Raw genomic sequence first — 138993 nt, forward strand, 5'->3', positions numbered from 1 at the left:
CATCATCATCATCATCATGGCTGATTTCCCAGGACAATTAAGGGCTGCAAGTCAGAATTTTTAGAAGGGCTTTCAGGCTCACTTAGTTGGTCAGGTTTTTTTGGTGTGGCATAAAGGTCTTTTAAATAAGTTTAGCTTAAGTTTGCTGGCTGGCTTTAAATTGCTTGGTGTTTTTATATTGTCTTATTTTTAAATTGTTTTATTTCTGTTATCTGACCTTGGGTCTCATTTGTTTTGAAGAAAGGTGGGCCTATCCTTATTTTAAATACAACAAAACCTGAATCATCTTGCCTTTCTGGGATTGTGTGTGTGTACAGAGGGGCTGCTTTGGAATCCCTGAATATTTGTTCTAAGCAGAAGTGCCAGAAATCACCAGTGTGTTGTTTCTTTTTCTCTGAAGCAGGACTTTCTGTTCCCAAACCTGACCCCTCCTGGCTAGAAGAAGGGGAAGATCAATTGGTTGCACACTCTGAGGACGGAGTGAAGCCAGCAGGTAGTTGCACTAGTGTGTGGTGGGTTCTTTGTTCAGTGTAAGGAGCCAGGAGTTCCCCTGGCAGGCATTTCTTCTGGCTATGTATCAACCCCATGATTATTGAGAGAGTGGTGGAAGTAAATATGCATTTTTGGTGGTGGGGGAACTCTGCTATCTCTGAAAGAGAAGATATACCATCTTTGTTTGGGGATGTGAGAGCCACCCCTCTTGTCCATGGGTATTTGTTGAGGACTGTGGAGCAATGTCCTCTCTAGAAATCACATTGACATTTAATTCATTGGGACTGAACTCTTTCTATGAACTGAAGCCCAGCTGCACATTTATAGCTGGCAGAGAGGGAAAAGATGTAGGGGGTGGGGAGACCCATCACTTCCCAACCACCACCTACTCCAGTGCTTAGACATGCAAATGGCTCTGGCCTGAGTAAGATAAAATATTTATGAACTCACACCTCAACTAGGTTGTCACATGTAAGGGACTGAGACTGGGGAAGCTAAAAGGCCAGATTGTATTATTTCCTTGTGTGACAGGCCATGTGTATGCTTTTTATTAATTTATTAAACTTTCTTATAAGGTGAATGTGCCCAAAGCCTGATCTCTGTACCTGTTCTGTTTACAACAGCATAAGGTTTGCTCCTTGATGGAAGTGCCATTGCTCCTTTGTCAGGTTTCTTTCTTTATTCCTGCAGGTAACAATCAGGACAGGAAGGAAGACTTTGAACAGCAGGGAAGGAAAACAGAAGCAAAAAAGAGGAAATCCACTCCTTTTGAAATGGCCAGCCCTCCCAAAATTCCAGTCCCAGAAGGTCAAGAAAGAAACAAAATGAACAATTTCCCTCTAAATGCCAACAGCTTATCTGTTGGCTCAAGCCTCAACACCCACCAGAGAATCCACAATATGGAGACAGTCCCAGAGTGTAGAAAGACCTTCAGTCAGAACATAAACCTTACTTCTCATCCAAGGGCTGATACTGAGGAGAAGCCATATAAATGCTCAGAGTGTGGAAAGGGTTTCAGCCGGAGGTATAACCTTGTTGCTCATCAGAAAAGCCACACAGGGGAGAAACCCTACAAATGCTTAGAGTGTGGCACAAGTTTCAGTCGGAGTAATAACCTTACTTCACATCAGAAAATTCACACAGTGGGCAAGTCATATAAGTGCTCAGAGTGCGGCAAGTGCTTCAGTCAGAAGATAAACCTTACTAGACATCAGAGAATCCACACGGGGGAGAAACCATTTCAGTGTTCAGAGTGTGGAAAGACCTTTGGTGAGCAGCACCACCTTACCACACATCAAAAAAGTCACACAGGTGAGAAACCGTATAAATGCTCAGAGTGTGGAAAGAGCTTTATTCAGAAGATAAACCTTATAACGCATCAAAATACTCACACAGGAGAGAAACCATATAAATGCTTGGAGTGTGGGAAGAGCTTCACTCAGAGCACAAGTCTTAGGTCACACCAGAAGATCCACACGGGGGAGAAACCATATAAATGCACTGAGTGCAGGAAGAGCTTCAGTCGAAGCACACACCTGAGATCCCATCAAAGAATCCACACAGGAGAGAAACCATATAAATGCCTTGAGTGTGGAAAGAGCTTCAATCACAGCATCAGCCTTTCTTTACATCACAGAATACACACAGGAGAGAAGCCATATCAGTGTTCAGAATGTGGAAAGATCTTCCGTCAGGCCAGAAACCTTAGGCTACATCACAGGATTCACACAGGGGAGAAACCTTATAAATGCCCTGAGTGTGGTAAGAGCTTCAACCGAAAGGAAAACCTGAGAGCACATCAAAGAGTTCACACAGGGGAGAAACTATTGAAATGTCCTGAGTGTGGAAAGTGCTTTAGACGGAGCACAAATCTTCGGGTGCATCAGAAGATTCACACAGGGGAGAAGCCGTATAAGTGTTTGCGGTGTGGAAAGTGCTTCCGGCACAAGGACCATCTTACTAAACATCAGAGAGTGCACAGTGGGGAGAAACCCTATAAATGCCTGGAGTGTGGAAAGAGCTTCAAGCACAACCTAAGCCTAACTTTGCATCATAAAATTCACACCGGAGACAAACCATAGACACACTGAACATGGGAAAAGAAGTTCAGCCTCAGCACATACTTTACATCAACTAATCCACATGGAATGAAACCATATACATGGTTAGGGGGTGAAAAGTACTTCAAATAGAGGACAGGCCTTCAGTTCGCAGCCAAGTAAAAGTATCTGAAGAAATCTCAGGGCTTTACTGGTCAAAGTAGAGCTAATAACCAGCTGAGAACACACATCCCTGAAGACATGTACGAATGTTCAAAATGCTGATAGAATATCCACTGTATAGCAAAGTGTGTTAGAGTGTGTCCGGGCATAGGAAAATTCTTTCTACCTTTCAAAATACCACAGCTCCGAACCACCCAACAAACTGGCCAGCAGCAAGCTGTGAATTGACAAAATGAAGTATTAGTTTGTACCCCACAGAATTAACTGGTAGAATTCAACTACATAAGGTTTGTTGGCAACTACTAGCTTAGATGGCTGTAAAAAAAAATACACAAGTTCCCCAAAGGCTTGTAGCCATGTTAGCTAAAAAACGGTGCCTTCCTTATCCAGGGGCAGCCTCTCCAAACACCAGGAGCCATGGGCAGGGCTCAGAAAGGATCTATTTTCAGTTGCCAGACTTGCCGGACCAGAGCTGATTTAGAGGGCTCCCCTGGGGGATGATCCCCATCGTAGAAGTGAAGCAGAAATTGCTGTTTATGTTGGATACTTTTGGAGTGCCATCAGCCGTAATGCGTTTTGGATTGCTTGCTGCAGTGGAGTTCTGTTTTCTCCATTGTAACTAATACAATCTCCATGGAAACTAATGCTTGGTTTAAGAGGGAGTAAATTAAGGACACACAACATATTAAGTTAGCGGCCCATCTTGGCTCAAACTAAACCCCAGTCTCAATTTCCCTCATTGTTTCCCCTCCAAAATCTGACCCTAGAGGGTGGAGGGTGGGACTTAGAGGCTCTTGCTTCCTGATTGGCTCTCTGTCCTCTCAGCACTGCAACCCATTGGTTCTGGCTGAGCCCAGCTTCCCTTCCTTTTTACCACATGAGCTCCTCTGGTATGTGGGGACTGCAGTGGGGGGCCATGCCTGGCATGGGCAATTGGTGCTGCTGATGGGCAGCCTTTGTTAGTGAATGCACACAATCTGTAGTGAACGTTGGCAGGGGCCATTTTTTCCCCCATAGTAAAATGAACCCAATATATCTGGCTGGTTCTTCCACACAATATATTCATTAATATATCAGCAGCCCTTTTTAGTTCAGACCAAACCAGACAGTCAATTTCCTTTAAAATGTTCCCTCCAAAACTTTCCAGAGCACAAAGGGACAGCCCAGAGCAGGGGTGGGGAACATCAGGCCCGGGGGCCGTTTAAGGCCTGCAAAATCATTTGGTCTGGCCCTTCGTGAGTCCTGGCAGATCTCTAGCTCAGAAGGATCTAAGACTGGCAATCCGCCCCCTCCCACAGACAGGAATAGACTATATTCAAGGCAGAGGTGAGTGTGTTTTGCCAAGAAAAGGAAACTTTTTCTCCTCTTGCAGAAGAGTTGTTAGCTATGGAGCTGCTAAGACTGCCCAAGAAACTGTATTAACCCTTTCCCACCTGGGCCATGGAGAAACATATTCCCTCTGTGCCACAAGAGGGCTGGGGGTGGAAGTGGTGACAATAGAGGGGTTAAAGGAGGCAGGGCCAGAATGCACTGGGGGGGGGGGGAGTTCTTATCCAGTGTGTCCTCATTTCATCCCTGCCGGCGGAGGTAGCAGGAGCCGGCTGTAGAATCCAGCCCCGACCATGCGGAGTAGGAGCAACTCTGGTGTGCAGCTGGACGGCTACGCCCAGCTGGTGCAACAGACCATCCTGTGCAACCAGGTGGGTGAGTACGCCACTGGTTGGATGCCTGCCTGCTTGCCCACGCAAGGGGGGTCATCTGGGGCAGCTGCCTGCTTGGGGGTTGGTCGGCTAACTTTTAAGTTGACAATTTTGTATGGCCCGCAAATGATGTTATAAATATCCAAATGGCCCTTGGCGGAAAAAAGGTTCCCTACCCCTGGTGCTTGGGTGGAGTCTTTCTGGAGATTTCAGGGAGGTGCTTCATGGCTCTCTCAGACTGTCATGGCATCATACTCTTGGTCCGTCAGAGTCAGTATTGTCTACTCAGACTGGCAGCAGCTCTCCAGGATCTCAGGCTGAGGTCTTTGACATCAGCTACTATGTCATATTAATAACAGAGATGCCAGGAATTGAACCTGGGGCCTTTTGTGAGGTGCTTCAACACTGAGCTACGGCCCCTCCCCATGCAGCACCCTCCCCTTATCTTGCAAAAATTTACTGTGACCCATGCAGGGCTCTGCAGTCAAAGATGCACAATTTAACAACCCAGTGATCTGACAAAACATGCCCTTTAAATTCATCAGGTTCTATGCCCAACAGCAGCAGGATGTAACTTGGTTTATTTCAGAGGAATTCCTCCTCCAGAGGACTTAGTGGCATGAAGGCCCTCTTTACCAGCTGCCCCAAATTATGGCTGGGGACTTTACTGGGCCCTGGAGAGCTGGGTTCGAATTCCCACTTTGCCAGGAAGCTTCCTGGTTGCTCTGGGGCCGAGCCGGCATGCTCAGCCTAATGCACCTCACATAGGGTTGCCAACCTCCAGGTAGTAGCTGGAGATCTCCTATTATTATAACTGATCTCTAGCCGATAAAGATCTGTTTCCCTGGAGAAAATGGCCACTTTGGCCATTGGACTCTATGGCATTGAAGTCTCTCCCCTCCCCAAATTCCACCCTCCTTAGGCTCCGCCCCAAAAACCTCCTGATGGTGAAGAGGGACCTGGCAACCCTAACCTCACAGGATTGCTGTGGGGATAGAATGAGGAAATAGCCTAAATTCCCAGAGGAGAAGTGGGAAGACAATGAGAGGGATAAATAAGCCGAATATGTATTGCCAGTCTTAAACTGTCACCCACTTACAGTGAAAACCCTCCAAATAAGAAGCAAACAGTCTCCCTGCCAGGCTCACGACCAGGGAAGAGAAAAGGGATTTTGTTGATCAGGATTATGAACGCATAATAAAACTTTGGAAAATCCAGCCTGGGTGAATTTGAAGTGGGCTGAGCTGGTTGAGTGTGGGTGGGTGGAATTCAGAGTACTACTATTGGGAAGTCAACAGCAAACCCTCATCTTGAAAATCTGACTCTGAAAACAAGACCTTCCTCCAAATGGAAGTCTTCCTGCTGTGGATTAAAATGCTGCGTTTCCACAGGAGTCTTAGATGTCCCCCTGGCTACATCCCAGGGAGGAGGACACCAAAATAGGTCTTGTCGGAGAGTAGGACTGGGTACCTGCGGATGGGGTCCCCCAGGGCACAATCTTATCCCCCATGTACGTAAAGCCTTTAGGACAAATCATTCCTAGCTTTGGAACTGGGTGTTGTCAATATGTGGATGACACCCAGTTCTAAATTAATCTCTGTCCAGATCCCTCTGGGTGATGCAGTAGATGTCCTGAGCTCCACTGCTGTGGTTAAATGGCTGAAAGCAAACAAATTGAAACTGCACCCAGACAAGATGGAGATACTACTGGTTTGGATGATGGAGGCCTTGAAAGCCAGAGTGGTGTAGTGGTTAAGAGTGGTAGATTCTAATCTGGATAATGGGGTTTGATTCCCCACTCCTCCACATGAGCAGCGGACTCTAATCTGGTGAACCAGGTTGGTTTCCCCACTCCCCGTACCCACAAGTGTACATCTGCCACCTGAGTACTCTACGCATTTGATGAAGGACACGCATAAGAACCTAGGAAAAGCCCTGCTGGATCAGACCCAGAAGGCCCATCAAGTCCAGCAGTCTGTTCACACAGTGGCCAACCAGGTGCCTCTAGGAAGCCCCCAAACAAGACGACTGCAGCAGCACCATCCTGCCTGTGCTCCAAAGCACCTAATGTAATAGGCCTACTCCTCTGATCCTGGAGAGAATAGGAATGCATCATGACTAGTATATCTGTTCCATCTTTAAGGTGCCACAAAATATGGCTCTTTTAACTTGCTTCCAGTTTATGCACCATTTTGGTATTTAATATGCTGCACATTGTTATGTCAACTTCATATTTTAAATATATTAGCTGTCCATTTGGTCATTCAGCTGAAAGGCAAGCAAAAAATATTTTAAATAGAGGAGGTATTCCTAAATGCCTGTGGCAAACAGGATTGCTTCGGGCCCCATAAGAACGACAGAAGCCCCACAGCTCCCTGACATGTGGAAATGGGGTTTCATCCATTGAGAGGCTTTTGAAACCCACCTTCCCATCTCAAATAGATTCTCAGTTCCATTATAACCCCTGCCTCCCCCCCCACACACACACACCTCTTATCTGAACTGGCTCCATACGAGATGCTGCCACTCTGCCACAGAGAAGAGCTGGCAACCTCATTCCAGTACCTGTGAGGGAGACAAAGGCCACGAAGCCAACTTTTAAAGCACCATCCATCAGCTACAGGCAATGTCTGAAACAGCCTCTCTCGTGTACAGGTAGTGACAAGGTGTTAGAAAAGCCAGCTCTTCCTGAGAGAAGTTTCAACTTGTCCTGGGACCTTCACTGTCACAGGAACTTGGGGAAAAGGAACTCTTACCCAGGGTGGTCTTGGGGGCTCCAATGTCCTTGGTGGCCTCCCTGAAAGGAAGCTTCTGACAGGTACAGGATGGCCCTTCATCCAAGTTGACAGAAGTGGCAACTGCTTGCATCTGAAGAAGCAGGGAGGGTCTGAGGCAGCTGAGAAAGAAGTTAGAGGGATGGGATTCTTTCCTCCCTCCCCCCACCCCAGTTCTTGCCAAAGTCATCTGCAGAAAAAACTAGTTTGGGGCAGCGAAGGGGTAGCATTATTAGGAGCTCATAGATTTTGCTATACTTGTTGAACATGTACTGCCTAGGATGGAGCTGCATGACGCTAACACTTTATCTTCTGAATAAAGCTGTTACCTATAAACACAGATTTTTCTACCGCAATGGATGCTGGAAGAGATGCGCCCAGAAAGCAGTTGGTTGAATTCACTATTTTACTGTATTTGTTCCAAGCCTGGCTTTTTAAAACTGCTCTTTCTCCAATCATTCTTAAATTTAGTTCAAGGATCTCTGAGGCCATCAGATATGATCTCTGCAAACGCACCAAGGTTTCAGTGGAATTTCACTATCCCCCCCTCCCATTCTCCAGCCGGGGGCTCTGCTCAGAGGAGAAATCTAGAAAAGCTGTTAGATCGGAGTCCAGGTCCTGGTCCATCCTGACTCTTCTGTTCCTAATGTGTATTTTTACTTTAAACTTTGTAAAAATAAAGAGTCAGAACTGGATGTTGTGTCCTAAGCTCCTATTTTGAACAAGAGCCTCTGAGTCATAAATGGAGTTTCTCGCTGGCTCCCAGGCAGACGGGCATCTTGAAAAGAGTGGAACTGTAGTTCTGTGCTCAACATAAATGGTGTAAGTCAAAAGCAGGGAAATTCAGAGATGAAACCCACTCCCAAACCTAACAAGGTTAAGAAAAAGGTAAAGGTCCCCTGTGCAAGCACCAGGTCATTCATGACCCATGGGGTGACGTCACATCCCGACGTTTACTAGGCAGACTTTGTTTCCGGGGTGGTTTGCCAGTGCCTTCCCCAGTCATCTTCCCTTTACCCCCAGCAAGCTGGGTACTCATTTTACCGACCTCGGAAGGATGGAAGGCTGAGTCAACCATGAGCCGGCTACCTGAAACCAACTTCCGTTGGGATCGAACTCAGGTCATGAACAGAGCCTGGAGTACTGCAGTACTGCAGCTTACCATTCTGCGCCACAGGGCTCCTAACGAGGTTAGAGGGGGAAAAAGATGTAAAAGAAAAACCAATGAAGTATTTAGAAATTTGTAAGAGCCAAACCAAACAAATATCCTTTAATGAATATGCAGGAAATATCCCTAAACAATCATAACATATAATCATAACACACAAACATAACAAAATAACTGTAGCACTCCTATTGTCACTCAGCAGACACAACACCAAGTGCTTTTCAACTCCACGGTCTTCACCAGCACTCTGCCCTATGTACAAAATATTTAAAAGGCAATTTTCTACTCAGCCTCAAATATGTATAATAAACCCAATACACAAATCATGTAAACACAGTAAGGGCCTTGCGCTATTTGATGCACATTCTGTGCCCACAAATTTAAACTATTTTGACACACAGAACATCTCACCAGGATGTGCTCAGCTTACGTTTCTTTCAGGGACCGTCACACCAAGTTAGACCCCGGCTCAGTAACCTAGTATCCTAAAGAAAAGACCCCTTGGGCTGACCTTTCATCTCCTCCTGAGGAGCTGAGGCATTCAAGTGCCATCCAGCCATTTTTACCATCTGAACAGAAGGCAGGATTCGTAAACTGCTTCTCCAAGCTCTTCTTTCTCTTGCTGTGGTCTGATGTTATGAGCCATTTCCCCCCCCCCCCACATCAGCCTGATAGGCAAGTACCTGCTTCTCCTGCTATTCATCAACCTCATCTGCTTCCATTACCTACCACCACTGCTTCCCCTGCCCAACTGTTAAGCAACTGTTATTTTACTTGATGGCGACTGTGATCAGTGGTGCACAGGGCTTCCAGGATATGCAAAATTGCCAGCAACAGAGAAAGGGGTCACACAATGTGTGTGTGTGGGGGGGCTTTCTCGTTCAAACTAGCAGTGTTTGCCAGCGGGCCGGCCTTCTCCAGATATCTCCGTATGTATCTTTGTAAGAAAGCAGATACTGCAAAAATATCCTAAGGCTCCCAGAATCTCAAGTCGCAAAGGAAACCAAGCCCTGAAAGGTGGCCCTGGAAGCACCTCGATCCTCAGGCAAGTGTGGAAGGAGTCTTCATACAATGGCAGATCGATGACCTGGCAAAATGGCACTGTATGAAGTTGAAGCATTGTGGGAAGGTAATACCCAAAAAAAAAGGTCAGATGTGAAACACTCATTTCTTCTCCTTTGTGAAGGCAGTCGTGCGCTTGGATTCATTGCTCTGGGAGATTCACCTGATCACTGCAAGACAAGTTTTGCTCTGCACAGGCACCAGGCAAGGGCCAAATCCTGCCATTTGTAAGACACATGTTCAAACATACAATTTGTGTGCTTATCTGCTTTCTTTTGTCCTTTCTGGAATGTGAAACTGGATTCTCCAATGGTCATTAATAGAGTAAGAAAAACTCTACGAGTCTCAGTTCCGACTGAGTTTTTTTTTCAGAATTCTTTGCAAGCTTCACTGTATCCTCCCTTGCATGAATTATTTGATGTATGCTCTTCCTAAACACCAAGCATGTGTGTGTGTGTGTGTTTGTGTGTGTGTGTGTTTTCCCCATGGGGACTCTTTGGTGGAAAGTAAGGCTTGAATTGCGACGGGAGCTCTTTCCACACTAGAAGCACCCAAATAGTTTATCCGCTGCGTGGATTCTTAGATAATGACTCATGAAGTTAACTCTTTGACTGAAGCTTTTCCCGCACTGTATGCACTTAAACGGTTTGTCCCCTGTGTGGATTCTTTGGTGGGAATTCAGGTTTCCTTTGTGACCGAACCTCTTTCCGCACTGTGTGCATTCAAATGGCTTCTCCCCAGTGTGGATTCTTTGATGGGCTGTCAGGGTGGAGCTGTCGCTGAAGCTCTTTCCACACTCTAAGCACTTGTATGGTTTCTCTCCTGTGTGGATTCTCTGGTGGGAAGCAAGGGTTCCGCTCTGACGGAAGCTCTTTCCGCACTCAGTGCATTTATAGGGTTTCTCCCCTGTGTGGATTCTCTGATGGGCTCTCAAATTTCCTCTCTGGCTGAAGCCCTTTCCGCACACAGAGCACTTATAAGGGTTCCTCCTAATGTGGCTTCTGCGGTGCATGGTGAGGACTGATCGACGAGCGAAGCTCTCTCCACACACTCTGCATTTGTACTGCTTCTGCTCTTCCTGGCTTTGTTGGAGCTCTGTCAGGTATTCACTCAGGATGAAGCTTTCCCCACACTCCTGTTCCTCCTCTGTGTGGATGCCTTCATGCTCTAAAAAGTCTGTGCTCTGAGTGACACATTCTGCAGACTCTGAGTACTGACACAGGTGGATGCTTTGCTGTGAAGCCAGATGTTCACTCTGCCAGCTGCTCTTTCCACTCCCTGAATAATTATATGATATCTCCCCTGTGTTGATTCCCCACTCAGTACTGAAGTTTGGCTCATGACTGAAGTTTTCCTCCCTCGCAGGGCACCCTCTGCAGGCTTCTTCCTGGGTTGCAATGTCCCACAAGATACCCCCCTGGGAAATGAAGGATTTATCCCTGCTTCTCTGTTTGGCTTCCGTTTGGCTGCTCTGCTCTTCCAGAACGATAGTTCTGATTCTTCCCAGGGGGTCCTCTTCCTCTTTTATGAGCTTCCAGCCGGCAGGAACTGAAATAAAGACACAAAAGCAGTTAAGGGCTTGGCTGAAAATCAGAACCTCAAATTGGAGACTGAACCCTGTCAGCCGCTGCTGTGACCAGCAGAAGAGGACAGACAGAACTGGAAGGCCGATTCTACCACTCAGTCAAGAGCCGGTATTGGCTGGCATGAAATGACACTGGGCTTGATCCGTGGCTGCTCAGGTTGAGTCACGAGCCACCCTGGGGCAGAAAAACTCAGATGCACAGAGTTGGAACCTTCTTCCATCCAGAGAAGCCTTCCTCCAAGTTAGGTGGCTCTTCCATGGGAGGAAGAACCCGTTAAGTTGGGGGAGGATTCCTGAGACAGAAGAAAGGCTTCCACTTCTACTGAGCAGTGGGGGAAGATACAGGCTACTATTTCCCAGCCATTACTACTTCACAGGATTATTGTGGTGATAACTGGAAGTACCTCTGAGAAACTGCTCTGGGTAACATGAAGATTCAGCAGAACAACATTGGGTTCAATGAGAAAACTGGGAGTGGGGGAGGATAGCACACTGGAAGAGCCCATGGTTGGAGCTTAGTCTAGGGAATCCGCCATTCAGAGGGCTGGGCAAGAAATCTTCCCATCCTCGGCCACTGACAGACGCTGCCACTCAGGGGAGACACAACTGGTCCAGACAGATCAGCAATGCTTCATGAGTTCAAGAAATCGTGGGCACCCCTGCAGAGCCATTTTTGTGGCAGAAACCATCCCAACCATGGTTGCCAGGGCACAGCCGGCAAACCCCGGGAGAAACTGGGGGGAGGGGGACCTGGCACCACGCTGATGCTTTAAGATTCATGGAAGCTCTGTGGTTCTACTACAGAGCTTTTGTAAAATGCTAGACTGTCCCTGTGTCACTTCTGGTTTTTACTGCAAGTGGCCAAAGTGTACTGGCACAACTCTGGCACGAAACCCCCCTTCCTGCTGGTGAAAGGAGTCTGGAGGCCTCCCTAATTTCAACCCATCATCTTTGTAATGCCTTTACTATCAATTAATTTATATTATTTCTTAATAATATTATTATATTAGATTACTACAAACAGGCAAAAACATACATTGAGGGGCAGAGAAGTACAAGGAGCTTCTCTGCCTCAGTTTTGAGGTGTATTCCAGACCCCTCCTCCCCGAGCCCTTTTCCTCCCACCTGCAAAGTCCGATGGCCTTTGGTGGGCGTGAGGGGGCTGTCCGAGTCCAAAAGCGTCCACCTGGCTCTCCCCGCGTAGTTTGACTTGAAAGCGTGACGGCAGCCCGGAAGCAGACGGCAGAAGCAGAATCCCCAAACACGACCCATCGCAGAGCTGCCGCAGCCTCCGGAAGCATCCACGGTTCGAGCTGGGAGGCTCCCCCCGGCCTAGGAAGAGACCCCCGGATCGTCAGAACTGGCCAAGAGAAGGAGATTGGGGAGGAGGGGGGCTGACCCACCATGCTGGTCTCTGCCTGGGATAAGAAGGGAGAGGGCGCTTACCCAATGAGGCCACATTCAAGAGACTCTCAGACATGACTTCGTTGTAGAGGGCCCTTTGGTCTGGCTCCAGGAGAGCCCACTCCTCCTCGGAGAAAGACACGGCCACCTCGTCAAAGGTCACGGGATTCTGAAAGGAGGAGGAAACATTCTTGACCAGGGGTCTTTGCAGAATTTATACCAGCGCACAAGGTTATTTGTCTGCCCCCTTCTGTTGCCGCCTTCTGCCAGAGGGTGAAGATTTTTTTTTTGTTTCATTTCGCATTCCCTCAGGGATCCCTCCTTCCTAACCAACGTTTGTATGTTTTGTATATATTTGAATTCTGTTTTGAATTTGTTTTAATGTGTGTTTGGAGGGGGTTGATAGTAATGATTTTACAGCGTGGTTTTTATCAAGCGTGTTTTCGATTGTTAGGCCATGGCCCTTGTGACGGCAGAAAGGTGGCATATGAATTTTGTAAATAATAAAATAATAAGATGAGGGCCCCCAAAGGCCACCCCTGCTTGCATCTTAGACAGAAGCCAGAAGATGAAGGCAGAATCTCTCCGGCCCTGTCTGTCCCTCACCCATTGCACACACCCCTCAGCCTACCCCATACCTGATCCAGCTCGACAGCAACCGTTTCTCCTGCACTGAGGAGAGGAGATGACCTTGTGCCCACAAATGGTATCATTTCACCGCCTGTGAGAAAGATCAAGACGGCAGGAGGCGTCAGTCAGTCCCTTCAGAAGCGTTTGGCATTGCTGTGCTTTGAGTGGGAAATCATCTCCACATTGGGTGCAAAACAGGACTCATAGCTCAGCTCTGGAGGTTGCTGCTGCTGGCTGAGATTTGCTGCAACTTGGTCTAGCTAATACTGGGCTGGGGGCCATAATGTGGGTTCCTGGCCGCAGCCCTTGTGCTTCAGAACCATTTGTTCACCAGAGGGTAGCTATGTTAATCTGCAATAGAACAGCTAGATTCAAGCCCAGTAACATCTGATGGAGCGTTGACTCTCGAAAGCTCATAACCTGAAAATTTTGTTAGCCTCTAAGGTGCTACTGGACTCGAATCTGGTTGTTCACCAAGATCTGCAAGTTCTGGGATCTCATTGCTTTTTAAGAAATCTCTGAAGCCTTTTTTGTTTCACAGAATCATAGAATCATAGAGTTGGAAGGGACCACCAGGGTCATCAAGTCCAACCCCCTGCACAATGCAGGGAATTCCAAACTACCTCCCCCCCACACCCCTAGTGACCAGAAGATGGCCATCTAACCTCTGCTTAAAAACCTCCAGGGAAGGAGATCCCACCACCTCCCGAGGAAGCCTTTTCCACCGAGGAACCGCTCTAACTGTTAGGAAATTCTTCCTAATGTCTAGACGGAAACTCTTTTGATTTAATTTCAACCCGTTGGTTCTGGTCTGACCTTCTTGGGCAACAGAAAACAACTCAGCACCATTCTCTACATGTCAGCCCCTCAAGTACTTGAACATGTTCAAGTGTGAATTATGTCTGGTGGCCGATGAAGAGTAAGCAAATGGTTTTGCTGCCTGCAGTTGTGGCACATTGGCATTACTTAACTGGTAAAACGGATTCTCACGTTTTATGCTTTTATTGCATCTAGCCTTGAAAACGTGGCTGAAAAGTAAGATTTGAGTCTAGTAGCACCCTAAAGACCATCAAGATTTCTACAAGCTTTCAAGAGTCAAATCTCCTTTTGTCAGATATCTGCTTTGACTCTCCAAAGCTTGTACCCTGGAAATCTTGTGCGACTGGACTAAAATCTTGTTCTTCCACCACAGACCAACAAGGCTGCTGCCTGAAATTTACTGGAAAGTAACTCCAAAATGCTTTGATGTAAGTGAATAAAATCTTAAGCAACTGAAATGAAAAAAGTGCTTGGAGACTTCTCCCATATAAACTTGAGGGAACATAAAAGCAGCATATAGATATCAGGTGTATTTAAGAGGAGGAGGGCTAAGCTGAAATTTGCCCCTCATAATCCTTACCCAGTGAGGGGGCTCCTCTGTCGCCCCCCTGAGCGAACCACTGCGATACTGGTCCCTGCTGGGGGTCTGACAGAGCCTCCTCCTTAGGCAAACCAGCTGCTCCTTCAGAAGTTTCCTGGAACAGCAGAGAAGCAGAAATTTTTGAAAGGAACAGGACAGGAGGGAAAGCAGGGTGGGTTTGGGGCAGCTGATTTCCAAAAAAGAGGTGGGCAGGCTGAGATGATTCTGCCCTTTGGAAATCCCAGGATGGAACTATCTCACCTGCCCTTTCCACTTCTTCTCCTCTGCCACGCTCAGGAGGAAGCATTCTGCCAGGGCCACCGCCTGGGAACTGCTCTCCGGCTCGCATTCCCTGACCCAGCTCTGCATCTCTGAGGGCAGGACAGCCAGAAACCGCTCCAAGACCACCAGGTCCAGCATCTGTTCCTTGGTATGCCTTTCTGGCTTCAGCCACTGGCGGCAAAGGTGGTGGAATCGGCCGCAAACCTCCTGGGGCCCCTCGGCCTCCTGGTAGCGGCACTGCTTGAAGTGCTGGCCGCCTGAGCACAGGGTCTCCATCCCAGGGGTCTTCTGCATGGCCGTTTCCCAGAATTCCCTGTTGTCCACCATCTTGTATCCATCAGATCTGCTTCCGGCTTCTGCATCGGGCTCCGTTTTCAGTCTGAGCTCCATCGGGGCTAGTAAGCCTTCGTCAGCTACCGATGACACCCTCCAGGCAGGAAAACACGTTGACAAGCAGCAAACAGATTATCCTGATGAGCCCCTCCCTGTAAGAAAGACAAATAAATGAACAATTTAAAACGGGACTGAAGACCCCAGAAGCTGAAGCAGACCCCTGGATTATGCCAGTGAGTTACTTCACTTACAGTCCACCTTTCTTGTTGAGATTTAAAATGGATTACAGAGTTGGAAACCAATGCAATAAAAACAGTATAATATGTGCAAACAAGCAAAACAAAGAAAAAACTGGGTTCCAAAGTGAGAAAACTATTTTTATTTATTTTATTTATACCCCGCCCTTTCCTGACCAAGTCTGGCTCAGAGTGGCTTCCAACAATCAATATATATATAATACAATATTAATTTAAGTTAAAGCCCTGACCTGGACAGCCCAGGCTAGCCTGATCTCGTCAGATCTCAGAAGCTAAGCTGGGTCAGCCCTGGTTAGTATTTGGATGGGAGACCACCAAGGAAGTCCAGGGTTGCTGTGCAGAGGAAGGCACTGGCAAACCACCGCTGTTAGTCTCTTGCCATGAAAACACAAAAAAGGGGACACCATAAGTCGGCTGCGACTTCAGGGCACTTTACACACACACACACACACACAATTTAAGTTAAAACACAGAATTAAAAAAACCCATAACATTAAAACATTTTGTAAATCAGCTAAAAGACCAGAGTCTAATTTCATAGCTACTATAAGAACATAAGAAAGGCCCTGCTGGATCAGACCCAGGCCCATCAAGTCCAGTAGTCTGTTCACACACCGTGGCCAACCAGGAGCCTCCAGGAAGCCCAGAAGCAAGACGACGGCAGCAGCACCATCCTGCCTGTGCTCCACAGCACCTAATATATTCGGCATGCTCCTCTGATCCTGGAGAGAATAGGTATGCATCATGGCCGGTATTCATTTTGACTAGTAGCCATGAATAGCCCTCTCCTCCATGAACAGGTCCACTCCTCTCTTACAGCCTTCCAAGGTGGCAGCCACCACCACATCCTGGGGCAGGGAGTTCCACAATTTAACTGATAAATACTAATTATTTTCCTGAGGGTGAGTTGGGTTGGCGCCATACAAACGGCGTCAGATGCACCATAGCCATGCAAAAAATAAAACGGACGCACAAGTTCACAGGCGTTGGAGTTACGATCCTGTTCGTTGCACGAAAGGCCCTCCTGCTGGAGGAGCGGACTTTGTGGCTGGTCTGTCCCTATAACAGCCCCCCCCCGCCCCAACACACACTTCACACAGACACTGATCCCACCCCCCAAAGCCAGATCCAGGGCAGAACTCTGATGAGGTGGCATTGAAATACTCGGAATAAATAAATAAATAAATAAATAAATAAATACCGCCCCGTTCAGCTGCATGTTGCAGATTCCACAGAGGGAAGGTAGACTGGAACCTGTGTCCAGGTGCCCAAATGCATCCTGTTGCATTCCACCCCAAGATTATGCTCAGGGATCTGTTGGCCTTGCAATGAGGAGGGAAGGTGCTCTCTGATTATTATTTTTTGGGGGGGGGGCATTTCGTTGGCTTCCCAAGCCCCATGGACATGAAATGGGGTGGGGGGTGCCTCTCACTTTCTTCTGGATCCACCCCTGCCTCTAGTCACTGCCTGGAACTCCCCCCCCTCCCAGCCTCCATTTCCCCCTCCCCTGCAACCGTGGGGCTCCCACTGGGAGTGGGGGGGGATTTCTTGCGTTGTGCAGGGGGTTGGACTAGATGACCCTTGGGGGTCCCTTCCAGCTCTGTGTCTCTATGAGGGTCCCCAGGGTGGGGCAGGATAGCCACACAAAAGAGCCTAAGAGGTGTGCCTCCCCCCCCCCCAAAAAAAAAGCAAGGCATAGGTGCCGCCTCCTACAGCCGGGGGCTCAGGGGTAGACTGCCTCTGACCATGGAGGCTCCCCCTGGTCCCCGTGGCACCGGGGTGGGATCTGGGCAGGACGCGGCCCTTTTGCAACCCGCCGCCAGCCCCCTTTCCATCCCCCCCTCCGGACCCCGAGGGGGGACCCCTTACCCGGAGCCGGAGAGAGACCCCCGACCGTCCAGTGGGGAGGGGGGGGCACAACGGCTCTGCAAAAGCACGTGACGGGAAGTCACGTGACAGAACGAGGCGGGGGCGGGGGGGGAGGGGAGGGGAGGGGGGGGCTCCCCGGTGCAAAGGGGCTGGGGGCGCGTTGCAAGAGCAAATGGGGCGGGGGGCTGGCTGGGCAAGGGGGTGATTTGCGTGTATTGGGGGGGGGTCGGGCTCTGAGCCCCTCCCCGCTTTCCTCGTGCACGCCCAGCAGCCGGCAGGTGTCCCCCCCCTCTAAAAAGTCGTGACCCCTCCCACCTGCGGCTCTATCCAGGGGGGAGACCCCCCCACTCTGGGGGCTTTGATCCTGCGCCAGCCCCCTGACTCCCCCCCCCCAGCATTTCCCAGTATCCCCCTCCTCCTCTTCCTTCCCAGTTGCATGGGGAGGGGGGAGAGAAAGGGGCAGGTATGCATGGGGGGTGGGCAGAAGGGGGGGTCAGATGGGCGCCTGGGAAGAGGGAGGAGCTGGAAAGAAGGGAAAGGGGGCAACTGGAAAACGGGTGGTGGATGGGGACCAAAGGGGGAGGGGGGGAGATGGGAGGGGTAAGCAGAGTCCTTGGGGGGGGGGTTTCAAAGCACAATGCCCTCAAGACACAAGCCCCCAAGTCTCCTGTGCAGCCCAATCCTCTGGCTGCATGCGCAGAAGCTCAATGGGAAATTACTCATGAGTAATTGCTCATGCAGAGGATTGCAGGAATGCAGGTTATGGTTTGCCGGTTATGTGCATGGCTGTAGTGTGAGGAAGGAAGACGGTTGCCAGCAGACCTGGAGGAAAACCTCCCGTCTCCTCAACCGATGCTTAATGGGATGTTCTTTACCAGGTGAGGTTATCATTGGCCTCCACAACTCCCCCTTCCCTCTATTGAAGGGTCAGGACAGTTTTTCTCCAGACCTGTTGGCCACCTTAATACCAAAGTGGATTTAGGAAGAAGTGTGGGTTCGCTGCATGCTGACCGCAGTCCCCCGGATCGGGGCCAGCTTCTCTCTTTCATTTCCCTGAATGCTGAGCTTGGCTTGGGGGCGCGGGGAAGCGAAACCCGAGCGCTTCTGCTGCATGTCGGTCAGCAGCACACGGGGGCTCCTGGCAAAGAGGAAGCGTTTTGTGGTGTGTTTGTCTGGGGGGGCGGGTAGGTTCCGGTTCTTTGAAAAAGGACCTTTTCCATGAGAGCTTGGCTTTGGGGGGGGGGAGTGTTTCTTTCTGTCCCCAGCCATGCAATTAAAGAGATTTCCAGAATGGGGTTGGTGTGTTATCATCCATACTTTTAACACTTCATGACCTCCCCCTCCATTATTGTTTTCCCATGTAGGATCTGCTGGTACAGGAGAAGGAGGTGGTGGAGTGGATTGGGCAAATCCATCCCAAGTCGAGGTCATTTTGATCTTCCTGCTGCACAGAGAAAGAGAATACACTCTAGCAACTTGGCTGTTTCCATAAGAACATAAGAAAGGCCCTGCTGGATCAGACCCAGGCCCATCAAGTCCAGCAGTCTGTTCACACAGTGGCCAACCAGTCCCTTTGGGTGTCACCCTCTAGCAGGGTGTAGGCTGGTAAACTATTGTCCAGCTTTGGCCAGAGCCATTAGTGTGACCAAGAGCTTGAGCGCTCTGTGCTTCAAACTCTGTGCTATGAGTTTGCAGCTGGGTTCCACCTCATGGGCAGAGTGCAGTCCCAGTTGTTGACAAATTGGGGTAATTCTTGGGTAGCGGACATTTCTCCACGCAAGGGTTTTTGCAAATCAAGACAGACAGGTACATCCCGTTATTATTATAGATTTAATTTTTATGCCTGGCTTTTCTCCCCAAAGCGAAGCCAAAGCCAATTACATCATTCTCATCTCCATTTTATCCTCTTTACAACCCTGTAAGGTAGGCTAGGCTGAGAGTGTGACTGGCCCAAAGTCACCCTGTATGAGACAGGTTGTTCCAATTCTGTTAATTTTTCGGCACTGCAATTTGCACATCCACCCTGTCGCTGTCAGCCAATTCAGAGGCAGCGCCTGTATTTTCGGATGAGTTATGTCTGCCGCAGACAGACGGACGCATAGGTCCTTTTATTATTATAGACAAGACCCTACCTGCTCTCTCTGCTCACCAAACCCATACCTTATAGAATCGTAGAGTTGGAAGGGGCCATACAGGCCACCTAGTCCAACCCCCTGCTCAATACAGGATCAGCCTAGAGCATCCCTGATAAGTGCTTGTCCAGCCTCTGCTTAAAGCATGCCACTGAGGGAGAGCTCACCAACTTCCTGGGAAGCTGATACCCTGTCGTTCTCCCCCATGGGGACTCAAAGTGGCTTACAGTGTTCTTTCTTTTTTTAATAAATGGAACTTCCCTGCTCAGGAGTAGTGTACCTGTGAATGCCCCTTGGAGCGGGGGAAGGCCTTCATGCTCAAACCTGTTACACGCTATTCAGCTGTATCTTATCTCTCTCACTTACTAGGATTGTTTTTCTTTCTTTTTCCTCTACAATCTCAAGGACAAATAATCTCTGGCAGGTTTTTGTATAGGATATAGTTTGTATTTTGACTCTTAATATAGTGTTTTATTTGTTTGTACAATTTTCACCAAATATTTACTTGCATAAACTCAGTAATGTAATTATAGATTATAGATTCCCCTGAAGAAGCGTAGGGAATTTTTATTCTGCGTAAATAAAAAATCTTTTGCCTATTTTGCACCATTGGCCTTGGCCTCATTTTTATTTCCTGTTACTGGTGCGGCCCGTTTATTTCTTTTTCCTTTATGCTCAGCAAATGAGGAAGCTGGACTGGTCCAGAAAAAACAAGGGTTGCCAACTCTGGCCTTGGAAATTCCTGGAGATTGGGGGGGGCAGTGCCTGTGGAGGGGGGATTTGGGGAGGGGTTTCACCTAGAATCTATGGTATCCCATAGAATCTGCTCTCTGAAAATGCCACATTCTCCAGGGGAACTGACCTCCATAGTCTGGAGATCAGTTTCAATTCTGGGAGAGCTCCAGGACCCACCTGGAAGGTGGCAACCTGGGGGGGGTGTTGTCACTTTGAGGCCGCTTTGCACAGTACCCGGATCACCCCAAGGGAGCCTGCAGGGAGGACGGGATCTCTAGAGCAGAGCCTAAGAGATGCTTAGTCCAGAATCAGCAGCTTGGCTGCCTGGCAACTGATGACTCGGCCACCCTCGCAGCCTGTGATTGGCTCAAACAGCAGAAACACTCATGGAAAGTCCCGATCAAACTCCAAAGCAAAACCCTGGTCGGGTGACCAGCCAGCCCCGGGAAGTCCCTGGCGCCCTTCCAGCATTGTGGGGGAGGAGGCAAAGCACGGCCAGCATCCATACACCTGCCTTACTTGCAGGGCCGGCCAAGGTGTGTTGCTGCCTCGTGCAAATGCCAGCCTCCCTCCCCTTCCCCACCCCCCATTTACAAGCTCTCATTTTATCCTGAACGCCAGAACCCGGGCGCACCTGCAGCGATGGACAGCTGTCGTTTTTTAATAATTTGCATCTGCCTTTTTTATTTCCTCCTCTCATGACAATATTGGTATCTGAAGCAGTTACCTGTTTATCCCTTTTGACAGCACTGATGCTGCTTTCCCCCCCCCCCCAGTTCAAAGGGATAGAAACATGGAGCTGGAAGGGACCTCCAGGGTCATCTAGTCCAACCCCCTGCACAACGCGGGAAATTCACCAATACCCCTTCCCCGTTCCACCAGTGACCCCTGCTCCATGCCCAGAAGATGGCCAAAAACAAACAAAAAACCCCTACAGGATCCCTGGCCAATCTGGCCTTTAGGGAAATTGCTTCCTGACCCCAAAGTGGTGATCAGCACTACGCTGGGCATGTAAGGAAGGGGCCACCAGAGCCAAGCACTGATGCAAACCTTCCCCACTGCCCCTCCCCCTTCTCATGATCTGCCTAAGTCCACAGAATCAGCCTTGCTGTCAGATGGACATTTAGCCTCTGCTTGGGGGGTTGGAATTGGCAATGTCCAGCCTGCATGGGAATGCAAAGAAGAACTGCAGGGGGCGGGCAGGTGATCAACTAGATTGGACAGTAAGGTCAGAGACCGGTTCCCTAATAAACATTTACTCTTAACCACAGTCATAGAATCATAGAGTTGGAAGGGACCACCAGGGTCATCTAGTCCAACCCCCTGCACAATGCAGGAAATTCTTTGGAATTCTTCTGCGTGACTCGCACTCTGCCAACATGGGGAAGGAGAAGACTCACAGAGAGTTAGAGGTATGTATGTGGGGGTGGGGGTGTGCACTGAGTTCCTCTGGATTTGGAGGGGTTACCTGGAGATTGAAACATCCAGTTCACACTGGTCTTTTCATTGCCTGATCAGAGGTGTGGAATGAGGGAGGGGCAGAGACATTTGGGCTTTGTTATTTTATCATTGGTTTTAGCTGGGGAAGTTTTTAAACTATTCTTGTAAGCCCCCTTGAACCACGAGGAAAGGAGTGGTATAAATGTTTTAATTAATAAATAAACGGGGGAGCTATCTCTCTCTGTCCCCAGGAGCCTGGCTCTAACATTGAGTCCTCTGCGGTTCCTGGAATGAAAAAATGAAACCGAGAAAAGTGCCTCCTGTCTGCTTTTGCTGGCTTCACATGACATATAAAGCCCTGTCGAAGCCGTTCTGTACTTGTTTTTGAAGGAAACAGAAAGCGCAAGTTCCTTGAATGAATAAACAAGGCCTCTTTTTATGGCTGCCCCCCACCCCCTCCCTGTGCTTCTGGCACTGTCCAACCGTGGGCCCTTTCCAAGCAGAGAAACGCTTTCCGAAGAACAGCTGCCCCCCCAGCCAGACTCTTGGCCCCCTCCCACCCAATCAGCTTCCAGAGCTAGGACAGCATCACCAGTTGCTGGCAGACTTTGTCTCAGTATAGGAGGTTAGGAGGACTCAGGCTGGTCCTAATTCATACTAACCGGAGCCCAGTGGTCTCCCTTTACTCCTGAAGCATAAGTGCTGGCAAGGGAGATGCATTCTGCACATGCTCAGAGGCACTCACTTCTCTATCCAGCCTCTAGGGTGATACCTCTACTTCCAAAATGACAGGTTTGGGGGCTGAGCATTCGGTCTATCCCCTTGGCCAAATTCTCATGGACATCTGGGTCACATCTGGGCCTTTACAAGTTCCAGGATCTATTCAGCTTCAGTCAGGGAAACAGGCCTGAAATGATCTGGAGGGAACAGAGGAGCGGATGCTTCCAGCACCATCAGATCCTGGACTGCATTCAAATTGGAGGCCAAACTGGAAAGGATCTGGGAGGTCCCCCCTCGCAAAGATTGTTTCTAAAATGTCACAGCAGGTTGCAGATGTGCCATCATCTGCTGGAGCAAGGGACAGTGTTAAATGCCTTTGAACTGGTTTTGGAAACGCTCCAGTTAAAACAAATTTGAAGATTCCTAGTGGTTACATTGTTGGACTAGGATCTTTGGGGTTCAGATCCCCACTCTGCCACATGAGGTTGCTGGCTCACTTTGGCCCAGTCAGCCAGACCTACCTCACAGGGTTGTTGTGAGAATAAAATGGAGGGGAGGAGAACAATATAAGCCAGTTTGTGCCCCCCCCATTGGAGAAAAGGGCAGCAGAGACAGGGAAGGTGGAAAATATCCCCTCTTTTGTAAAACAAAGGGAGTTGAAGAACCTCCCTGACCTATCAGTGCAAGTGTGGTGTGGTGGACAGAGGGTCTGCCTAGGAGCTAGAGGTCCAGGTTCAAATCCACACTTAAAACGGCTGTCTGACCTTGGGCCTGGCCCACATTCTCAGCCTAACCTACCTTGCTGTCAGGATAAAATGGGGGTGAGAAGAATGTAAAGCCTACATTATAAATTTAATTTTGCCTACTGTTGGTTAGGAAGGGATGACCTCTGAGGCTGCTGCTGCTTCATCCAGTATTTCTGCTGCAACTCTTGTCAGAAGGCAGAGCTAGGGGCTGCCAACTCTGGGTTGGGAAATTCCTGGAGATTTGGGGGGTGGAGCCCAGCTGAAGGAGGGCAGTTTGTAGATGCCAGCCAGGTATATTGACATAGAGTCCACCCTCCGCAGGAGCTGTTCCCCCCAGGGCAATTGTAGACCTCTGTAGTCTGGAGATCAGCTGTCATTCCAGGAGATCTCCAGGCCACACCAGGAGGATGGCAACCCTAGGTTGAGCTGCTCGTTCAATATTCAAACTACCATTAAATATTGTGAGTGGAGCGAGCTGGCACACCTCTTGTCTATCATAATAAAAGGCTCTGTCCATCTGTGGCAGGGCATACTCCTCAGAAAATATAGCTAGGAGTCTCAAAATTGGCCACCAGCTTCAGTATGATGGAGTGAAGAGGAGGAGGGGGCTGCACAAAGGCAAAGTGAAGGCAAGGAAACAAAGTGGAGGAGAGGGAAACAAATTCTTTAATAATTAATAATTTTTGCAACCCCAAACATTAAGGGAATTGAAACATCCTGGCCCTTGCAGTTCCCAGAACAACCACCCCCATCCTGCAATTTTGCCTTGGGAATCTGTGGTTGTCAGAGGTCAGAGAGGGCAGAAAATTAGTTTCAGCTCAGAGACAGCTGTTTGCTCAAATGCCAGGGAGGCAGGACCAATAGATGTTGTAAAACATGGTCAGGGGTATCTAGATGTGAGCTATGTGACATGTAACCTGATTGGAGAGAGTTTGGGGGTATTATGTTACTCTCCTTAGGTCTGTAACCACTAGACTTGGCAGCTATTTTCCATGTATGTGCTCTAGCTTAATCTTTAGTATAAAGTTATATCCTGTTTAGGAAAGCAGTGTGTTTCAACTCCGACCCACATGCCCAGTCACTTGCATATGCTAAGAACACACATGCATTGTGGCTGGGGGGGGAGGGGCTTAAGTAGTTGGAAAGCTCTGCCCTTTGCACTAGCTCGGAGGCAGCCTTACCAGGTTAACCCAAGGCACTAGTTACGTGACACACTGGGTTTTGTGATTTGTGTGGCACATGAAGAGGGAACATGCTTTTACATGCAGGCAAACAGACAACACACATGTAAGAACACACAGACCAGGGTGGGATTGTGACATCTAGAAGCTCCCTGCCCCCCAAGCTATATGCAATGGAAGCTGAAGTTGTCTGTGGTGGGCAGAACTCCTCCATATACAAAGCTAGGCATTTCAAAATTTGTCACCAGCTTCATGATGATCGTGGGATTTGCTGGGCCCAAAATGAAGGGAATCAGAACCCAGGTTATGGCACTCCCTTTGCTATTTCCAATGGAAGCGAAGGTTGTCTGTCTGTGTCTGGAATAACTAAGCAGAAGGGAAAGCCAGGGGTCTCAAATCTGGCTCCCCACTTCAGGATGATGGTGGCATTTGCAGTGTCAAAAATGAAGAGAACTGGAACATCTTGGTCTACATTATATCCAGATCTCCCAACATGCTATTTGCAATGAGCACTCAGTTTCTCTTTTGGTGGTAGGCATAACTCATCAGCTAAGCATTGGAAAACCGAGCACCAAGTTCACAATCATGGCAGTTTCAGTCCACAAAAATGAAGGAAATCGGAGCATCCTGGCTCATATTATATCCAGAACCGCTTCCACCCTGACTATTTGCAAAGGATACTAAGGTTGTCTGTTTGTGGCAGGCATAGCTCATTAGAAAACAATGGTAGGCATTGCAAAATTGCCCACCAGCTTCAGGATTATTATGGGACTTGCAAAGCCAAAAATGAAGGGAATCAGAACATCCTGGCTCAGGTTATTTCAAGAACCACCCCCCCCCATGCTATTTGCAATAGATGTTAAGGGTGTCTGTTTGTGATAGGCATAACTTGTTCAAAAATAAAGCTACAAGTTTTAAAATTGGCCACCAGTTTCAGGATGATTGTGAGACTTGCAAAGCCAAAAATGAAGGGAATCAGAATATCCTGGCCTAAGTTATATTCCCAGTAACAAAACAAATATCATACAAGAATTATCTTCAGAGAGTCAGGATTGTCTTCCAGTCTTCTTCTTCTTCGTCTTCTTCTTTTTGCCGTCAAGTGACCTATGGCGACCCTGTAGGGTTTTTGAGGCAAGAGGCAAGCAGAGGTGGTTTGCCATTGCCTGCCTCTGCATCACGCCCCTGGAATTCCTTGTAGGTCTCCCATCCAAATTCTAGTCAGGGTTGGGGCTGAAAGTTTGTGAGGGGCCCAAGGTCACCCAGCAAGTTTCCGTGGCAGAGTGGGAATTCAAACGTGGGTTTCCCAGATCCTAGTCCAACACCATAACCACTACACCACACTGGTAATCTTATTTTCAGCCTTCTACTCAACCACAAAGGTGTATGTGCTGACACACAGTATGCAGGGAAGGCCTGGCTACATCTTTGTGGTCCCTTCTATATTTTTGGTTCTGCAACATCCCTGCTGTAAAACAAAGCAATAAGACTCAGAAGCATTTGGACAATACAAAGTTCCAATTTATTCCTATTTCAGAAAAGTAATCATATGGAAATGTTGGGGAGGGGTATCGCCATGGGGAGGCCTCGCCCAGAGCATGTTTATATAGCAAAATCACTTTCCAAGAGCCTCCCCAACCCTGATCATGGAAGAGCCTGGCCTGAGTGCGGAGGGGGGATTTGCTCTAGAGGAAGCTGTGGCTTCATGCTGCAGACTGCTGAAGGGGGTCCTTCCTGGGATCTAAACCCAGGATTATAGCATAGGAGTTGCAGGTCTCACAATGAACATAGGAATCTTCCGAGCACAGTCCTCTGGTGGCTTCACCACCTGCCCACCCCTGGGTGGATGGATCGTGTCCTCTCCCTCAATGACGGTGACTTCCTGAAATCTCTCCAGAGTTGCTACTTTTTCTACTGGCCCCGCTCTCAAGCCCTTTACAGCAGAGAAATGGAGCAGACAGGTGGAGTTTCCACCATCACTTCTTCTCCTTGCCAAGAAAAGATTCACCTGCATGACTTCTGCCTGTCAGGCTTCTTAAAGTCACAGGAGAAGAGCCAGTCCAAAGGCAGAGCCCAGTCAGCTCTCCTTCCTCACCAACTGACTGCAAGCAGGAAGATCTCAGACTTCCTAGTGGTGGAATGCCCAGGACCACGGCAGGCTCTCTCCAAAGTACTGACATGGTAGAAATCAAACCGCCAATATGCTCCATACAAGATCTCAAGCAGGTTCTTTCCAGAGATTTCTGGGACAAGAAATGGTGTGAGAGAACCACGCCCCACCAAACACACAAAACACACAGGGAGAGACAGAGCATCTCACCGCAAATCCCCCACCTGCACCCCTGAAATGGAGGGTTTCAAGGATGGGAGTAGAGTCTTGGGAAGAGATGCTGGAGCAGGAGGAGTGGAAACTACTTGGACCATTAATGCTACAGCAAGACAATGAGATCAAACTTGACCGTTGTAAAAATGGAAAGCATTGCTGAGGGTCCAGCGGGGGCTGGAGCTAGCCACCCTTTGGGGTATGTCTTTGGGGGCACTGCTGAGCGGGGAAACTCTGATCCCTTCCTGGGCAGCCAGCTGGTGGGGCCTCTGCAGGGCCATTTCAGTATGGGCCCCATTTTGGTGGAAGGGGCCACATCGTTCAGGAAAGTGCCCCCCTCCCCATTTCTCTCTCCAGGAAGAAAGGCTTTGCCAAGAAAGGAGCAGCGAAGGACGCAGGTGGGGAAATAGGCAGGCACAGATCTCGACAGGAAGGGAGTGGCACATCTGTCCACGATTACCTGGAAGGGAAGGAGAACAGAGGATGTGAGAATGTGCCTGGCCAGTCATTCTCCAAAGAATAGCCCTCCAGAGCATCTCACACAGCCAGACCCCTTTCCCCTGACAGTTTAAGCATGTCATTTCAAACTCCCCCCTCCCCAACATGGAGTTCTTCTTTCCTGCTCCTCCCTTCCTGTCCACGTTCCTCACCCTCTTCTGGCACCTGGAAGCCACAGGGAGAGGAGGGGTCCCCCCAGCCCCCCTGTGGGTCTCCCACTCCAAGCTCTCCGGCCACTGCAGGAGGGACTCACATGGGCCTCCGGCGGCGTAAGTTGGCCTCATTCATCTGCCGGCTCTTGATGGTGAAGACGATGCCCATGATGATACCCATGATGCCCACGACCAGGCCCAGACCAAACACCACGTTCTCTGCCGTCTCTGGAAGGGGCTTATCCATGTCAGCATCTGAGAAAGGAAGGTGGGTTAGCAGAAGCAGAGGCAAAACCAGGGACGTGATCCAGTGCGCCTCCCCTGAGATTTCTTTCCCTGGGATCCTTTAAGGGTATCATGAAGAGTTCTGCTCCCGGCTTTGGCCCAAAAACCCTTCATGGAGACATTCAAGGGCAGCCGTCCCAGCGCGGATCCGCTCCCTATGCAGTTTCTCCTGTACATTTGGAGGTGTTATTGTGTCATTTTTCAGGGTAAGGCATGAGCAGCGTTAACTGGATCTGGGCCAGGGAAGGGGCCGTCTGCAGGATCAGCCCAAAGAGGAATAGGAAAAAAGGTTGAGGTCCTTCTAAGTGCAGATGCTGGGAATTGAACCTGGGGCTTCCTGCATGCCAAGAAGACCCTCTACCACTGAGCCAATGGCCCCTCCCTGATTAGCATGGAAGTGCAGAGGCACTGCTTCACCTCTTGTGTTTCTGCCTGTCATAACGGTGGTGAAGGCATATGAAACAGATGGAGCAGCTTTACAAGGGAAGGCTGGACAGTGGGAGACAATATTGCTGGGGAGGGGTTTGTTTGTGGGTTTACAAAAGTTATACCCCACCTTTCTACCCTCATCTGGGCCACCAAACATACACAATAAGAGCAGAGCCAAAACATATACAGGGATGAATCCTGTCATTTATTAGGGCTTCTTGTGGAAGGTAAAGTTGACAACTGCCTGTTTGTGCGAATTCTCTAGGGTGGCCCCCACCTTGCAGAATGGCCTGCCTGAGAAGGTCAGGAAGGCCCCTCTCCTCCTATCTTCCCACACAACATGCAAAACAGAATTGTTCAAGTGGGCATTTAGGGAAGGGCTGGAACTATAGTATAATGGAATACCTCAGGAAGGCACCATTATAACGGAACAGGAATGCAGTCTGTTGCAGTTTTTATTGTATGTATCACCTCCCTTATTGACAGAATTATGGAGTTGGAAGAAGGGGCCATACGGGACATCTAGTCGAACCACCTGCTCAATGCAGGAACAGACTAGGGCATCCCTGAGAAGTGCTTGTCCAGCCTCTATTTAAAGACCTACAGTGAGGGGGAGCTCACCACCTCTCTAGATATCCAGTTCCGCTGTTCCTCCTGTTGTTGGGAGTCCTATGATCCTCTGCTGCCAACAGGAACAGCTCCCTTCCCTCCTCTGAGTGACAGCCCTTCGAATACTTCAAGAGAGCAATCCTGTCCCCCCTCAGCCTCCTCTTCTCCAGACTAAACAAGCCCAATTCCCTTAGCCTTTCCTCGTAGGGCTGGGTCTCCAGGCCCCTGATAATTCTTGTTGCTCTCCTCTGCACCCGTTCAACTCTGTCCACATCCTTTTTGAAGTGAGGCCTCCAGAACTGCACACAGTACTCCAGCTGTGGCCTGACCAATGCAGTGTACAGTGGAACTATGACATCTTGAGATCTGGATGTTATTAATGCAATGTCCTCTCCCTTCATAACCCCCTGTCTGCATTGTGATGTCTTACACTACAGACCAGTTTTCGTTTGACTTGTTTTTCCAGTTCTGCAATCCTAGCCCTACCACACTATTCCTTGGAGGTCTTTGCTTTCTGACCGTATTGCTTTTCATAAGTTGGAATCTGCAATATCTTGACTGAAGCCCGTCTCAGCAAGTAAAACCAAGAGTCTCTTGGGCCATCCGCGCTGAATCCCAAGTTGTACTCTCACTTGCCCGGCCTGAAAAAAAAGGCTCTGATTCACATGTTCACATTTCATCCCTTGGTGACTCTGAGCTGAGTGTGAAATGCCTCCCCTGAAAAATCTTGTACTGGAGGCTTTGTCAGTTCATAAGGCTGGCATCCACGATAGCCGAGACATGTGTGGGAGTCACTGTGTGATGCTGCAGTGGTGACGAGAGGACCCCCCAGGTGCGCACTGGCCCTGATTCCCCACCCCCAAGCCTGGTCCTTACTCCACTCCTTGGTGAGGGGCTGGGCCAGGCCCCAGTGCTCCACCCGGCAGTAGTAGATGTCCTCGGCCTCAGGGACAAAGGTCAGGTAGGAGAACTTGCGAAAGGAGTAGTCTGTGCTGGGGTAGAAGTCCGTCTCCTGCACGCTGTCCTTCACCTGCTGCCCATTCTTCAGCCAGGTCAGACTGATCACCGGGGGCGAGAACTCGTTCGCCAGGCAGATGAGCACGTTGGGCTCCCCCAGGGCCACAGGCTTCTCTGGGTACACCGTTACCTTCGGGGGGACTAGAAGGGAGGGGTGAGAAACAAGAGTTTGTGTTTCAGAGTCCCCTTCACTACTCCAAGAGGGTCCCATAATGGAATTTGCACTCACTAAAGAGGAAAGATGCTCCAGGAGAGGCAACGTGGTGTAGTGGTTAAGAGTGGCGGGCTCTAATCTGGAGAACCGGGTTCGATTTCCCACTCCCCCATCTGCATCCTTCTGGGTGACCTGGGGCCAGTCACAGTTCTCTCAGAACTCTATCAGCCTCACCCAGCTCACAAGGGGCCTGATGTGGGGAGGGGAAGGTGATTGTAAGCCTCTTTGAGATTCCTTTTGGTAGAGAAAAGTGGAGTATAAAAACCAGATCTTTTTCTTCTTCTGCTTAGCTGAACGTTTGGGTCCGTTTCAGTGTGGGGAGGGTGCCTGTCTGGACCCAACTGGCACAGGATGGGCTCTGGAGGCGTACTAAACCCACAGCAAGAGGGGCACCAGGCAGCCTCCTCTGGGGAGGATCTCTCAGGAGGATGGGAAGGGGAAACAAGACTGGATGGGGGTTGAGTTCTCTGGAACAGTGGGGGGAAATGGGGGGGATACGATCATTTGACAATAGGTAGAGGAGAGAATCGTCCCCTGTTTGAGCCATTAGTTGACCCTGTCTGTTAAAAACCAGTGTGGTGTGGTGTTTAATTAATTAATACCCTGCCTTTCTCTCCAATGGGAACCCAAAGCAGCTTACATCATTCTCCTCTCCTCCATTTTATTTTATTCTCACAACAACCCTGTGAGGTAGGTTAGGCTGAGAGACCACGACTGGCCCAAGGTCAGCCAACGAGCTTCGATGGCACAAGTGGAGGCTCAAACCTGGGTCTTCCAGGTGGTGTAGTGGTTAAAGTGTCAGATTAGGATTTAAGAGACCAAGGTTCGAATCTTCACTCTGTCAGGGAAGTTTGCAAGGTGAATGAGTCAGCCTAAGCTACCCCACGGGGTTGTTGTGAGGGTAAAATGGAGGAGAATTATGTAAACCGATTTGAACATAAGAACACAAGAAGGGCCCTGCTGGATCAGACCCAGGCCCATCAAGTCCAGCAGTCTGTTCACACAGGGGCCAACCAGGGGCCTCTAGGAAGCCCACAAACAAGATGACTGCAGCAGCACCATCCTGCCTCTGTTCCACAGCACCTGAGATAATAGGCCTGCCTCTCTGATCTGGGAGAGGATAGGGATGCTTCGTGACTAGTACCCATTTTGACTAGTAGCCATGAATACCCCTTTCCTCCATGAACATGTCCATTTCCCTCTTCAAGCCTTCCAGGTTGGCAGCCATCACCACATTTTGGGACAGGGAGTTCCACAATTTAACTATGTGTTCTGTGAAAAAATACTTCCTTTTATCTGTTTTGAATCTCACCCTCCAGCTTCAGCAGATGACCCCGCGTTCTAGTATTATGGGAGAGGGAAAAAAACTTCTCCCTATCTACTCTCTCCAACCCATGCATAATTTTATAGACCTCTATCATGTTTTTCCTCAGCTGCCTTCTTTCCAGGCTAAATAGCCCTAAGTGTTTTAACCGCTCCCCACAGGACAGTTGCTCTAGTCCCCTAATCATTTTGGTTGCTCTTTTCTGCATCTTCTCAAGCTATGTAATATCCTTTTTTAGGTGTAGTGACCAGAACTGTACACAGTATTCCAAGTGTGGTCTCACCATAGATTTGTACAAGGGCAGTATGATATCAGCAGTTTTATTCTCCATTCCTCATCTAATTATGGCCAGCATGGAATTTGCCTTTTTTACAGCAGCCGCACACTGGGTTGACGTCTTCACTGAGCTGTCCACTACCACCCCAAAATCCCTTTCTTGGTCTGTCACTGCCAGCACAGTTCCCATCAGTGTATACGTGAAGTTGGGATTTTTTGCCCCAATATGTATAATTTTACACTTGCTCACATTGAATCTCATTTGCCATTTTAATGCCCATTCTTCCAGTTTGTAGAGAACCTTTTGGAGCTCTTCACAGTCTGATTTTGTTTTAACCATCCTAAATAATTTAGTGTCATCTGCAAACTTGGCTAGTTCTCTGTTCAACCCCAACTCCAGGTCACTGATGAACAGGTTGAGAAGCACCGGTCCCAACACAGATTCCTGAGGGACCCCACTGCTCACATCCCTCCATTGGGAGAACTGACCATTGATTCCTACTCTCTGCTTCCTATTTTTCAGCCAGCTCTCAATCCATAAGAGGTCTTGTCCTCTTATCCCATTACTATGAAGTTTGCTTAGCAATCTTTGGTGGGGGAATTTGTCAAAAGCCTTTTGGAAATCCAAATACACAATGTCCACAGGCTCATTCCTGTCCACATAATTACTGACACTTTCAAAAAACTCTAATAGGTTAGTGAGACAGGATCTACCTTTACAGAAGCCATGCTGGGTTTTGCTCAGCAGGCCTTGCCCTTCTATATGCTTGACAATTCTATTTTTAATAATGCTTTCCATCAATTTACGCGGTACAGATGTTAAGCTAACTGGCCTGTAATTTCCTCGGTCCCCCCTGGAACCTTTTTTATAAATGGGTGTTACATTGGCCATTCTCCAGTCCTCTGGTACAGAGGCTGATTGAAGGGACGTGTTACATATCTTTGTTCGGAGTTCAGCAATTTCCCATTTGAGTTCTTGAAGAACTCTAGGAAGAATACCGTGGTCCCTGTGACTTGTTAGTTTGCAGTTTGTCTAGACGTTCTAGGACTTCCTGCCTTGTTACCACTATTTGCCCCAGTTCCTCATTGTCCCCTTTCCAAAATCTCTGTTCAGGAGAAGGAATCTGCCCTGTATCTTCAACAGTGAAGACAGATGAGAAGAATTCATTTAGTTTCTCAGCAATAGCTTTATCCTCCCATAGTGTTTTTTTACTCCCATTGTCATCCAATGGTCCAACCACTTCCCTAGCTGGTTCCCTACTCCTAATATACTTAAAGAATTTCTTATTATTTGTTTTGATGTGTTTAGCAATATGCCCCTCAAAAATTTTTTTTGCATTTATAATTATCTGCTTTCATTTCCTTTGTACAAGTTTGTGTTTGGTTTTGTTTGCGTCATTTGGCCAATCCTTCCAGTCTCTGAAGGAAGCATTTTTTCTCTAATTGCTTCCTTCACCTTACCCGTTAGCCATGGTGGTGACCTCTTGGACCTATTGCTACCTTTCCTGACCTGCGGTATACAAGCTAGCTGAGCATTTAGTAATGTGGACTTGAATAACCCCCAAGCCTTTTCCAAAGTTTTAACCCTCCTAACGGTTCCTTTCAACTTCTTCTTTACCAGGTTTCTCATTTTAGAGAAGTTCCTTCTTTTAAAGTCAAAAGTAATTGTGTGAGATTTCCCAGTCACTTTCCCATTTACATATAACTTAAATTTGATGCCATTGTGGTCACTGTTGCCAACTGGCTCAACTACATCCACATCCCAGACTAAGTCACTGGCAGCACCACAGAGTATTAAATCCAGGATTGCCTCCACTCTGGTTGGGTCTATGACCAACTGCTCAAGGGCACAGTCATTTAGTATGTCTAAAATTTTTATCTCTTTGACTTGACTGGGCATTTATCCAGTGAATATGAGGGTAGTTAAATTATCCCATTATTACTACTTCATTACCTTTACATGCTTCCCTAATTTCATTCTCCATCTCAAGATCACCCTGAGCCATTTGGTCAGGGGGCCGATAGAACGTCCCCAGTACTAAATCACCTTTGGGGCCCGGAATCGTCACCCATAAGGATTCTGTGGATGAGTCTGCCCTTTTTATGGTCTCTAGCTTATTAGACACTATGCCTTCCTTGATATACATAGCAACACCCCCTCCAATATGCCCTTCCCTATCATTTCTATACAGTTTGTAAGCAGGGATGACTGTATCCCACTGGTTCTCTCCCCTCCACCAGGTTTCTGTAATGCTCACTATATCTATGTTTTCTCTTACAACCATGCACTCTAACTCCCCCATTTTTGCTTGGAGACTTCTATCGTTAGCATAGAAACACCTACACACTGTCTCTCTCTTTCGACTTGCCTGGCATGTGCCTTTGGGGATCCTTAAGTGGCTATCCTGCTTTTTTTTACCATCCCCTTTCAAGTCTATGGCATTCCCATGTAGGCAATCTGAAGCAATTTTCCCTTTGTCCGTGTGCCTTGAGTCTGCCCAAACCGGATACTTCTCAGCTCCTGTTGGCTTTCCCCCCAGGTTCAGTTTAAAAGCTGTTCTGCCACCTTTTTTATATAACGCATCTGCAGTCTGGTTCCATCCTGGTTCAAGTGGAGCCCATCTCTTTTGTTTAGGCCCCGGTTGTCCCAAAATGTTGCCCAGTTCCTTACAAATCTAAAGCCCTCATCTCTGCACCGCCGGCTCATCCACGCATTGAGACTTGCCAACTGTGCCTGCCTAGCTGGTCCTGCACGTGGAACAGGTAGCATTTCTGAGAAAGCTACCTTGGAGGTCCTAGCTTTTAGTCTCCTGCCTAGCAACCTAAATTTGGATTCCAAGACCTCCGGACTACACTTCCACGCATCGTTGGTGCCAACGTGCACCACAACCACTGGCTCCTCCCCAGCACTATCTACCAGACTACTTATATGACAGATAATGTCCGCATCCTTCGCACCAGGCAGGCAAGTCACCATGCGGTCCATTCACCCACCAGAAACCCAGCTATCTATAATATTGTCGAAGGCTTTCATGGTCAGAGTTCATTGGTTCTTGTAGGTTATCCGGGCTGTGTGACCGTGGTCTTGGTATTTTCTTTCCTGACGTTTCGCCAGCAGCTGTGGCAGGCATCTTCAGAGGAGTAACACTGAAGGACAGAGAGACACTGTCCTTCAGTGTTACTCCTCTGAAGATGCCTGCCACAGCTGCTGGCGAAACGTCAGGAAAGAAAATACCAAGACCACGGTCACACAGCCCGGATAACCTACAAGAACCAGCTATCTATATTCCTAAGAAGCCCCTCCCCTCAGAGGCATATCCTTGGTACAAGAGGATATCTGCTCATCCACCAAGGAAGACGTGCCTTCTAAGGTACCACATCCCCTTACCTCAGTGAGATGACCTCCTTCCCCAAGGGCTCCATCATCCGTGACTGGCAAGTTGCCGTCACCCTGGGACTGGTATGTGACTATTTCATCTCTGGAGTCCTTACTCTCCTCTCTCTTTGACTGCCTCAGTTCATCCAGTTGAGCTACCTTGGCCTTAAGGAAGTGAACTCACTTCCTGAGAGCCAGGAGCTCCCTGCACCGAGCACACACCCACGACCTCTGTCTAGCAGGCAGATAATCATACATGCGACACTCCATGCAGCACACTGGATAGCCCCCCGACCCCTGCTGGCTTCCTATCTTCATAACTGGTATTTTATTAATCAGTTTATTATTATATTATTCTTTGATGTTTAAACCCTGCCCTTTATGCCCTGCAGTCTTTTTATACCAAATAAGAACTGAGTGCCGAAGCTTCCTTGCCCTGCAGCTATCTGTTGCTAATTCACATAGATGTTCAAGTTGCTCTGTTACTCCTACTGGATGCAGAGAATTACTCTGCCCTGATAACAAGATTTATTACCCACCTTACAGGTCACCAGTCATGATCCCCAGGCTAAGAGCCACAGGGCAAGATCCTCAGGTGAGCAGGAGCCTTTGCAATTTATATGCTCACAGCCTCTGCCTCTCACACACAAGTTCCACCCAGCACCAATTAAAAAAAAAAAAACCTTTCCCAGCAAACCTCATTTAGTTATTTCTCAGTTTAATTAGGCAAAGTTAGGACTTACCCCCGCCTGTAGTCCCCAGCTCAGCTCAGCTGATTCAAAATGCAGGTTTGAGTCCCCATTGGGGAGGAAGGAGAGTAAGTAAATGAATGAACAAACTGTTTGGACCCTTGGGCAATCCCCTGGAGAGGGTCCCTCTTGAGGCAGGCTGGGAGGGGAGACTTTCTCATGACTTACAGCCACTTAGAAGCAGCTTCAGGTCCGGGGGCGCATCTAAAACTAGACTGAAACTAGGATTTCAGACACAGATTCCTAACACAGGGAAATAAATGTCCCTTTCTCAGCTTGAGGCCGGGGAGGGCAGAGGGGCAGGTGCCAGGTTGAGGGTGGGGGTGTCTGAGCAGTACCGTTCTGGGCAGGGGTGTTGTTGGTTCGCTGCATGAGGATGTTGAGGTTTTGGCGGAGTACAGCGATGTTCGTCAGCGCGCCCTCGGCCTCGAAGCTGCTGTACTCCGGGAACTGTGGCAGCCGCCAGACAGTCTTCTTCTGCTCCAGGTCCACATGGAAGACCTCGTCACCATTGATCTCATACATGTACTCGCCGGGCCCCTTCGCCGAGCTCAGGCTGCGCTGCACAAAGGCCATCTGTGACGTCACATCCATCGCTGTTCAGGCAAGGAAAGAGAAAGGCAGAGGGCCAGGGTAGGGTTGCCATCTCCAACTCTGGAAATTCCTGGAGATTTGGGGGGGGGACTGGGGGGGATTTGGTCAAGGGAGGGTGCTCAAAAGGGATGTGATGCCCTAGAGCCCACCCTCCAAAGGTGCCCTTTCCTCCAGGGGAACGGATATAGGTCACTTGGAGATCACTTGCAATCCCAGGAGAACTCCAGCCCCCACCTGGAGGTTGGCTGCTCCCTCCCAGAGGAAGAGGAGGCTGAGGAAGGCGACAGCCCTCCCCTCCTCGAAGGCAGAGGATGGAGGCCAGCTCCTGCCTTTGCAGGCAGCGGTGGGACAGGGACTCTCCCCACCGCCCCCGGGGCTGTGGGGTGCTTCCTTCGACTATCCCAAGCTGGAGGAGAAACGGCTTCGAGCGAGCTCTGCGATCCCGGGGACTCCGCTCCCAGAGAGAGACCCCTCCCCCCCCCAAAAAAAGCGAAGGGCTTGTGGAGCGTCCCGAGTGGGGGCCTTGGGGCCAGGGAGCCTGGAGAGGGAGGGGGCTGCAGCCGGCAAGGAAAGGGCTCCCCGCTCTTGCCATCCACCCGCCAGACTTTCGCTGCTCTTTCCTATTAAACACGGCGCAAAAAAAGACAGCCTGAGGGAGGGAGCTCTTGTCTGGGAAGCGGGGGTCGCTTTGGGAGCCCCTCCCCAGGACAGAGGCTGAGCACCGGAGCCAGCCCCAGAATGAGGAGAAGGAGCGCCCGCCGTCTCGGTGGAGTCCCGCACATGGGCAACCCCCCCCATTCAAAACAGAGAATCTGCCCCCCTCTTGCTACTCTTTTATGGGGGTTTCATGGCGGGCTCCTTCCGCTCTATTCGGCTTGGCATTGCTTGGAAGGGTGAAGTAAAAATTCTCGAAAGAATCCCCGTTTGCAAAGGAGGAAATCTTTCCCCATTTCAAGCGACCCTCAGAGCCCACCTTGTTCCCCCGGAGAGTCCGGTGGTGGACTCCTCCTGCCAAACCCACTCCTTCCAGCCGTCCGTTAATTTCTCCTTTCAGATCCGTTCCGCTGCCAGTCTTCCACCCAAGCCCCCACCCCCCAGGTACCTGGAGGATGTCTCTTACCTGGCACCCCCAGGCGGCCCCCCAGGAGGGGCAGCAGCAGCCATAGGGATCCCGCCAAGCCCCCCATTCCCTTGGCCGTCTCAGACGCGGGACGTGCCCAGTGCAGAGAGCCGGGCAGCAGTGGGGACGACGGGGCAGGGGCGCCGGATCGACTCCGGTTTCGGGGAGCGGAGGAGAGGGGGCCGAGGCAGCCAATGGGAAAAGGCCTGGGTGCTGACGTGGCTGTTGCCGGGTGGAAGAGCCCCAGAAAGCGGCCCGAGCGGCAGATGGATGGACGCACGAAGCCGCCTCCTGCTGAGTCAGACCCTCAGTCCGTCTAGGTCGGTCTTGCCTACTCAGACTGGCAGCGGCTCTCCAGGGGCTCAGGCAGAGAAGGGTCTTTCCCATCACCTCCTCCCCGATCCTTTTTTAAACAGGAGATGCTGCGGGGGATTGAACCCCGGGCCCTCTGCGTGCCGAGCAGAGGCTCTTCCACTGAGCCACGGCCCTTCCACTGGAAGCCAGAAGCTGCTGGCTTTGCCCGGGCCCCAGGTGAAAAAGGCCGAGCATCCTGGGTGGGGGCTTTGTACAAGGCTTGATGGTGAGAGCTCAGAAGCCCCCCCCCTCCAGCTGGGGGTTCCTGATGGCTGCACCCCTTCCCCCTCCAAAGCACCACTTGTGCCTGAGGAGTCATGAGGGAAGGAGTGCCCGTGGAAAGACACTGAATGGCCTCATGCCCAGCCTGAACATTGGCAGCTCTGGCTGGAGGGAGCTCTGCGGAGACCTTCTGCAGAGGCTCCTCCACGTGTCGGAGGATGCCAGTTGTCGGTGGGTCTGGATCCATGCCTCCGGGGCTGGGGAATCTGACCCACCCACCACTGGAGGCTGAGCGTCCCAATCACCATTCCAGAGGAGGACACTCCTCCATCTGCTCCCCCAAATCTCAACTGATATGAAGATCTGTGGTGGGAGGGTGGCAGGATCTCCCCTTTGCAGCAGGATGTGGGGAGGGGGAGGGGAGCTGAGGATCCAGGCCACCTCCACCCCTTCCAGGTGCACCCTGGAAATGGGGGGCTCCATCAGCTTTGGGGGCCTTATTGGGCTGTGAGGGTCAGCACTTGCCCTGCCTGCCTGGGGGAGGGGGCTCTGTAGACCAGACCCCATTTGCTGTAAATTCTTAACCCAAATTGCAGGTCTTGCCACATGGACAGTCGCTCACACAATCTGATGCATAATGAACAATGCTTCCAGATGTGTGTACACCAACCCACAATTTGGGTTAAGAATTTACACCAGACCACACAAAATATTATCTAAACATATATCATAAGGTTTATTTCCAGATGTGTTGATTATAACTTTTAAAATAATTTTATGTATTTATGACCACTGAGGAAGGCCTACTCAGGCCGAAATGTCAAGCTTTGGTCATTTACATTGATTTATTGTGTATAATAATTTTACAACTGATTTTTATATGTAGCCTGATTCCAGGCCCTGTGTTTTTAACAATTTTACTGTGTACACTTTACAATAAATGTAATTATTTTGTTATATTGTATAGTTTGTACCTCAACCTTTGAAGGTTTGTTTGCCCCTCCAAAAAATAAAGTGGTCCCAAGGCCTAAACATATCAGACTGACCAAGCTGCCCCACTTTAACAGACTGGTGTTTCTTGGGAGGGAGGACCCCACTATGGAGGTGGCCTGTTGAGGAGAAAGAATGGGGGTAGAAGGGAGAAATGGAGCCCTCAAATCTACCCCCTGCATAGATACGCCTCCCCCCCTCAATTTCCCTCTGCCTACTCTTAATACTACCTCTAAAAAAAATCTACAAGGAGAGCAGTTGCTGGTGCTTCTGCCTGGAGACCAATGATGCTACCTCAGAGGGAATTCTCATTGGTGCTTCTTTCGGTTCCAGGCCTGCCCCCCTCCCCAGGACTTCAGAGGCAAAAGTAGTTTCCCTCCCCAGCACGGAACAGACAAAGTTCCCATTTCGGGCTGGAGGTGGGTTTTCTGTGGGGCAGCCATGGGGCCTGGCCTGATCCTGCTGGAGGTGCTGTTGGTGCTGATGGGGCCATCTCTGGTCCCTGGAACAGAGAGGAGACTCAAGACCCCTGGTAAGTGGAGCTGGGGGTGGTTGGGAGGGGGGCTTGGAGAGGCAGGCCCCTCCCCCTCGCAGCGGAAGGGAGGACCCTCTTTGTGAGATGGGGGGGATTTGAGATTCCTCCCCTTTGCCCTGTCAGTTGTACTTTAGGTACATCATTTCTACCCCCCTTTCACCCCAGTGAAGAGCCCCATGGCGCAGTCAGCTGCTGTACTGCAGTCCAAGCTCTGCTCCCGACCTGAGTTCAATCCCAAGGGAAGTCGGTTTCAGGTAGCCGGCTCAAGGTGGACTCAGCCTTCCATCCTTCCGAGGTCGGTAAAATGAGTAACCAGCTTGCTGGAGGTAAAGGGAAGATGACTGGGGAAGGCACTGGCAAACCACCCCGGAAACAAAGTCTGCCTAGGAAATGTCAGGATGTGACGTTACCCCCATGGGTCAGTAATGACCCAGTACTTGCACAGGGGACCTTTACTTTACTTACTTCATGCCAGTGGTGACCCAAAGTAGCTTTGCATTGCTCTTCTCCATGTTATCATCACAACAATAACCTTGTGAGGTAGACCTGCTTGACAGTGTGTGACTGGCCCAAGGTCACCCAAGGAGTTTCCATGGCAGAGTGGGTTATCTGTTGGGGACAGATCACTTTGTGCAGCGTGTTCCAGCACCCAGACCCCTTGGCATGGGTGGGAGGGGGCCCTGGAAGGGAAGGGCAGGCAGAGCAAGGGGTGGCAGAGGGGGTCTGTCAGGAAGTTCCCAAGACATTTGATACTCCCCGCACCAAAAAAACAAAACAAAAAACTATTCTGCTTTTGGCAGCTGAGGGATAGGGCAAAGTTCAACTAGTCAAGCTTCTCTGACAATCTCAAAAGGCAAAGGGTGGGCAAGCCTGGAGGGGCAGCGTGGCCAAGACCCCCTCAACTCTTCACCACTCTTCTGTGCTCTCCTTTCCGCCTCCCTCTTTATAAAAGGAGAAAAGGCCAATGGAGTGTGCTGCTCTGAGCTCCTGAGAGGAAAGGCCTGTTGATTTATTCCTGCATCGATTGCCCCCCCCCCTCTCTTGCTGAGACTCAGGGTGGATTCCAGAATTTTAAACTGTGTGAGGCGGACAATGGGGAACACAACAGGCACAGTGACATCTATTGGGAGATGGTTTGCACTTCACAAGGGTAGGAAAAAATGTGTTTGGTGAGAGCCTTGGCCACCTGATAAGGAGGGCTTTAAACTATATCCTATGGGGGTGCGAGACAAGAATTTAAAGCCTAGCATGATGACAGTAACTGGAGATGAGGACAATAAAGATTTTCGGGGAGTGCCATGTATGCGAGGAAGCATAAACTTGAGGGTAAGTTCAGAAACAAAAACCTCGGGGCACATAAACCATAGATTCTGATGTCTGTACACTAATGTGCAGAGTATGGGAAACAAGCAGGAAGAACTTGAAGCCCTAATACAGGAAGGGGGGATTTTGACCTAATTGGTATTACTGAAACTTGGTGGGATATCGCTCACGATTGAAATATTAAGATTGAGGGGTACAACTTGTTTAGAAGAGATAGACAGATAAGGAAGGGGGGAGGAGTAGCACTGACCTTGGGGCAAGTCACTCTCTCGTGGCCTAACTTCTACTCTCTCCCCACCCCCTTGCAAAAAAAAAGAAGAGCCAGGCTGCTTAGGAGCATTTGTGGGTGGGGGGGACCAAGGTCTAAATCACTCCTCGCACACACACATTGTGGTATTATTTACTGTGATATATGGGATTGGACACAGGAGGAAGATCATAGTGATTCAGCTATGCTCCCATCACCAGATGATAACTCCCAATCTGACGGCATGCGAACGGAGAGTGGACGGCTGGTTCGGCTGCGTGCTAGGTTTCAAGATGATGTTTTGGTTAGCGGAACAGGCAAACCCCAGTGGTGGGTTTGGTGCTGCCACTCTCTCATTCTATATGTAGCAGCATTTGGACTATACCATCCACACCAAAGTGAAGAAGGGGGATGTGTTATTATTTACTGCGCAGAGTGTTAAGCTGCAGTACTGCAGTCAAAAGCTCTGCTCTCGACCTGAGTTCGATCCCAACGGAAGTTGGTTTCAGGTAGCCGGCTCAAGGTTGACTCAGCCTTCCATCCTTCCGAGGTTGGTGAAATGAGTACCCAGCTTGCTGGGGGTAAAGGGAAGATGACTGGGGGAGGCACTGGCAAACCACCCCGTAAACATAGTGTGCCTAGGAAATATCGGGATGTGACGTCACCCCATGGGTCAGGAATGACCCGGTGCTTGCACAGGGGACCTTTACCTTTTTACGTATATCATGGTATGGTCTGCTCCTCCCTCATTATCTATTGGGAGTAAGTTAGGTCCCAGAGGGCGGAGTTCTGGTGACCAGTTTCTAGTTAGTTGATGTTGCTGTGATCCATAGCTGGGGCCTGTTGGAGTTGATGTTATATAACTAAAAGCGGTTGGATGGACCTGAAAGTGAGGACCCTGGCCTGATGCCGCATGCCTTAAAAGGGGATCATGACACACGCAGAGGCCATTTCTGCCCGGGAGGTTTTGCCTGGGATGTGCCGCTCTCTAGATGCGCATCTCTCCCCCCGCCCCCTCCTCGAATTCTCAGAACTCTGCACGGGGGCTAATTTGTTATTTCTGAGAATTCGGATGGGGGGGGGGGAACGTGCGTCGAGAAAGCGGCACAGCCCAGGCAAAACCTCCCGTGCAGAAATGGCCCACGGCCCACTTTTCTCCTCGGCCTTCCGGAAAAAAGGTCTTCCTCGAGGGGAGCCGCCGCGGGGGCTTCTGCCCGGGGACCGAGGACGCTGCTGCCTCCGAGGGGGTTCTCACGGGTGTTCGTCTGTGCCCGGGCCCCCTCCCCACCTCCCAGGAGCCCCTCTCCTCCTGACCATTCTCTCGTTCCCACCCACCGCCCAGACGCCCACTTCTTATACCAGGAGAAGGGCGAGTGCCGCTTCGCCAACGGGACTGCGGGCGAGGTGCGCTTCCTCTACCGCTCCTTCTGGGACCGGCAGGAGTGCGCTCGCTTCGACAGCCGCCTGGGGCGCTTCGCGGCCGTCGCCCAGCTGTGCGAGAGGGACGTCGAGCGCTTCAACCGCGACCCGCAGACGCTGCAGTACTGCATGGCCGCGGTGGACTCCTTCTGCCGCCACAACTACGAGATCGACGAGGGCTTCCTCCACAGCAGGAAGGGTGAGCTGCGCGCGGGGGCGGGGGCTTTTCCCTCCTCCACCCCCCACGTCGAGGGGCTCCAGGCCTTTGGGGATGGGGAGAAGACGGGCCGGGAGGGTGGAGGGAGGGAGGCGACTCAGGAAGCAGCTTCAGGGGCGGCAGGGGGGGGGACTTCTCAGGCAGCCCAGCCCCAGGAGGAGTCCGGCTTGACCCCCTGGTTCCTGGAGAACACCCCCCAAATTTTTTAAACAGGAACCCCCCCCCAAAAAAACACCCATTGTCAAACTTTGGATCAATCCCCTCAGTCCACAGGCTTCACCCCAAAAGCCAAGGAGCCCCCCCCAAAACCAGGATCTGGCCACATGTAGAGATGTACCCGGGGGGGGGGGGAAGGAATGGGGGGGGGGAGCATTGAAATATATCCAGTACTCAACATTCCTGTCAAACCTGAAGTTCTTACTGAGGGAACAACATAAAAAAAACAACAACATTAAAAACACCTTATTTACAAATTAAAGTGCAATTCTAAAGAGATGTTGAAGGCTTTCACGGTCAGAGTTCATTCTTGTACGTTATCCAGGCTGTGTGACCGTGGTCTTGGAATTTTCTTTCCTGACGTTTCGCCAGCAGCGGTGGCAGGCATCTTCAGAGGAGTGACACTGAAGGACAGTGTCTCTCAGTGTCAAGTGTGTAGGAAGAGTAATATATAGTCAGAAAGGGGTTGGGTTTGAGCTGAATATTGTCCTGCAAAAGTAATGTGCTAATCATTGTCCTGTAAGTATCAAGATAATGTGCTAATGGGGGTGTGGTATGTTAATATGGAACCATTGTATCCTGAAGTGATCTGTTAATGTGTGTAATCCAAAGCTAATCTGCATGGCTATTGTTGAATGTTGTCTTTGTTAGTCTGTTACTTTGTTAGTAAGGCTTGGCTTCCTGTTCTAAAAAACCTCCAGACTAACAAAGACAACATTCAACAATAGCCATGCAGATTAGCTTTGGATTACACACATTAACAGATCACTTCAGGATACAATGGTTCCATATTAACATACCACACCCCCATTAGCACATTATCTAGATACTTACAGGACAATGATTAGCACATTACTTTTGCAGGACAATATTCAGCTCAAACCCAACCCCTTTCTGACTATATATTACTCTTCCTACACCCTTGACACGAGACACTGTCCTTCAGTGTTACTACTCTGAAGATGCCTGCCACAGTTGCTGGCGAAACGTCAGGAAAGAAAATTCCAAGACCACGGTTACACAGCCCGGATAACCTACAAGAACCAAATTCTAAAGAGAGTTACTCCCGTCTGCTCCATTCATTTAAATGGGCTTAGACTGAAGTAACTTTCTTTAGGATTGCACTGTTAGTGTATAACATTGGAGGCGGAGGAGTTGGTTTTTATATGCTGCTATTTGAGACTCCTTTCAGGAGTCACAAAGCAGTTTACAATCACCTTCCCTTCCCCATAGCAGGCACCTTGCTGAGGTAGGTGCGGCTGAGAGAGTTCGGAGAGAACTGTGACTGGCCCGAGGTCACCCAGCAGGCTACGTATGGAGAAGTGGGGAAACCAACCTAGTTCCCCAGATTAGAATCCACCACTCTTAATTTAGAAGTATGAATATCTTCATTTTCTTATCCAAACTTGTACAATACTCAAGGAAAAGCTGCAATCCCCTGCACCCCTAGGCTATTATAGCACATTATTTTTTGTGATCTGAGACATAAGGGGGGAAAAGTTGAAGGTAGAAAAAATGAGACTCTTTAAAGGTCGATAAAAGTGGGGTATAAAAAGCAACTCAGTGCAGATTTTTCCATTCTAGACACTTTGAGTATGAAAAAACCTGGCCTGAAGATGTATTTGACTCATTCTAAAAAAGAGAATATCTCACAGGAGTTTCTTTTCAGTGTTCTCCCATTTCTTTCAAGTTTTCCATCAAAAAACTGGAAAAAGGGTTTTTTAGTTTTCCCCCAGCCCCTCACATCTCTGGGCACGTGGACCTATCGACCACCAAACCAAGCAGAGGACTTGGATGGGACGCTCCTAAACCAGATCACAAAGTTCTCGAAGAGACGGGACATGGTGGTCATGGGAGATTTTAATTACCCAGATATCTGTTGGAAGTCCAGCTCGGCTAAAAATGCCAGATCCAATAATTTCCTGACTTGTCCTGCTGACAACTTCCTATTCCAGAAAGTGGACAGGGAAACAAGGGGATCTGCTATCTTCGACTTGATTCTCACCAACAGAGAAGAACTGGTTGATGAGGTTAAAGTAGTAGGCACTCTGGATAGTAGTGACCACTGCATGGCTCCACTGGGCAGCAAAAACAGGGATCCTGAACTGGAAGTCAGCCTAAATTGCCAGTAACGTGTTCCTCCCCAATGTATTCCACTACTCAGAACTACTACTTAACCAAATGCTGTCCTGAATAAAACCATCCTCAGCTGCCTCCTCAAGATCCACAGTGAGGGGGCCAGGTGCACTTCCCTGGAGAGGTTGTTCCTCAGTTGTGGGGCTGCCACCGAAAAAGCCATATCTCGTGTACCCACCAGATGAGCTCCTCTGGTTGATGGGATAGTCAGGACAACCTCTCCCTGTGACCTTAGTTCCCAGACAGAAACATATGGGAGATGATGGTCCTTGAGATGCCCCAGTCCCCAGCCATGTAGGGATTTGAAGGTCAAAACCAACACCTTGAATTGGGCTTGCGTTTTGCACCAGCTGCAGCTTCCAAACACTCTTCAAGGGTAGCCCCAAGTAGAGAGCTTTGCAGGAGCCTAGTCTACATGTAAGTAAGGCATGGATCACTGTGGCTAGATCTGACTGAGCCAGGAATGGATGCAGCTGATGCACCACCTGAAGCTGGGCAAAAACACTCTCAACCACCATAGCCACCTGGTTTTCGAAGGTGACCGCTGTGTTGAGCAGTACTCCCAAGCTGCGAACCTGGCTTTTCTGGGGTTGTGTAGCCCCATCCAAGACAGGGGAGACCTCAAGTCCCTGGTCCGCCTTGCTAATAACCCAGAGAACCTCTGTCTTGTCAGGATTAAGTTTCAGCTTAGTCAACCTCATCCAGCCCATTTCTGACTCCAAGCACCAGTTCAGAACTTCAATGGCATCCTTGGGATTAGGTGGGAAAGAAAGGTAGTCTATCACCTGCATATTGGTGACATCACAGCTCGTGTCTCCTGATGACCTCCCCTGGCAGCTTCATGTAGATATTCAATAGCATGAGGGATAATATGGAGCCCTGTGGGACTCCACAGGTCAACAGTCATGGGGCAGAGCAGGAATCCCCCAGCACTACTCTCTGAGACCGGCCCCTAGATAGGACTCAAATTACATAGTGCAAGTCCCTTGAGGAGGAGGAGGAGAAGAAGTTATTTTTATACCCCACTTTTTCTCTACCTTAAGGAATCTCAAAGCGGCTTATAATCGCCTTCTCTTCCCCTCCCCACAACAGACACCTTATGAGGAAGGTGGGGCTGAGAGAGTTCTGAGAGAACTGTGACTGGCCCAGGGTCACCCAGCAGGCTTCATGTGGAGGAGGGGGGAATCAAACCGGGTTCTTTAGATTAGTGTCCACTGCTCCTAACCACTATTCCATGTATGGCAAGGAAATGCCCGTGAAACCATTCCAACTGGATGTAAGAGGCATGCGGACTGCAGCTCTGTATTATTCCCACTGAATTCTGAGCTTTTCACAGCTTTTTTGAGTTGTTTCAGTTCCCAAAGCCCCTTTTCAAGAATTTAAAGTTTTTCCAAAATGAAAGAAGTCCATAGCAACATATCCTTGGGCAGCAGATGGCCCTGCAGAATTACTTTTCAAACAGTGGCAGCCTAATGTCTCTTTTTAACCCTCCTCAGTCACATTAGAAATATAACAGTTGCAGACATGACAATGCCTTCCTCTTCTCAGTCGGTGCTTTTCTGGTTCTCCCGAGTCTCTGAAATTTCCCTCCTTTTTTCCCTCCCCCTCCAGTTCAGCCCACAGTGAGAATCTCCCACACCAAGGCAGAGCCCCTGGACCACCACAGCCTCCTCATCTGCACAGCGGCAGCATATTACCCCTCGGAGATTATTATCAAGTGGCTGAAGAACGGGCAGGAGCAGACGGAGGGGGTGGGATACTCGGAAAAGTTTCAGAACGGAGACTGGACCTTCCAGGACCAGGTGATGCTGGAGACGGTGCCCGAGCGGGGGGACGTCTACGCCTGCCAGGTGGAGCACAGCAGCGTGACGGAGCCCATCACCGTGCAGTGGGGTAAGAGACTCGAGGGCTTTCTCCTTCCTCCCCTTTCCCAGCAGATGCATCCCGGGCAGGATTCTGGCTGGATGGTGTGGTGTCAGATCTGGTTCTGATCCTGTAAAACAAAATGCTTACACGTTTGGCAAGCAAGATGAAAGCAAAGGATGAGGAGAGAAAGGCGATGGTAGATTTCAGAGGTGTCCCTCAATCCTTGTGGCATATGCTGTTCACCAGGGATTCCTTACCTGGACCACCAAGATCATCTAGTCCAACCCCCTGCACAATGCAGGAAATTCACAACCACCTCCCCCACCCCGGCACCCCCACTGATCCCCCACTCTCAGAAGATGACAAACAACAGCAACAACCTTCCAGGATCCCTGGCCAAATTGCTTCCTGACCCCAAATTGGCGATCAGCACTACCCTGGGCATGCAAGAAAGGGCCACAAGAGCCAAACATCCCTTCCTGCCTTCCCTCTCATGATCTGCTTAAATTCCCAGAAACAGCATTGCTGACAGATGGCCATCTAGCCTCTGCTGTTCTCTCCTATTCTCACATCATTCTGAAGGCTGGTTGTGATCCCTGAAAACCAAACAGTAAAATCCCTTCAGGCTCTCCTCTCCTTTCTGGGAGGTTCATAATGGTCGAGAAATGTGCCTTGTTTTGGGAGGGGGTTTGTTCTGCAGCCTTGTAAAAGACCCCCAGAATTATAGGCACTTGGGGTCCCTGAGACCCCCTCTGTATCCACAGGCAATGTAGAACTGCTCCAAAGACCTCTTAAAACACTGCGAAGTATTGCTTTGTCTCCGTTTTGAACAGGAAGTCTCATGTCTCTCTGGCCATTTCCCCTAAATAAATTATCCTTTGTTAGAGTTACATCTGGACATCTTCCTGTTCTCCCAGTTTAGTAAGAACACAAGAACATAAGAAAAGCCATGTTGGATCAGACCTAGGCCCATCAAGTACTTCACTTTGGTAGTGGAAATTCAGGTTGCCAACCTCCAGGTGGGACCTGGAGTTCTCTGAGAATTACAATTGATTTCCAGACTACAGAGACAATTTCCTCTAGAGCAAATGGCAGCTTTGGAAGGTGGAGTCAGTGGCATTCTGCCCTGCTGAAGACCCCTCCCCTCCCCAGGCTGCACCCCCAAATCTCCAGGAATTTCCCAGCTGATAGTTGGCAACTCTAGAGGAAATATGACAAATGCTCTGGGGAATGGCATCCCCCACTCCCTGGGGGTTGGTGCAGGATCCCAAAAGGGATCTAACCATCCTGACCTCACAGTTCAGCCTAGTCTTGGTGATCTGTAAGATCTGATCCAGGTGTGGATCGTGCCTTTCTGTAGCTACTGGACTGGATCTCCCTTGGGAAATCTAGAGTCTGATAGGCCAAATCTAGCCCTGAGCCATATTTTCACTGGAGCTATCTTCTTTCTCCACAGAGCCGCAGTCGTCACACTCTGCCAAGACCAAAGTGTCGATGGGGGCTGTGGGGGTCGTGCTGGGGGTGGCCTTTGGGGCTGCCGGACTCTGCCTCTACCTGAGGGCTAGGAATGGTAAGAGGGTGGGAGGGGAAGGCTGGTGAGGGAGGAATGAAGCAGGGAGGGTTTGAAAGGTACTGGGGGGCTGCAAACCCCCCTCCCACCGCCCAGGACTCTTTCAGCTTCTGCTCCCTACTGGGGTCCATCTGAAGTGGTCCCCCTCCCCCATTAAGAGTAAGAGACCTGGGCCTTAGGGGTGGGGGCAGTGGTCAGTATTCTCTTTCTTCACCAGACAATTTTGGTTTGGGTTCTGCGTACCAAGCTGGTCTACTCCTAGGGTTGCCAGCTCTGGGCTGGGAAATACCTGGAGATTTGGGGGGGGGGGGGAACCTGAGAAGGGCGGGGTTTAGGGAAGGGAGGGACTTCAATGGGGTACAGTGCCACAGAGTCCACCTTCCAAAGCAGCCAGTTTCTCCAGTTGAACTGATCTCTGTTGCCTGGAGATCAGTTGTAATCCCAGATTGCCAGCCACCATCTGAAGGTTGGCAACCCCTATCTCCTACTATTAAATCAAGCTGCTCCCCCAATAAAAACAAAAACTGCATGTAATAGGTACCAAAGCCTGAAATGAGATGGAAAATGTCGTAAAGTGCAGGCCTCTGTTGGTGATTTAAAATTTTTTTATCATAGATGACCAGACTTCTGTGTGGGTGGGGGGTTCTTTTGCAAATCCCCAGGGCATACCTTGAGGACTAGACACTTGGTCTGGTTTGACATTCAAGGTGGGTGATAGGCCCTTCCTGCATATCTCTCCTGGAAGGGAGAAGGGCCAAGTTGAGCTAAGATCTCAGAAAGGTCTGGTAGCTCCTGACCAATCCAGGCTGGCTACTGGTCAGGAGTAGTCCTTAATTCCCAGGCAGAGGGGGCATAAAGGGGTGCAGGACAGGGGGAGGGTCCCAAGGCTTAAAATACAAAAAAATGCCCCATCTGCCAGGAGGACTGGAAGTCTTTGCCAGCAAGGTTGGCTCTAGGGCATCATCAGTTACCGGCCCAGACATCATCTTCCAGTTCTGAAGTTCTTTACAACAGGGTGCTTTGGGCCCTGGGGGTGATAGTGGACAGCTCATTGAAAATGCCATCTCAGGGTGTGGCAGCAGTGAAAAAGGAAAATGTCATGCTGGGGGTTATTAGGAAACGGTTTAAAAATGAAACAGTGACTATTTCTAAGTACCTTGTTGGCTATTATAATAAGCAAAATCAGTACAAACACATCTGTTCACTGTAATACATGATGAATACATTTCTGAAATAGCTAGATAGAAGACCATAAGCTATCTCATCAAAATAACCTTTTCAAACTTGCCCAAAAATATTGTCGAAGGCTTTCACGGTCAGAGTTCATTGGTTCTTGTAGGTTATCTGGGCTGTGTAACCGTGGTCTTGGAATTTTTGCCCAAAAACTTCCCCAGATTACATCAGCAAAATACTTTCCAGGCCTAAAACTGCAAGCAAAGGATGACATAGCTACAGGCGTCTCCTTATACTGGGGATGAGATCATTGCTACTGTGACAAATAGATCTATGGTGCGGTCTCATTTGATATACTGTGTATAGTTCTGATCTGTGTATAGTTCTGGTCTACCTCAAGTAGGACATCACAGAGCTGGAAAAATTACAGAAGAGGGGGACCAAGATGATTCAGGGGGGTTGGAGCACCTCCCCTATGAGGAAAGGCTGACGAGTCTGAGGCTTTTCAAGTTTAGAAAAGAGACAACTAAAGAGAGACTTGATCTAAGTTTATAAAATAATGTACAGGGTGGAGAGAGTAGACAAAGATAACTTCCAGTGAGGATGAGGGACTGTAGATTCAGGACAGACAAAAGTGGTAAAAATGTGGGATTTGCTGCCAGAGTATGGTGATGGCTATAGGCACAAACAACTTTAAAACGGGGTTAGACAGATTCATGGAGGATTGTTCTATCAGTGACTCCTAGCCAGAGTGACTAAAGAAAACCTCCATGTTCAGAGGCAGTCACCCCTAAATCCCAGTGCCAGGAGGCAGCACCTGGGGAAGGCCTCAGCCTCAGCAGTCGTCTTGCTTGGGGGCTTCCTGGAGGCACCTGGCTGGGCACTGTGTGAACAGACTGCTGGACTTGATGGGCCTCGGTCTGATCCAGCAAAATTTTCTTATGTTCTCTGTGCCCTGTGGTTGGCCCTGCAGAGGAACTGGTGGGCCACTGTGTGACACAGGAAGCTGAACTGGGTGGACCCTCACTGGTCTGATCCAGCAGGGCTCTTCTGATGTTCTTGTGGGGTGGGGCAGTACGTAGCATAGAAATCAAGACCCCTTCAAGGGCTTTGACTGTGTGTGTCTCTCCCTCTCTTTCTCCGTAGTGGCTCCCACCATACCTGCTGCAGGTAAGGATCTCCGTACATCCCCTTCAATAATGTTATTTGTTTTTAATTTGGTCTGGTATGAAGGAACTCCCTGAAGTTTAAACTGGTTGTAAAAAGCCAGTGAGACTTTGCATTGACTTGTGAGCGTTGCCAATGCTTCACATATAATATCTCTGTCATCCTTCCAACAGCCCTGTGAGGTAGGTCAGTGATGTTACCCCCTGCACTTTAGATGGAAGATGTGGGTGAGAGTCTTCACTGAGGCTGCATTGTGAGCTCAGGACAGATTCAATATCCAGACCAGCAACCTCCTCTTAGCCCCTGTGCCAAGGGTCTGTCCTCCCCACCCCCAGCATGAGGGTTTGTCCTCCCCACCCCCAGCATGAGGTGTGCGTGACTCATACACCTTCCCTGATGACCTGCCTGCCTTTCCCAAAATAAGCAGAAGGGGTGGGGGAGGGGAACCTTGGTGCCTCCTCCCAGTGCCATTCCCAAAACAGAGAATGACAAACTCTGGGCAGATTGTGGAGGGAAGGGGAGATCTCTCCCAGGGTGAGAGCCAGTGTGGTGTAGTGGTTACAGTGCCAGACTAGGACTTAGGAGATCCTGGTTCAATTCCCCACTCCACCATGACAGCTCGCTGGGGGACCTTGGACCAGTCACACACTCTGAGAGTAACCTGTGGCTCAGTGGTAGAGCATCTGCTTGGCATGCAGAAGGCCCCAGGTTCAATCCCTGGCAACTCCAGTTAAAGGAAGTAGGCAAGTAGGTGATGTGAAAGACCCCTGCCTGAGACCTTGGAGAGCCATGGGAGTGGTCATGGCTCAGTGGTAGAGTATCTGATTGGCATGCAGAAGGTCCCAGGTTCAATCCCCAGCATCTCCAGTTAAAGGGACTAGGCCGGTAGGTGAAGTGAAAGACCCCTGCCTGAGATCCTGGAGAGCAGCTGCCGGTCTGAGTGGACAAAACTGGCTTTAATGGACCAAGGGTCTGATTCAGTATGAGGTAGCTTCATGTGTGTTCATGTACGTGTACCTCACAGGACTGTTACGATAAATGGGGGATGAGAGAATGATGCTGTGAACCATTTTAAGTCTACATTGGGGAGAAAGGTGGGGTATAAATGAGACCAATAAAAATAAGTAAAATAAATATCTCCCAGGGTGCAATGGGCCTTTCCCCTGCCTAGTACAGGGACATTTAATATAACATTAAATATTTAATATATCATTCTCTTATCATTCCATTAAGTCTCTCTTCAACACCAGTGAACTGAAGATGTTGAAATTATGGTTTCAATCAAACACAGTTGATTAAATATCATTAAAAGTGCATCGACCTATATAGGGGTTTATTGTTTTAAGTGCCAGCATATGGTGCTTTTACTTAAACACTAAAAAGGTATATTGGTCAAATGGAGGAGGCCCATAAAATGTCTGGTTTGGTAGGGACTGTGGGTGGGAATCTTATCAGATTGCCCAGTTGGTTCTTTTTGCTTTGTGTCCTGTTACTTGCTTGCTTTCTACTGCATCTAATGATTCTCTCCCCCCTCTTTCCTGACAGGGCTCCTTAATTAGTCCAGATGGCTCCAAGTCCCACGAGTGGAAATTCAGTTTCTTCTACGGATCCCCCCTCCCAAATAATCTGTGTTCAACGCAGCATTTTGACTGACTATTGCTAAAACTGCTCTTGGATACTGCTGGGATTGCTGGAAAGTTCACGATTTGGCAAGATCACCCGCTTACAACTGCTGCTGAAAATAGGCTACAAAAAGAGACATTTATTAATCTTCACTGATTACTTTAACTGGAGGGACTCTTTCTAATTAAAAAAATACTTTATAGAGAATTGTCTGTGTGAATTTTAGCTGAGCCCTTTAGCCAAGGTCTGGAAGCCTCTCAGCTTAGATTTTATCCAACCCTTCCTATGAGGAGCTCCAAGCAGATTACGGAGTTATCACTCCTCTCACCCTATTTTTCCCCATGACAATCCTAGTGTGTAGGATTGACCTGACCTGGATGGCCCAGAGTAGCCTGATCTCATTAGATCTCAGAAGCTAAGCAGGGTCAGCCCTGGTTGGTATTTGGATGGGAGACCATCAAGGAAGTCAAGCATCGCTATGCAGAGGCAGGCAATTTCAAACCACCTCTGAACGTCTCTTGCCTTGAAAACTCCACAGAGTCACCATACGTTGGCTGCAACTTGATGCCACTTTACACACAGGCAGAGACCGACAATGATCCCAGTACGGTCATGGTGAAGGAAAGATTTGAACTTGGCCTTCTCAGGTCCAGAGTGCTATACTAAATTCTTTCTTTTAAAGAAAAGAAATGGGGGTATGTGGTGGGTCAACCTTACAAGGGGCAGGCAGTTCCCGCTCAGTCTGGTATCTGCAATGCATAATTTGACAAATAGGTAGCTACTTGAAAGGGCCTCACATCCTGCACCCATTCAAGTGGGTAATTGTTGGCTGCAGAATGGAGAAAAATAGATGTTTGGGGCCATTTGTTTTGTTCCTGTATTTATTTATTAGAATGCCCCCTCTCCCACTCACTTCACTCACTGATCCCGTACCTCACAGCCTTTTGCAGGATTGTTTTAGAGGGGAATCTGCCCCTGCAAGCCCTCAGGCTAACCCCCAAAGTGGAGTTTGGTTCTATTTCCCCCCTATAAGTATTTTCAGTACAGTTGGCTTCCTCTGGAGTATTTATTCTAATGAGCATTCTCCCCAAGAAGACCTCTCAGTTGGCAAATGGCCTGAAGGTTTGTTTGGCAAAGGAGGGGATCGACTTCACCCTCCTTGTCTGTGCTGCCTCTGCCTTCCTGGCTTCTCAGGAGTAATTCTTTGCTTCCATTTCAAATAGTAGAGAGCTGTTCTGGAGCTAGTCTGGGCCAGGTTGGGCCTTTTCCCTTCATTTTTCGACCTTCTTAACTCCCATGATCCTCCTGAAGCTGGTGGCCCGTTTTGAAAGATTCTGATGGGTTATACCTGCCACAGATACAAACCCCTTGTTTTCACTGGAAATGGCATTGGGGTGGGGGAGTGTTCTGGGTCTGATATAGGAAACCTCGCTAGACACCTGGGGCTTCTTAAGTGCACACCTATTTCTGTATCAGGCCTGACCTGAGACATCCAGAACATTGTTCTAGAAGCTTCTTGCCTTGTGAACCTTATCTGTGATAAGCAATAAATTGGACTTGGTAAAATTGGACTCATTGTCTGACTACATAAAATTAATTGTTGGTTTTTTCATGCTCTTTAAAGTTAACATTAAAGGTGTTACGTCTTTATAAAGGATAAAATGAGGCGAAGTGCCGTCAAGTCACTTCCGACTCATGGCTACCCTATGAATGAAAGTCCTCCAAAATGTCCTATCTTTGACAGCCTTGCTCAGATCTTGCAAATTGAAGGCTGTGGCTTCCTTTATTCAGTGGGGCTTACTCCCAGGAAAGTGTTCTTAGGATGGAAGCTGTGGTGGAGGAGAAGGCTCTGAGGCAGTGGCCCCCCTGGACCAAAGAATGCCCCATCTCTCCCCCCATCCGCCAGTCTCTCCTATGGATTCTTTAAAAAAAAACCACCCACCAAATAAAAACATAAGGTTTGATTAAAGGGTTGGCCGTGTGTAAGTAATGAGCTCCCTAAAGGTCTCTTATCTGGGAACCTGGAAGACCAAGGCTGGGTGAGGTAAATAGACATCGCTGTTTCAGAAATATTTTACTAGATTGATGATATGCAGATAGAGATGGACAACAAAGGTTTATTGAACAGAAAATAAAGTCTCTAACAGTGCGAGGCAGGAGTGAAAGGGCGAATTTTAGGCTAGAGGTTCTTAGAAAAAAAGATGACGGAGAAAATGCCTCGTTCGGGTGTGTGGGGCTGCCCTATTTAGAACACAGTTCTAGTCCCCGTTATCTCAAAACGGATATTGAAGTGTTAGAAAAGTTACAGAATGATCCTGGGGTTAGAGCGCCTTCCCTGGGCAGAAAGGTGAAGGAGTTTGAGGCTTTTTAGTTTACAGAAAAGTTAATAAAGGTGGCACATGACAGAGATTTGTAAAATTAAGCATGGGGTGAAGAAAGTGGGTAGAGCTTTTCTTCTCTTTGCTAGTACTCGCGGGAACCTGACGAAGTTCTTTATCCGGGTAGTTTCAGATAACACAAAATGACCAAAAAGGAACTGGGCAGGATATGTTGAGGTGTTGATTTGGTGGTGTTATTAAAGTACAGTTGATCAGTTCAGATCCATCAGTCATACTTTAGGGGAGGGGCCATGGCTCAGTGGTAGAGCATCTGCTTGGCATGCAGAAGGTCCCAGGTTCAATCCCTGGCATCTCCAGTTAAAGGGACTAAGCAAGTAGGTGATGTGAAAGACCTTTATCTGCCTGAGACCCTGGAGAGCCGCTGCCAGTCTAAGTAGACAAAAACTGACTTCGATGGACCAAGGGTCTGATTCAGTATAAGGTAGCTTCATGTGTTCATGTGACAAAAGTTGTGTGAGGATGGCTTCAATATATAAGGTGAAGCCAGCTCTCAGCTGCACCTCTGTGGGTTATAAACTAACCCCAAGGAGAGGAACCATTTTGCTGCTGAGCCTCAAGCAAATTGAGTAGACCCTGAGGGTAGATTGGATGCCCCTTTCTCCATAGTGGCCACCTCAGCTGACAAAATAGGCTTCCCAGGAATCTATTTCTGTAACTGACAGGATTCTCCTGAAGGTCAAGGATGCTTTTTTGACCACTCAGAGCTCCTGCCCACAGAACCTGTACAGGTGAGTTAGGACTGCCGGGCCCTTAAAGGGATGCTTATTTGCCTCACTAAAAACAGGCCTTTGTTTGTTTGTTTGTTGTTTTGATGTGTATCCTGCCCTCACTCCCCGGCCAAGAATGGGCTCTTCCCTAAACTGACCCCAAACCCTAACTAAAACCCAAATAAAAATCCTGGCTAAACTGATGCTCCTGTCCAGATCCAGGGATGACATAAGGTCAAACTGGAAAAAAACGAAGAACAGGAATGGAGAAAGTAACGATCAAAGCTAGGAGACGTCTTCTCTAACAGGCGGCAAGAAAATAACGGAAGGACGGTGGCCTCTGTTTGGGCAGGAAATGTCGCTGCTTGCGCTGGAGGTGCTGGAGAGCCCTTTTCGGTTCTAGGAAGCTAGAAAGGTCTTTCCCGGGCTGGCCAGTGCCTGTACAGTCCCAGATGTGGGACTGCACAGAAGAGGGACCTTCAGATGCCTGTTTCCTCTATAAGAGGGTCAGGACAGTTTTCTCCCGGCCTGTTGGCAACCTGAATGCCAAAGTGGATTTAGGAAGAAGTTTGGGTTTGCTGCACGCTGGACACAGTTTTTCTAGTTTCCCAATGCTGCGTTTGGCTTGGGGGGGCGTAGGGAAGCGAAACCTGAGAACTTCTGCTGCGTTCAGTCAGGTGCCAAGCGGGTGCTCCTGACAAAGAGGAAGCATTTTGTGTGTGTGTGTGAGCTTCTGGTTCTTTGACAAAGGACTCTTTCCACAAGAGGCTGGCTGCGGGGGGGGGGGGTGATTCTTCCAGCACCCAGCTGTGCAATTAAAAAGATTCCTAGGATGGGCGTGGTGTGTTATCTTCCATACTTTTAACACTTCATCACCTCCACTTTCAACCAGCACCTTCCACGTAGTCCGGAAGGAGCTCTTCTTCCCAGGCAGAATCTGCTAGTACAGGAGAAGTAGGTGGGGGGGTGGATCAGGCAAATCCATCCCAGGTCAGGTCATTTTGATCTTCCTGTTTGCTTGTTTTTATTTCCTCCTCATGACAATGCTGGTATCTGAAGCAGTTGCCTGGTTTTTGATAGGCCTTTTGATAGAACTAACTCTGCTCCCCCCCCCCCACAAGTCAAAAGGGATGGGGAAGACCCACTGAGAATCAGCTCAGGTGTGTGTGTGAGAGGGGTTGCATCAAGGTCCTCTGGATTTGGAGGAATTAAAAAGGTAAAGGCAAAAGTCTCCTGTGCAAGCACCGGGTCATTCCTGATCCATGGGGTGGCGTCACATCCCGACGTTTTCTAGGCAGACTTTGTTTGCAGGGTGGTTTGCCAGTGCCTTCCCCAGTCATCTTCCCTTTACCCCCAGCAAGCTGGGTACTCATTTTACCGACCTCGGGAGGATGGAAGGCTGAGTCAACCCTGACCTGGAGATTAAAACATCCCATCCACACTGATCTTTTTGGTGCCTGCTCACAGGTGTGGAATGGGGGAGGGGAGGAGAGATTTGGGGCTTGTTGTTTTATTTTTGGTTGTAGCTGGGGAAATTTTTAACTATTATTGTAAGCCACCTTGACCCACGAGGAGAGCAGGAATATGAATGCATGGGTGAGTGGGTGGTGGGTGGGGATTCTCTGTGTCTCCAGGAGCCTGGCAGTAGCATTTAGTCCACCGAGGTTCCTGGAATGAAAAACGAAACCCAGGAAAGGGTCCCCTGGTCAACTTCTGCTGGCTTTATGTGATACATCTTTTAAACAACAAATCCTCGCCCAGTCCTGTGGAAGCTGCCCTGTACTCCTTTTTGAAGGAAACGGAAAGCACAAATTCCTTGAATGAATAAACAAGGCCACTTTTTCTAATTTTGGATCCCACCCCCTCCCTGTGTTTCTGGCACTGTCCAACCGCAGGACCTTTCCAGGCAGAGAAACGCTTTCCCAAGAACAGCCCCCACCAGCCAGACTCTTGGCCCCCTCCCACCCAATCAGCTTCCAGAGCCAGGGCAGCATCACCAGTTGCTGGCAGACTCTGGCTCAATAGAGGAGGTTGGGAGGACTCCGGCTGGCCCTAATTCATAAAACAGAAAGACGACTGGGGGGACCCCTCGGCCCTTGAATGCATAAATGATGGCAAGGGAGAGGCGAGAGGCCAAAATTACTCAACTGAGGCTATCGTACTTTGGTCACATTGTGAGAAGACAAGAGTCCCTGGAAAATACACTCATGCTAGGAAAAGTTGGAAAGCAGCAGGGAAAGAGGAAGACCCGACATGAGATGGATCGTCTCAATCAAGGAAGCCACGGCCCTTGGTCTGCAAGACCTCAGCAAGGCTGTTAACAAGAGGACATTTTCAAGTACATTGATTCATAGGGTCGCCAAGAGTCAGATTTGAGGGTGGAGTCCAGCCGAGGGAGGGCAGGGTTGGTAGATGCCAGGCGGGTATAATGCCATAGAGTCCACCCTCCACAGGAGCTGTTTCCTCCAGGGCAATTGTAGACCTCTGTAGTCTGGAGATCAGTTGTCATTCCAGGAGATCCAGGCCACACCTGGAGGATGGCAACCCTAGGCAGAGCTGCCCATTCATTACTCAAACTACCATTAAATATCGTGAGTGCAGCGAGCTGGCTCTTGTCTATAATCTGTCCAAGTATGGCAGGCATACCTCCTCAGAGAATAAAGCTAGGAGTCTCAAAACAGGCCACCAGTTTCAGAATGATGGGGGGACTTGCAGTGAAGAGGAGGAGCGGGGCTACACCAAGGCAAAGTGGAGGCAAGGAAACAAAATGGAGGAGAGGGAAACAAATTCTTTAATAATTAATACTTTTTGCAACCCCAAACATTAAGGGAACTGGAACCCCCTGGTCCTCACAATTCCCAGAACCCCCACCCCACCCTGCATTTTTGCCTTGGGATTCTAAGGTTGTCTCTAGCAGGTATAACTCACCCCAAAAATAAAACCGGGAGCCTCAAAATTATCCTGTAGCTGCAAGATGATGATGGGAGAGGTTGTGCCCAAAATGAAGGGTATCGGAACGTCGAATGCGTAAGGAGGTCGGAGAGGGCAGAAAATGAGTTTCAGCTCAGAGATAGCCATTTGCTCCAATGCCAGGGAGGCAGGACCAATCCATGTAAGAAATGGTCGGGGATATCCAGATGTGAGTTATGTGACATTTAACCTGATTGGAGAGAGTTTGGGTGGTATCGAGGCAAGTTCCCTAAAGCTGGATTAGGGAAGGTTCCCGCCTTTGTTCTTGGTTCGAGTGTTTTGCCTAGATGCTATGACCACATGCTGGGAGAGGGGGCAGACTCCTCTGCAAGGGGGCAAGAGGGTGTCTGGGGTGTGTTTGCTCCACGACAACCAGGTAACTTTGCTGTAATGTCACTTAGCTGGACTAACGCATGGTCTGGAGAGAGTGGACCGGGAAAAGCTTTTCTCCCTCTCCCATAATCCTGGAACGTAGGGTCATCTGCTGAAGCTGGAGGGTGAGAGATTCAAAACAGATAAAAGGAAGTATTTTTCACACAACGCATAGTTAAATTGTGGAACTCCCTGCCCCAAAATGTGGTGATGGCTGCCAACTTGGAAGGCTTTAAGAGGGGAGTGGACATGTTCATGGAGGAGAGGGGTATTCATGATGCATACCTATTCTCTCTAGTATCAGAGGAGCATGCCTATTATATTAGGTGCTGTGGAGCACAGGCAGGATGCTGCTGCTGCAGTCGTCTTGTTTGTGGGCTTCCTAGAAGCACCTGGTTGGCCCCTGTGTGAACAGACTGCTGGACTTGATGGGCCTGGGTCTGATCCAGCAGGGCCGTTCTTATGTTTATGTTACTTTCCTTAGGTCTGTAACCAATAGACTTGGCAGCTATTTTCCATGTATGTGCTCTAGCTTAATCTTTAGTAATAAAAGTTTCTTTCCTGTTTACCAGGGGTGGGGAATGTCAAGCCCGCGAAATCATTTGGTCTGGCCCTTCGTGGGTCCTGGCAGATCTCTAGCTCAGAAGGATCTAAGACTGGTGATCGTCCCCCTCCATCAGACAGGAATAGCCTCAAGGCAGATGTGAGGGTTTTTTGCCGAGGAAAGGAACCATTTTCCCCCTTGCAGAAGAGTTGTTAGCTATGGAGCTGCTAGGACCGCCCAAGAAACTGTGCTAACTCTTTCCCACCCGGGCCGTGGAAAATGTATTCCCTCTGTACTACAAGAGGGCTGGGGGCAAAACAACAATAGAGGGGTTAAAGGGGACAGGGCCAGAATATGTGTGTGTGTGTGTGTGTGTGTGTGTGTGTGTGTGTGTGTGAGAGAGAGAGAGAGAGAGAGAGAGAGAGACTTAGCCAGTGTGTCATTTGATCCCTGCAGGCAGAGGTAGCAGGAGCCAGCTGTTTAATCCAGCCCTGACTATGCGGAGCAACTCCGGCGTGCAGCTGGACAGCTACGCCCGGCTGGTGCAACAGACCATCCTGTGCCTACCAGGTGGGCAAGTGCGGCACTGGTTGGATGCCTGCCTGCTTGCCCATGCGGGGGGGGGGGTTTCATCTGGGGCAGCTGCCTGCTTGGGGCTTGGTTGGCTAATTTTTAAGTTGATAATTTTGTATGGCCCGCGAATTATGTTATAAATATCCAAATGGCCCTTGGCGGAAAAAAGGTTCCCTACCCCTGCTGTTTACGAAAGCAGACTGTGCTTCAATTCCTGCATACATGCCCAGTCACTTGCATACGCTAAGTACACACATGGGCGGGGGGGGGGGGAGGTTAAGGTAGTTGGAAAGCTCTGCCCTTTGTACTACCTCAGAGGAAGCCTTACCAGGGTATCCCAAGGCACTGGTTACGTGACACGCTGGGTTTTGTAACTTGGGTGGCGGCGCATGAAGAGGGAACACACTTTTACATGCATGCAAATATGCAACATGCATGTAACAACACAGAGACCAGGGTGGGATAGTGACATCCAGAAGCTCCCTGCCCCTAGAATCATAGAATCCAATTTAACAAACTGAAGCTCGTTCAAGTAAAGAATGAGCCTGGGCTATTCTTGGATTTGCATGTTCCTTTCCCCTTCCCTTGTACATGGCATTGAGATTGAAGACTTCCTAAGCCAAACTTCGAACTAACCACGGAAGGGGCCGTGTTCAGTGATAGAGCATCTGCTCTACCCAGGTTCAATCCCCGGCATCTCCAGTTAAAGGGACTAGGCAAGTGGGTGATTTGAAAGACCCCTGCCTGAGACCCTGGAGAGCCGCTGCCGGTCTGAGTAAATACTGACTTTGTAAATACTGTAAAAGTCAGTTTTTCACGGTCAGAGTTCATAGGTTCTTGTAGGTTTTCCGGGCTGTGTGACCGTGGTCTTGGTATTTTCTTTCCTGATGTTTCGCCAGCAGCTGTGGCAGGCATCTTCAGAGGAGTAACACTGTGTTGAAGGACAGAAAACAAATGCCTGCCACAGCTGCTGGCGAAATGTCAGGAAAGAAAATACCAAGACCACGGTCGCACATCCAGGAAATCCTACAAGAACCTATGAACCCTCATGCTATTTGCAATAGATGTCAAGGGTGTCTGTCTGTGATAGGGATAACTCATCCAGAGATGAAGCTACGAGTTTTAAAATTGGCCACCATTTTCAGGATGATTGTGGGACTTGCAAGGCCAAAAATTAAGGGAATCAGAATATCCTGGCCTAAGTCATATCCCCAGGAACAAAATAAACATCATACAAGTATTCTCTTCAGGGAGTCAGGATTGTCTTCCAGCCATATTATTATTATCATCATCATCATCATCATCATCATCATCATCATTATTTTGTCATCAAGTCACAGCTGACCTATGGCGATGCCATAGGGTTTACAAGGCAAGAGATGTTCAGAGGTGGTTTGCTATTGCCAGTCTCCATGTCATGCCCCTGGTATTCCTTGGAGGTCTCCCATCCAAATACAAGCCAGGGTCGGGACTGAAAGTGGGTGACTGTCCCAGTGTCACCCAGCAAGTTTCCATGGCAGAGTGGGGATTCGAACCTGGGTTTCCCAGATCCTAGTCCAGCACCTTAACCACTACACCACACTGGCTATCTTATTTCCAGCCTTATAAACCACAAAGATGTGTTTGCTGACACACAATATGCAGGGAAGGCCTGGCCACATCATTGTGGTCCCTCCTGTATTTTTAGTTCTGCAACATCCCTGCTGTAAAACAAATCAATAAGACTCAGAAGCGTTTGGAAAATCAAAGATCCAATTTATTCCTTTTTCAGAAAAGTGATCATATGGAAATGTTGGGGAGGGGGTATTGCCATGGGGAGGCCTCGCCCAGAGCATGTTTATATAGCAAAATCACTTTCCAAGAGCCTCCCCAACCCTGATCATGGAAGAGCCTGGCCTGAGCGCGGAGGGGGGATTTGCTCTAGAGGAAGCTGTGGCTGTCATAGGCAATGGTGAGTAAAATATGAAATTTACCTATCAGACTTTCATATGGAGCTCAAATGTTAAGAATAAAAGCCTCCCTGACCTGGAAAAGATAAACGTACAGCTGCAAGGTCAGCTATCCTATTATGATAGCCAGCTATCTTACTGACTTGGAATATGTTCCACTAACTAAGGGTCTTTCTCCTCTAAGTCTTGGAGTAAGGACAGATAATGATTTCTGTAACTGATATATTCCTGAATGAAGTGCATTACAGGTTTAAGGTTTGAAAACCTAAATAGAGAAATTGCTAATAAAGATTGTTTGAAACTGCTTGCATAAATGAACATGTAAAAGAATCATAATGTTTGTACTTTATGACATGTTTTTAAGAGTGTGTAAATATTCACATGCAGATAATTTATGTGAAATAAATGGTAAAAAGAAACCCACTGTTTATAAATTTATTTGACACACTTCAAGAAAAAGACTTGCTTTTTGAAAGTAAAGTAAATCATTGATTCCTGCTTTGGTGACAGGCTGAATAAGATAATATATCATTTCTCAGGAAATGGTCTTTTCTAAGAGCCTAGTCACATCAACAGCATGAACCGTGGCATGGCTTCATGCTGCAGACTGCTGAAGGGGGTCCTTCCTGGGATCTAAACCCAGGATTATAGCATAGGAGTTGCTGGGCTCACAATGAACATAGGAATCTTCCGAGCACAGTCCTCTGGTGGCTTCACCACCTGTCCACCCCTGGGTGGATGGATCGTGTCCTCTCCCTTACTGTCAGTGACTTCCTGAGATTTCTCCTGGGTTGCTTCTTTTTCTACTGGCCCTGCTCTCAAGCCCTTTACAGCAGAGAAATGGAGCAGATGGGTGGACTTTCCACCATCGTTTCTTCTCCTTGCCAAGAAAAGATTCACCTGCATGACTTCTGCCTGTCAGGCAGAAGAGCCAGTCCAAAGGCAGGGCCCAGACAGCTCTCCTTCCTCAACAACTGACTGCAAGCAGGAAGATCTCAGACTTCCTAGTGGTGGAACGCCCAGGACCACGGGAGGCTCTCTCCAAATTCCTGACATGGTAGAAATCAAACGGCCAACATGCTCCATACAAGATCTCAAGCAAGTTCTTTCCAGAGATTTCTGGAACAAGAAATGGTGTGAGAGAGCCACCCCCACCCCCACACACAAAACACACAGGGAGAGACAGAGCATCTCACCGCAAATCCCCACCTGCACCCCTGAACTGGAGGGTTTGAAGGATGGGAGTAGAGTCTTGGGAAGAGATGCTGGAGCAGGAGGAGTGGAAACTACTTGGTCCATTAATGCTAAAGCAAGACAAAGAGATCAAACTTGACCGTTGTAAAAATGGAAAGCATTGCTGAGGGTCCAGCGGGGGCTGGAGCTAGCCACCCTTTGGGGTCTGCCTTTGGGGGCACTGCTGAGCGGGGAAACTCTGATCCCTTCCTGGGCAGCCAGCTGGTGGGGCCTCTGCAGGGCCATTTCAGTGTGGGCCCCATTTTGGTGGGAGGGGCCACATCGATCAGGAAAGTGCCCCCCTCCCCATTTCTCTCTCCAGGAAGAAAGGCTTTGCCAAGAAAGGAGCGGCGAAGGACACAGGTGGGGAAATAGGCAGGCACAGATCTTGACAGGAAGGGAGTGGCACATCTGTCCTTGATTACCTGGAAGGGAAGGAGAACAGAGCATGTGAGAATGCGCCTGGCCAGTCATTCTCCAAAGAATAGCCCTCTGGAGCATCTCACACAGCCAGACCCCTTTCCCCTGACAGTTTAAGCATGTCATTTCAAACTCCCCCCTCCCCAACATGGAGTTCTTCTTTCCTGCTCCTCCCTTCCTGTCCACGTGCGTAAGTTGGCCTCATTCATCTGTCGGCTCTTGATGGTGAAGACAATGCCCACGATGATACCCACGATGCCCACGACCAGGCCCAGGCCACACACCACATTCTCCGCCGTCTCCGGAAGGGGCTTATCCATGTCAGCATCTGAGAAAGGAAGGCGGGTTAGCAGAAGCAGAGGCAAAACCAGGGACATGATCCAGTGCGCCTCCCCTATGATTTCTTTCCCTGGGATCCTTTAAGGGTATCATGAAGAGTTCTGCTCCCGGCTTTGGCACAAAAACCCTCTGTGGAGTCATTCAAGGGCAGCCGTCCCAGTGTGGATCAGCTCCCTACGCAGTTTCTCCTGTACATTTGGAGGTGTTGCTGTGTCCTTTTTCAGGGTAAGGCATGAGTAGCGTTAACTAGATCTGGGCCGGGGAAGGGGGCGTCTGCAGGATCAGCCCAAAGAGCAATAGGAAAAAAGGTTGAGGGAATGCACACACAGAGATGCCTTATCTTGCACCAGGCCCTCAGTCCATCATTGTCATGTCTATTTTGACAGGCAGTGGCTCTCTGGAAATTTTACATCAACCAGTACCAGGTCCTTCTAAGTGCAGATGCTGGGAATTGAACCTGGGGCCTCCTGCATGCCAAGAAGACCCTCTCCCACTGAGCCAATGGCCCCTCCCTTATTAGACTGGAGCTGCAGAGGCACTGCTTCACCTCTTGCATTTCTGCCTGTCATAATGGTGGTGAAGGTACATGAAACAGATGGAGCAGCTTTACAAGGGGAGGCTGGACAGTGGGAGACAATATTGCTGGGGAGGGGTTTGTGGGTTTACAAAATTTATACCCCACCTTTCTACCCTCATCTGGGCCACCAAGGAAGCTAATTGTTTAAAAACATACACAATAAAAGCAGAGCCAAAACATATACAGGGATGAATCCTGTCATTCATGAGGGTGTCTTGTGGAAGGTAAAGTTGACAACTGCCCATTTGTCTGAATTCTCTGGGGTGGCCCCCACCTTGCGGAACGGCCTGCCTGAGGAGGCTGGGAAGGCCCCTCTCCTCCTATCCTCTCACACAATATGCACAACAGAATTGTTCAGGTGGGCATTTAGGGAAGGGTTGGAACTGTAGTGTAGTGGAATACCTCAGGAAGGCACCATTATAACGGAACAGGAATGCAGTCTGTTGCAGTCTTTATTGTACATATTGTAAGTATCACCTCCCTTATTGATAGAATCATGGAGTTGGAAGAAGGGGCCATAGAGGCCATCTAGTCCAACCACCTGCTTAATACAGGATCAGCCTAGACAAGTGTTTTCCAGCCGCTGCTTAAAGACTGCCAGTGAGGGGGAGTTCACCACCTTCCTCGGTAGCTTGAATCCACCATTGAACAACTCTTACTGTAAAAAAAAAAAAATCCTAATATCCAGCTGGTACCTTTCCACCCTTGACTTAAACCCATTATTGTGAGTCCTATCCTCTGCTGCCAACAGGAACAACTCCCTGCCCTCCTCTAAGTGTCACCCCTTCAAATACTTCAAGAGAGCAATCATATCCCGTCCCCACCCCCCAATCTCCGCTTCTCCAGACTGAACATTCCCAACTCCCTCAGCCTTTCCTCGCAGGGCTGGGTCTCCAGGCCCCGATCATCCTCTTCGCTCTCCTCTGTACCCGCTCCATTCTGTCCACATGCTTTTTGAAGTGAGGCCTCCAGAACTGCACACAAGACTCCAGGTGCGGCCTGACCAATGCCGTGTACAGCGGGACTATGACATCTTGTGATCTGGATGTTATTAAAGCAACGTCCTCTCCCTTCATAACCCCCTTTCTGCATTTGATGTCTCACACCTTAGACCAGTTTTCATTTGCCTTGTTTGTCCAGTTCTGTAATCCTAACCCTACTTCACTGTTTCTTGGAGATCTTTGCTTTCTGACCGGATTGCTTTTCATATGTTGGAATCTGCCTTGAGCCTTTGTGGAAAAGGTGGGCTATGAACAAAGATAATAATAATAATATCTTGACCCATTGCAGCAAGCAAAAAGAGCAAGAGTCTCTTGGACCATCCCCGCTAACTCCCAAGTTGGACTCTCCCCTGCCCGGCCTGAAAAAAGGCTCTGATTCACACATTCACATTTCATCCCTTGGTGTGACTGTGAGCTGCATGTCTGAAATGCCTCCCCTGAAAGATCTTGCTGTTGAGGCTTTGTCAGTTCTTAAGACTGTCAGTTCATAAGACTGGCATGCAATCCACGATAGCCATGACACATATGGGAGCCACCGTGTGATGCTGCAATGGTGATGTGAGAAACCCCTCCCCCCCCCAAGTACGCACTTGTCCTGATTCCCCAGCCCTGTCCTTACTCCACTCCCTGGTGAGGGGCTGGGCCAGCCCCTCATGCTCCACCCGGCAATAGTAGATGTCCTCAGCATTGGGGATGAAGGTCAAGTAGGAGAACTTGCGGAAGGAGTAGTCTGTGCTGGGGTAGAAGACTGTCTCCTCCACGCCGTCCTTCACCTCCTGCCCGTTCTTCAGCCAGGTGAGGCGGATCACAGGGGGTGAGAACTCGTTCGCCAGGCAGATGAGCACGTTGAGCTCCCCCAGGGTCACCGGCTTCTCTGGGTACACCGTCACCTTCGGGGGGACTAGAAGGGAGTGGTGAGAAACAAGAGTTTGTGTTACAGGATCCCAGACCAAGGCCCCTTTGACAGCTCCCAAAGGGTCCCAGAATGGAATTTGCACTCACTAAAGAGGGAAGTTGATGGGTAGGAAAAGTTGATGGCAGCAGGAAAAGAGGAAGACCCAGCATGAGATGGATTGACACTATGAAGGAAGCCACAGCCCCGTTTGCAAGACCTGAGCAAGGGTGTTAATGATTCATAGGGTCACCATAAGTCGGAAGCGACTTGATGGCACTTAACTCAAACACAAAGAGGAAAGACACCCCACTCCTTAGATGAACATCTGGGTCAATTTCAGTGTGCGGAGGGTGCCTGTCCGGACCCGCCTGGCACAGGATGGGCTCTGGAGGCCCACCAGCCCCACAGCAAAAGGGGCAACAGGCAGCCTCCCCTGGGGAGGGTCTCTCAGGAGGATGTGAAGGGGAAACAAGTCTGGATGGGGGGTGTTCTCTGGAACAGTGGAGGGAAATGGAGGGATATTATCATTTGACAGTAAATAGAGGGAAGAATCATCCCGTTTGAGCCATTACTGTTGAAAACCAGTGTGGTGTAATTATTAATTAATACCCCACCTTTCCCCCCAATGGGGACCCAAAGCAGCTTACATCTTTCTCCTTGTCTTGTCTTTAAGCAGAGGCTGGATGGCCATCTGTCGGGAGCGCTTTGATTGTGGGATCCTGCATGGCAGGGGGTTGGACTGGATGGCCCTTGTGGTCTCTTCCAACCTTGTGTGATTTTGTGATTTGTGATTTATCCTCTCAGCAACCCTGAGGTAGGTTAGGCTGAGAGACCATGACTGGCCCAAGGTCACCCAGTGAGCTTCCATGGTATGAGTGGGAAATTTGAACCTGGGTCTCCCAGATTGTGTAGTGGTTAAAGGGTCAGTCTAGGATCTAGGAGACCCTGGTTGGAATCCCACCTCTGCCAAGGAAGCTTGCAGGGAGACTTTGAATAAGTCAGCCTAACCTACCCCAAAGGGTTGTTGTGAGGGTAAAATGGAGGAGAGGAGAATGATGTAAGCCACTTTGGATCCCCATAATAAACTGTTTGGACCCTTTGGATGAGCCGCAGGAGCGTCAGTCTTGAGGCAGGCTGGGAAGGGGAGACTCTCCCATGCCTTACACCCGCTTAGAGGCAGCTTCAGATCTGGAAGTGCATCTAAAAATCAACTGAAACCAGGATTTCAGAAATGGGGAGGGGCTGTGACTCAGTGGCAGAGCCTCTGCTTGGCATGCAGAAGGTCCCAGGTTCAATCCCCAGCAGCATCTGCAGTTAAAGGGACCAGGCAAGAAAGTGATGTGAAGGCAGATTCAGGTGGATTCCCAATTCAGGGAAATAAAAAGTCTCAGTTTGAGGGCAGGGAGGACAGAGGGGGCAGGTGCTAGGTTGGCAGGTGCGTCTGAACCCCCTGACACAAGGAGCTGCATGGGGCCAGCGGTACCGTTCTGGGTCGGGGTGTTGTTGGAACGGCGCATGAAATTGTCGAGGCTGCCGCGGAGGGAGGCCATGTAGGGCAGTGCAACCTTGCCCTGGAAGACGATGCCATCTGGAAACTGGGGCAGCCGCCAGACAGTCTCCTTGTGCTCCAGGTCCACGTGGAAGAACTCGTCACCGTTGACCTCGTATATGTACTCGCCGGGCCCCTTCTCCGAGCTCAGGCTGCGCTGCGCATAGATCATGAAAGACATCACGTCCTCCGCTGTCCAGGCAAGAAAAGAGAAAGGCCAGGCGTGAGCCAGAGGGCCAGGGCAGAGTTGCCCTTGCCAACTTTGGAAATTCCTGGAGATTTGGGGGTGGAAGGGAGGGAACTTAGCAGGGATGTGATGCCGTAGAGCCCACCCTTTCCTCCAGGGGAACTGATCTCTATGGTCTGAAGATCAGTTGCAATTCCAGGAGAACCCCATCCCCCCATCTGGAGGTTGGTAACCATAGCTCGGGGGATTCCAACCATTCACACGGGAGGATGGAGCCATTCTCAGCAGCACCTCCTGAATGCTCCCGAGCAAAGCTCGGAGGTGATGCCGCTTCTGCACACACCCCATCTTCATCCCTGTCAACCCTGAGGCCTCACCCTGAGGGGGTGGGACGAAGGAAGCCCCCCAGCAGAAGACCTGCAATCCCGGTAGAGTGAGGCTGCCCTCCACCCTCTCTGCATGCTGGTGGAGGGATCCGCATCACAGCCCTGCCCCCTCCCAAAGGAAGAGGAGACTGAGGAAAGAGAAAACCCTCTCCTCCGTGGGTTCTACGGCATCACATCCCTGCTAAGTTCCCTCCCTTGCCCAAATTCCACCCCCAAATCTCCAGGAATTTCCAAAGGGAGATGGTCGTGGCCACTCCCACCCCCTGCCTTTGTAGCCAGCAGCGGGGCAAGGACCCACTCCCTTGCTTCTAGGAGGTGCTTCTGTTGCCCCTTCCAAGCCAGAAGAGAAGCGGCTTTGAGCAAACTCTGCGGTCCCGGCAGACTTACCCTGGGGCCAGTGGCAGACCTACATTTTTGGGAACCTGAAGCTTGAACTGTTACGGGGGGCCCTTCACAACTAGCAACAATAGGGCAACATCCAACAAGGCCCAAAGGGCCTTGCTGCCCTTGCAAGAACCTCGAGGCCCAAATGGCAGAGAACAGGGTGGTGGGGTGGAGTCCTTGAAAATGGGCCATACAGTGAGCTCCTTCTCACCAGCATCGAGGCCTGGGTAACCGCAGTTATCTTCTTCAGTGGGGTAGGGGGCTCGTTGGGATAAAAAGGTGAAAATCTGAGTTTTGGTGTTAAAATGCACAAGCGAGACGAGCGCAGCCAGAATTGAGAATTCGGATGTCATTTTATGGTTCTGATTGGCTCTAGCCTAAGGGCCTCCGGGATCAGGGGCCCTGAAGCTTAAGCGTCATTAGTTTCATAGTAGATCTACCGCTGGCTGGGGCTCAGCTCCGAAAGAGAGCCCCCCCCAGAAGTCCCTCCCCCCACAACTCCGGCAGCCCAAAGACTTGAGGCATAAGGCTCTTGGCCTTCTTAGGGAATGATCCTCAGCACCCCTATTTGGGAGCAAGGGCCCTTAGTGGGACTGACCTCTGGGCAAATGCCCAGTTGCCCTGGGGGAATGGTGAAGCCCGCCCCAATTCCTGCCGCCCTTGGGAGCAGCACCTCCAGACTTGGTCAGGCAAAGGGCTTGAGGGGAATCCAGAAGGGGAGCCTTGGGGCCAGGGAGACTGGAGAGGGAACGGGGTGTGGCTGGCAGGGGATGTCCCCTTCCCCGGCTGCAGTGGAGGACCTACATTTTTGGGGCCCTGAAGCTTGAACTGTTATGGGGGCCCCTTTGTAACCAGCAACAACAGGGCAACATCCAGCAAGGTCCAAAGGGCCTTGCTGCCCTTGCAAGGACCTTGAGGCCCAAATGGTGGAGAACAGGGTGGTGGGATGGAGTCCTTGAAAATGGGCCATACAGTGATGGAATAAAACTATAGAACGATTAAGCCGTGCATCAACAAAGGATTCGAGGATCCAGCTGCCAAAATGTAGGCTATGAATAGATTCTGGTGAGCTAAGTGAGCCCTTAAAGCTGGGGGTTTGAGTGCTGCAAGCCCCTGACAAAATTTTGAAATTTGACCAAATACAGGGACATTTTCAGGCCATATGAAATGGGTATTAGAGCATATTCTGAAGTCAGTATTAAGTACTTCAACCCATTGGCTTATGATTCTGTCACTAAAAAACTCCATCAATTTTGTTGAGAAATTCACATTAAAAAAAGTTGCTTCAGGGGGCCCCTCTGGGATACGGGGCCCTGAAGCTTAAGCTTCATTAGCTTCACAGTAGATCCACCTCTGCCCGGCTGTCATTCACCAGCCACATCTTTGATTAGGCAGATCGTGAGAGGCAGATGATGACAGGGAGGGCATTTTGGCCATCTTCTGGGCATGGAGTAGGGGTCACTGCAGGGGGGGGGAGACCGTTGTGAATTTCCTGCATTGTGCAGGGGGTTGGACTAGATGACCCTGATGGTCCCATCCAACTCTTATGATCCTATGATTCTCTTTGGAAAAAGAGAGACGCCGAGCTCCCCACCCCCCTTGGCGCGGTGGAGGGAGGGGGGAGAAGACGCGGCTGCCCCTCTGAGTGGAGACCCCACCACCAGGCGCCAAACTGGACTCCCGGTATGGGGGGTGAGGGGGGGACGCCCAGTCATTCGGAACAGAGGATCTGGTCCCCCACCCCACCCCCGGCCGCCGCCCTTCGCTGCCCTTCAATGGGCGATTTGGTCGCGGGCTCCTTCCGCTCTCCTCCGCTGGGAGTCAAACTCTGCAGAAGAATCCCCCTTTGCAAAGGATGGACTAGTTCCCAATTTGAAGTGACCCCTGAGAGCCCCCCTTGTTCCCCCAGAGACTCCGGCTGTTGACTCCCCCTCCCGAAAGGAAAGCCGGTCCTCCCAGCCGCCCTCCTCCCTGCCCATTCATTCATTCCTCCCTCCAACTCCATCCTCTGCCACTCCTTCCCTATGGCCATAGGTACCGGGTGTGTGGGTGGGTGTCTCTCTTACCTGGCACCAGGCGGCCCCCCAGGAGGGGTAGCAGCAGCCCCAGGTACCCCGCCAAGCCCCCCATTCCTGCGGCCGTCTCCAACGCGGGACGTGCCCAACGGGGAAGAGCGGGCAGCCAGGGGGGCAGCGGGCTGAGCCCGGGAGGAGAGCGGCCAATGAGGCGGCCAATGAGAAAAGACCCGGGTGCCGACTGGCCTGTTGCCCGGTGAAAGAGCCCCAGAAGAGGACCGAGCGGCAGATAGACGGAACTCCCGGCCACGCGAACTCATAAGCCAGAAGCTGCCGGCCCTGCCCTGGTGCAAGGCGAAAGAAACATAAACCATAATATAACAATACATGGGAACTTATCATTCAGAATTACAACTCGATTATCAGCTTCTTTGAATTACATTACTCTTTGTTCTCAACATATTTTCCATATCTAGTAACACATTAATTATTACACATATATTACCTAAATCTTGTTTGTTCTGCTTTTAATTTGAATTAATTCTGTTCTTGATTTGTAGCTATATATTTTTTAAAATTCAATTTTTCTTGAAATTCTGAAATTGATCTATTTTGTGTAAAAGATGTCAATTTTGCCATTGTGGCATACTCTGTTAGTTTATTCATTCTTCTAATTCTGGGTATTTCTCTGCTTTCCATTTTGCCGCATATATCACACTTGCCGTTGTCACCATATACTTAAACAGTTCATTATGTATTTTTAAAATATTGCTTGGCAAAATATTTAATAGCATTGTCGAAGGCTTTCACGGTCAAAGTTCATTGGTTCTTGTAGGTTATCCGGGCTGTGTAACCGTGGTCTTGGTATTTTCTTTCCTGACGTTTCGCCAGCAGCTGTGGCAGGCATCTTCAGAGGAGGAACACTGAAGGAGTAACACAGAGAGACACTGTCCTTCACTGTCCCTCTGAAGATTCCTGCCACAGCTGCTGGCGAAACGTCAGGAAAGAAAATACCAAGACCATGGTTACACAGCCCGGATAACCTACAAGAACCAATTTAATAGCATGTTTTTGGATTCAATGCAAACTTAATTTTTAATATTTTTTGCATTTCATCATGTATTATTATCCAATATTTCTTGGTTTCTAACATGTCCATCACATACGATAAATTGTTGCATTTGTGTTATGACATTTCCAACATTTGCCATTAAAATCTTTGTTAGCTTTTGCTATATTTTTAGGAGTAATATACGATCTAAAAACATTTTGTACCAGTACTCTCTTAATATTTGAAATTCTGTAAACTTGATCCAAAGATCCTCCCACTGTCTCATATGCATGCTTCTTCCAAAAATTTGCATCCATTTTATCATGCAGTCTTTGACTTGTTCTGTTTCAGTGTCATATTGTAATAGCAATTTATAAACTTCCCCTAATAAATATCTTAAGTCTCCAGTAATTAGTTCAAAAGTCATCTTCTTTCTTAAGTTTCCACCTTCTTTGGTTATTTGTTCTCTCAGTTTTGAGGCCATTTGATGATATAATGTGTGTGTGTGTAAAGTGCCGTCAAGTCGCAACCCCGGAATATTTTGTCCTTCATCTTTAACTGTTTGCCAAGTTTTTATTTTCCCTTGTTTATCCATCATATTCTCATAAGTTATATAGTCCATTTTCAGCCATGTGCTGTTATCACAGTAAGCATCAACTGGAGATGTCAATGGTGAAGTTGCATTGAAACCTCTGCATTGAAACCATATGCTTAGCAAACCATCTCTCAAAACATGTCTTCCATTTGGCGTTTGAATTGTTCTTAATGACTTCTTCCTTCATAGTTATGTATTCCTTCTTTAGCATCTATTAGTTCCAATTTTACACTTCTCCTTTTTGGATCGATAATCCAAACTGATATCCAGTCTAATGCTTCAACTTGACAATTCAGTTTGATGACAATTCAATTTGATGTTTGGTACAGCTAAATCTCCTCTTTTTTTCCCATCTTGTAATACTTTAAATCTTACTCTGGAAGCAGAGCGGGGTTGACCCTGGATAGTATTTGAATGGGAGAACTCCAAGGAATACCAGGGGCATGACATGGGGGTAGGCAACGGTAAACCACCTCTCAATGTCTCTTGCCTTGAAAACCACACTAGGGGTCACCATAAGTCACACACACACACACACACATGCACGCACGCACGCACGCATGCACGCACTCCCACAAGGGTTGATTGCAAGAGCCCCCCCCCCCCCGCACTTGCATGTACAGCAGGTCCTCTGGACCCCAAAGAGGTGCCAACCCATTCCTTCTGGCCTCTTCCTCTGGAGATTCAAAGCCCCCCCCCCAAAAAAAATACCCTTCCAACACTTTCTTGCACTGCTCCTCTAACCTCCCCAGGTGGTCCTGATGGCTGCACCCTGCCTCTAAGGGGAGACCACTTGTGCCAAAGAAGTCCGCAACACAAGAAGCAGCCTCATGTTGGGACTGACCAGTGGCTGCTCTGGCTGGCTGGAGCTCTGAGGGGTCTCTCCCCGCCCCCCAGCCTGGCAATACCAAGGATGTTGCCTGAGAGCTTCTGTGTGCCCAGCGGGGGCTCCCCCATTGTTCCTCCAGAGAGAGGTCCTCTTAATCTCTGAGGATGCCAGTGTGGTGTATTCAGGAAGATAGGATGCTTAGGGAGCATCGATGAATCCCTGAAACCATGATCACTGTTTCCACGAGAGGAGTGCAATAAAATGTGCCAGAGAGTCAGGAAAACAGGGACTGGGTTTTCACTCAGAGATAGCCTATTTTGGCTTACCTGCCAAAGGAAGATGATGGATGATGGTCATTAAAACCTGGTCTGTAGTTTGGAACATGGGCTACATGACAGGTAACCTGATCGGAGGAATATGGGGTATCTCCCAGGATTCCTAACTCTGGATTGGAGGGAGGTGTTCACCAAAGCAGGCAGAGAGGTTCAAAAGGTGAAATTTTCCTTTGTTCTTGGTTCAGATACTTTGCCCGGATGCTGTAATCTATGCCGGGACTGAAACTCCTCCGCAAAGGAGCAGTAGGGAGTTGGGGGTGAGTGGGTAACTATCTTATATTTTATTTATTTATTAGATTTTTATTCCGACCCTCCCCTACCAGGGCTGGGGCTGGGGTGGCTCACATCCAGTACAACAACACAGTAATTTAAGTTATAGTTAAAACAGTAGCATCATAGCACACAATAAATTTCCATTAAAATCTCTAATAAGATCTAAAATCTCTAATAAGGTCTAAACCTTGTGGTCTCTTCCAACCTTGTGTGATTTTGTGGTTTGTGATTTTGTAAACATTACAAATTAAGCAGAGTCCATGGTGCCAGTCACCAGCGCACTTTTTACAACACTGTCAGGAGAGAAAGGCAGGCAGGCAAGATGAAACAGAAAATAAAACACAGAACAAGAAGACGAATTTATTTTTTATATGCCAACTTTCTCTACCACTTAAGGAAGAATCAAACCGGCTTGCAGTCACCTTCCCTTCCCCTCCCCACAACAGACACCCGGTGAGGTAGGTGGGGCTGAGAGAGCTCTAAGAGAGTTGTGACTAGCCCAAGGTCACCCAGCTGGCTTCATGTGTAGGAGTGGGGAAACCAACATGGTTCACCAGATTAGAGCCCGTCACTCATGTGGAGGAGTGGGGTATCAAATCCAGTTCTCCAGAGTCTGGTAGCTGGAGGGACTCCAGCCGACCCTCCCTGACACATCCCTGGAAGAGCCTCCATCTTCTCCTCCTGGTCTTCTGGATTGGACCACAAGTGTCCAGGGAGGAGGCACGCAAGGTTGCAGTGGTCAGAAGAGGGGGTTCTGGGGGGACCTCGGGGCTGAAAGGCCAAGAGATGAAGGCGACCTGAGCCCTGCCCAAGATGGGGTCTGGTTGTGCCCCCCCAAAAAAAGAAAGAGATTCCAAGGCCGGCTGAACATCTGAGTCCTAAACAGATCAGACCAACTGCGCTGCCCCACTTGAGGGAAGAGGTAGAGTGTGGGGGGAATCATTCACACGCACACTCACTTTCCTCTGCCTTCTCTTTTTGCCTTCTCAGCAAAAACAAAACAAAACACATGTTCCCAAAGGCAAGCAGCTGCTGGTGCTTCTGCCTGGGGACTGATGATGCTGCTGCTGCCTCAGAATGAATTCTCATTGATGCTCCTTTGGTCTCCGCCCTGGTCCACTCCCAAGGACTTCAGAGGCGAAAGTAATTTCCCTCGCTTGCAATGAACAGACAAAGCTTCCATCAAGGGCTGCATGTGGGTTTTCTGTGGGGTAGCCATGGGTTCTGGACAGATCCTGCCAGCAACTTTCCTCCTGATGGGGCTTCTGGTTCCCTCCATGGTGAATGGAATGGAAGGAAGAACCAAGACCCCTGGTAAGCAGAGCCGCTGGGAGAATGGATGAAAGATTGGGGGGAAGGGCCTTGGTATCCCACTGCTATTACTGCTTTATGTATTTACTCCATTTCTACTCTGCCTTTCTCTCCAATGGAGTCCCAAAACAGCTTACAGCATTTTCCTGCCCTCCATTTCATCCTCACAACAGCCCAGTGAAGTAGTTTAGACCAATGAGAAGTGGCTTACATCCCCCCCCCACCACCACATACACAATAGGGTTGGCCCTCAGAGTGGCTGGTTTTGTGCCCCTGTTCTGTTTCTGCCACCTACTCAAACCTGGCAGGAAACAGCAGGAAACCTGATCGTAGAGCATTTTCTCACACATGGCCATTCCGATAGGGATTTACGTTTTTTTGTTCTATGGCTGTATCGCTCTAAGCAAACTTTTGATAATGTTATGAACAAAAGGGAGGGGGAGTTAATATTTCCCCATGGTCTATCAAAGTAGTAAAAGGATGCTCCCCCCCTTCATTTACATGTATGATGATAGAATATTTGTCTGAGTGGTTGGTTACACATGCAGAACAAAAGTTACAACTCCCCCCACCCCATAAGATTTAATTACATATTAAACATTGTTCAGGCAGTGGGTTGTTGTTCTTATTGTGGGGAGTCCAAGAAGTCTTTGTAATGCCCCTTTGCTACTGTATACATTAAGCTTCATGTTGTATGACAAATGACACAATCTTTTTTAAAAAATACATCAGCAAAATCAATCCCGGTGGTCCCAGGACTTCTCATCCAGCACCACTACATAACCCAGGTTGTCCTTGCTTTTGTGCTAGCTAAAGGTACAAGTGGACCCTGACCCGAATGGCCCAGATTAGCCTGATCTCAGAAGCTAAGCAGAGTCAGCCCTGGTTAGTACTTGGATGGGAGGCCATCCAGGAAGTCCAGGGTCTCTGTGCAGGGGGCAGGCCATGGCCAGCCACCTCCAAATGTCTCTTACCTGCTTGAAACCCCTACTGGGTTGCCATAAGTCGGCTGATACGTCATGGCACTTTACACACACAGAGATACAAGTGAGAGCCAGCATGGTGTAGTGATTAAGAGCAAAGGACTCTAATCTGGAATACCGGGTTCGATTCCCCACTCCTCCACATGACGTCTGCTGGAACTCTCTCAGCCCACAGGCAGGCAGGCAGTGGCAAACCACCCCCCCTGAACGTCTCTTGCCTTGAAAACCCCACAGGGTGGCCATAAATTAGCTACGACTTGAGGGCAAAGACACAGACACACACATACAGAAAGGTACCATGGTAAACTGAAATAGACTTCTTACTGATTTACTTACTACGGATCTATTGTGACATGATGTTTCTGTGAACTACAGCCCACTTCACCAAATGTGAGAAGCGATTCCTAGATGGGGTACCCATGTGTATGTGTGTGTGTGTGTGTTAAGTGCCGTCAAGTCGCTTCCGACTCATGGTGACCCTATGAATGAAAGTCCTCCAAAATGTCCTATCTTTGACAGCCTTGCTCAGCCTTGCAAATTGAAGGCCTTGGCTTCCTTTATTGAGTCCATCCATCTCTTGTTGGGTCTTCCTCTTTTCCTGCTGCCCTCAACTTTTCCTATCATGACGGTCTTTTCCAGTGACTCTTGTCGTCTCATGACGTGACCAAAATACGACAGCCTCAGTTTAGTCATTTGAGCTTCTAGGGTCAGTTCAGGCTTGATTTGATCTAGAACCCACTGATTTGTTTTTTTGGCAGTCCAGGGTATCCGTAACCCTCTCCTCCAACACCACATTTCAAAGGAATCTATTTTCTTCCTATCAGCTTTCTTCACTGTCCAGCTTCCACACCCATACATAGTAATAGGGAATACGATAGTAATAGGGAATACGCGTTTGTGCATGTGTACAAATATAAAATGCAAAACTAGGCACGAGGTTTGGATCAGGGTGATGGATGGCGGGGGAGGGAGGCAGGTGGAATCTTTTTCCGGGGGGCCCAGGTGGGTGGCATCCAGAGGGGGTGGAGGGGGGGCGAGGAGCACGGGGGGCAGCCCTTCACCGCCTCTCTCCTTCCCCGCAGCCTCCCGCTTCGTGGTGCAGGACGTGCACGAGTGCCACTTCGCCAACGGGACGGCGGGCGAGGTGCGCTACGTGATGCGGGAGATCTGGGGCGGGCAGGAGTGCTGGCGCTTCGACAGCCGCCTCGGGCACTTCGTGGCCCTCGCCCCGCTCTGCCAGCCGGACGCCGAGAGCCTCAACCGCGACCCCCGGGAGCTGGCCTTCCGCCGGGCACAGGGGGACCGCCTCTGCCGCGCCAACTACGCGCTCTTCGGGGGGCTCTTCACCGGCAGGAAGGGTGAGCGGAGGGGGGGGCGCCCTTTCTGGGAGGGAGGGCAGGCAGTGTCAAGATTACAAGTCTGTCAGATAGTTTGACAGGTGCAGGATAGATCAGTGAGATCTAAGGATGATGTAATCAGCCTGGAAAGTACCTGGGGAGCTAGAGAAAGCTGGCCTGATCCAGTTAGAGCCAGGTGGCTGATGCAATGCAGTAGCAATACCAGGATAATTGGATATCTTCTGTGATTGGTGGCTGAGTCCACCAGGTGTATATAATGAAGTGAAACCGCAGTTCTATGCGGGATGTTATGAGCGGAGAGTGTGAAAGGAGTATCTGTATATATTTCTGCACTGTACAAATAAACTACACTTTTCTATGTGGCCGTGGACTTTCTGATGGGTATCCTGGACAAGACTGCTAATCCGCTTGGCTTCCGCATCAGGCAGGAGGAGGGAAAGGAGCTGGGGGGGCGGAGGGGCTGCGGGGGGCTTCCCCCCCCGTCTCCCCCCCTTCAGCGGCTCCTGGCTGGGGCGAGGCTTTGAAGTGGGGAGAAGGAAGGGGGGGGCTTGCAAGATGGCATGTAGACAAAACTTGGGGGCTGCTGCAGCTCTCCACGAGTTAAACTCATTTTGATCTTTTAAACGGGTTTAAGGTCTGTCATTTGCAGCCGTTTTCTCTTAAGTGGAGGCTCAGTATTATTATTTCCAACTCAGTATCGACTGTGGCTTCTTGGGCTTCCCCTGGGGAGATGAATCAGAAGGGCCATGAAGGCCGATTCAAGCCTTCCTTTCAAACAGTAAGCTGCTCGACTCCCTTACAGTATTGAATTAGCTGACGTTAAAATTTTATGAGGTCTTTTCAGCCATCAAGCTGTGCTGCTAACAAGGCCGGCTGATTTACTACTCTCCCCCTAACTGCTGTAAAGTTAAATAATCCGTATAAAAAAGCGTGCGCATGATCCAGAGGATTTATTTACACCTCCTGCCTGTAAGCAGAAGAAAACTGAGGATTATTTTGCACCAGAAAATGATATAGTGTTCAATGTTTCTCCTACAAACATACGCCCTCCGCTAATTGATTCATCTAATCGACCGGACAACCTTAGCTCATTGCAAGCAGCAAATAGCACTAAGGAAAGCCAACAATGCTCTAAAAGAGCTCTCTATATTGACAGCTAAAACAGCCACAGCAATCCACATCCAAGTTACATTACTGTAATGTGCTAGAATTATAGAATCATCAAGTTGGAAGGGACCACCAGGGTCATCTAGTCCAACCCCCTGCACAATGCAGGAAATTCACAGCTACCTCCCCCCCACACACACACACACCACCAGTGACCCCTATTCCATGCCCAGAAGATGGCCAAGATGCCCTCCCTCTTATAGAATCAACATTGCTGACAGGTGGACATCCAGTCTCTGCTTAAAAACCTCCAGGGAAGGAGAGCTCACCACCTCCCGAGGAAGCCTGCTCCACCGAGGAACTGCTCTAACAGTTAGATAATTCTTCCTAATGTCTAGATGGAAACTCTCATGCTAGTGGCAACGCTCCTTGCTTGGTCAGCTTGTTTCATGCAGACTGTTGTGGTTGTGCCGTGTCAAACTCTCTCATTTATCAGCACCGCGGGCATCCTTCTCTGCCTTTATTATTTATTATATTTCTAACCCTCCCTCCCTGGTCGAAACCAAACTTTGAGCCTCTCCATTTTCTCAGCACCTATCAACATGTTTTGGGATTCCAAAAACCCTATTCTCAGGCTGGGGTTTGAGGAATGGTACCTCTGTAGAGCTTGACTGTGATCACAAACAGTTCCGGAGGTCCTTTATACAGACAGGGAACTGTTCTGTGGGGTCTGGTTTGGTCACCTTCCTTCCTTACGGAACTCGAGGTGGCTTACAAACATAGATGAAACCATCAAATAAAATACATTAAGACATAAAAGCCAAATTTAAAACTCAAGACTGTTACTTAACCAAATGCTGTCCTGAATAAAACCATCTTCAGCTGTCTCCTAAAGACCAACAGCGAGGGGGCACCTCTGCATTATTCCCATTGAATTCAGAGCTTTTCACAGCTTTTTGTGAGTTATTTCAGTTCCCAAAGCATCTTTTCAAGATATAAGAGTTTAAAGTTTTTGCCAAATGTAAAAAGCACATGACCAACATATCTTTGGAGAGTAGATGGCCCTGCAGGATTACTTCTCAAACAGTGGCAGCCTAATGTCTCTTTTTAACCCTTCTCAGTCCCATATTTTTGATTTTACATTAGAAATATATCAGCTGCAGACGTGAGAGTGTCTTCCTCTTCTGAAAAAAATGAGCTGTGGCTCACAAAAGCTCATACCCTGCCTAAATTTTTGTTAGTCTTTAAGGTGCTACTGGACTCTTGCTCTTTTCTACTGCTATTGATGTACTAAAATGGCTACCCATCGTGATCTTCCTCTTCTCAGTTGGTCTGTGCTTTTCTGGTTTTCCCGAATCTCTGAAATTTCCCTCCTTCCCCCCCCTCCAGTTCAGCCCACAGTGAGAATCTCCCACACCAAGACTGAGCCCCCTGGCCACCACAGCCTCCTTATCTGCACCGCGGCAGGATATTACCCCTCGGAGATTAATATCAAGTGGCTGAAGAACGGGCAGGAGCAGACGGAGGGGGTCGGATACTCAGAAAAGTTCCAGAACGGAGACTGGACCTTCCAGGACCAGGTGATGCTGGAGACGGTGCCCAAGCGGGGGGACGTCTACGCCTGCCAGGTGGAGCACAGCAGCGTGACGGAGCCCATCACCGTGCGGTGGGGTAAGAGGCTCGAGGGCTTCCTCCTTCCTCCTCTTTCCTGTGGACACACAATCACGCAAAGTGGACAGGAGCTCCAAGACCCTGCAGAAACTCTGACAAGCACAGAGTTTTTGCTGACCCAACAGATGCATCCCGGGGAGGATTCTGGCTGGATGGTGTGACGTCAGATCTGGTTCTGATCCTGCAAAAAAAAAAAAAAAATCTTACATATTTGGCAAGCAAGATGGAAGCAAAGGAGGGGGGGATATGATGGAAGATTTTGGAGGTGTCCCTCAATCCTTGTGGCATATACTTGCTGTTCACCAGGGATTCCTTACCTGGATTTGTATAGAATCATAGAATCACAGAGCTGGAAGGGATCACCAGGGTCATCTAGTCCAACTCCCTGCACAATGCAGGAAATTTACAACCACCTCCCCCCCGCACCCCAGTGACCCCCCACTCCATGCCCAGAAGATGGCCAAAAGAACATCCCTCTAGGATCCCTGGCCAATCTGGCCTGGAGGAAAATTGCTTCCTGACCCCAAAGTGGCGGACATTTCCCTGGGCATGTAAGAAAGGGCCACGAGAGCCAAACACTGACGCAACCCTTCTTGCCCTCATAGAATCATAGAGTTGGAAGGGACCACCAGGGTCATCAAGTCCAACCCCCTGCACAATGCAGGAAATTCACAACTACCTCCCCCTCCCCACACCCCTAGTGACCAGAAGACGGCCAAGATGCCCTCCCTCTCATGGATCTAAGTTCACAGAATCAGAATTGTTGACAAATGGCCATCTAGCCTCTGCTATTCTCTGCTATTCTCACATCATTCTGAAAACTGCTTGTGATCCCTGAAAACCAAACAATAAAACCTCTTAAGGCTCTCCTCTCCTTTCTGGGAGGTTCATAATGGCTGAGAAATGTGCCTTATTTGAAGAAGGGGATGTTCTGCAGCCACGTGACCTTAGGCAGATCATGAGAGGGAGGGCATCTTGGCCATTTTCTGGGCATGGAACAGGGGTCACTGGGTGTGTGTGTGTGGGGTATTTCCTGCATTGTGCAGGGGGATTGGACTAGATGACCCTGGTGGTCCCTTCCAACTCTGTGATTCTATGTATCAACAGGCAATATGGAACTGGTCCAAAAACCTCTTAAAACTCTGCGAAGTATTGCTTTGTCTCAGTTTTGAATAGGAAGTCTCATGGCTCTCTGGCCATTTCCCCTAAATAAATTATTCTTTGTTGGAGTTACATCTGGACATCTTCCGTTTTACCATTTTTTGCTTCACTTTGGTAGTGGAAACTTAGGTTGCCAGCCTCCAGGTGGGGCCTGGAGATCCCTGAGAATTACAACTGATGTCCAGACTGCAGAGATAATTTCCTCTGGAGTAGATGGCAGCTTTGGGAGGTGGAGTCTGTGGCATTCTGCCCTGCTGAAGACCCCTCCCCAAACTCCACCCCAGGCTCCACCCCCCAAATCTCCAGGAATTTCCCAGCTGAGAGTTGGCAACTCTAGTGGAAACACAAATGCTCTGGGGAATGGTGTCCCTCTTCTCCACTCCCTGGGGGAGGGGGGTGCAGGATCCGAGTGGGAATCTAACCATGCTGACCTCACAGCTCATGCCTTTGCATAGCAAACAGACTGAATCCCCCTTGCGAAATCTAGAGTCTGATTGGCCCTGAGCCATGTTTTCACGGGACCTGTCTTCTTTCTCCACAGAGCCACAGTCATCACACTCTGCCAAGACCAAAGTGTTGACGGGGGCCGTGGGGGCCGTGCTGGGGGTGGCCTTTGGGGCTGCCGGACTCTGCCTCTACCTGAGGGCTAGGAATGGTAAGAGGGTGGGAGGGGATGACTGGTGAGGGAGGAACAAAGCAGGGAGGGTTGGAAAGGTTCTGGGGGGCTGCAAACCCCCCCTCCCACCTCCCAGGACTCTTTCAGCTTCTGATGGACCCCCTCCCTCATTAAGACTAAGAGACCTGAGCCTAAGGGGACGGTGGTGGTGGTTGTCAGTATTATTTTTCTTCCCCCGGCTGTTCTGGTTTGGGTTCTGCATACCAAGCTGGTCTCCTACTAGGGTTGCCAGCATGATGCCCTTCAATAGATCTATGGTGCGGCCTCATTTGAAATACTGTGTAGAGTTCTGGCTGACGTATCTCAAGAAGGACATGACAGAGCTGGGGGGGCAACTAAGATGATTCAGGGGGGCTGGAGCGCCTCTCCAATGAGGAAAGGCTGAAGAGTTTGGGGCTTTTCAGTTTAGAAAAGAGATGACCAAGGGGGGGTCATGATAGAGGTTTATAAAATTATGCACCGGGTGGAGAGAGTAGACAAAGGTAACTTTTCTTCCTCTTCCCAAATACTGGAACTAAGGGGCATCCAGTGAGGATGATGGACAGTAGATTCAGGACAGAAAAAAGTGGTTAGAATGTGGGATTCGCTGCCAGAGGATGTGGTGGTGGCCATAGGCACAAACAGCTTTAAAAGGATCGGACAGATTCATGGAGGATCAGTGGCTCCTAGCCACCATGACTAAAGAGAACCTCCATGTTCAGAGGCAGTCAACCCCTAAATCCCAGTGCCAGGAGGCAACCTGAGGGGAAGGCCTCAGCATCTATGCCCTGTTGCTGGCCCTCCAGCGGAACTGGGTGGCCATTGTGTGAGACAGGATGCTGGACTAGATGGACCCTCAGTGGTCTGATCCAGCAGGGCTCTTCTGATGTTCTTGTGGGGTGGGGCAGTACGTAGCATAGAAATCAAGACCCCTTCAAGGGCTTTGACTGTGTGTGTCTCTCCCTCTCTTTCTCCGTAGTGGCTCCCACCATACCTGCTGCAGGTAAGGATCTCCGTACATCTCCCTCAATAATGTTATTTGTTTTTAATTTGGTCTGGTATGAAGGAACTCCCTGAAGTTTAAACTGGTTGTACAAAGCCAGTGAGACTTTGCACAGACTTGTGAGTGTTGCCAATGCTTCACATATGGTATCTCTGTCATCCTTCCAGCAGCCCTGTGAGGTAGGCCAGTGATGTTACCCCCTGCACTGTAGATGGAAGATGCGGGTGAGAGTCTTCACTGAGGCTGCATTGTGAGCTCATATCATTAAAAGTGCATTGACCTATATAGGGTTTATTGTTTTAACTGCCAGCATATGGTGCTTTTACTTAAACGCTAAGAAGGTATATTGGTCAAATGGAGGAGGCCCATAAAATGTCTGGTTTGGTAGGGACTGTGGGTGGGAATCTTATCAGATTGCCCAGTTGGTTCGTTTTGGTTTATGTCCTGTTTATTTATTTGTTTTCTACCGCATCTAATGATTCTCTCTCTCCCCCACCCCTTTCCTGACAGGGCTCCTTAGTTAGTCCAGATGGCTCCAGGTCCCACCAGTGGAAATTCAGTTTCTTCTACAGATCCCCCCTCCCAAATAATCTGTGTTCAGGCAGCGTTTTTGAATGACTGCTGCTAAAACTGCTGTTGGGTACTGCTGGGATTGCTGGAAAGTTCACGATTTGGCAAGATCACCCGCTTACAACAGCTGCTGAAAATAGGCTACAAAAAGAGACACTGATGACTAACTGGAGGGACTTTTTCCAGTTGGGATTTTGTCTAATTAAAAAGAATACTTTAAAGAGATTTGTCTGTGTGAGTTTTAGCGGATTCCGTTAGTCAAGGTCTGGAAGCCTCTCAGCTTAGATTTTATCATACCCCTCCTGCCTGGGAAGAAGAGCTCCTTCCGGACTACGTGGAAGGTGCTGGATGAAGGAGGAGGTTAGGAAGGGTTAAAAGTATGGAAGATAACACACCACGCTCATCCTGGGAATCTTTTTAATTGCACAGTTGGGGGCAGGAAGAAACACACACACACACCCAGCCTTTCGTGGAAAGAGTCCTTTGTCAAAGAACCAGAAGCTCTCACACATACACACACACAAAATGCTTCCTCTTTGCCAGGAGCACCCGCTTGGCACCTGACTGAACGCAGCAGAAGTTCTCAGGTTTCGCTTCCCTACACTACGCACCCCCCCCCCCTGCAAGCCAAGCCCAACATTCGGGAAACTAGAAAAATTGTGGCCAGCGTGCAGCAAACCCAAACTTCTTCCTAAATCTACTTTGGCATTAAGATCGTTTTGATTTGCATCCCGCCCTCACTCCCTGACCAAGAGCCAGGCTCGTCTCTAAACTGAACCCAAACCCTAACCAAAACCCAAATAAAAATTCTGGCTAAAATGGCAAGCTTATCCAGAGCCAGGGATGACATAAGGTCGAACCGAACTACAACGAAGAACAAAGAACAGGAATGGAGAAAGTAACGATCAAACAACAAGGCAAAGCTAGGAGTCATCCTCTCCAACTAGCGGCAAGAACTGAGGGAAGATGGTTGCTTCCCTCACAGGGTGCCACCTCTGGCGCTGGAGGGAGTGGAGAGCCCTTTTCGGTTCTAGGAAGACAGAAAGTTCTTTCCCAGCTGGCCGGTGCCTGTACAGTCACATCTGGGCCTTTACAGGTTCCAGGACCCATTCAGTCAGGAAAACAGGCCTGCAATGATCCAGAGAGCACAGAGGAGCAAACGCTTCCAACACCGTCCGATCCTGAACTGCATTCAGATTGGAGGCCAAGTTGGAAGGGATCTGGGAGGTTTCAGCCCCCGGCCTCCCGCAAAGAATCTTGCTAAAATGTCACAGCAGGCTGCAGACGTGCCATCATTGGCTGGAGCAAGGGTCGGCATTAAATGCCTTTGAACTATTTCTTTTAAAAGCTCCAGTGAAAACGAGTTTGAAGATTCCTAGTGATTAGAATGCCAGACTAGGATCTTGGGGTACAAATCCCCACTCTGCCACAGAAGGCAGCTGGCTCACTTTGGCCCATTCAAGCACTCCCAGCCAGACCTACCTCACAGGGTTGTTGTGAGAATAAAAAGTAGGGGACGGGAGAACAACATAAGCTGTTTTATGCTGGAGAGAAGGGCAGCGCAGACACAGAGGGTGGGAAATATAGCGTGGATATTTGCAAAGGAAACTAAGGTTGTCTGTTTGTGGCAGGCATAGCTCATTGGAAAACAGTGGTAGGCATTGCAAAGCTGGCTGCCAGACCCAAGACTATTATGGGACTTGCAAAGCCAAAGATGAAGGGAATCATCTTTGGTTATTTCAAGGTCCCTCCTATATTTTTGGTTCTGCAATATCCATGCTGTAAAACAAAGCAATAACACTCAGCAGCATTTGGACAATACAAAGATCCAATTTATTTCTTTTTCAGAAAAGTGATCATATGGAAATGTTGGGGAGGGGGTATTGCCATGGGGAGGCCTCGCCCAGAACATAGTTATATAGCAAAATCGCTTTCCAAGAGCCTCCCCAACCCTGATCATTGAAGAGCTTGGCCTGAGTGCTGGGGTGGTTTGCTCTAGACGAGGAAGCTATGGCTTCATGCTGTAGACTGCTGAAGGGGTCCTCCTTCCCAGGACCCAAATCCAGTATTGTGGGATGGGAGTTGTTGGGCTCACGGTGAGCACAGAATCTTCCGAGCACAGTTTTCTGGTGGCTTCACCGCCTGTCCATCCCTGGATAGATCATGTCCACTCCCTCGCTGAAAGTGACCTCCTGAGATCTCTCCAGGGTTGCTTCCTTTTCTACTGGCCCCGCACTTAATTGCTTAATTGCTTAACAGTCGAGAAATTGAGCAGACGGGTGGACTTTCCACCATCACTTTTTCTGCTTGCCAAGAAATGGAAACTACTCAGGCCATTAATGGTCAGGAAAGAGAATGGGGTCTCACTTACTCATAGGAGAAATTGAAAGGATTTCTGTGGGTCCATTGGGGCTGGAGCTAGCTGCCCTTTGGGGTCTGTCTTTGGGTGCACTGCTTTGGGGGGAAACTCTGACCCCTTCCTGGGCGACCAGTTGGTGGGGCCCCTTCAGGGCCATTCCAGTGTGGGCCCCATATTGGTGGGAGGGGCCACATCGACCAGGAGATCAGGAAAGTGTCCCCCTCATTTCTCCCTCCGAGAAGAAAGGCTTCGCCAAGAAAGCAGCAGTGACGTATGCAGTTTGGGAAAGAGGCAGGCGTAGATCTTGACAGGAAAGGAGTGGCACATCCATCCTAGATTACCTGGAAGGCAAGGAGAACAAGGCAGGTGAGAACACAGCTGGCTGGTCATTCTCCAAAGAAGAGCCCTCCAGAGCATCTCACACAGCCAGACCCCCTAGAACATAAAAACATAAGCCCTTCTGGATCAGACCAAAGCCCATCAAGTCCAGTATCAGAGGAGCAAGCCTGTTATATTAGGTGCTGTGGAACACAGGCAGGATGGTGCTGCTGCAGTCGTCTTTGTTTGTGGGATTCCCAGAGGCACCTGTTTGGCCACTGTGTGAACAGACTGCTGGACTTGATGGGCCTTGGTCTGATCCAGTAGGGCCTTTCTTATGTTCTTATGTTCTTAAGTGTTTTAACCGCTCCTCATAGGGCAGTTGCTCCAGTCCCCCAGTCATTTTGGTTGCTCTTTTCTGCACCTTCTCAATCTCTGCAATATCCTTTTTTAGGTGTGGTGACCAGAACTGTACACAGTATTTCAACTGTGGTCTCACCATAGATTTGTACAAGGGCAGTATGATATCAGCAGTTTTATCCTCTATTCCTCATCTAATTATGGCCAGCATGGAATTTGCCTTTTTTACAGCAGCCGCACACTGGGTTGACATCTTCATTGAGCTATCCACTACCACCCCAAGATCCCTTTCTTCATCTGTCGCTGCCAGCACAGATCCCATCAGTGTATATGTGAAGTTGGGATTGTTTGCCCCAATATGCATCACTTCACACTTGCTCACATTGAATCTCATTTGCCATTTTAATGCCCATTCTTCCAGTATGTAGAGATCCTTTTGGGGCTCTTCACAGTCCGATTTTGTTTTAACCACCCTAAATAATTTGGTGTCATCTGCAAACTTGGCTACTTCGCTGTTCAACTCCAACTCCAGGTCATTGATGACCAGGTTGAAAAGCACCGGTCCCAACACAGACCCCTGAGAGACCCCACTGCTCACATCCCTCCATTGTGAGAACTGACCATTGATTCCTACTCTCTGCTTCCTGTTTTTCAGCCACCTCTCAATCCATAAGAGGACTTGCCTCTTATCCCATGACTTTGAAGTTTGCTTAGCAGTCTTTGGTGGGGGACTTTGTCAAAAGCCTTTTGGAAATCCAAATATACAATGTCCACAGGTTATTGACACTTTCAAAAAACTCCAATAGGTTAGTGAGACAGGACCTACCCTTACAGAGGCCACATTGGGTTTTGCTCAGCAGGCAAACATTGGGTTTTGCTCAGCAGCTTGACAATTCTATCTTTAATAATGCTTTCCATCAATTTACCTGGAACAGACGTTCAGCTAACCGGCCTGTAATTTCCTGGTTCCCCTCTGGAACCTTTTTAATAAATGGGTATTACATTGGCCATTCTCTAGTCCTCTGGGACAGAGGCTGATCAAAGGGACAATGTTACATGTCTTTGTTAGGAGTTCAGCAATTTCCCATTTGAGTTCTTGAAGAACTCTAGGATGAATACCATCTGGTCCCTGTGACTTGTTAGTTTGCAGGAGTGGCTTTTCAAGCTCCCCGCTCCGGAACACAGAGATGGTCTTTCCTGCTCCTCCCTTCCTGTCCACGCCCCTCACCTTCCTTTGGCACCCAGAAGCCACCAGGAGAGGAGCCCTCCCCCAGCCCCACCTGTGTGTCTCCCGCTCCAAGCTCTTCGGCTGCTACAGGTGGGACTCACATCGGCCTCCGGCGTAAGTTGGCCTCATTCATCTGCCGGCTCTTGATGGTGAAGACGATGCCCACAATGATGCCCATGATGCCCACGACCAGGCCCAGGCCACACACCATGTTCTCCGCTGTCTCCGGGAGGGGCTCATCCATGTCAGCATCTGAGAAAGGAAGGCGGGTTAGCAGAGGCAAAACCGGAAACATGATCCAGCGCGCCTCCCCTGGGATTTCTTTCCTTGGGATTCTTTAAGGGTATCGCTAAGAGTTCTGCTCCCAGCTTTGACCCAAAAACCCATCATGGAGACATTCAAGGGCAGCCGTCCCAGTTTCTCCTGTACATCTGGAGGTGTTACTGTGTCATTTTTCAGAGTAAGGCATGAGCAGTGTTAACTAGATCTGGGCCAGGGAAGGGGGCTTGGGCAGGATCAGACCAAAGGGTAGCAGGAGAGGAAGATTAAGGGGATGAACACATGGAAATCCCTTATCCTGAATCAGGCCCTCGGTCCATCATAATCCGTCATGTCTATTCTGACTGGCAGCGGCTCTCCAGAACTTTTACATCAACCAGAGGGGCGGCTTCACCTCTTGCATTTCTGCCTATCATAAAGAACATGAAATAGATGGGGCAGCCTTCCAAGGGGAGGCTGGACAGTGGGAGACTGCTGATATTGATGCAGAGGGGTTTGGTGTGTGTTTACAAAATGTATACCCCACCTTTTCGCCCTTGTCCGGGCCACCAAAGCTAACAGATTAAAAACATACACAATAAAAGCACATCTTAAAAACCATTAAAACCAACAACAAAAAACACATCATTACTCCACTCCCTGGTGAGGGGCTGGGCCAGCCCCCAGTGCTCCACTCGGCAGTAGTAGATGTCCTCGGCCTCAGGGATGAAGGTCAGGTAGGAGAACTTGCGGAAGGAATAGTCTGTGCTGGGGTAGAAGTCCGTCTCCTCCACCCGGTCCTTCACCTCCTGCCCATTCTTCAGCCAGGTCAGACTGATCACCGGGGGCGAGAACTCGTTCGCCAGGCAGACGAGCACGTTGGGCTCCCCCAGGGCCACCGGCATCTCCGGGTACACCGTCACCTTTGGGGGGACTAGAAGGGAGCGGTGTGAAACAAGTGTTTGTATTGCAGGGTCCAAGACCAAGGCCCCCTTGACAGTTCCCAAAGAGTCCCAGAATGAAACTTGCACTCACTAAAGAGGAAAGATGCCCCACAAAAGCCAGCGTGGTACAGTGGTTAAAAGCTGTGGACTCTAGTCTGGAGAACTGGGTTCGATTTCCCACTTCCCCATTTGCAGCTTACTGGGTGATCTTGGGCCAGTCACAGTTCTCTCCGGACTCTCTCAGCCCCACCTACCTCACAAGGGCCTGTTGTGGGGTGGGGGAGGTGATTGTAAGCCACTTTGAGACTCCTTTCTGTAGAGAAAAGCGAGGTATAAAAAACAACTTTTCTTCTTCTTCTCCTTAGCTGAACATTTCAGTGTGGGGAGGGGGCCTGTCTGGACCCACCTGGCACAAGATGGGCTCTAGAGGCCCACCAGCCCCACAGGAAGAGCAGCAACAGGCAGCCTCTTGTGGGGGGGATCTCTCAGGAGGATGGGAAGGGGAAATGACACTGGATGGGGGGTTGAGTTCTCTGGGAAAGTGGGGGGGAATGGGGGGATATGATCATTTGACAATCGGTAGAGGGGAGAATCGTCCCCTGTTTGAGCCATTAGTTGACCCTGACTGTTGAAAACCAGTGCGGTGTGTTAATTAATTAATTAATTCATTCATTCATTTATACTCCGACTTTCTCTCCAATGGTGGCCCAAAGTGGCTTACGTCGTTCTCCTCGCCTGCATTTTATTTTACCCTCACAACAACCCTGTGAGGCAGGTTAGGCTGAGAGATCTTGACTGGCCCAAGGTCACCCAGAGAGCTTCCATGATGTGAGTGGAGATTCGAACCTGGATCTTCCGGACGGTGTAGTGGTTAAAGTGTCAGACTAGGATCTGGGAGGCTCAGGTTTGAATCCCCCTTCTGCCAGGGAGGCTTGCAGGGTGACTTTGAATGAGTCAGCCTAACCTACCCCAAAGGGTTGTTGTGAGGGTAAAATGGAGGAGAATGATGCAAGCCACTTTGGATTCAAGTTGGTGAGGAAGGAAGGGCATAAAGTGGGCATAAACAAACTGGTTGGACCCTCGGAATGGATCCCAGGAGAGGGTCCCTCTTGAGGCAGGCTGGGAAGGTATCATGCCTTACAGCTACTTAGGAGCAGACTCAGGTCCGTAGGCGCATCTAAAACTAGACGGAAACCTGGCTGTCAGAACCGGATTCCCAACACGGGGAAATAAGAGGTCCTTCCTCAATTTGAGGCCGGGGAGGGCAGAGGGGGCAGGTGCCAGGCAGAGGGGGGGGGGCGTCTGAGAGGTACCGTTCAGGTTATATAATGGTCTCCCTGGTCTCTATATGGCTGTTTGTAATTATTTGTATAGGTGTGGCCAAAGTATGGCCATTTTATAATTGCCTTGTATTTTGTATTGGGTGTTGTAGAATCATAGAATTATAGAGTTGGAAGGGACCACCAGGGTCATCTAGTCCAACCCCTTGCACAATGCAGGAAATTAACAACTACCTCCCCCCACATCCCCAGTGACCCCAACCCTCCCCCCCATGCAGGATCCCACAATCAAAGCACTCCTGACAGATGGCCATCCAGCCTCTGCTTAAAGACCTCCAAAGACAGGGACTCCACCACTCTCCGAGGCAGCGCATCCCACCGTCGAACAGCCCTCACCATCAGGAAGATCTTCCTAATGTTCAGGTGGAGTCGCTTTTCTCTTAGTTTAAATCCATTCCTCCGTGTCCCAATCTCTGGAGCAACGGAGAACAAGCTGGTTCCCTCATCCACATGACAGCCCTTCAAATATTTAAACATGGCTACCATGTCTCCCCTCAACCTTCTCTTCTCCAAACTAAGCAAACCCAACTCCATAGGGCATCTGGATTCCAGACCTCTGACCATTCTGGTCGCCCTCCTCTGGACCCGCTCCAACTTGTCCACATCCTTCTTAAGTTGTGGAGCCCAAAACTGGACACAGGAGTCCAAGTGAGGTCTGACCAATGCAGAATAAAATGGTAGTATTACTTCCCTTGAAGTCCCATTTTTGTACGTGATGTTTTAGCTATTGTGCCAATAAATAAGGCTATGAATGAATGAAGATGAATGAATGAATGAAGATGAATGAATGAATGAATGAATGAAGATGAATGAATAAATGAATGAATGAATGAATGAATGAATGAATGAATGAAAGGTACCGTTCTGGGCCGGGGTGTGGTTGGAGAGGCGCATGAGGGTGTCCAGGTTGCGGCGGACCACGCCCAGGGCCCCCTGGGCCCCCTCGGCCTGGACGGCGGCGAACTGCTGGAAGCGGGGCAGCCGCCAGACGGCCTTCTGGCGCTGCGGGTCCACGTGGAAGACCTCGTCGCCGTTGACCTCGTACATGAACTCGCCGGGGCCCCCCGCCGCCGAGCTCCGGCCGCGCTGCGCGAAGACCACCACCGACGTCTCGTCCTCCGCTGTCCGGGCCAGGAGAGAGAGAGAGAGAGAGAGCCCGGCCGGGCGTGGGCCGGAGGGGGGCCGGGGCGGAGCTGCCCCCCTCGCCAGCTTGGGGGGAAATCCCTGGGGGTCTGGGGGCGGCGCCTGCCTGGGGAGGGGGGGTCCGCCCTCCAACGCAGCCCTTTCCTCCAGGGGAAGGGAGCCCTGCAGTCCGCGGCTGCGCTCCCGGGAGAACTCCAGCCCCCGCCTGGAGGCTGGCAACCTCCGCTCGGGGCTTGTGCTCTCCTCCCTCCCTGCGCGCGGGAGGAGGGATCCGGGATGTCTGCCCGAGGAAGGGGAGGCTGCGGAAGGCGCCCGCCCTCTCCTCCTCGGGGGCCAGGGGATCGGATCGAGGCCGGCTGCTTCCTTGGCAGCCGCCGCGGGGCAGGGACCTCCCTCGGGTCTCGTCCCAAGCGGCTTCCAGCGAGCTCTGCGATCCGGAGAGGGGGGCTCGCGCCCCGGAGGGCTCCGGTCCCCCCGAGGTTGCCCCCCCTCCAACTCCGGCAGCCCCAAGCCCCGAGGCGGAAGGCTCCAGCCAGCTTTCTTCGGGGGGCGATCCTCTGCACCCCCCCTCGGGAGGAAGGGCACTTCGTGGGGCGGGCGGGGGACGCAGGGAGCCCTTTCGGAACCGACCGTCGGAGGCATCGCCGCTGGGGGGGGGACTGGGGAGAAGACGGGCTGCCCCGCCGAGTGGGGTCCCCAGAACCGGACGCCCAGCCTGATTCCCGGTGCGTGTGCGGGGTGGGGACGGCGGCAGAGGGTCCGGCCCCTCTCTTCTACGGGGGGTTCCTTCCTCCCGCTCTCCTCTGCTTGGCGTTGACTGGCAAGGCGACATACAACTCTGGGGAAGAATCCCCCTTGGCAAAGGAGGGACCCTTTCCCCATTCCAGGCGACCCCACCTTGTTCCCCCGGTTGTTGACCCCCCCTCCCGAAAGTAAAGCCAGTCCCTCCAGCCGCCCATTGATTCCTCCTTTCAGATCCACCCCCTGCCCGGCTTCCCCCGTTGCCCCCCCCAAGGTACCTGGGGGGTGTCTCTTACCTGGCACCACCAGAAGCCCCCCCAGGAGGGGCAGCAGCAGCCACAGGTACTCCGCCAAGCCCCCCATTCCCACTGCCATCTCCGAGGCGGAGGCGCCCAGAGTGGAGGGAGACCCGGGCAGTAAAGGGGGGCAGCGGGGCAGGGGCGCCGCGCCGGATCGACTCCGGTTTCGGGGTGGGGGTCGCGGTGGAGGAGAGCTGGGCCAAGGCAGCCAATGAGAAAAGACCCGGGTGCTGACCTGTCTGTTGCCGGGTGGAAGAGCCCCAGGAAGCCGCCCCGGCGACTGATAAAAAACATCGCTTTAAAAGGGGTTTTGGATGCCACGGCTAAAAAATGGTTGGAAGACGTCTTCACAGCTAAAGGGGCCAAACAAAGTGCGAACAGTATTTTTTATAACGTTTTCAAACTCTTAATACATCGGTGGGAATACCTAGTGCGGTAACAGCCATAGACGGACACACGAAGCTGCTTCCTACTGAGTGGGACCCCTGGTGGTCCATAAAGGCTGGTCTTGCCTACTCAGACTGGCAGCAGCTCTCCAGGGCTCAGACAGAAAAGGGTCTTTCACCTCCACTGTGACCAGATGATCCTTTTTTACTCAGCAGATGCCGGGACCAAACCCGGGACCTTCTGCATGGAGAGCAGAGGCTCTTGCGCTGAGCCAAGGCCCTTCCTGCCACTGGAACTCCCTGCCACTGGAAGCCAAAAGCTGCCAGCTGGGCCCCGGCCCTAGGTGAAAAAGGCCAAGCAGCCTGGCTTTGCACATGGGTTGATGGGGAGAGCAACCCCCCGCACACACACATGTGCAGTGGCTCCTCGGGAATCTCCAAAGAGGCACATACCCCTCCCTCCTGGGATCTTAGAAATACCCCCAAAACCCTTCCAGCAGTTTCTGGTGCTGCTCAGAAGGGCCCCTCCTCCAGCTGGGGGTTCCTGATCGCAGCATTCTCCCCACCCCCCCAAGAAGAAGACATGAGGAAAGAACCACCTGTGGAAAGACACACCGGGAGGCCTCATGCTGCTCTGTCTGGAGGGGGCTCCGCAGGGTTTCTGGCTGACAGAGAAAGGTACCCCCCAGCCTGGCCATGCCAAGGTGGGAGCCAGAGACCTTCTGTGGGGTCTCCTCCCCATGTCTCCAAGGAAAGGGCCTTTTGAGCTGGGGGGATGCCAGGTGTCAGAGGGTCTGGTTCCATGCCCCCCCCCCCGGGATGCTGCACTGCCCCTTACCCACCCCCTGCAGGGGCTGGTGGTAATCTGCCCTGCCGCTGGGTGCTGAGCACACCAATGACCATTCCAGGCCAGGACCCCCCTCCTTCTGCTCCCCCAAGTCCTAACTGATATGAGGAAGATCTGTGGGGCTGGAGGGTGGCACCAGGATGTGGGGAGGGTGATGGCAGCAAAGGACCTAAACCACCTCCCCCCCAGGTACACCCTGGGAAGGGGAGGGGCCTCATAAGCTTTGTGGGCCCTTCTTGGGCTTTGATGGTCAGCACTTGCAACTTGGGGGGGGGCTCCATGGACCAGTCCCCATTTGGGCTCTAGGCGCCGTGTGGCAGGAGGGGTGCCAACCCACCCTTCCTGGCACATCCCAGGAAGACCCTCTGTCTTTTCCTCCTGGTCTTCTGGACAGGACCAAAGGCGGAGGCAGGTGAGGGCTGCAGGGACTGGGGGGTTGCTCAGGGCTGAGAGGCCAAGAGATCACAAGGAGGCCCATCCCTGCTCAAAGAGCTAAGAGAGCTGTGACTAGCCCAAGGTCACCCAGCTGGATTTGTGTGTAGGAGTGGGGAAACCAACTCGGTTCGCCAGATTAGCCTCCACCGCTCATGTGGAGGAGTGGGGAATCAAACCCGGTTCTCCAGATCAGACTCCACCGCTCCAAACCACCACGACACCATGTTGGCTCTCATGATGGGAGCTTCTTTGCCCCTCCCAAAAGAAAGAGGTCCCAAGGCCTAAACACATCAGACCAAGCAAGCTGCCCCACTTGAAGAAAGCAATGGGTTTTTTTTGGGGGGGGGGACCCCACTGCAGAGGTGGAATAGGGGTAGGAGGGAGAAACTGAGCACTTAAATCTACCCCCCTGCATAGACACCCCCCCACACACACACACATTTCCCCCTGCCTTCTTTGAACACGGTCCCTAAAAAACATCTTTCACAAGAGCTGTTGTGGGTGCTTCTGCCCGGAGACTGATGATGCTGCCTCAGAGGGAATTCTCATTGGTCCTCCTTTGGTCCCTGGCTTGGCCCCCTCCCCAGGTCTCCAGAGGCAAAAGTCGTTCCCAGCAGCAAAGTCTCCATCTAGAGCTGGAGGTGGGTTTTCCGTGGGGCAGCCATGGGGCCCGGCCTGATCCTGCTGAAGGTGCTGTTGGCACTGATGGGGTCAGCCCTGGTCGCTGGAGCAGAGAGAAGACTCAAGACCCCTGGTAAGCAGGGGTGGGGAGGATGAGAGGGGGCTTGGAGAGACAGGCCCCTCCCCCTCACAGTGGAAGGGAGGACCCTCTTCCTGAGGTTGGGGAGGGGATGTCAGATTCCTCCCCTTTGCCCTGTTAGGTACTTTATGTATTTACTTCATTTATGCCCCCCTTTCTGCCCCGTGGTGACCCCAAGTAGCTTTGCACTGCTCTCCTCCATGTTATCCTCACAACAATGACCCTGTGAGGTAGACCTGCCTGACAGTATGTGCCTGGCCCAAGGTCACCCAGCGAGCTTCCATGGCAGAGTGGGGATTCGAACCTGGGTCTCCCAGATCTGCGTCTGACACTGTAAGCACTACACCCCACTGGAGTCATCTGCTTGAGACAGATCCCTTTGTCCAGGGGGTTCCAACCCCCAGACCCCTTGGCACAGGTAGGATGTTCCCAAGACATTTGATACTCCCCCTTTTCTGCTTTTGGCAGCTGGAGGACAAAGAAAAGTTCCACCGGCCTCTCTGAAAATAGCGATGCTTGCAAATGCTTCAGCCGTTAAAGGCAGAGGAACAAGGCCAGGGGACAGAGCGGCCAGGAAACACCCCCCACACCCCGCATCCCCTCACTGCTCTTCTGTCCTCCCCTCTCCGCCTTCCTCTCTATAAAAGGAGGAAAGGCCAACGGGAGTGTCCTGCTCTGAGCTCTCCAGAGGTAAAGGCCATTGAGTTATTCCTGCTTGGGTCTGCCCCCCGCCCTTGCTGGGACTCAGGGCGGATTCCAGAATTTCGGGAACACAACAGGCATGGCGACAAAGACAGGAGCTACTACATAAGAGAAGAACAAGGCACTGAAAACAGAGTAATGGGTACAAGGAAAAAATTACAAGTATTCCCTACTTTTGTACCCTTTAACTAGGGCCCCATTGCATAAAAACACCCTCTTGAACACCCCTCTTTTGCACACTATGTGGAAGGACAGAAGATTTGGGGTCCCTTCCTCGCCCCCTCAGACTAGCCATTCCCTCCAGGCAGGAGTCACAGCAGAGAAGACCCTGTCTGAACGGGCAGCTGCTGATCTGACCCATGGGCGGTTGGGGGGGGGGCTTCAGTGGGCTCTGCTTGGGTGAATGGAGCTGCCACAGTGGGGCGCAGGGGGAGAGGCGTCCCTTTAGACAGGAGGGCCCAGGGCCATGCAGGGCTTTGCAGGTGGGCGAGGGGTCAGATTCCTTCCTCTCCCAGCCTTTCTCTTGGAGTGGGGTAGGGAGCCTGGGGCGGGTGGGGACCTTGAACCCTAACTGTGTTTATTCCAGGAAGCACTTCCCTGAGTCGGAGCTCACTTCCTCAGATGCAAGAGGAGGAAGGAACCCCCTTGTTTTGATAGGAAATCACCAAGGGGGGGTGCGGCAGGGAGGGCCCCCCGGAGAATCAGTCTGGTGAGATTCTCTGCTTGGGAGAGGAACTGCTGAAGGGATGTTGCAGCCGGTCCTGACCTCGCTCGCTGCAGGCTCTGGACTTGCCAATCCAATGTGGGTCAGTCCTCTCAGGGACCTCCGTCTCCTCCTTTCAGCTTTTGAGCAGAGGAGGTCTCCAAGGGGAGACCCAAGGATGGTGCATTAGCGTAGTCTGGTTCTGAGATCACGGGCTGGGTGTGACCTGTAGTGTCCCAGGGTGTAGGGTCCTTGGGTAGAAACGGGTGGAGGCTGCACCCTCAGACTCCAGGAGCAGTGTGTTGCAATGGGTAGAGCGCTGGCTGCATTCTGGGGGAGCCGGTGACCTTGGGGCCAGTCACTCTCCCTGACCCTGACCTCTACTCCCCACCACCACCACCACCGAAAAGAACCAGGCTGCTTAGGGCCAAGGAAGGGGAAAGGAGCATGGGGAGACAGAAATCTCATTGACTCTTTGCACACACATCCCCCCCCGTCCCCTTCTCTCTCTCTCTCTCTCTCTCTCTCTCTCTCTCTCTCTCTCTCTCTCTCTCTCTCTCTCTCTCTCTCTCTCTGTGTGTGTGTGTGTGTGTGTGTGTGTGTTAAGTGCCGTCAAGCCTCATGGCGACCCAATGAATCCATGTCCCTATCCTTAACAGCCTTGCTCAGATCTTGCAAAGTGAGGGCCATGGCTGGCTTCCTTTAGTCCAGCCATCTCTTGATGGGTCTTCCTCTTTTCCTGCTGCCTTCGACAATATTTTCTCTCTGCATATTGTCGAAGGCTTTCACAGTCAGAGTTCATTGGTTCTTGTAGGTTATCCGGGCTGTGTGACCGTGGTCTTGGTATTTTCTTTCCTGACGTTTCGCCAGCAGCTGTGGCCGGCATCTTCAGAGGAGTAACACTGAGGAGAGACACTGTCCTTCAGTGTTACTCCTCTGAAGATGCCTGCCACAGCTGCTGGTGAAACGTCAGGAAAGAAAATACCAAGACCACGGTTACACAGCCCGGATAACCTACGAGAACCAATTTTCTCTCTGCCTTCTGGAAAACCATCTTCCTCAGGGAGCCGCCACGGGGGCTTCTGCCCAGAGACCGAGGACATTGCCTCCGAGGGGGTTCTCACTGGTGTTCGTCTGTGCCCGGGCCCCCTCCCCACCCCCAGGAGCCCCTCTCCTCCTGACCATTCTCTCATTCCCACCCACCGCCCAGACGCCCATTTCTTGGCCCAGGAGAAGTTCGAGTGCCGCTTCACCAACGGGACTGCGGGCGAGGTGCGCTTCTTCTACCGGGAGATCTGGGACCGGCAGGAGTGCTGGCGCTTCGACAGCCACCTCGGGCGCTTCGTGGCCCTCTCCCCGCTGTGCGAGAACTATGTCGAGCGCTTCAACCGCGACCCACATGAGCTGGCCAGACGGGTGGCCCAGGTGGACTCCTTCTGCCGCCACAACCACAGGATCGATGAGGGCTTCCTCAACAGCTGGACGAGTAAGATGGGGGGGTGAGGCTGGCTGGATCCTATGGGGGGCTTTCCCCTACACCACCCCCCACCCCTGCGTTCAGGGGCTCCAGCCTTTGGGGATGGGGAGAAGAAGGGCCAGGAGGGTGGAGGGAGGTAGGCGACTCAGAAAGCAGCTTCAGGGGCGGCAGGGCAGACTTCTCAGGCAGCCCCCTCCAGCCCAGCTTGACCCCCACCCCTGGAGAACCTCCCCACCAGCACAGAAAGTGGGAGCTGCACCCATTACACCCTCCTACCACCCAGGAGGAGGGGAAATCTAAGTGGAAAAATGGGAAAAGCTGGATCTGCACAGATGTTTTTTTTTTTTTTTACATAGGAACATAGAATCATAGAGTTGGAAGGTACCACCAGGGTCATCTAGTCCAACCCCCGGCACAATGCAGGAAACTCACAACTACCTCCCCCCCCCACCCCCAGTGATGCCTACTCTATGCCTAGAAGATGGCCAAGGTGCCCTCCCTCCCATGAACTGCCCAAGGCCATAGAACTAGCATTGCTGACAGATGGCCATCTAGCCTCTGCTTAAGGGAAGGAGCACTTACCACCTCCTGAGGAAGCCTGTTCCACTGAGGAACTGCTCTGTTAGAAAATTCTTCCTAATGTCAAGATGGAGACTCTTTTGATTTAATTTCAACCCGTTGGTTCTGGTCCGACCTTCTGGGGCAACAGAAAACAACTCGGCACCCTCCTCTATATGACAGCCCTTCAAGTACTTGAAGATGGTTATCATGTCCCCTCTCAGTCTTCTCCTCTCCAGGCTAAACATACCCAGCTCCTTCAACTTTTCCTCATAGGACTTGGTCTCCAGACCCCTCACCATCTTTGTTGCCCTCCTCTGGACACGTTCCAGCTTGTCTTCATCTTTCTTAAATTGTGGTGCCCCAAACTGATCTTCCTCTTCTCAGTTGGTCTGTGCTTTTCTGGTTCTCCAGAGTTTCTGAAATTTCCCTCCTTCTCCCCTGCTCCAGTTCAGCCCACAGTGAGAATCTCCCACACCAAGACTGAGCCCCTTGGCCACCACAGCCTCCTCATCTGCACCGCGGCAGGATATTACCCCTCTGAGATTAATATCAAGTGGCTGAAGAACGGGCAGAAGCAGACGGAGGGGGTCGGATACTCGGAAAAGTTCCAGAATGGGGACTGGACCTTCCAGGACCAGGTGATGCTGGAGACGGTGCCCGAGCAGGGGGACGTCTACGCCTGCCAGGTGGAGCACAGCAGCGTGACGGAGCCCATCACCGTGCAATGGGGTAAGAGGCTGGAGGGCTTCCTCCTTCCTCCCCTTTCCCGTGGACACACAATCATGCAAGGTGGACGGGACCTCCATGATCCTGCATCAACTCTGACAAGCCCAGAGTTTTTGCTGACCCAGCAGATGCTTCCCAGGGAGGATTCTGGCTGGGTGGTGTGACGTCAGATCTGGTTCTGATCCTGCAAAAAAAAAAAAAATCCTTACACATTTGGCAAGAGAGGTGGAACTAAAGGAGGGGTAGAAGATTTTGGAGGTGTCCCTCAATCCTTGTCCCTCAATATTTGCTGAATTCCTGACCACCACCACCCACAGCCCCAGTGACCCCCACTCCATGTCCAGAAGGTGGCCAAAAAACAAGAACCCTTCAGGATCCCTGGCCAATCTGGCCCGGAGGAAAAGTGCTTCCTGACTCCAAAGTGGCGATTGGCACTACCCTGGGCATGTAAGAACGGGCCATGAGAGCCAAGCACTGAGGCAACCCTTCCTGCTCTCACGATCTGCCTAAGTTCACAGAATCAGCACTGCTGACAGATGGCCATCTAGCCTCTGCTGTTCTCTGATATTCTCAAATCATTCTGAAGACTGCTTGTGATCCCTGAAAACCAAATAATAAAATCCCTTCAGGCTCTCCTCTCCTTTCCGGGAGGTTCATAATTGTTGAGAAATGTGCCTTACTTGGGGGAGGGGCTGTTCTCCAGCCTTTAAAGACCCCCAGAGTCATAGGCCCTTGGGGTTCCTGAGGCCCTCTCAGCATCCACAGGCAACGTGGAACTGCTCCAAAGATCTCTTAATTCTCTGCAAAGTGTTGCTTTGTCTCCATTTTGAACAGGAAGTCTCATGTCTCTCTGGCCATTTCCCCTAAATAAATTATTCTTTGTTAGAGTTACATCCGGACATCTTCCTGTTCTCCCAGTTGACTGCTTCACTTTGGTAGTGGAAACTCAGTTTGCCAACCTCCAGGTGGGACTGGTGGTGTACCACTGTTAGTAAAAAAAAAAATCACAGCCGCTATGGCCAAAGTTATTAGAGAGTGTAACAGGCGCAGACACTCTCTAATACTCTTCCTACCCACTGTCCTTCAGTGTTACTCCTCTGAAGACGCCTGCCACAGCTGCTGGCGAAACGTCAGAAAAGAAAATACCAAGACCACGGTCACACAGCCCAGATAACCTACAGGAACCAATGAACTGTCTAATATTGTCCTCAGGGTTTAAGATAACTGTAGCACCTCCTTTATCCACTGGTTTCAAGGTTATGTGCAAATCCTTAGATAATTTCTCAATTACCTCCCAATCTGAGGCACTAAACTTGCCATAGATGGGTTTTTCCCTTTTTTCTAACTTTTCAATGTCTCTGAGGAATAATTGCTGGAACATAGAAATAAGATGGTTCTGAGTTGGTGGTTTCTAGAATTAGAAATATGGTTCTAGAATCTCCTAGTTGAGCATTTTAAGAAACTTAAACACGCAGACATGGATCTAAGATTTTTTGTGGTATGGCAATACCGGCATGAAGCCTTTGTCAAACAAAACAGAAAAAAAATCCTTGCACAACAGGAAGCTAGTTTCATATATTTATTTAATACCCTCATTCCTAAAGGTCTTAATACAGCCTGCAATTACAGTCTTTTTGTAAATATACCTTTAATACACTTAAAGACATGAATCACCTGCAACCCATCAAGAGCACTTCTAACATTTTTGCTCCCAAGAATCTCATTTTGCTTGCTCAAAAAGGGTGTCAAGGGAACACGCCATTGGCACCCCTTGGTAAGTGTAGCATTTCAGTTTCGTTTTGGTCATCATTCTGGTTATTGGTATTGTTACTTCATTGCAGCATGTTAACTTTTGATGTATTATGTACCTCTTTAGCATTACAACTTTGGCAACGTCATATTGGACAGATGGCAATTACAGAATTGCAATTTGGCAGCATTACATAAAATAGTAGGAGACTGAAGAAGACTACTTATGTAAACAGGAATTTACCAGGATCCTGTTTCACCAGTACTGACCTTACTTTTGATTCATAATGGTGCTATGTTGGGCAGATAATATGCTGGCCTTGTGTATTGTCAGCAGTAGCTAATTTATACTTCTGTGGTATGGACACAGTATGGCTCTATGTAGGGCGTGTTTTGAATTCTTGTTGGCTTTATTTATAGTTAGGTGCGCTTAGTTGATAGGTTCCTATTTGTACTTATATGTGATTGGTACACTTTAATGAATGGAGATATATACACATATATCTTTGGCCATAGCGGCTGTGATTTTTTTTTACTAACCTCCAGGTGGGGCCTGGAGATCAAGAATTTAAGTGATTTACAGACTACAGAGATAATTTCCTCTGGAGTAGATGGCAGCTTTGGCAGGTGGAGTCTATAGCATTCTATAGACCCTGCTGAAAATCCTCCCCTCCTCATCCACCACAGGTTCCATCCCCAAATCTCCAGGAATTTCCCAACGGAGAGTTGGCAACTCTAGTGGAAACACAACAAATGCTCTGGGAATGCTGTTCCTCTTCCCCACTCCCTGAAGGGGGGGTGCAGGATCTCAATGGGAATCTAACCATGCTGACCTCACAGCTCAGCCTAGTCTCTGTGATCTGTAAGATCTGGTCCAGGCATGGATCGTGCCTTTGCGTAGCTACTGGACTGAATCCCCCTTGTGAGCCATGTCTTCACGGGACCTGTCTTCTTTCTCTACAGAGCCGAGGTCATCACACTCTGCCAAGACCAAAGTGTTGACGGGGGCTGTGGGGGTCGTGCTGGGGGTGGCCTTTGGAGCTGTGGGACTCTGCCTCTACCTGAGGGCTAGGAATGGTAAGAGGGTGGGGGGGGATGGCTGGTGAGGGAGGAACAAAGCAGGGAGGGTTTGAAAGGTTCTGGGGAGCTGCAACCCCCGCTCCCACCGCCCAGGTCTCTTTCATCTTCTGTTCCACACTGGGGTCCATATGAACTGGACCTCCTTTGCTGTTAAGAATAAGAGACCCGGGCCTCAGGGGGTGGGGGTAGTGGTCAGTATTCTCTTTCTTCCCCAGACAGTTTTGGTTTGGGTTCCGCATACCAAGCTGGTCTCCTACTAGGGTTGCCAGCTCTGGGCTAGGAAATACCTGGAGATTTGGGGGGTGGAGCTTGAGGAGGGTGGGGTTTAGGTAGGGGAGGGACTTCAATGGGTTATAATGCCATCGAGTCCAAAGCAGCCATTTTCTCCAGGTGAACTGAGCTCTGTTGCCTGGAGATCAGTTGTAATAGTGGGAGATCTCCAGCCATCACCTGGAGGTTGGCAACCCAATCTCCTACTATTGAATCAATAAAATCAAAAGGTACCAAAGGTACCAAAGTCTGAAATGAGATGGAAAAGGTGGTAGAGGACCTCTGTTGTTATTTTTAATTTATCCTAGAGGACCAGAACTCTGTGTGTGTGGGGGTCCTCTTGCAAGTTTCCAGGGTGGCATCTTGAGGACTAGACGCTTGGTTTGGTTTGACATTCAAGGTGGGCGATGGAAGGGCCTTTCCTGCATATCTCCCCTGGGAGGGAGAAGGGCCAAGGCTGTGCAGCGGGGTGAGCCAAGATCTCAGAAAGGACTGGTAGTTCCTGACAAATCCAGGCTGGCTTCCAGTCAGGAGCAGCCCTTAATTCTTAGTCAGAGGGGGGCATAAAAGGGCACAGGATAAGGGAGGGTCCCAATTCTTAAATTACAAAGGATGCCCCATCTGCCAGGAGGACTGGAAGCCTTTGCCAGCAAGGTTGGCAATGGGACATCACCGGTTACCCCGGACATCAGCTTCCAGTTCTGAAGCTCTTTAAGAGAGGGTGTTTTAAGCCGTAAGGATGTTGTAAGCAGCTTGAAGTCTTCATTGGAAAGCAATGCAGAGTACAAATGAGATAAATAAAAATAAATAAATTCTCTACCAGGGTGCAATGGGAACTTTTCCCTGCCTAGTACAGGGACATTTAATGTATGTCCCTCTTAGCATTCCATTGAGTCCCCCTTCAACACCAATGAACTGGAGATGTTGAAATTCTGGCTTCAGTTCAAAGACAGTTAAAGTTGATTAAATTTCTTTAGAAGTGTATCGGCTTATATTGGATTTATTGTTTTAAGTGCCAGCAGGTGTTGTTTTTACTTAAACGCTAAGATGATTATGTGGGTCAAATGGAGGAGGCCCATATAATCTCTGAATTGGTAGGTAGTGGGTGGGAATCTTATGTTCTTAATCTTGCCAGATTGTCCTGTTGTTCCTTTTGTTTTGTGCCTTATTTATTTATCTTTCTTTAATGTTCTTTCTCTCCTCTTTCCTGACAGCGCTCCTCAGTTAGTCCAGATGGCTCCAGGTCCCACCCATGGAAATTCATTTTCTTCTACGGATCCCTGCTCCCAAATAATCTGTGTTCAGCCAGCATTTTGACTGACTGTTGCTAAAACTGCTGTTGGGTACTGCTGGGATTTCTGGAAAGTTCACAGTTTGGCAAGATCACCCGCTCACAACTGCTGCTGAAAATAGGCTACAAAAAGAGACATTTATTAATCTTCACTGATGACTTTTACTGGCTGGACTGTTTCCATTTCGGATTTTGTCTAATTAAAAAAAATACTTTATAGAGAGTTGTCTATGTGAGTTGAGCCCTTTAGACAAAGTCTGGAAGCCTCTCAGCTTAGATTTTATCAAACTCTTCCTCTGAGGAGCTGCTAACAGATTACAGAGCTATCACCCTTCTCACCCTATTTTTCTCCACAACAATCTTGTAGGGTAGGGTTGACCAGAACTGGATGGCCCAGGCTAGCCTTACCTCATCAGATCTCAGAAGCTTAGCAGGGTTGTCCCTGGTTAATAGTTGGATGGGAGACCTCCATGGAAGTCCAGGGTTGCTACACAGAAACAGGCAATGGCAAACCACCTCTGAACGTCTCTTGCCTTGAAAACCTCACGAGGTCACCACAAGTCAGCTATGACTGGACAGTGCTTTACACATGGCAGAGCAAGTGAGTGACCCCAGTGAAGGGTCATGGTGAACAGAAGAATAAAACTTAGTTTTGTAATCACGATATTGTTTTAGAGGGAAATCTGCCGCTGCAAGTCCTCAGGCTAAATGCAAAGTGGTATTTTGCTCTATTTTTCTCCTTTAACATTCAGTACTCTCCATGCATGTACTTCCTCTAGAGTATTATTCTTATGTGCATTAACCTAAAGAAAACCTCGCGATTGGCAAATTGTCTGGAGGTTTGTTTGGCAAAGGAGGGGATCTACTTCACCCATCTTGTCTGTGCTTCCTCCCATGATCCTCCTGAAGCAAGTGGTCAGTTTTGAAAGGTTTGTGTTCTGATGAGTTATGGTTGTCAGATAGAAACCCTTTGTTTCCACTGAAATTACCCAGAGCTCCTGTCCAGAGAACCTGTACAGGTCAGTTATAATTTTCTTTAAAATAAATAAATGCATATGTATTTTAAAATGCTTTTTTAATGTTGTTACTCACCCTCAGCCTGGCTTTGACTGGGGAAGGTGACACAGAAATTTAAAATAATAAATAAATAAGTTAGGATTGTTGAGCCCTTAAAAGGACGTTTATTTTGTCTCACTAAAACAGGTTTTGAATTGTCTGGCATGTTTTTATGGCGCCGTTTTCTAGTTTTGAGAGCCAGTGTGGTGTAGTGGTTAGAGTGTGTGTGTGGCATTTCCTAGGATCTGGAGACCCAGGTTCGAATCCCCACTGGGCCATGGAAGCTAGGGCCAATCGCACAATCTCAGTTTAACTGACTTTATGGGGCTGTTGTGAGGGTAAAATGGAGAAAGGGGATGGTTTTATTAGCAGCTTTAGGGAGAAGAGCTGGATATAAATGAAGTAGATAGATATCTATTGTGTAATCTATTCATTTCCCTGTTTATTGTGTCTTATACTGTTTCTCTTGCATTCCTTTCAAATTTTGCACCCTGCTTTGAATCTATGTGAGAAAGGCTGATTACAAAGCAAATAAATCAAAACTCCCTGAAATATAATGCCCTAGGACTAAAATAACTACTCAACCCCCACTGCAGGTGTCTCTGCAGGCACCAGAATCCTGTTGAGCAGAGGCTCATCCATCTCTTGGAAAGCAGACTTGTTAAAAGTGGGGTGGGGGGGAGGAATCCGAAGTGGCTGGAGGAAGGCGTGGTTCCTTCCCCTGTGAAGAAATGCACGAGTTTCTCTTGGCAGGTTTGGGAAGAAACAACCCCAGATCAGCAGCCAAGCCTCTTCCAAATCCCTTTCACTCCCTCCCCCTGGGGAAAAACTCGTCACATTATCCCCTCCAAAGGCCTGAGCTGCTGGATTTCTGTCGTGAAAGGTGCCAGGGATAAGACAAACTCCATTTTTCCCTCGCCGGGAGCCTGGCAGTTAAAAGGAGAACATCCCGCTTCCTAGACAGGCAGGGAAAGTGTGTGTGTGTGGGGGGAGATACTCTGATCCCCCCCCCTGCAAAGCCAGAGGCCACAGCTGGGAAGGATGGTGTGATTGGGAAGTGCATTTGGGTTGCAAAACGGTCCGGGGGAGGGGTCCTGGGCAAGCTTCCACCCCCCAGCTCTCCCTCTCTCCTCTCTGCACACAGGCATGACCCCCCCCCCTCCAACATTGGTGAATCCATTTCCTGAATCCGTTTTCAGACTCGTTTGCACAAATGAGCAGGGGGAACTGTGGGGGGGGGGGGAATGAAGCAAATTAAATTAAAGGGGAGTGGCTGGAGGGGGGTATTGGAAGCAGAGCCTTTTTGCCTGGCTGGGAAAGGAGGGAGGTCCCCGATTCTCCAAAATAAAAGGGACCACCGATGCGTCTCCACACCCACAACTAACCTTGGGGACTCCCTGCAACTCGACTCGCACCCCTGCAATCAGGAGCCATGCAGGGGGCGGGCTGGTGTTTGCCTGGGATTCAGGAGAGGGATTGAGAAGAACCGGGTGCTGCGTGTGTGTATGGGGGGGAGGGGGGAGCAGTGCTCGCGCTCCCTGCGACACTTGAAGCCAGTGAAGATAATTTATTTAAATGGTGCAATAAGATTTACACCAAGGTAGCTAGTGAGCCTTTCTGAGTTTTTCTCCAGTGTCCTCAGGAAAATGCATACTGTCCTGAGACTTGGTTGCTCCTGTCAGTAAAAAGGATGCATTCTTTTCTTTTTAAAATATTTTAATTGCTTAATGCCTGAAGAACATGGTGGAGGAGAATACTGTGTTCCTGCAGCTGGGCTCACGTCTGCTTTGCCTTCCTGTGTGCTTGTGGTAGAGACAGTCTGGGGTAGTAGTGTTGGCTCAGCAACATGCCATAACATTACACAAATTTACTATTTAGAATATTTTTATGCTGCCTTTTCCACCCAATCAAGGCCCCCAAGGGGGTACACATAAAAACAGTAAAAAATTTGAACAGTTACAAACAGTATTTAAAATTATAAAGCAATCAAAAAAACAAACACACACACAGAACCACACGCAAGATACTACTGTTGTAGTTCCTGTGTTGGCGAGGGAAGGAGTCAATGACCATGGCGCTCCCTTCCATCTCTGAGATGAAAAGGAAGGCATCCCGTTTTTACCAAATCAGAGCCGGGTTCCTATATAGCCCCACTGAATTTGGCACAAGTCCCCCCTCCAGTTCAATATTGTTTCCAACACCAGCCACCACAAGCTGGGGAGGTCTTGACTGCTCCGTATCTTTTACCCAGAGTGTGCAGCCAGAGGTAGCCAAAACTACGAAAATTCAACACTGGGAATGACCACGAGAACCAGTATCATAACGTGTCCAAAGGAGGGCAACACAGATGGTGAGGGGTCTGGAGACCGTCCTATGAAAAAAGGGTGCCTCCTCTCCTCCCCCACAAAAAAACCCATAGATTTGCAATGCTGAGAATGGGAGACTCAGTTTGGAACTAGATATATGACAAAGATAATATCCTGTGACCAGGATTTAAGTTGGAACACAAGTGAAGGCTGAGGCAGCAAGAATAAAAATGAAGGGCTTTATTCATACAATAAGCAAAATCATCATGGGGGAAAAAACACTACAAATGATAGAAAATGGTCAGATACAAGTATGGGGAAAGATGACCACCTGGGACAATCTGAAAAATGAAGTACGTCAAGAATAAAAGAATAAAGACCAGTGGATAAAAGGATATCCATGTTTGCTCTCATCAACAAGCATGGAAGAAGGAGGGATAAACAAAACTCTGTTACACATGAGCATGGCAGAAAGATACAAAGGACCTCCATGCACACAATCAAGGGCCATGTTCTTTTGGGATGCATATCTAGGCCCTCAAAAGGCTATCAAAGCCTCACTCAATGCAAAGTTTTGACCTCATCATTAAATTCTAAATTTAAATTAAACTTTCTTTGCCTCATTTCCAAAAACACATATGCAAGAGGGGCAAACCACGACCCACTAACATGTTTAAACCACTTTGGCCAACCTGTACAATTACCATGAACAATAATGTCCTTTCCATACAACAAACTTTTAAAAATGTCTGGGATTCACCATCCTGGAAATTATTCAATGTGACCAGTGATTTCAGCTCCAACGACAGGTCTTTCATCACTCAGAGCCTAAGTATGATTTCTCTCCTATGTGGATTCTTTGATGAGAAGCAAGGCTCTTGTTGTGACCATTATTTTATGTATTTATTTAGAATGTTTCTAAGCATGTATATGGTTTCTACCCTGTGTGGATTCTTTGATGGGAAGTAAGCCCTGAGCTGTGACGGAAGCTCTTTCCACACTCTACGCATGTATACGGCTTCTCCCCTGTGTGAATTTTTTGATGGGAAATCAGGTTCTCTCTCTTAGCGAAGCTCTTTCCACACTCTAAGCATTGATATGGCTTCTCTCCTGTGTGGGTCCTCTGATGGATAACAAGGTCCGAACTCCGACAGAACCTCTTTTCACACTCTGAACAGGTATACGGTTTCTCTCCTGTGTGGATTCTTTGATGGATCACCAGGTCTGAACTCCGACTAAAGCTTTTTCCGCACTCGGGACATGTAAATGGTTTCTCCCCTGTGTGCATTCTCTGATGGATAACCAGGTCTGAGCTCTGGCTGAAGGTCTTTCCACACTCTGAGCATGTGTATGGTTTCTTCCCTGTGTGCATTCTTTTATGGGAAGTAAGGCTGTTGCGGTGACTGAAGGTCTTTCCACAATCCCAACAGGTATATGGCTTCTCCCCTGTGTGGATTCTCTGATGGATAGAAAGATCCGAGCTCTGACTGAAGCTCTTCCCACACTCTGTACACACATATGGTTTCTCCCCTGTGTGGATTCTTTGATGGGAAGTAAAACTATTGCTGTGACTGAAACTCTTTCCACATTCTGAGCATACATATGGTTTCTCCCCTGTATGGGTTCTGTAATGTAAAGTAAGCGCTGATCTTTGACTGAAGCTCTTCTCACACACGGAACACTTGTACGGTTTCTCCCCTGTGTGGATTCTTAGATGGGTAACAAGGTCTGAGCTACGACTGAAGTTCTTCTTACATTCTGTGCACGAATATGGCTTATCCCCAGTGTGGATTCTTTGATGGATGGCTAGGTCGGTGCTCCGACTGAAGCTCCTTCCACACTCTGCGCACGTATACGGTTTCTCCCCAGTGTGGATTCTCTGATGAGAAGTAAGATTTGTGCTCTGGCTGAAGCTGATTCCACACTCTGAGCACTGATATGGTTTTTCCCCAGTGTGGATTCTATGATGTGACGCCAGGTGCTCTCGCTGAGTGAAGCTCTTCCCACACTCAGAACATTTATATGGTTTCTCCCCTGTGTGGATTCTTTGATGAGAAGTGAGGTTTATACTCTGACTGAAGCGCTTTCCACACTCTGAACATTGGTACGGCTTCTCTCCTGTGTGGGTTCTTCGATGTGAAGTAAGGTGCTCTCTCTTGGTAAAGCTCTTTCCACATTCAGAGCATTTATATGGTTTCTCCCCTGCATGGATTGTTAAGCATGTATTTGCTTCGAAATTCTTTCTACTCATGGAACATTTATGTGGGTCTTCCACATTATCTATTCCATCACATGTGCTAAGGCCTGAATTACTACTGAAGAATTCACTAGTCAGAAGGGTCTTTCCAGGGTCAACAGAAACATTTCCTTTGTGACATTCCTCTTGGACTGGAATTTCATGTAAGTTGCCACTTTCCAAAGCAATTAATTCCTTTCCCTTCTCTTGCTTTGCTGTCAATCCCTTTTTTTGCTCTTTGCTGTTTTTCTCACTCTCCTCCTGATTACCTACAGAAAGAGAGATACCAGATGAGGAGAAACAGAACCTTGGATCAGGGAACAAATCCAACACACAGTGGAAGTGGCAGATGTTCCCCTGCCTTAAAGAATCATTTCTGGTTGGCTTTAGACCTCTGACAATGGGGTGCAGTGTACAGAGCTTTGGGTCCTTTATAAGCAATAAGCTGGATGCGTAGCTTCTGCACATCTCAAGCATGGAAATCAGGACAGAGAAAAGCTTCACCAGAGACCCTGGAATGTATTTATTTAAAATCTCTCTCCCAATTTAAATCCCCAGACTCAAGGCAGTTAAAAAATTAGCAACCAACCTGTAAAGAAGCAAATTACCAACAGTCTAAATTAACAAGATTAAAATACACAAATCACCAATTTAAAACACTCAAGATTGAAGATACACAAGAATTTAAAAGAAAACACAGGATTCTCAAACTGAAAAGAGAACACACGCAGCCACGCCTGCTGAAACAACTCTCCCTCCTCCAAACGCTCTCTAAGACTACCTCACATGCCTTCCTAAATGTGGCACATTGAGGGTCCCCTCTTCACTCATTCTGGTAGGCCATTCGGGAGGACTGGACCCACCACAGAAAAGGGCAGTGATCTTGCTGTGGCTGAAGGGACAGTCCTAAGGGAAGGCACTTTAAGAAAGAGGCTAAGGAATGCAAGATGGTTTCAGGTGGGTAGCGGTACTGGTCTGCAGTAGAAGAGCTAGGTTCGAGTCCAGTAGAACAGAATCATAGAAACATAAGAGCTGGAAGGGACCACCAGGGTCATCTAGTCCATCCCACTGCACATGCAGGAAAAGTACAACTACCTCCACCCCCAGTGATGCCCTACTCCATGCCCAGAAGATAGCAAAAAGCAAAACAAAAACACAAAAACACAACAACTCCAGGATCCCTGGCCAATTTGGCATGGAGGAAAATTGCTTCCTGACCCCCATAGTAGCGCCTTAAGAGACCAAAAAGATCTTCCAGGGTACAGGCTTTTGAGAGTCAGAACTCCCTTTGTCAGAGGAACTGACTGGCTCTTCAGGGGAATATACTGTGAGACATGACTCAGTCTTCTGGCTGTGCAGGTTTTTAAAGATCATAACCTGCACTTTGAATTGGGCCTGGAAGCAAATATATGGCTATCACATAAGAACATAAGAAAGGCCCTACTGGATCAGACCAAGGCCCATCAGGTCCAGCAGTCTGTTCACACAATTGATGCACCGCTCAAGTTAGGAGTTCAGAGTGGTTGATTCTGGGAGAGGACCCCGGCAGATGCATTCCATAGAATCATAAGAGTTGGGACCACCAGGGTCATCTAGTCCAACCCCCTGCACAATGCAGGAATTTCACAACTACCTCTCCCACACACACCCAGTGACCCCTATGCTATGCCCAGAAGATGGCCAAGATGCCCTCCCTTTCATGAACTGCCTCTCATGAACTGCCTAAGGTCATAGAATCAGCATTGCTGACAGGTGGCCATCTAGCCTCTACTTAAAAACCTCCAGGGAAGGAGCACTTACCACCTCCTGAGTTTGTACCACCCAGTTTCAGAGATACCATCAAAGGCAGCCCCACTGAGACCATGTTACAGTAGTCTAACCTGGTGGTTCCAGTAGCATCCAGTAGTGTCAGTATAGCCAGGTCTGCAGGGTCTGGTTAAGGGATGAGTTTGAAGGAAGGTCACTCTTAGTAACACCACCAACCAGCTGGACTCAGGAATACTCCCAAGCTCTTAAGTTGATCTACTCTGGAAAGCAACCCCATCAAAGTCTTGCAGGTCAACATCAGCCAAAGGCATCACCTCCCTTTGGTCTGGGGAGGGGCTGTGGCTCGGTGGAAGAGCATCTGCTTGGCATGAAGAAGGTCCCAGGTTCAATCCCTGGCACCTCCAGTTAAAGGGACTAGGCAAGCAGGTGATGTGAAAGACCTCTGCCTGAGACCCCAGAGAGCCGCTGCCGGTCTGAGTAGACAAGACTGACTTTGATGGACCAAGGGGGAGTCTGATTCAGTATACGGCAGTTTCATGTGTTCATGTGCACCCTCAGACAACGGACCACAGGGATGGCCCCGGACTTTCACTGCTGCCCCCAGAAGCTTGAATTCTGAGACATAAATCTGGGTGTCGTCAGCATATTGGTGGCAAATTCACTGTCAAGCTTCTATCATGGCCAACTGTCTTAAGCAGAGATTAACAAGCACTGGGGATAAAATGGACCTGGGGGCACCCCACATACCAGGTGCCAACCAGCTTTATTTTTTATTTATTAAAACATTTGTATCCTATCTTTCCTTGTTGTTCAAAGGCAGTTTACAATAATGTGTATATGTGAAGGGCCATGAAGTCGCTTTTGACTCATGGCGATCCTATGAATCAATCTCCTCCAAAACGCCCTCTCGTTAACAGCCTTGCTCCAGTCTTGTAAAGTGAGGTCCATGGCTTCTTTTATAGAGTCAATCTGAGTTGGCTTTGGCCGTGGGAGGGTGTGTGTGGGAGGGAGATAGTTGTGAATTTCCTGCATTGTGCAGGGGGTTGGACTAGATGACCCTGGAGGTCCCTTCGAACTCTATGTTTCTATGATCTCCTATTGGGTCTTCCTCTTTTCCTGCTGCCTTCCACTTTTCTAAGTATTATTGCCTTTTCCAGTGACTCTTGTTTTCTCACAATGTGACCTAAGTATGATAGACTTAGTCAGTTTAGCTTCTAGGGAAAGTTCAGGCTTGGTTTCATCTGCAACCCACCGATTTGTTTTTTAGATAGTCCATGGTACCCCCTCACCACATTAAGGTGTGCGCCCAAGAGGATTGCAACATTTCCAAACAAACCAGAATAAAATAACAGACCCAAATTTCCCCCTCCCTTAAAAGATGTCTGCTGTTCAAACCCCATTTAACTGTTCACAGAACCCAAGAACTTTGTCAACATCCTTCAAGGAAACCAACTATTCACAGAATTCTGACAAAGAGGTTGCCACCAACATGCCCAGCACAGGATCCACGCTCACACTGGCATCTAAGTCGCCAGAAGCCCTCTTCCAATCCAAGAAGAAAATGCTGGATGAGATGGACTAACAGCAGATTGATATTAATTTTACTTATTTATTAAAACATTTCTACCCCATCTTCCCTCATGGTTCAAGGTCAGTATGCCCCAGGTTCAACCCTCACTTCACGAGATAAAAAAGACTAGGCAGTAAGTGATGGGAAAGACTTGGGGAGCCACTGCCAGTCTGCGTAGACAATACCGACCTTGACGGACCAAGGGTCTGATTCAGAATAAGGCAGCTTTATGTGTTCATATGTGTTCAGTTTCACCACAGAGAGAAAAGATGGTCAGTCACGACATTCCGGTCCCATCATGTTTATCTAAACAACAAAGCCATACGAACAGAAACCAGCTCCACTCCAAAGGGTTTTTCTCTTGGCTTCTTTCCTCTCCTTCTTGAGTGCTGCCTGCGGGCATTTGGAATATTTGCATGTAACGTGGGTGCCCTGGCATCAGGTTTGACTGCATGCTTATGATTATTATGGCAGCCGGCACGTCCCCTTTCTGCGTCCATAGTATTTCGGGCATTCCTGCCAGGAGGTCACCACATATATGGGGAAGTGCTCTCAGACCCATCTTGGACAAATTCCTCCCAGCTGGGTACTTATGGTTGAGGGTAGCGACGGGAATAGATGAAGAGCTGGCCTCTTTTCCTTTCCCTCCTTCCTTTCTCTCTTTGGTTTTTTTCCCTAAATGCCTTCTCGGTTGTTTCTTTCCTTCCCTCCCTCCCTCCTTCCCCTTCCTTATTGCTGTTCCCTGCCTCTATGTCCTTTCCGTCTCCATTCTCCACCCCTCAACTAAGAAACATTGACAGAGGGTATTGATGCACAGCTGACTTGGATCAACGTTCTCCCTAAGTTGGAGAAATAAGGCACCATCAAGGAGATTTAAATAATTATTTAAAGGGTTCAGTTTTGGATTTTACATTATTTAAATTGTATTGTATTTATTCTTTATAATTATTTTATTTATATGATATAAGTGGCCCTGAGCCCGGTTTGCCAGGGGAGGGGAGGATACAAATATAATTTATTATTATTATAAAAGGCTAAGCTGGAAGTTCTTAGGAGTGACGGTGGAGGAAGGAAGGTCTTTGCCTTACACTTGTCATTGTGAAAAATTGTGATACAACTAGAGTGTGGGCGTATTCACCCAGATACTGGTTAGCAAATGCATGTCCAAACGGCACCCAGTACCAGGCTCACTTTTTGGGCCCAAATACTAGACAGATTCACATGCTCAAGAAATGTCTGCTAATAGAATCACTAGCCTGAGAAAGATTTCTACTCCAGGAGCATATTCTGCTCATCTGTCACTTTTTCAATAACTGGATTTCCCACTTCTTCCGTGCAGCAACCAGGATTAACTTTAACCAGGAGTACAGAGATATTTATCCAGTACCACCTAAGACACCAACAAGATTTTCAGGGTAGAAGCTTTTGAGAGTCAAAAGCTCCCTTCATGTCTAATGAAGGGAACTTTGACTCTTGACAGCTCATACCCCCAAAATCTTGTCAGTCTCTCAGGTGCTCCTGGACTCAAATCTGGCTGTTCTACTGCAGACCAACACAGCAACCCTCTGAAACTATCTTCAGGGATATTTAGGGATCCTAAAGTCCAAAGAAGGCATAATGATACTGGGAGTTTCATGGATACAGGGCTTTTTTCTTTTTCAACAACAGGCAGGCGGGGCCCCAATTTAGGTCAGGGCTGAAAAAAACGAGGACGGCGGGCTGTAACGCCCCCTCCCCAACAATTACTATCTGGAACAGAGCCATAGGGCTGTTATGTGCTCCACTGGGGAAATACATAGGCAAGAAGAGGAGCTAGCTTTTATACCCTGCTTTTCTCTACCTTTAAGGAGTCTCAAAGAGGCTTACAATCTCCTTCCCTTCCTCTCCCCACAACACACACCTTGTGAGGTAGGCGGAGCTAAGAGAGTTCTGAGAGGTGTGACTAGCTCAAGGTCACCCAGCTGGCTTTATGTGGAGGAACAGGGCATGTAGTGGGGGTCACTGGAGGGGTGTGGGGGGGAAGGTAGTTGTGAATTTCCTGCATTGTGCAGGGGGTTGGACTACATGACCCTGGTGGTCCCTTCCAATTCTATGATTCTAGGAATGAAGAGACTAACCCGGTTCCCCAGATTAGAGACCACCGCTCATGTGGAGGAGTGGGGAATCAAACCTGATTCTCCAGGTTAGCATCCGCCCCCTCTTAACCACTACATCACATTGGCAAGAACATAAGAAGGCAACATAGGGACTGCAACATCCAGGGGGGATGCCATCTTTTGCTGCTGTGATAAAGGGCCGCTAAGAAGAGCTCCACTGCCCTGTGAGGGGATAACCCAATCCCGGCGGCCCCAGAGGAAAAGTACAGAAAAGTGGTAGAATCATTTTTCTACCATTTCCAAAAAGGATTTTTTGAGTATAACACTGTAAAGGTCAGTAGCACTAAAATAAAGAGTGAAAGCCAGTATAGTGTAGCGGTTAGAATGCCACATTAGGATCTGGGAGTCCCAGGTTCGAATCCCCACTCTGCCATGGAAGTTTGTTGGTTGACTGAAGACCTGTCACACTTTATCAGCCTAACCTACTTCTCAGGGTTGTTGTGAGGATTAAAAAAAGGAGAGGAGAGCAATGTAAGCCACTGTGGGTCCCAAGACAAGCAGAGTATAAATGAAGCAAATAGATAAAAAATATTAATACTTAGTTTAGCAAATGCCCACTTGAATTTGTGCTGCCTCAGAAGCTCTGCTTGGAATATCCCCAAGGATACATTCCAAAGGGATAAACAGAGGGTCAGAAGACCAGGGATCAGCCAAGGATCTCTTCCGAGACATCTCACTACCGGATTGATCCAGTAGCAGCAATGCCTGCTTTCAGCTTTTATTAAAATAAGATGGAGCCGTACTGAGAGAGGCTGGATCACCGCAGATCTCCGCCATGGCTTCCGGATGTAGAGCCCTTTGGCCAGGATCCACCAGATCCCGTTCCTCCCCAGAGAAACACACAGACGCGTCTTTGAAGGTCACCAAACCCTGGAAGAAGAAGGAAACATTTTTCAACTCAATGATAACACAAGCATCCACAAAACATGGTGAAGCACAGGGGAATTAAACCCAGTTCTCTGCTGCACCAAGCCACCACTCTTAACCACTACACCAGATGCAATGCACAGAATGGAGATTTAGTTTGGATAAAAGGGGAAAGATGAATCCCTGGGGTGGGGGAGTGATGGGAAAGCAGTAGCTTGTAAAGCCAAATAAGTTAAAGAGAGGGAAGGGAAGATTCCGAAGGCAGAATGGGAGAGAGGGAAGCCATACCCGGCCTTTTTCTTGTCCGCTGTGGAGTCCGGGGAGCAGAGAACCAGCTACAAATGGGCCGGGCTCTTATACCCTTTTCAAGCAATGCAATAGGACAAGGATTACAGAAATCTGAAACAAGAACAGAATATTAGATGTGGATGCAGAACACTGATATAATGCAGAAAAATGGTTTCACATCAGCAGGAAATAAGGCAGGGATGGCAGAAGAAACCATACAGCAAACAGTTAATGCAACTTATAGACAGGAGTCCAGTTCACAGCTCCCTTTATTAAAGTGCCTTCCTAAACCTTTATAGAAAGGCCAACCTGAACAATCCTGTTTTACATTTTCTGCAAACAATGTAAGCCTATGGGTGCAAGGTGGGGGCAGGAATAAAGACTGCGCATGTAGGGACAGTTGTCGGTCTTGCCCATTTGCCAGTTGGCACCTGAAGGCTCTGAGCAGAACTGCCGCAAAGGAGCATGTGGGGAGGGAAGGACCCTGCAGATCAGAGGGACCGAGGCCATGCGGGCCTTCGTATGCAAAAGCCAGCACCTAGAATCGAACCCAGAAACTGAGGGGCGACCAGCTTTACAAGCAGAAACTGGGGGTTTCCAACCAACAACCTGGGCATCTTTCTCTAGGCAAGCCTGACACATGCATGCCAAGAGCCAAAGATGAACTAGATCAGAAGTCACCCGTGTCACTCAGCCCGTGGAATTTTGTAGAAGAGGAGGGGGCACCACCACAAAATGGCTGCCAAGATGGCTGGGGTGGGGGCAATCAGAAAATATTAAGAAGCTACAAGCCAAATGTCCTTCTCAGACAGAGGCAGCTACTTCAGAGTAAGCTAACTCTGCAGACTCCGGGGTACTTCTGAACCCCCTCCTGGTCCAGAGAACTGGTGGAAAGCCATGCAGGGTGGGCGCTCTGTGTTGGGGGAAGGGATGTTTTGGGAAACAGGCAAACGGGTGCCAGGAAGCCCACGGGCAGCCTCTCTGGGGGTCTCTGATCTAGAGATGGGAGGGAGATTTCTCCCTTAGAAAAATACGCAGGTGGAGCCCTTCACCTGGCCGAGGGTCGCAGGATACGGCCCCAGAGGCTGTCCATCCGGCAAGGTTCCCATTTCCTCATTGCAGTTCCTAATTTATCAAAAATATGCCTTATTCTTTAGTGTAACCCCCAATTCATATGGAACCACCTCTGCGCCCCAAAATAAACATCCCGGTACCCGGGCATTTTCTGCACCTGGATTCAGGAGGCCGACCCCTGCAGGGTGCCAGACCGGGGTGGCCGAACCAGAGCCCATTTTCTGGGCCAAGGGGGGCCAAGCGGGATCCCACCTGTGGGGGCTTCAGCCGCCTGGTTATGCCAGGGATGCCTGGGGAGTCCTGCAGAAACACCAGGCAAAGCGCTGACATCTTTTAAAAAGGGTGCTTGGGGCGGTGCAGACCTTATTCTGGGATGCAGCAGTTCCATACATATTCTTCCATTCTCCTCTGTGCAAACCCAGGGGATTTGTTGGGGAGGGGGGCGGGGGTGCACCCTCCGGATTGCAGGGATGCGAGTTGAGTGGCCGGAGGGGTGGGGGGTGGGGGGGTCGTCCTGATGCGGAGATGGCTGCAGCCCCCTCCCCTTTTTGCAAAACCAGCAACCGCGGAGCGAGGAGGCGGGGAAATATTCTTACCTGGTTCTGGGCAATGCCTTGATTTCCTACACGTCTAAATTTTAGGATCCAAGGATGACATCTGTCCAAATTCTTTAAATTTCAATATGATATCTACCATTAGAAACACAATGGCATTAGCATCAGTCTCAACGCCCCCCCCCAAAAAAAGGGGGGGGCAAAAGGGAGTTCAGCTATTTGCAACGCCCCCCCCCAAAAAAACAACAACAACACACAGCTCCTTCCCACCCAGGCACATCAAGACCCCTTCCCCCATCTCCCCCCCTCTTTGTCTTCCTCCCAGCCCCCCAGGGCAGGGAAGGGTCTTGCTCCACCCCCAGGAATGTGCTGGGGGGGTCCCGGCTGTGGGGGGGGGCTGAGATACCCCCCCCTTCTACCCCCTCCCCCCAATGCACTTTCCACTCACCGGATCCCAGCTGGGGCCTCCGCTGCTCCACGTGGGACAACCACAGCCGCCCCCCTACACTTCCTGCCTCTCTAGGAAGCGGGAACTCTCCCCCTTTAACTCTTTGACTCCCGAGGAAGGAGCGGGGGGGGGGGAGTCTGCGTTTCTCCCGCGCCTTGCACCGAAACGGCAGGTGCATTTAAAAGCAACACAGCATTCCTAGTACCTTTCTGCCATCATGTAGTTTCTCAATCGGTGGATACTAATAGTAGGAGCACTATCATATGGGGGTCCCTGAATTCCCTCCTCCCCACTCCAAACAAGGTTCCTTTTGCTTGAAAAGGTTGGGAACCCCCTGTTATATACTTAATGAAAGTCTGAAAAGTTTTGTTACCTGTAGCTAGACTGAAATCTATGGCTCTTCCAGCTCGGAATTTGGTGCTGTTCCTGAAATTGGCTCTCCGGGACCCTCCTCGGCGCCCGCTAGCAGAAATTCTTTTAGGTGGAGGTGCAGGATTTGAACCCAGGGCCTTTGGCACGCAGGCCAGGTGTTCCACAACTGAGCCACAGCCCCTTCTGGAACATTGTCGAAGGCTTTCACGGCCAGAGTTCGTTGGTTCTTGTAGGTTATCCGGGCTGTGTTAAAAAATACCAAGACCACGGTTACACAGCCCGGATAACCTACAAGAACCTTTTCTGAAACAGTTCAGCAGGGCAGCAGCAGTCGACCTGTGCTAGATTTCGGTAGATGTCCAGGGCCAGTTATTTGTGAAAATGGAGGAAATTGTTTAAAGGAAGCAGCTGTGCAGAAAACCTTAAAATGCCGGTTGCAAAGATTTGTATGGTATTTAATTTGTATTTAGGGTTGACCTGGTACCGCCTAAGCCAGGGTCCCCACAGTGGTGCCCGTGGGCATCATGGCACCCGTCAGCACCTTCCCTGGTGCCCGCCAAGTGTTTTTAGGAAATGGACTAGAATAGGTGGGCCTTTTGCCCACCTGGGCTTCTGAATGGCCACTGGAGATCTGATTGGTTGTGCGTGTTAAAAGGCATCCTGTGAAGCAGAGCTTTTACCTGAAACGTTGAAGGGTGACTGCTAGATTCATGCATAGCCTTGCTGCCTGGCATTCTGTGGTTGGCTTCGCTTCCTGCAGCGGCCGTTTTGTTGCGCCCACCACCCTGTGCCAGAACTCTGAAGATGCCCGCAGGCTCCAAAAGGTTGGGGACCGCTGGCTAAACCAAATGATGAGCCCAAACAGATGGACGAGGCTGCTGCACGTGGAGATGCCTTCAGTCATCTGAGCAGGAGCCAACCCATGAACAAGTCCAGAGGAGGGCAACAAAGATGGAGAGGGGTCTGGAGACCAAGTCCTATGAGGAAAGGTTGAAGGAGCTGGGGATGTTTAGCCTGAAGAGGAGAAGACTGAAAGGGGATATGATAACCATCTTCAAGTGCATGAAGGGCTGTCATAGAGAGGAGGGTGCCAAGTTGTTTCTGTTGCCCCAGAAGGTCAGACCAGAACCAACGGGTTGAAATTTAATCAAAAGAGTTTCCGTCTAGACATTAGGAAGAATTTTCTCAGTTAGAGCAGTTCCTCAGTGGAACAGTTTTCCTCGGGAGGTGGTGAGCTCTCCTTCCCTGGAGGTTTCCAAGCAGAGCAATGCTGATTCTATGACCTTAGGTGGAGGGTGATATTGGTGAAGGCCAAGGAAGTCTCAGAGTGGGGGGGGGACAGTGTTTGGGGACACATCTGGATTAGACCCATCAACTCCTAGCAACAGAGAACCTAACAAGGAGAGCCAGCATGGTGTAGCAGTTAAGAGCGGTGGACTATAATCTGGAGAACTGGGTTTGACTCCCCATTCCTCCACATGAGCGGTGGACCCTTGCTAACTCACCCAAAGAAAAAAGTGAATATCAGGAATCAGAAGATGCCCAGAAAGAGGGGCCTGCAGGCCCACCAGTTCTGGATAGTGATTCAAGGAAGTGAGCCAAGGTGCATTTGCCTCACCAGCTCCAAATCTCCCAGCCCTGCCATGATTTCCAATGAGGGGCTGATCAAATGGGATGTGTGTGTGTGTGTGGGGGGGGGGAATTCAGAGGTTGTTCTCATCCAAGGATTGAGACTATATTGCAAGCTTCAAGGCTATTCCCACAAGAAAGCAGCCCTTTCCATTTCTCCACAGCCGCCCCCCCCAACACTTACCTCTCTTATCCCTGGTCGCTTGCTGCAGAAGGAAGAAGGGAGTCAGGATTTCTCACTGGAGAAAGGTGTGGGCCAATCTTCCCCAACCCCCTTTCCATCCCCCCCTTCATTCTCTGCTCCCACCAGTTCAAGTCTCTTTTTGGAAACTACAAATGAAACCTTGAAGAATCATAGAATCCTAGAGTTGGGACCACCAGGGTCATCTAGTCCAACCCCCTGCACAATGCAGGAAACTCACTACCTCCCTCACCCCGTGCCCAGAAGATGGCCAACATACCCTCCCTCTCATGAACTGCCCAAGTTCATAAAATCAGCATTGCTGACAGATGGCCAACTAAAATGTTAAAGGTCCCCTGTGCAAGCACCGGGTCATTCCTGACCCATGGGGGTGACGTCACATCCTGACCTTTCCTAGGCAGACTTTGTTTACGGGGTGGTTTGCCAGTGCCTTCCCCAGTCCTCTTCCCTTTACCCCCAGCAAGCTGGGTACTCATCAAGCCTCTGCTTAAAAACCTCCAGGGAAGGAGAGTTTATCACCTTCTGAGGAAGCCTGTTCCAGAGGAACCTCTCATACTCTTTTTGACTCATAGCATAAAATGGGTTCTTTTTAGGAAACAAGATGACAGAGGAGAAAGGGAATACTTGGGAGGTGGGCAACTAATCAGAAGACTTGCTACTCACAGACACCTTTTTAGGTAAAAGAGCCTGGTTTTCTGTGCCCAGCACAAACATGCAACCTAATTCCCTATGTTAACATGAATATGGAAAGGGCTGTGGCTCAGTAGTAGAGCATCTGTTTGGCATGCAGACGGTCCCAGGTTCAATCCCCAGTGTCTCCAGTTAAAGGGACTAGGCATGTAGGTGATGTGAAAGACCTTTACCTGAGACCCTGGAGAGCCCCTGCCCGTCTGAGTAGACAATACTGACTTTAATGGATCAAAGGCCATCTTTTAGGCATGGAGTAGGGATCACTGGGGTGTGTGTGTGGGGAGGTAGTTGTGAGTTTCCTGCATTGTGAAGGTGGTTGGACTAGATGACCCTGGTGATCCCTTCCAACTCTGTGATTCTAAAGGTCTGATTCAGTATAAGGCAACTTCATGTGTTCATATGAATGTATGTTCATGTTTGTGGGGGTGTTGGAACACTATTGCTCTCTCAATCACTTTGCTCAGGAAGGGAAGATTAGACACCCTGTGATAACTGGCTACAGTATTTTTCTTCAGGGATTTTTTTTAGTAGCAGATAACCACCTCTGAGTCCCTTAAGTAAGTTAGTGATTGATTCATAATAGATACTAGGTGACTGACAGAAGCCTGAAGATGAACACCCATGGAAGTAAAAGGTGGAATAATGAAGGGTCCAGAACTATCAGAGAGATGACATAAGAACATAAGAAGAGCCCTGCTGGATCAGACCAGTGGTCCTTCCAGTCCAGCATTGTATCTCACACAGTGGCCAGCCAGTTTCTCAGGAGGGCCAAAAACAGGGCATGGAGGCCAAGGCCTTCCCCTGATGTTGTCTCCTGGCACTGGAATTCAGAGGTTGGCTGCCTCTGAACATGGAGGTTCCTTTTAGTCACTATGGCTAGTAGCCACTAGTAGACCTCCAATATCCTCCTAGTATTTTAGGAGGGAGAAAAAGGTCTCTTTGGCAACTATCCATCCACACTGGGCAGTAGGGCAACACAAACAGGGAGGATGGAAGGTACCCCTCCTTAATCAAGAAAAGGGATTTAAGAACCTCTCTGTTACCATAGACAGTGTCAGAGGGTCTGACTAGGCTGTAGGAGATCCAGGTTCGAATCCCACGTCTACCAATGAAATTTGCTGGCTGACCCTGGGCCTGCCACTCATTTCCAGGGTAACCTACCCCTCAGTATGGTTGTTGTTAGGATAAAATGGAGAACAACATGACTGCTTTAGGTCCCCATTGGGGGAAAAGGTGGGGTATGAAGTTAGTTATAAATAAAATTTTGGGTAGTTGGGCAAAAAGGATGATTTCTCTGGCTATTACTTTATCCAGTATAGCTACTGCTCTTCCTGCAGGAGGATGAACCTCTCATTCAGTAATCAAACTATCAATAAATATGGCACAGGGAGCAAAAGCAGAAGAGAACCTAGACCTAATTTATTAATCCTAAAAGTCTGCGACACCCCTCCATAGGATGTCTTCATGGGGTAGGACAAATAACTCATGTTTTATTAAAAACTGTATTCTACATATTATGGCTGAGAATTGACCATGCCTTAAACAATAGCATTTCAATAGCTGTATAATACAGTCTGGATTTAGCACTAAAACTCTGGATGACGCTGAAGATCTTGCAACACTGGACATCTTTGCAGGGTTTTTCTCCTGGGTAAATTGTTTGATGAAAACATGGCTTAGCATTTATATGGTTTATCGCCTGTGAATTGTTTGGTATACCTTAAGATATGCCTTTTGAACGAAGCTCTTTTCATAATCCAAACATTTATATGTTTACTCCCCAATGTTGATACATTGGTGTTGAGTAAGCTGCCAAGTCGAAGCAAAGCTCTTTCCACACACTAAACAATTATACAGTTTCTCCCCAGCATGGATATGTTGATGGGCCGTAAGATATGTACTCCGAGCAAAGCTCTTTCCACAATCCAAGCATTTATATGGTTCCTCTCCAGTGTGTATACGTTGGTGTTGAGTAAGCTGCCAATTTGAAGCAAAGCTCTTTCCACACCCCAAGCAATTATATGGTTTCTCCCCAGTGTGGATACGTTGATGGGTCCGAAGATCTGTACTCCGAGCAAACCTTTTTTCACAAACCAAGCATTCATATGGTTTCTCTCCAGTATGGATACGCTGGTGTTGAGTAAGCTGCCAATTAGAAGCAAAGCTCTTTCCACACCCCAAACATTTATATGGTTTCTCCCCAGTGTGGATACGTTGATGGGCCCTAAGATACGTACTCCGAGCAAAGCTTTTTTCACAGTGCAAGCATTTATATGGTTTCTCCCCAGTGTGGATATGTTGATGGGTCCTAAGATCCTTACTCCGAGAAAAGCTTTTTTCACAAAGCAAGCATTTATATGGTTTCTCTCCAGTGTGGATACGTTGATGGGTCTTAAGTTCTGTACTCCGAGTAAAGCTTTTTCCACACTCCAAGCATTTATATGGTTTCTCCCCAGTGTGGATACGTTGATGTGTCCTAAGATCTTTATTCCGAGCAAACCTCTTTTCACATTCCAAGCATTGATATGGTTTCTCTCCGGTGTGGATACGTTGGTGTTCAGTAAGCTGCCAATTCGAAGCAAAGCTCTTTCCACACACCAAGCATTTATACGGTTTCTCCCCAGTGTGGATACGTTGATGGATAATAAGCTGCGAATTCCAGTCAAAGGTCTTTCCACAATCCAAGCATTTATATGTTCTTTCCGCAGTGTGGATACGTTGATGTTGACTAAGCTGTGAACCTGAAGCAAAGCTCTTTCCACAATCCAAGCATGTATATGGTCTTTCCCCAGTGTGCCTACGTTGATGGATAATAAGCCGTGAACCTGAAGCAAAGCTCTTTCCACAATCCAAGCATTTATATGGTTTCTCCCCAGTGTGGATATGTTGGTGTTTAGTAAGCTGTGAACTTGAAGCAAAGCTCTTTCCACATTCCAAGCATATATATGGTTTCTCTCCAGTGTGGATACGTTGGTGTTGCGTAAGCTGCCAATTCGAAGCAAAACTCCTTCCACACCCCAAGCATTTAAATGGTTTCTCCCCAGTGTGGCTACGTTGATGGATAATAAGCTGCGAATTCCAATCAAAAGTCTTTCCACAATCCAAGCATTTATACGCTATTGGCACAGTGTGGCTACGTTGATGTTGGGTAAGCTGTGAACCTGAAGCAAAACTCTTTCCGCAATCCAAGCATTTATATGGTTTCTCCCCAGTGTGGATACGTTGATGTTGAGTAAGCTGTGAACTCCGAACAAAGCTCTTTCCACAATCCAAGCATTTATATGGTTTCTCTCCAGTGTGAATCTGTTGATGTTCAATAAGCTGTGAAGACCAAGCAAAACTCTTTCCGCACTGCAGGCATTTATATGGTTTCTCCCTAGTGTGGATACGATGATGTTTAATAAGGTGCGAACTCAAAGCAAAGCTTTTTGCACACTTCAGGCATTTATATGGCTTCTCCCCAGTGTGCATTCGTTGATGGACTTTAAGCTGTGAACGCCAAGCAAAGCTCTTTCCACAATCCAAGCATTTATATGTTTTCTCCCCTGTGTGGATTCGTCGATGCGCAGCAAGGAGGAAATTCTTAGCAAACCTCTTTCCACAGTCCAGGCATTTATGTGTCTCCCCACCATGGAGTCGTTGATGGCCAGGATGGTCTCCCTTCCAGCCAAAGCTCCTTCTACCCTCCGAGCCTTTATCAGGTCTCTCTACTGTGTTAATTCTTCGGTGTGTATCAAACACCTGGGATTCAGTACCCTCAGAGGCATGGTATTCATTCTCCCTCTTCTGGTTTGTTCCATTGTTGTCCTTCTGCTCCTTTGTGTCTAATAGGTGTTCTGGTTCTCCCTCGGACTTTGTCTGGCAAAAATCAGCCTCTGGAATAAAGAGAAAAGACTGGTAAGGCCTTCAAGCAAAATCAGAACCAAGAACAGATGGCTGTTCACTTCTCTTCATAACAACAGAACAAGAATCACTTGATTCTTCTTTTGGAGGGTACTTCCATGAGAGACAAGGTGGCTCAGTGGAACCTCTCTCTGAAGAGGATGCTTTGGACCTACTCCTCTTCTTGAGAACCTTTCCAGGGATTCTTGATGACCAGAGTGACCAGGGAGTTGGACTACAGGGATCTCTGGCCAATCTCTTACTGAATTTGAACACAGAACTGACTGCATTCTCTGGAGAGTGAGTCTGGAGCAGAGCTATACTCCTGAGCTATGGAGACCAAATCTGAGCTCAAAACTCATAAAGCTAGCCGTACCCTGAACCCCTAGGTATGTCCATCCTCCCAAGCCCCGTGTTCTGGGGCCCTGCCTGCAGAGCAGAGGCAGGTGATCCCTAAAGACCGGGCATTTCCAGTGGTGGCCCCTTGTCTGCAGAATGACCCTCCCTTTAAAGCTCAACTGGAGCTTACCTCCTATCTTTTCAGAGCAATGCCAAAACATTTCTTTCTAATCATTCCTTTCTTTGGGGGGTTATCAACTTAGCTCTTTTATGGTATTTTTGAACCTGAGGGCTGTGCTTGGTATTATTATTTTATTGAGGCAGATGAGTGGCTATTTTGAGAAAGATTTTCTGGCCATTTTCATGCTGTTGCCTCTTGAAAAAATCCTCCACCTGGTGAAATTTAGCCGAGATACCTGCTTCACTCTCTCTTTCTTCTGCATCTTGGAAAAGCGAATATCCTGCTTCTTCCACTGGGGAAATGCAATCAGGTTTCAGAACCAGAAGCCCTTCTTTGGGAGAAAGAAATAGACCAGTGACTTCCAGACATTCCAACTCCAAGAAATATTCAGATTTTTAAACCAAGCCTGAGTGCAGATAGAGCCACCAGGTTACAAAATCTTAGCACACACCCCCCACACTGCGGTTCTGACGAAGAGCCACTGTCTAAGGGCTCCTCTCCCTTTGAGGAGACCCCACAGTCCTTCCAGGATGGGAACAGGTGCTGATGGATCCCAAAAACTCCTATTTACATTTTTTAAAAGACATCAATCTGCTTTTATATTGAGAACATTTTTATACCACTCAACATGAAAACCAATCAGAACGGCATACATTCTCTTCTCTTTTCTCTCCAGCCCAGAACAGGCAAACAGTACCTGCCCGACTGAATTCCACAGAAGCCTGCCAGGCAGGAATTCAGGAAGTCACGCTCATCACAACACTGAGCCAACCTTCCCCTGCTAAAATCCTGTTTTTCTTCGTTTGTTCTTCAGGGCTCTGCCGCCTCATTTTACTGAACCTGTGAGCCATGCCTAAGCCTACACTGGTGTAAAGAGAATGAACACAGCAGAAGAACCATCATTCCTCCTCTGCCCACTCCACCCCACACATATCCTCCTCCAGTCCCATGGGAGGCTGCAATGTCCTCGGGACAAGCAAACGTCTTTTAGAACTTTGTAAAATGCATACTGAAAGTTTTGTACAAATACAAAGGTAAAGGTCGTCCTCTGTGCAAGCACCGGGTCATTCCTGACCCATGGGGTGGCGTCACATCCCGACGTTTCCTAGGCAGACTTTGTTTGCGGGGTGGTTTGCCAGTGCCTTCCCCAGTCCTCTTCCCTTTACTCCCAGCAAGCTGGGTCCTCGGAAGGGTGGAAGGTTGAGTCAACCTTGAGCCGCTTACCTGAAACCAACTTCCGCTGGGATCGAACTCAGGTCGTGAGCAGAGCTTTTGACTGCAGTACTGCAGCTTACCACTCTGTGCCATGGGGCTTTTTGTACAAATACAGATATTATTATTTTAATTATTGTTGTTATTATTTAAAATGCTCATTTCCATGGATGCTCTGAAAGGCCATTGAGGATGACCCGTTGACATCCCATAAACAGTTACTGAGGAATATCCCCCTCCTGATGTCCCATAAACAGTTATTGAGGACAATCCCCCATCTGCCCTGCTTTCAGGGGATTTTCACCTGCACTCATGCTTTTGTTCCCCCTGAAGAACAATGAGCCCTCTCAGTCTTCCATGGGCAATTGGGGGGGGGGGGCTTCTTCCTTTTCCTTTACAAACCAATAGTTTAGCTTTCACCCTGATACTTAGGGACTCCAGTAAGTAAACAGAACCCCCTCCCTTGCCTGCATTTGGACCTTCCACATATCTCCTCTGATAATATCTACTGGAAGAGCCCTGGTGGTGATGGTGGCAAGAGCCATCAAGTCACAGCTGAATGATAGCGACCCTGGAGGGTTTTCAAAGTGAGAGACATGGTTTGCCATTGCGTGCCTCCACGTGGGCTGAGAGAGCCCAAGGTCACCACATGGAGGTTTAAGGAATCGAACCCGGCTCTCCAGATTAGAGTCCGCTGCTCTTACCCACTACACCACACTGGCTCTACCAGGGTCCTTTTTAGTGGTGGTGGAAAGTGCTGTCAAGTGGCAACCTCTGCATAGTGACCCTGGACTTCCCTGGTGGTCTCCCATTGAAATACTAAACAGGGCCAACCCTGCTTAGCTTCCGAGATCAGGAGCTGGGGTCCTTCTGAGAAGGAAAGGCTTTTGCCTTCAGCATTTGTGAATCAAGGGAAAAGAGAGCCTTACCCAGAGAGGCCACATTCTGACAATTGTCTTCCATGACTTCCTTGTGAAGCCTTCTTTGGTCCAGATCCAGCAGAGCCCACTCCTCCTCAGAGAAATGAACAGACACCTCCTCAAAGGTCACCAGACCCTGAGAAGAGAGGAAAAAAACTTTGTCTTCAAAGATAATGTAAGAATTCTTCCCCTTCTAAGTGCAATCACAAAGGATGATAATAAGATGTTGACGCTTAAGACTCAAACCTCCATCAGACGTTTCCATTTTCTATCCAGTGTGTAGCAGAAATAGCAGCTGAGGGAAAGAGAGGGTGGGGGAAGCACTGGAGCCATGAGCCGTATTTCCAAACTTACCTGATCAGGCTGAATGGAAGCTGCTTCCTCTCTGCCAGGAGACGGCAAAGAATCCATCGTTGGTTTTATGGCACCACCTGGAAGAATATAAAGGTAACTGTATAGCATTCTATGCTTTCCTAGTACTTTGCCTTTCAGTTACTTGATGGGGAGAGGAATAATGTTCTCCGTGTATTGGCTCATTGTCGCAACTATCTTTGCATCCCTATTTCCCTATTTATTTAGGGTGGTTAAAACAAAATCGGACTGTGAGGAGCTACAAAAGGATCTCTACATACTGGAAGAATGGGCATTAAAAAGGCAAATTAGATTTAATGTGAGCAAGTGTAAAGTGATGCATATTGGGGCAAAAAATCCCAATTTCACATATACAGTGATGGGATCTGTGCTGGCAGCGACAGACCAAGAAAGGGATCTTGAGGTGGTAGTGGATCACTCGATGAAGATGTCAACCCAGTGTGCGGCTGCTGTAATAAAGACAAATTCCATTCGGTCCGTAATTAGACAAGGAATGAGAATAAAATTGCTGATATCATACTGCCCTTATACAAATCTATGGTGAGACCACACTTGAAATACTGTGTATAATTATGGTCACCACACCTCAAAAAGGATATTGCAGAATCTGTGAAGGTGCAGAAAAGAGCAACCAAAATGATTAGGGGACTAGAGCAACTGCCCTATGAGGAGTGGTTAAAACGCTTAGGGCTGTTTAGCTTGGAAAGAAGGCGGTTAAGGGGAAACATGATAGAGGTCTATAAAATTATGCATGGTTTGGAGAGAATGGACAGGGAGACGTTTTTCTCCCTCTCCCATAATACTAGAACACGGGGTCATCTGCTAAAGCTGGAGGATGAGAGATTCAAAACAGATATAAGGAAGTATTGCTTCACACAACACATAGTTAAATTGTGGAACTCCCTGCCCCAGGATGTGGTGATGGCTGCCAACTTGGAAGGCTTTAAGAGGGTAGTGAGAATGTTCACGGAGGAGAGGGGTATTCATAGCTACTAGTTAAAATGGATACTAGTCATGATGCATACCTATTCTCTTCAGGATCAGAAGAGCACGCTGAACATATTAGGTGCTGGGGAACACAGGCAGGATGGTGCTGCTGCAGTCGTCTTGTTTGGGGGCTTCCTAGAGGCACCTGGTTGGCCACTGTGTGAACAGACTACTGGACTTGATGGGCTTTCTTGGTCTGATCCAGCATGGCTTTTCTTATGTTCTTATTTCGGATAATATTTTGCTTCCACGCTTTTGACAAATCTAGTCTTAATACGGTTATCATATACAAAATGTGTTCTGTCCAGAATTCACCTTCTAAACTCAAGGGCAGCACCACAGATACTATATCTCACAATAGTGGGCAAGAACATATGGGAAAAGACAGCCCTGCATTGTGCAGGGAGTTGGACTAGATGACCCTGGTGGTCCCTTCCAACTATGATTCTATGACTGGTAGAGTACCAAAGACTTCCTCTTTTGACGTCCCAGCTGGGTGACACAGTGAAAGAGGCCATTGACCCATCCTCTCCATTAGAGCTGCCTCACTTCTTCTGGATTTTGCCCAAGTCTACAGTCCTAGCCCAAATTCATTATTGTATTTTACTGAGAATCTTTGTTAAATTCAAATATCTCACCTTCTGATCTGCTGATTTCCCAACATTATAATATCTAATCTGCTTACTGAATAATATTTAATCTGTTTAGTGACTGACTGATGTGTCTTAATTATACGTATATTCTGCCTCAAGTCCCAGTTAGGAAGGCGGAGTATAAAAGAACCTATTATATGTATTATTAATAATCATAATTTTATTGATAAGGATCAGAAAATATATTAATAGAGAATGACAAGGCCAGTGATGTCATACTGCCAAACATGGGTGAGACCATTTTTGGACAAAAAACTTTGCGTACTCTGGCACTTAATGCCTAGTCAGATAAAACATAGTTCTGAAAGCACCCAACTGCTGCCTTCCACCCCCATCCTTTCAAGGTTTCTCAACTCTGGACACTCCTTGCCTAGTTGAAAACTGGGAAGCAAAGAGCTCTTGCCCTAAAAGTACTGAAAGTTACTACAGCATAAGAGCTCCCAAAAGCTTATGGTTTTGTTACCATTTTTATTGGCCCAATGCACTATATTCATAATTTTTGACATTACTCATCATAATTTGAGTTCGGGGGAAACTTTGGGCTCAATTCCCTGACTGTATTCGCCAATTATCTTGCAGGGAAACTAAATCAATTTTAGGTCTCAGATAGTCAGTGCAGTGTAGTGGTTAAGAGTGGTGGACTCTAATCTGGTGAACAGGGTTGGTTTTCCCACTCCTACACAATAAGCCAGCTGGGTGACCTTGGGCTAGTCACAGCTCTCTCCAGACTCTCTCAGCCTCACCTACCTCACAGGGTGTCTGTTGTGGGGAGAGGAAGGGAAGGAGATTGTAAGCTGGTTTGATTCTGCTTAAAAGGGAAAGAAAGTCGGCACTTCTCCAAACAGAATTTCTAAACTGAGAAGCTGGAGTGAAGCATCTTTCCCACAAAGGACCCGGGGGGGGGGCATAAAAGCTGCCCATCTATACTCAAGGAGGACATCCAGTGGAAACAACACCCCTGTCAATCTTACCCAGAAAAGCCGCTCTGTGGAAACACTCCTGCGTGATCTTCTCCTGCACCTGAAACAGAAGTGGGGATCCCAGAAAGGGGAGGCTGATGAGAAAAGGAAGAGGAAACAACCTAAGATGGGCTCTAAAAAAGTGGAGCAATCCATGTCGATTTTGAGGATATCCTTGGTCATATCCTGTGTCTCTCCCTCCCACCCCCACTACAAAAACAAATCCCTCTCACCTGCTGATCCTGATTCTTCTCCTCTGCCTGGCTCAAGAGGAAGCCTTCTGCCAGGGCCACTGCCTGGCAACTGGTCTCCGGCCCACATTCCCTGACCCAGTTCCCCATCTCCGGGGGCAGGATGGCCAGGAACTTCTCCAGGATCACCAGGTCCAGAATCTCCTTCTTGCTGTGCCTTTCTGGCTTCAGCCACTGCAGACAAAGTCGGTGGAGTCGGCTGCAAATCTCTCGGGGGCCCTCCGTCTCCTGGTGCCTGAATTGCTGGCGCTGCACATCAGGAGAAGGGAGGTTGTCTTCCGGACTCTTCTGCACGGTTCCTTCCCACAACCCCCTTCTCCTCCCAGCCTCGGAGGCATCGGGGCCTTTTCTTGATTCAGGGACAGCTGAGTCTGGCTCTCCACTCATCCTCCCCTCCTCTCCAAAGAGCTCCACCTGGACTGGCAGATCACCTTCCTCCACTCCCAGATTTTTCTGAACAGGCAAGACCCAGATCTCTGACCACCTGCAAAGCCAACAGTGATTTTTGGATTGATATTTGATGTTTGTGTGAACATACATACACACACATATGTGGCATCTGCATCTGAAGAAGTGAGCTCTGATTCATGAAAGCTCATATTAGAATCAAGGGTGTTATTTTGCTACCACAGACAAACACAGAAATGAGTGGATAAGTAGGATGAAGGGACATGCAGTGTAGTGGTGAGAATGTCAGCTTAGATCTGGAAGACACAGGTTCGAATCCCCCGTCTGCCACAGAAGCTAGCTGGGTGACCTTGGGCCAGTGACACGCCCTGAGGCTGACATACCTTACAGGGTTTTTGTAAGGTTACACTGGAGAAGGGGAGGTCCCTTTCTAGACCTATTTTGGCCCATAAGGGAGGGTACCTTGGGACCAGCCCTGAGCTAGGGTTGCCAGCTCCAGGTTGGGAAATGCCTGGGTGTTTTGGGGTGGAGTCTCAGGAGGGGAGAGGCCTCAGCTAAAAAAAATGTGATGGAGTCCACCCTCCAAAGCAGCTATTTTCTCCAGGGGGACTAATCTCAGCCATCTGGGGTTCAGGTGTAATTCTGGGAGATCTCAAGGTCCCACCTGGGGGTTGGCAACCCCAGGCCTAGAAGCAACGCCTGGGTGACTTGATACCACCCGACTTCCATGACTTGACTAGGCATGGCTGCTATCTACCCAGTCTGGTTCAGTGGTTACAGCATCAAAGCAGGGACAGAGAGAATCAGATTCGAATCCCCATCTCACTATGGAAGCTCATCGGGTGATTTTGGACCAGTCACATACTTTTGGCCTAACCTACTTCACAAGGTTGTTGCGCAGATACAAAGTTGGAGAATAATGTGAGCTGCGTTTGCCCTCACTGTGGACAAAGGCAGGGTATAACCCTAGGGTTCCACGAGAAATTGCTAGGGGTTCAAGAAATAGTGATGAATATGTAAATCATATGTAAGGGTTCCCTGAGATATTATTTCAAGGATAAAAAGGTTGAGAAATGCTGGAATAAATGAACAAAATAAATAATATAGATAGCTGCAGACAGGAAGCAGATAAAAGGGAGGTTGGTTAATGGCTGAAAAGGAGAGAACGAGGCAGGGAAAGGGGAGAGGATATGGGGATTGCTGGGGGAGTGAAAGAGGAAATAATGTGGGGAGGGAAAGTGAGGTGCCACCCCCCCACAAGGCCTTGACGTTTCCTTACCTTGCAAGTGGCCCTGATCCAGTGGCAAACACCAAACGACTGGGTCACACTTTTCCTAGGTGGAGGCTGCTGCGGGGTAGGGAGCTGGAGACAGAGGGGCAGATAAAGGCATGTTGGTTGTTCTGTGGGAAGGAGATGGGGATACCATCTCCAGATTAGGAATTGGGGGTACAGCATGGGGAGGGTGGGGTATGAGGAGGGGAGAGACCGTAGAGGGGTATAATGCCAGAGACTCCAACCTCCAAAGCAGCCATTTCTTCCAGGGGGACTAAGGTTGCCAACCTCTAGGTGGGGCCTGGAGATCTCTCAGAATTAAAACTGATCGCCAGACTACAGAGATCAGTTCCCCTGAGAAAATGGCTGCTGCAAAGGATGCTGAAAACACTGAAGTCCCTATTTGCCAATGTGGCAATGTAAATGAATCACGTATGCACAATGATCAATAAACAAAAAGAGGGGGGGGGAGAAACCCAACCTAAAAAAATGAAGCTACCGGGTACCCAACGTTGGGTGAAGAAGGTAACATGATACGATAGAAAAATATTTGTATTTGAAGGCGCTTATATCAAGGTTCAAACATCAAAAATGTTAAAAACAAGGCACGAGGGCAACTCATAAGGTTGATAGACGTAAACCAAACATGTTTCAGCCTACAGACCTTCATTGGTGGCCAAATAAAAACCCATATAATGCACACACAAGTAATATACAAATGTATCGCCACATATAGATAACTTTATACAAGCCCAGGCATGGGTATGGGGTGTATACCGGTAATAAACATCAAATTAGAAATCTCCCTAGGTATACCAGGTTGATACTAGCATGCACACTCCGTATGAGAGCCCCCAGCACAGCCGAGCGTACAACAACCTGCAGGGATTCTACCTAGAGGGATTTCTAATTTGAAATTTATTATACACCCCATGCCTGGGATTGGATAAAGTTATTTATACATGGTGACACATTTGTATATTGCTTGCGTGTGCATTATATGGGTTGTTATTTGGCCACTGATGAAGGCCTGTAGGCCAAAACATGTTTGGTCATTGTGGTTTAAGTCTATCAACCTTATGAGTCGCCCTTGTGCCTGGTTTTTTTTTTTAACCCTGATATAAGCGCCTTAAAAAGACAAATATTTTTCTATTATATCATTTTACCTTCTTTGCCCAACCATGGGTACCCAATGTTCGGTTTTTTAGGTTGGGTTTCTTCCCCCCCTTTTTAATTCATTGCTTCAGAGGATGTACTGTCTAGTGTTGCACCCCACTGAGGTCCCGCCCCCTCCCCAAATCTCCAGGAATTTCCCAACCTGGATTTGGCAACAGTAAAGGGGAGCTGATCTCTGTAGCCGGAAGATCTGGGCTGCGGTCCCCACCTGGAGGTTGTCAACTCCAAAAGGTGAGAAGGAAGCAGGAAAAGGGGAGAGGCTGTGGGGGCTTTCAGGAAAGAGGAGATGCTGGGGGAGAGGGGGCCATGAGAGGCCCCGCACAATTCCCTGCAGGTTCCCATTTGTAAATCAACATTTTCACCCTACAAGAAAGCAAAGTGAGGCAGAGACATTTCGGAGTTTGCGGCTGGTTTGAGCAACCCAAGGCTGACTTCTGAGATCTTTCACAGTGGGTAGCCGTGTTAGTCTGTTTGCAGTAGTCAGAAAGGGCCAGAGTCCAGTAGCACCTTAAAGACTAACAAATATTTTCTGGCAGGGTAGGAGCTTTCGTGAGCCACAGCTCACTTACATTGCAATCCTAAAGAGAAGGGCAAGAGTCCAGTAGCACCTTAAAGACTAACAAATATTTTCTGGCAGGGTATGAGCTTTCGTGAGCCACAGCTCACTTCTTCAGATACAGCTAGATTCACATTCTAGCTGTATCTGAAGAAGTGAGCTGTGGCTCACGAAAGCTCAGACCCTGCCAGAAAATATTTGTTAGTCTTTAAGGAGCTCCTGGAGTCTGGCCCTTTCTGACTTCTGAGATCTTGGTGGCTCATCGAGAAGGGGGGCTGGATCTTCCCCAGGTGTCCCTGACCCCCTTCTCCCCAAGAAGAGAGGCAGGTTTCCAGCAAGGCAGAGATCTGGCCCTGGCAAAAAGGCCACCCAAAGTGTGCCAAGGTGCTGAAGTGGGGAAAAGGAAACCCCCCCCCCCAAAAAAAAAACCAAGCGTGCTCTTCCCGAACAGCCAGAAGGAAACCCTGCAGGCCTTTTGGGACCCCCCTCCTGCCCCACAACGAAGCCAGGCTGATGGGAAGGATTGCAAGAAAATGCCCAAAGGGAGGCGGTTTTGCAGGTGTTTTTTGCACAGAGCAGCCGGATGGGCAGATGCAAAAGAGCCGCAGCCCGTGCAGAGAGAGAGAGCAGAGAGGCCGGGTTGCAGAGGGAAGGAGAAGAGGCTCCGCTCGGCCTCCGGGGAGCAACCAGGGGAAAAGGGGGCTTTGCAAAATGGGGCACGCCGGTGCATGGATATTGGGGGGGGGGAATATTCTTGCTGCACTCTGGGGTCTCCGGGGGGTGAGCCCCGCAGGGCTCTTTGCAAGACCCCCCAATGCAGCTCCTCCTCCTCCGGGCTGGCGTCTTGCAAAAGGCGTCTTGCAAAAGGCAACCCCATTTCTCGGCTCACCTCTGGCTCCAAAACACCTGGCGCCGCCTCTGGCCTCCCCTTGACCGGAAAGGGCTCTGGCAAGTCGCGTGGCCTTCTGGGTGGATGCCTCTCTAGGAATGGAAGCTCCTTTTTTTTTCCCTTAACCCTTAGGCTGCTGGCTCTCTGCACTTTGCAAAAAAAGGCCCCCCTCCCCTGCTGGCTTCGCCCTGCCAGGGTTTGCACCGGTTTCCCCAGCGAGCCTCACTCCGACTTCATTGCAAAGGGAAGCCCGGATTCAAACCCTTCTCCATCCCAGCTGATGATGCTCAGTCTTAAGAGTCCAAGGAGGGGTCCTAAGGGGAGGGGGGAAGGCAGCTAATATGGAGCCACTGGATGCAGAGGAGTCCCAACTGCACGTGGGTCAGGGAAATGGCCTCTTCTTCGGTTCCCTAAGTATTGCCTGGAGGGTGCGGAGCAGCTTGTGGCCGGGCTCCCTGGCTTGAGCCACGCAGAGCATTTCCCAGGCATCGGCTACCCCCACTGAACTGACCTCGGGGCTCGACTAGATGGCCTCTGGGGTTCCTCCCAACTCACTGTTCCCCACCCTGTCCTTGACTGAGATGCAGATCAGCTGCAAAGCGAGCTATGCCGTTGGGGTGGGAGTGCCAGAGGGGAATGACTGTAAGGGGACCTCCTGCACAGCAAAGTCAGACCACAGTCGGGTCGCTCCAACACCGCTCCTTCGGGCTCTCCATCAATGTCAGCCTTCAACACTGGATTTTGGGTTTATTTAGTAAAGGACAGACTAACACTGTTGTCCCTTTGCAGTCATCATCTGCAACTGGATTTTGGGTTTATTTTGTAAAGGACAGACTAACAGGACCATCCCTTTCCAGTCACCATCTGCAACCTGCCGGCTGCAAAGAGGGAGCTGATTGTCCATCTGTCATTTCACTGTCTGGGGACAGGTAGAGCCTGTTTTCCAGTTTACTTTTCGAGTAGGGGACGCAGCGAATGGCACCGCTTCACACGTTCACATTCTCAGGGAGCCCCACATTGCCCCCTCTTCTATAGACCTGGGCCATGGCTAGGGTCGCCATCCTCCAGGTGGCTGAAACAAAAAGAAGAGCCCTGTGCTATACTGAGAAATACTCAATAAAAGGAACAGAATGCAGCTCAAACATCTATAGCCCGCAAAACGCTTATTAAAGTTCCTCAAGGTAAATCACTGATAAGCGAGTGTCCACGGAAATAAACAAGAATGCGACCCAGCAGTTAACGGTACCATGCCGAATTGTCTAGCCGCGGAGTGGGCAAATTCCACAAATAGCTGAAAGTCCAGCAGAGAAATGGACCCACTCTTAGGGGTTCAATATAGTCCAAATGTAATCCAGGAACGTGTATTCCAGATTAATCACCACGCTTCACCGTAAGGCTTCTTCAGCCTCAATGAAACATTTCAGTATGACCTCAGAAGGTTCCTACAAAAAGCCTTCGACAATATTCCTACAAAAAGGTTGCAACAGAATAGGCAGAATGGATGCATACCTAATAAAGGTTTGTAGATAGTTTGTACTTATTCTCCGATGCACAACTCAGATTAGCCCTGGTCCTTTAAACTCCATTCCTCCAAACTGGGAGCTGACAATATTTCAGCGATGAGTCAGCTTTGTGTTGTAATTACACTAGCCAATTAACACAATCCTAGAGTGCTCCTTATATAGACTTTGTGGTTTGTTACTGTTTCACTCATTTTGTACTTCATACATCTTTATGACTGGGAGACTTTGATCAGTGCACTTTAATAGATAAGATAGATAAACTATAACACATATTTCAGCATTTTTACCTTTGATTTTTATATGTGGTCATGTTGATTTTATTGAAAATAAATTCTCTCTCTCTCATCTATCTATCTATCTATCTATCTATCTATCTATCTATCTATCTATATTTTAGGCAATGCAATTCTGTATCTCCCTATTCAAGAGGTTTTTATAAATAAAATTATTTTTTTATAAATGAAATTAATTTTTTCAGATTCATAGAAGCCTAACGCTGAAAAGGGAACCCTGGATGGTATTTGTATAGATATATTTTAAATTTTACAATAAGTGCTTATATTTTAAAATTATTTTAAATTTTTTAAAAAGTATTATGAAACTTTTTATGGCAGGTTGTGTAATTATCTATTTTCCGTTTATATTTCAGAACACAATTTGACTCATTCATAAAGACTGGAATATTCCACAGCTGTGTGGCAGTAAATAAAGCGGTAAATAAAGATCTTGTTTATTCAAAGGCCCTCGTCTGAGCACCCACTCACTCGTTCATCCATGCGCAAAGAGGAGGGGGAGCCGGGAGAATCCACCCTCTCAGGCACATGGAGGCCCTACCTGTGCCCCCAACCGCAGGTAAACAGAAGGGCCTTGTTTTAGTTTGGATGGTGGCAGACTGAGGGATGTGTAGGGCAGGGGGGAGAAGGAGGAGGAGGAGGCAACCTCCCTTTATAGAAATAAATGCAAGCCCCCCCCCCAATATTTTACAAATACCAGTACTATCCCACTTTTACAGGGAATAAAGAAGCGGCATCTAAATTCTCTAAATCTATTCATTTATTTAGATTATGGATAGTCCACCTTTCTCACTGAGACTCAAGGCATATTACAGAGTGAGTCAATAAAACCAACAGCATGGGAAGTTCAATAAACAATGAACTAGCATTTGGGTTACAGAACCCACCAGAAATATAAAAGCAGAACTGAAGCAAAGTGAATTGTTAGCATGACAAATTAAATGAAGCAAAATTACATAGCTGGGTCCAATTTACAGCAACCTATACACAGTAGTACAGTCCACAGTCCCTGATAATGTATCCCAGTAACTTTGTGAATGGTTTTGTACAGTGCTACCTTATTTTCTGCGTAGAAAAGCCCTCTTGCGTAATTCAGAGCTGCCTCGTTTGCAGACAGCCAGGAGAGGGGGACGCCTTCTTGACCTCCACAGTCAGGCCATTCCACAAGGTGGGGGGGGCCACAACGGAGATGGCACACGTACGGGCAATGGTTGATTTTGCCCATTGGCAGCTTGGCGCCAGCAACAGGCCCTGCTTGGATGGGAGAAGCTGATGAGGTGGAGCATCGGGTGGGGGGGGGGAGAGATAGGGAGGTCAAAGGCCATGAGGGGCTTTGAATGTGATAGCCAATATTTTAAACTGAACTGTGATCGCCAATATTTTAAACTGAACAGATGAGCAGCCAGTGGAGCGACCACAGAATGGGAGTCATACGCACGCTCCGTCTAGCTCCCGATAATAGTCATTCTGCACCCACTGGAGTTTCCAAACTGATTCTGAGAGAAGACCAAAGTACAGAGCATTACAGTAGGCTAGACTCAGTGTTACTGTGGCGGGGGTCCAGGTGGCCAGGTCAGCCGTTTTAAGGTACGGGACAAGGTTTCATTTTCTAGGCTAGGCTGAGTTGGAAGAAAACCTTTTTTCTCCGTCAATAACTCTGAGTCTAATATAACCCAGAGGCTCTTAACTGAGTCAGCCAAACCCCGTCAGAAGTGGGGAGCATAATGACCTTCTGCCTACAAGCGCCTCCTCTACCGGATCTAAAGCAGCAAGGGAAAAAATCCAGCAGGAGCAACAAGGAGGCCAGACCTTTGTCTAAAGTTAGACGGACGTTGTCAGCCACAACCAGCAGAGCCGTCTCCGTCCCATAGCCTGGCCTTCAAGCAGACTGAAAAGGGCCTACAGCAGAGGATGTATCCAACAAGTCCTGGAGTTGGTCTGCTACTGCTGGCAGCCCCCACCCCTTTCATCTGCACTCCCTCCCATCCTGAATGGAGGTACTTTCAGTGTAACACCGTGAATAAGTCCCAGGACCATGGGGAGCAACTGCCACGCCTGGTTAGATGACAGAGATGCCTCTTTCTGTATTGTCTTTTACATGATAGGCCATCACTGACCATTTAACACCAGGGATGGGGAACCTCAGGCCCGGGGGCTGGAGGACATTTCCTGTGGCCCGCGGAGCTCCAGGGCCCTGACATAGAAATGCGGCGCAGCACGGCCCTCCCTGAAGCTGCAGCGTGGAGGAACACTGCGGCACCCTTTGAACCCCCTCTCGCAGACTGTCAGCTGTTAATCGGCCAGAGGAGGGGGAGGGAGAAAGACGCTTCCTCCAAGGCTGTCCCTACAGCCGCGGCGTGCAGGAATGCTGCG

At 49.2% G+C, this 138993-nt stretch overlaps 10 protein-coding genes across 10 annotated transcripts in view; 4 read left to right on the forward strand and 6 right to left on the reverse strand.

Moving 5' to 3' along the window:
- Nucleotides 1-2577, forward strand: part of LOC130493243 (zinc finger protein ZFP2-like) — a 6694-nt gene extending 4117 nt beyond the window's left edge. The window contains exon 5 of the mRNA XM_056866944.1: nucleotides 1183-2577. Within this exon, the coding sequence (XP_056722922.1) occupies nucleotides 1183-2573 (1391 nt within the window). The 3' untranslated portion in view covers nucleotides 2574-2577. The remainder of the gene's footprint in view (nucleotides 1-1182) is intronic.
- A 3233-nt stretch (nucleotides 2578-5810) lies between these two features.
- On the reverse strand, nucleotides 5811-15108 carry LOC130493251 (zinc finger protein with KRAB and SCAN domains 7-like). The gene is made up of 8 exons (XM_056866953.1): nucleotides 14698-15108; nucleotides 14437-14551; nucleotides 13046-13128; nucleotides 12450-12576; nucleotides 12129-12335; nucleotides 10470-10966; nucleotides 7171-7282; nucleotides 5811-5884 (listed from the first exon to the last, which is right to left on the reverse strand). The coding sequence occupies exons 1-8, from the start codon at nucleotides 15106-15108 to the stop codon at nucleotides 5811-5813; spliced, it is 1626 nt and encodes a 541-aa protein (XP_056722931.1).
- Nucleotides 15109-27198: 12090 nt separating this feature from the next.
- Nucleotides 27199-37161, reverse strand: LOC130480720 (mamu class II histocompatibility antigen, DR alpha chain-like). The gene is made up of 4 exons (XM_056853347.1): nucleotides 37095-37161; nucleotides 35719-35976; nucleotides 29301-29582; nucleotides 27199-27356 (listed from the first exon to the last, which is right to left on the reverse strand). Exons 1-4 carry the CDS (start codon nucleotides 37159-37161, stop codon nucleotides 27199-27201), a joined length of 765 nt encoding a protein of 254 aa, XP_056709325.1.
- A 1940-nt stretch (nucleotides 37162-39101) lies between these two features.
- LOC130493256 (H-2 class II histocompatibility antigen, E-S beta chain-like) lies at nucleotides 39102-52182 on the forward strand. The gene is made up of 6 exons (XM_056866956.1): nucleotides 39102-39192; nucleotides 42108-42383; nucleotides 46365-46646; nucleotides 48076-48197; nucleotides 50509-50532; nucleotides 52075-52182. The coding sequence occupies exons 1-6, from the start codon at nucleotides 39102-39104 to the stop codon at nucleotides 52180-52182; spliced, it is 903 nt and encodes a 300-aa protein (XP_056722934.1).
- Nucleotides 52183-62989: 10807 nt separating this feature from the next.
- On the reverse strand, nucleotides 62990-70770 carry LOC130493260 (mamu class II histocompatibility antigen, DR alpha chain-like). Its single transcript, XM_056866959.1, has 5 exons — nucleotides 70704-70770; nucleotides 67615-67872; nucleotides 65856-66137; nucleotides 63510-63647; nucleotides 62990-63324 (listed from the first exon to the last, which is right to left on the reverse strand). Exons 1-5 carry the CDS (start codon nucleotides 70765-70767, stop codon nucleotides 62990-62992), a joined length of 1077 nt encoding a protein of 358 aa, XP_056722937.1. The 5' UTR covers nucleotides 70768-70770.
- Nucleotides 70771-74952: 4182 nt separating this feature from the next.
- On the forward strand, nucleotides 74953-83508 carry LOC130493261 (H-2 class II histocompatibility antigen, E-S beta chain-like). The gene is made up of 6 exons (XM_056866960.1): nucleotides 74953-75049; nucleotides 77112-77387; nucleotides 79884-80165; nucleotides 81868-81981; nucleotides 82961-82984; nucleotides 83495-83508. Exons 1-6 carry the CDS (start codon nucleotides 74953-74955, stop codon nucleotides 83506-83508), a joined length of 807 nt encoding a protein of 268 aa, XP_056722938.1.
- A 4408-nt stretch (nucleotides 83509-87916) lies between these two features.
- On the reverse strand, nucleotides 87917-92620 carry LOC130480709 (mamu class II histocompatibility antigen, DR alpha chain-like). The gene is made up of 4 exons (XM_056853336.1): nucleotides 92542-92620; nucleotides 91222-91482; nucleotides 88730-89011; nucleotides 87917-88071 (listed from the first exon to the last, which is right to left on the reverse strand). Exons 1-4 carry the CDS (start codon nucleotides 92618-92620, stop codon nucleotides 87917-87919), a joined length of 777 nt encoding a protein of 258 aa, XP_056709314.1.
- A 2255-nt stretch (nucleotides 92621-94875) lies between these two features.
- On the forward strand, nucleotides 94876-102945 carry LOC130493262 (H-2 class II histocompatibility antigen, E-S beta chain-like). The gene is made up of 5 exons (XM_056866961.1): nucleotides 94876-94966; nucleotides 97441-97863; nucleotides 98863-99144; nucleotides 101854-101967; nucleotides 102869-102945. Exons 1-5 carry the CDS (start codon nucleotides 94876-94878, stop codon nucleotides 102943-102945), a joined length of 987 nt encoding a protein of 328 aa, XP_056722939.1.
- A 4882-nt stretch (nucleotides 102946-107827) lies between these two features.
- On the reverse strand, nucleotides 107828-109144 carry LOC130493263 (zinc finger protein 271-like; the record flags this gene model as incomplete). Its single annotated transcript, XM_056866963.1, is given in 1 exon segment — nucleotides 107828-109144. A coding segment is annotated over 1 exon segment (1317 nt), but the record flags the coding sequence as incomplete, so codon positions are not given.
- A 13375-nt stretch (nucleotides 109145-122519) lies between these two features.
- Nucleotides 122520-127691, reverse strand: LOC130493265 (zinc finger protein 501-like). Its single transcript, XM_056866965.1, has 4 exons — nucleotides 127635-127691; nucleotides 125384-125440; nucleotides 123610-123692; nucleotides 122520-123441 (listed from the first exon to the last, which is right to left on the reverse strand). Exons 1-4 carry the CDS (start codon nucleotides 127689-127691, stop codon nucleotides 122520-122522), a joined length of 1119 nt encoding a protein of 372 aa, XP_056722943.1.
- Between the last annotated feature and the right edge of the window lie 11302 nt (nucleotides 127692-138993).

The sequence above is a fragment of the Euleptes europaea genome, chromosome 1 (assembly GCF_029931775.1).
Source record: "Euleptes europaea isolate rEulEur1 chromosome 1, rEulEur1.hap1, whole genome shotgun sequence".
NCBI lineage: Eukaryota > Metazoa > Chordata > Lepidosauria > Squamata > Sphaerodactylidae > Euleptes > Euleptes europaea.

What these genes read in the sequence shown, in the direction of transcription:
- LOC130480720 (XM_056853347.1), bottom strand. Translation starts at nt 37,161, where the DNA reads ATGGGGGGCTTGGCGGGATCCCTATGGCTGCTGCTGCCCCTCCTGGGG. An exon ending in GGGCCGCCTGGGGGTGCCAG is followed by an intron (nt 35,977 to 37,094) that starts GTAAGAGACATC and finishes TTGCCTGAACAG; the next exon opens with CGATGGATGTGACGTCACAG. An exon ending in CAACACCCCTGCCCAGAACG is followed by an intron (nt 29,583 to 35,718) that starts GTACTGCTCAGA and finishes CCTCCCTTCTAG; the next exon opens with TCCCCCCGAAGGTAACGGTG.
- LOC130493262 (XM_056866961.1), top strand. Translation starts at nt 94,876, where the DNA reads ATGGGGCCCGGCCTGATCCTGCTGAAGGTGCTGTTGGCACTGATGGGG. An exon ending in GAGAAGACTCAAGACCCCTG is followed by an intron (nt 94,967 to 97,440) that starts GTAAGCAGGGGT and finishes CATCTTCCTCAG; the next exon opens with GGAGCCGCCACGGGGGCTTC. An exon ending in CTACCTGAGGGCTAGGAATG is followed by an intron (nt 101,968 to 102,868) that starts GTAAGAGGGTGG and finishes CCCATCTGCCAG; the next exon opens with GAGGACTGGAAGCCTTTGCC.
- LOC130480709 (XM_056853336.1), bottom strand. Translation starts at nt 92,620, where the DNA reads ATGGCAGTGGGAATGGGGGGCTTGGCGGAGTACCTGTGGCTGCTGCTG. An exon ending in GGGGCTTCTGGTGGTGCCAG is followed by an intron (nt 91,483 to 92,541) that starts GTAAGAGACACC and finishes TGGCCCGGACAG; the next exon opens with CGGAGGACGAGACGTCGGTG. An exon ending in CCACACCCCGGCCCAGAACG is followed by an intron (nt 89,012 to 91,221) that starts GTACCTTTCATT and finishes GCTCCCTTCTAG; the next exon opens with TCCCCCCAAAGGTGACGGTG.
- LOC130493261 (XM_056866960.1), top strand. Translation starts at nt 74,953, where the DNA reads ATGGGTTCTGGACAGATCCTGCCAGCAACTTTCCTCCTGATGGGGCTT. An exon ending in AGGAAGAACCAAGACCCCTG is followed by an intron (nt 75,050 to 77,111) that starts GTAAGCAGAGCC and finishes CCTTCCCCGCAG; the next exon opens with CCTCCCGCTTCGTGGTGCAG. An exon ending in GCCCATCACCGTGCGGTGGG is followed by an intron (nt 80,166 to 81,867) that starts GTAAGAGGCTCG and finishes CTTTCTCCACAG; the next exon opens with AGCCACAGTCATCACACTCT.
- LOC130493260 (XM_056866959.1), bottom strand. Translation starts at nt 70,767, where the DNA reads ATGGGGGGCTTGGCGGGGTACCTGGGGCTGCTGCTACCCCTCCTGGGG. An exon ending in GGGGGGCCGCCTGGTGCCAG is followed by an intron (nt 67,873 to 70,703) that starts GTAAGAGAGACA and finishes TTGCCTGGACAG; the next exon opens with CGGAGGACGTGATGTCTTTC. An exon ending in GATGAATGAGGCCAACTTAC is followed by an intron (nt 63,325 to 63,509) that starts GCACGTGGACAG and finishes CTTCCCTTCCAG; the next exon opens with GTAATCAAGGACAGATGTGC.
- LOC130493265 (XM_056866965.1), bottom strand. Translation starts at nt 127,691, where the DNA reads ATGGATTCTTTGCCGTCTCCTGGCAGAGAGGAAGCAGCTTCCATTCAG. An exon ending in AGAAAGAGAGAGTGAAGCAG is followed by an intron (nt 123,693 to 125,383) that starts GTATCTCGGCTA and finishes GGAGAGAAACCA; the next exon opens with TATATATGCTTGGAATGTGG. An exon ending in ATCCACACTGGGGAGAAACC is followed by an intron (nt 123,442 to 123,609) that starts ATATAAATGCTT and finishes TGCGGAAAGAAC; the next exon opens with ATATAAATGCTTGGATTGTG.
- LOC130493251 (XM_056866953.1), bottom strand. Translation starts at nt 15,108, where the DNA reads ATGGAGCTCAGACTGAAAACGGAGCCCGATGCAGAAGCCGGAAGCAGA. An exon ending in AGAAGAAGTGGAAAGGGCAG is followed by an intron (nt 14,552 to 14,697) that starts GTGAGATAGTTC and finishes CTGCTGTTCCAG; the next exon opens with GAAACTTCTGAAGGAGCAGC. An exon ending in AGCCCCCAAGACCACCCTGG is followed by an intron (nt 5,885 to 7,170) that starts GTAAGAGTTCCT and finishes CCCCATCCGCAG; the next exon opens with GTACCCAGTCCTACTCTCCG.
- LOC130493256 (XM_056866956.1), top strand. Translation starts at nt 39,102, where the DNA reads ATGGGGCCTGGCCTGATCCTGCTGGAGGTGCTGTTGGTGCTGATGGGG. An exon ending in GGGCTAGGAATGGTAAGAGG is followed by an intron (nt 48,198 to 50,508) that starts GTGGGAGGGGAA and finishes CTTTCTCCGTAG; the next exon opens with TGGCTCCCACCATACCTGCT. An exon ending in TCCCACCATACCTGCTGCAG is followed by an intron (nt 50,533 to 52,074) that starts GTAAGGATCTCC and finishes CTTTCCTGACAG; the next exon opens with GGCTCCTTAATTAGTCCAGA.